This window comes from Barbatula barbatula (genome assembly GCF_947034865.1).
Source record: "Barbatula barbatula genome assembly, chromosome: 12".
In the NCBI taxonomy this organism is placed as follows: Eukaryota; Metazoa; Chordata; class Actinopteri; order Cypriniformes; family Nemacheilidae; genus Barbatula; species Barbatula barbatula.
Window position 1 is genome coordinate 10,036,737 of NC_136775.1, and position 144,179 is coordinate 10,180,915.

Consider the following 144,179-nt stretch of genomic DNA (forward strand, 5'->3'; position numbering starts at 1 on the left):
TTAAATAACTGTAAAAATATGCAGGTTATACATATTGCTAATTGAAGAATGCATTAATGTTCTCATTTGACTTCATGTTATAGTCTGTTTCAGCCAACCGCTGAATGGGCTGACAATTCATAGTGCGCTGAGTCCAGTGAGGTTCAGCTCTGTAATGCGAGGTGTGTGAAGAGTATGACAGTAATCAAAGTCAAAATTACCCTGTTCGTTGAGTCAGTCAGCAATGCAACACACAGATGAAATAACATATCACTACTCAACAAGAACTTTGGCTATTAAGAAAAACTACTCACGACCCACTCAATGTCAAAAATACTTTTCCATTCGTAGTCTAAACAAAACTAGCTAGTTCGTCGCTGAAGATCCTGACTGTGGAACAGGTGGTGAATAAGGGGGTGGATTTGTAAAGTACTGGCTGCAGCGGCCATTGGTATTGGACTGAGCATTGTGGGGAGTAGAGCGGCGGGTGGTAGGGGTCGGAAGGCCAACCCACCAATATGATGATGAGTGTGAACGGGGTGAAGGGCAGAGGCTGGGATCAGGTGCAGGGGGTGAGCTGCCAGCACAGTGGCCGGTGGTGCTGGAAAGAACGCAGTGGGAAGCGGGGGAGAAAAGTGGGGCTGAGACAGGGAAGGATGAAGGGGAAGGATGGTAACAGGGGAAGAGGGCGAGTGTTGGAGTATGCTGTATGCTAGACAGGCTGACGGTGTGTTCTGATTGGACGGTTCTGGAGTTGGTATATGGCTCACGTCCACAGATGTTTGTTGGATTTCCTGTTGCTCCTGAACGTGATGTTGCTGCATGTGCTGCTGGGCCTGAAGTTGGAGTAGTCTGTACTTTTCAATCTCTTCTTCGGTAAAGGTGATTGGTTGCTCGGAAAGGGGAGGAGTGGTGCATCTTGCAAAGTGGATCCCAGCTGTTTCCACGTTGTCGTCATCTTGGTCTATTATGTCACGTTTTTGTGAGAAAAAGCTATCTGGCTTCGGAGCCGTACAAGCTTCTGAATTTTGCTCTTCTGTGTGCTGAAGTGAAGCTTTTTGAGGTGTAACTTGTGGATTTCTTGTTGTTGTTGTTTTTGTTTGAATATGATTGCATGTACTGACACTTGCATCTTTATAAATCCTCATTTTTTTCGCTCCATTCTTTATCGAGGGGAGTTTACCTATTAGAGGAAGGGAAAGAGCACCATTCACTTTCTTTACTTTAACCTGTTTCTCAACCAATGTGCACTGGTCTGTAGATTTTTGTGTAATATCGCCCTGCCATGAACTTGATTTTAAAGAATTTGGCTTAGCTGCTATTTTACTTGGTGCTAATGAAGGTGAATGAGTTTCCTCTCTAAGAGGAGAATCGGAAAACTTGGTCTTGACTAATCTTTCCACAGAATGATTGTGTTTTTGGCTCTGTCTAGAAGAAGATGGTCTGGAATGATGCATCCATTCTCCACTAAGATCAGAGATGCTAGTGCTACTAGTCAAACTGGGGCTATGAATGGACGCTGGTTTGTTATACCACCTGTCTTGACTTCTCTCTGGACTCGACCAGTAATATTCTTCTCTATCCCTGTGCCTCCTGCTTACAGGACTGAGATTTTCAGACCACCAGTCCCTGATATCATCTTGAGGTTCAGGACTGTCATAAACTCTATAAAACAGCCTGTTATTTTCTTGAATTCTGTGCTCTTTGTTTCTATGCTCCTCGACGAATCTTTTGTGCCGTCTGATTTTGTTCTCATTCTGATCTGGGTTGTTACAAACTGCTGAATATTTTCGTTTATCGTAGATGCATAAATCTTTGTAATCCCAGCAGTCTCCCTCATGCTCAAAATCTCTGAAATCTCTGCACGGGCTGTCAGAAATGTGCCTGTAGCTGTGATAAGGAATATTTTGCGAGGAATTTCTAATGCATGATTTGAGCCGGTGGTGTTCCTTTCTCCAAGGCTTTGATCTTGGTGATTTGGAATGTCTGTCCGGCTGGTACACAGGCCATTCTCCATCTGAGGTCATGTCTGACAGACCACTCCATGACCCGGATTTGTCACTTTTTGGATTCAAGGCAGCGTCCCTCTTAGATTCATAAGTGTCGTCATACCAACGAAAATTTTCTCTTCCTGTTGTGTAGTGAAGAGAATATGGAAAAGGCCTGCCCCTCACCAAATGCAGCTCAGACACCAACCGCCTCACTGTTTGACATTTTTTCCTTTTACGTGCCGGGGTGGAAAGCGAGTTTACGATAATGCTTTTCAGGCTGTGCTCTGGGGTGTCACTTTCATTTGAAGTCTCATCTCTCACTGATCTCCTCTTCCCAAGCTTGTGCCTCCTCTCGGTGCGTGGTTGCTTGTGTTGTGAAGTGTCGGCTGGGGCGCTTTGGAATTCAAAGCGTCCTCCTGCTTCTGTTTGTGAGCAGGTTTTGAGTGCTTGTCGGCTCCTGACTGCATCTAATTTACGCCTACGAGTTTTCCCCTTTGTCCTGTGTTTGGGTCTCTTTGGTTTTAGAATGCCTAATTTATCTCCAGGAACATTCTGTGTTTGTGACTCGGCTCTGTCATCGTGGCCTGCGAGTCTTTCGACTCCGAACTCCATATCCACAGGCTTTGTGCTCTTTTCTTTGCCCTCCCTGTATTTGAAAAAGCAGCAGAGTGGATTACAGCTGTAAGATACAGGTGGTTTGTCTGAGGTGTACTGCACGAGATCAGAAGGCCATTTTAGTGTATTGCCCTCCTTGCTGAGCACCTTTAGGAAAGAAACTGGAGCCTTACTGCTCCAATCTGTATTTTCATCCTCGCAAACCTGGTGGATTTTTTCCGTTCCATTTTCTCCGTTCTGCATAATATCCTGTTTGCTGTTTTTCTCAGTATATTGGAGTGTGTCTTTGTGTATCTGGAGTTGGCTTTGGGCCATGGTACCCTGTCCATCTGTGTAAACACTAGGGCTGGGGCATTCTTTCTCCTCTGATCCCCCATAAGCCCCCTCTGCCCTGGGTCTCTGCCCCCTATCAACCAATCTGTCCTCTGAACCAGCTGGCTCCCCGTTTGATCCAGGACTGTGTGTGTCAGGACACATCAGCTTCTCTGGTTCAGTTGTGCTGCAGTTCGGCTGAATTTCAAAGCTCTCCACATATTCCGTTTGTGCTTCCATTTGCGTTGTTTGAGAGTCCCCATCTGCCCAGCCCAAAGCTGGAGGATAGTGGGATGGATCGCTGTCATCATTACAGGGGGTCCTCGGTGAGCTTGTGCAGGACCAGAGGGCCTCCAAGGCAAGTCTCTGCCTGTGGCGCTGGAGCTCCAGGGAGTCGCTGGCCTCTTCGAGCCCATCGCTAAACACAGATGCGCACGAGTCAAGCTTCAGTTGAGCTCGCCTGGAGAAACCGAACGAGACCCCTGCCCTGGGGTTCTGGTGTCCTGCTAAGGTCTTCACTGGTGAGAAGTGGTGTTTTTCATGGCAGGTCTGCTGATGTGCGAGCACACTAGAGGAGGACAAACCCTTTAATGAGACGTCTGTGGAGATGGGACTTGTGGCTTCTACTCGGGATGCAGTTGGTTCAGTGTGAAACTTGCAACTTCCATTGGAGGAGATTTTATCTTGATCAGGATCTTTAGATCTTAACTTTGGACCATTTCTGTCTTCACTGTTGGCAAGAACACAAAACACTGTAATTAGACAGTTTGTCAATAGAGGTAAGATGTCAAATAAAATAATATTCTTTTGGATTGTAGGTAGCTATAACTCTCAATAAATGTCAAAAGACTCAAACTATATTTTTTATATTACAGTATTTTTTTCCCTTGAGGTTCACATATGTTTTTATGCAATCTGGCATTTTATGCAAGGCACATAACAATTTATGTATTCTACTCTTTTTCTATAGGCCCGAGATGGCTTTAATGATGTAAAAAAAGATCAGCTTGCATTGTGACACGACCAACAAACACAACAGACATGTAAATGTTGATGCTAAATTGTTCAGCAACTAAAAAATAGTTTTATAATCTCATATGATCAAGGGAGAGTCCTTAAGATATGACCCTTTAAGATGCATGTATTAAAAAAAGGATACACTTATTGCACTGCATGGCTTGTTACAAAGAGAACAGATTACCCAAGATTATGGAAATATACAGTATAATTTTACCTGTCACTCTGCTGCTTCTGCTGAGCGAGTCGGTGCAAACGTTTCAGATCTCTTTTCTGCTTTCTCTCATCTTTCCAGGACTTGGAGGAAACGTTCCGTGCAAATTCTCTCTGCTTCAACTCCTTCAGCCTCTGTGAGACAAAACAGGCACAGAAAGTGTTACAGTCAAAAACTTTATTTATTTTGTCTGAGACGCGATGCAACACGATGATAATTAAATTATTTTCATTTAAGCTGTTGATGAAAATATGACAAGAGAAAAATAACAATGCAATATCCCATATACATACATACAAGCAGGAAATATAACGAAAGCTTGAAATGCACGGTGAACTCAGAAGTTTCATTTAGAATAAGTTCTGTTAGACCCTTTAGACTCCATTAGGAAAATATGCTCAATATGTCAATATCCAATTCAGCAAATATCATCTGTGGTCATTGCCGAGTACAGCCACTTCTCTATACAACAGCCGTTAATAGAGATCCCATCAATTCTCCACATAAAAGGCACAGACCACACCACTGGATGCCTGTCTATTTATCACTTCATCCCTTAAGGGCAGAGGAGAAAAAGATCGAAACAAAGTCAACAGAAAATCAGCAAAGCCAAACTACAATCACAAAACAATAAAAGTGTCAGCAGCGTCTAGATTTGTTCGGTGGACGTGAATGGAGAAGTCACTTGAACACAGCCAAACGCTTTTGACTTCACTCAGAAGGGAAATAAAAAAGCAAGCCATATTTGTTTCTGCAATGAAAACGTAACAAACTTGTTTCAGCCACCCCCAAGCAAACTGCCTCCTTCGGGGATCCCATGTTCTCTTCTTACTGTCAATGCACAGGTGTTTCATTTACTCTTGTAATAAAACACATTTACGTTAAAGAAAATATTTAATTTTATTGGCCTCTGCTAAAATAAGCTATGAGCTGCCTTTGGTGTATGTAATAAACCTAAAGCACCAACGCTTTCATTTTATGATCACACAAACATTACGTACTGAGAAATGTTGGATGGGAGTGAGCAGAGGGCCAGGAGGAGGACAGTTTGTATCTCCTGCATGGTGACAAGCCTGACAGGAAAAGAACTGTGCATCTACGACAAGCTAGCAAGCTAACTCCCAACAGAGGCTGTTGACTTTACACAGCAAAACACATTAATGATGCGGCTTCAAGGAGGCAGGAAGCTGCACAGTGGAAAAATGATAAGCAAACCAACATTTTCAATGCAAATTTAAGAAAAAATACGTAACTTCCAACCTATGCTATAAAATCTTATCTTAGTGAGTAAAATGTACATTTATGCATTTGTCAGATGCTTTTATCTTACATTGCATTGTCCTATACATTTGTTTGATTGAACCCATGAGCTTTGCATTGCTAGTGCCATGCTCTAACCATTGAGCCACAGGAAAATTTAATATTATTTTCGTTTTTTAATACAGTAAAGACATTACTGATGTAATATTGTTTGATGTGGGAGAGAGAGAGAGAGAGAGAGAGAGAGAGATCTGATTATCTGAAATGAGCAAATCCCTAATAGCACACGTAACATAAATAAATAAATAGTGGCTGAAAGAAAATAAGAGAAAATATATTTCTAAATTTTTACATGTACTTATCATGATTAAGGCAGACATTTTGTTTTTTATCCAAATAAAGTTTTATCCAGAAGCCCCTAACAAATACATGACTGCTAGATGAGCTGACCTAATGACATCACTCAGGCACTTGACAAAAACTGCTGTAACAAATGCCAAAGTTATGTTAAAAGTTTGACTTTCCATTTCTAACCAAATACATTTCTCCGCATCTCCCTAAATGCTTTTACTCTTCAAGATGCAAGGCACCTAAAATGCTACATTTTGTAGCTTTAAAAAATGAGCAAGTCAGCTTTTTTTCCCATAAAATGCTACTTTGGAAAGCCTACTTTACTCTACTTCCCTCTATCAATCTTTTTTCACAGCCTGGAAACAAAATAACGTATATGACGGAATAATGTGTTTATGCTATTAAACCCATTCTAAGGTTTCTGTGACAGATAAACACATCAGATGCACAGCCACTGATGTTGATGAGCATGTCTAAATGTCTCACTCATAATTAGCTTGGAATATTTTTATATTCATGTTGCCCTAGTTTTTTCCTTTTAGAACATCATTTGAAATTTCAAATTAAGCATCTGCCTCATGAATAACTGACAGAAGCGGAAGAACAAAAGAACGTTTGAACCCTCCACCGAAAAAAATATATTTATATAACAAATAAACAAATGTCCTAAATTTTACAGGCTTTAACTGACCAAAGGAAATTGAAGATTCAAAAACCTTTTTATATCAACATAAATCACTCTTCTATTTTCTTCTAGCAAATTATACAACTAGAAATCTAGTGCTGAATCAGTCATTGATCTCAAATGGCAAACAAACACTTTAACACCGAGTTGCATTATGAGTGTAAGAAGTGTCGAGATGCTCTTAGTGTGACCTCTGACCTCCAGTCCATTAGATAAATTCGGCTATGTGCTAATTAATGCTGATGAGTTAATCAATGTAGGAAAGCAGAGGTTTATCTGTGTGATCTCTAAGGATAGACCCTTTAGTGCATTACTGATGTGTCTTTTTACTACACTGTTAAAAAGGCTATTTGGAAACGTATAGACCACTTTAAAAGACAGAAACAACGCTAGAAGTACTTCCGTTTTCAGTTTTTTAACACAACAAAAAAGCTCGGGGTCCATGTAAAAGTAGTCCATTTCACAAACGTTTACAGCTGGGAAACAAAAAAGCGGCGTCACTGTATATTAGATCCGTATATCTGTATAGAGTGTCTTAAAGGTGCAGCAGCATAATAAAGAGCTCTGTTTATAATGTTCATCATACAACAAAGGACGGGCCTTTTATATATTAAAGGAATTGAATTCTTCTTATAAGAATTGTTAAGATAAATAAACAAGTAGCATGCAGTAACTTAGATGTGTTTCGATGTTTCGATGTGCTTTAAATACACTTTCAACACAGTACACTACACTTTATGTTGAAAGAGAGTTTATGTATAAGCAATACAATCAATAATATCATTATAACTTGTTATTCTATATCAACAGAATGTAAATGCCCTGGCAGTGGCAGATAGCTTTGGTTTTATATTTTATTTGATTACAATAATGTTTAAATTGAGTTTTAAAAGAAATATTGTAAGTTGGAATTGTTAATGCTACTATGTTAAGGAAATACTTTTGTAAAAAAGCACATTATTTGTTTAAAGGGTTTGCAAATCAAATCTTATTGCACTTTTGTTCATAAAGCAGTCCTTTTCAAATAAAATTGTACAATACTCTGGAATTCATTATTTAATTTTATGCTTAACAATTATTAGCGATTAATCACAGAAAAGTAATGCGATAAAACATTTTAAACGTTGTCCAGCACTAATATATATATCAAATAAATAAAAAAGGAAAAACTTCTGGACCAGTGTTTACATCCCGTGGAGTGAATACCAAAGAAACGTAGGAACTAACTGTACGTGTATCGTTACTTTGTTTATTTGATATCTGCTCAGAAAAAACAGACACTGCTAGTAAAAATCCTAATAATAATAGACCTTGTAGGAATTCCATGTAAACGTACAAGTACACCAGTGATATAGAGGCACTCTGGTAACTGAGATCGATGTGAGGGGCATTTTAAACACTTCAAAGCTGAAAACTGCACATACGTTTTTCATCAGTTTTTCTTTCCATGGTTAGTAAGAAAGCAAAAACCAGGCTTGTTTCTTGGTGGTGCATGGAATCACTGTAGGTACTGTAAGCATCTATGCTTGTCTCATTTCTATATGCTGTTCAGGGCAGTAAGAACAAACAAGCTCATTCTTGAACAAACAAATAAATAGATGAATGAAAGAGAAGAAAAAAACAAGACCCCTAAATGCACAGCATTAGTTGGTATGTAGAGTTTGCGTGTTTCATCCTGGCATTCCCATAACTCTGTTTGAGTCGCGTAGCCAAGATCATTATTTTTAATCCGCTGGGGTTTGCCGTGGCGCATATACGTTTCTGAACGTATCTCTGTGTTTCAGAAATAATGCTTGTTTTCTTTAATACTGTGATCCTGTGTCTTTTCTATTGTGTTTGTGTGTGGGGGAGGCCTTACCACTCGTCCAAGATCATTTATGTTGATGCTGGCATGCGAGTACACTGCTGTTTATTACTGACTGTTGCTAATTGTTTCGCCTATTTTCTTTCTTTCTCCGTTGTATCTCCTCTCGCTGATATGCCACCAGGTTATTGTTAAGACTGGCATCTGTGGTGCTGAAATATTTACTGCTTGACTGCAATTTCATGTTTTTCCATTGCGGCTGATTTTCATATTTTTCAGAAAGTGTTACGATTAAGCCCCTGGCAGTCTAGTCACTGGATGTCAAGCTTCTTCAACACATGCTGTGCAATTACAGTAGCACCTGATTAATGGTGCAGAAATTTAGAAGTATGTGCTAATAAAGTCATTTCAGTAAGTGACATCATTTATAGTCCAATCATTACTGTGAATTATCTGCTAATAATAATAATAATCTGATTGCCTTGATACCACACATGGTACTGTTTTCATTCATATTTTAAATGTGAATACAACTAAAATGTCAATGAGATGTTAGACAAAGTTTTTGTTAGACAAATCTTCAACTTTATTTCTTTGGGTGACGTTTCCAAAGTAGTGTAGTCTACTGCATACATTAACATCTAACCTGCTCGCCACCACACCAGTCTCTCCTACGCACTTTCATATTAAGGAACATATATTCAGACAGAGTCCTGGCAGAGATACTGCCTTAATATATTGTCTTGTATAGAGTTCACGTCAATTTGTACATAACATCACAACCTTGCGCAAACATGGGGTCTTATGAAAAATGTGTTTTGAAAACAGAATTGAGTCATGACCGCACTGTCCCACGCTTTACTTGCCAGAAGAATGAGTAATGTCCTACACAAACAACATATGACCTGAGCATTAAGCAGCCTTCTATCACAGTAACACATTTAACAAGCACATCCCTCACCAATGACTCACACGCAAACAAACACAGGCGCAATTTCACTGAGAAATCTGGTTTGACAACTGACACCAACTGTGAACTTAGATATTAGCAGATTTGACATTTTAGCACTGAGACATGAGCAGACTGCTCCCTAATTGGTCAAAACATCTCAGTCCACCTTGCAGAGCCCAGACGTAAAAGTGTCACCTTGAAACATTTCACCAGAAACAGCTCCAGTAAGTGCTGGCTTTCTGTCTGCTACTTTCACACAAATTTGAAGCGTTAAAGTGGTTCGTCCGTTCAGTATAGATCAGGTCATGGAGACAGCTGTCTTCTTTACAGGCATCAATGCCAATCACAGCCGCCTTGTTCAATTATGTAACTCAATTGGAGATCTTGCTTCGGAAGGAATAGTTAAACTCATATTTTGCATACTTCAGATGTTCCAGAATGAAAAGGTTTTTGATTTTGATTTTTTTCAGAATGTAAAACAGGATTATTATTGTTTTGAAAATATTAAGCTGATGCAAACATTCTATTTAACCAAAGAGTTCTTGGCCACCATTTTGACAATGCTAGTCAAAAGTGCCCCAGAACTGTTTGCTTTCCTACATTCTTCAAAGTATCTTCTTAAAGAAATGTATAACTATGGTTGACAATGGTGACAAAGAACTGTTTGGTTACAAGCATTCTTCCAAATATCCTTCTATGTGTTCCTCAGGACAAAGAAATTGAAAACAAAAATTTTGGGTGAACTGTATGTTTAATGGTTATTGTGGCAATTTGTTGTAATGGGAACTATAATGGTCTCTGAAGGTTTCTATGCGTAATGTGTTGGTGGATGTTATCTGGTGATGTGAACTATAAGAACATCCTACTGAAACAAGGCCCAAAACACACGGGAGTTGTGTTAAAAGTAACATAAAATGTGTTGTCCCAAGAAATGTGTTCAGTTAAAGACGACACATTAATGTATTTAACTGAACACAATACACAACTGTTTTTAGGGTGTATTGTTTTTTAGCATAGACGGTGATTGCAGCCAGGCTTCTAAAACCACGATAAAGTGAGCTGAAATAATATATAAGTAAATTACCTGTAGTGAGCTTTAGACATAACCGGGCAAATATTTAATGACCACAATGCAATGCAATTGAAAAAATGCAACAAAATCTATATTTAACATATTCCTTTCCAACATTTCACCAGATATAATTATGTTTTTATATTATTTGTGCACGCAGGATTACGAGATGCAGTTAAAGGGATGTTACAAAACATGTTGCATTTATTCTGTCTACAAGCCTGTAGGTTTAGTTGCTCTGTAATCTGATTGAACTAAAACCACCTGTGTATTCATATGACTAAAGTGTGTGTGTGTGTGTGTGTGATCGTTCTGTATGCTCTAGTTCCCTGGTTTAATTTGTTGTATTGTGACAGGTCTCTCTGGACCTCATGAACCACTGAGCACAGGCTCAGCCTGCTTCCTAATCTAGAACCTGACACAACAAACAGGTGGAATTGTCTCTCTCTCTCTCTCTCTCTCTCTCTCTCTCTCTCTCTCTCTCTCTCTAGCCAGGTTTCCATTACAGATATGTGCAAAATTTAAGCGATGTTTTCTAAATGTCAATTCAAACAATATTCCAGAATGACTGCGTTTCCATTAGATGATGTTATGTGATGAAAGTGTATTTTGCTTCTTCTCGCAAACAAACTTTAGAGCATATTTCCACCTACTGTGATGAAAGAGTGAAGAGAAATTACTATATTACTATCCTTATCTATTTTCATATAACCTCACTGTTCCCAATAAATCTCCATACTGCACTCACTCGTTTTCCTGCATTTGGGCCATCATAAAAGATATGACTTAATGTGATTTCCTTACATCCGATCTTTCCAAATGTTCTGCTAAAACACACCGTGAATGGTCATGTGACTTTTTATACGCCATGTTACTTGTAAATACGACAAAAAGTGATTCTATTCAGTTTTGCGAAATATGCCTCTATCGTATTGCCTAATGAACAGCTCAACTCTCTCTCTCTCCATCTCTCTCTCCTCCTCTCTCTCTCTCTCTCTCTCTCACACACACAAACACAGAAAAAAAACACTAAGAATATCTTCTGCATAATGAAGCATTGAAACAGAATAGACTGCACACCTGTGACTGAGCACGTCTACCTGTGTGTGTGCGAGTTGTCCAACATCGTTCCATCTGTCTGTTTCTCCCCTCAGGTATAGCCAGTCCTCTGATGCTTTCAAAATGAGTCATATCTCGCTCTCTCCCTTTCTAACTCTGTTTCTTTTTTTAACACTGTGCTCTCTTGTACCTTTATCGGGATGTGGCAGGTGGAGATGAATAGAGCCTCAGCTGGGCTGCCGAGACCCTGGAGAGCTCCAGGCGTTTGACAAGGGCAGAAGACAATAAGAACCTACTCATCCTGGCAGTCTACAGAGAGAGCGGCACGCCGGTTCCTCGTTCTCCCACTCACCCCATAGTACAGTCAGTGCCCGTCTTCCGGCAGCCCACAAAACAAGTTCTTTACTTTGTCTTTGTCATTGAACGGGTCAGTTTGCCAACACTCAAACCTTCTCTGCCTAGAGATATCAAAGCTGGAAGATATGTGGTGCACAACAGTGAACAGGAAATATATTTTTTGGAAGAGAAAAGTTCAAGTCTTATTGTTAATAGCAATAAAATTTAATATAACCAAAAAATAATATGTTTTGTATTGTAAGTCACAAGTAACGGTCCTTAAAACTGTCTTAATATTGCATGACAAATATCTATCGGTGATCCTGTCTCTAGTCTTGCAGTTGCTGCGAAGGCAGACATCCATGTCATTAATAGCTCTGCTTTAACTCTGCTCTGTTCAGTGGCATCAATTCAGCACCCTCTTAGATCTCTTAATCCATTCCGGCCGGATGAAAAACCTGTCACCTGTATAACGCCACCTTCAGCGCAGACACACACTGGGAGTCTCCGCCAATCGCACTCATCCTAATCTCATCACTGCTGATTCTGTGGCCAACTGCAGCTGGTGCGGAGAGGCAGTGATAAGCCTCGGGCATTTACTTGAAAAGAAAATGAAAAACTCTCTCTCTCTGTGCCATCTCTATGGAAAGTTTTATGCAGAGCGAGGGCATTTTGCTCAGAATGACGTTTAATAAAATTCTTTGAAATATGATAAAACCACACGGACGGGAAGCTAGCAATTTGGAATTCAAACTAAAGATTACAGAGCGTCGTTTCATAAAATGCACCTTCCGCAATCTCCTTTCTGACAGCGTAAAGCGGGGGAACTGTGTAATCCTTGAGTCAAAAAGAACTGGAGACCGGTGTCTCTACTTAAACGTTGATCATAAACCATCACTCTAATTCTACCCAGGAGGAAAATGTCAACGTGTGGATTATCCTCTCCTCAATCTGCACGTTCAGAGACAGATAATCCAAACACGTTTCCATCATTCACCGCTGTGTGACACGCACAGTGCAGAGAGCTCACGTGTTTATGCCGTGAGCCGTGGGGGCAAAGCTGTCTCTAAAGACCCTCCTCAGCGGCCTCAAGATGACAGGCTGTCGGGTTAGGTGACATGCGACATTTATGTATGTTGTGTTTATGTTTGAACGCTGTAATGAGTAAGGGCGTAAGGTGCCTGAGAGGACCAGGAGAGCAAAAGCTTTGAAGCTGAGGGGATGTGCGTGCACGTGAGGGTGGAGAGGAGATTTGAAAATAGGGATTGCAGGAAGGTGCAATAAGGAGCTTTCAGGGATGCTTTCATCCACATAGAAGCTACAGCTTCAGTATCGGCTCTCCGTGCACACACAGGCTAAAAGATGCTGGCCATTTGTTAGAGAAACGGTGTGTGTGTGTGGAAAAAAGGGAGACGATCTAATGTCAATATTACGCTAGACTTAACTTGCTGGCGAGTACTTAGTAGAAAAGAACATTACAACACAATGGTTGTATAAACGCAATGCATTTTACTTACAAAAAGTGCATATTGACTTGCTGGAAGATGCAGGGGGCCCATAGCAAAGATTCTATTATTGTCTTTTCAGAGGCTCTCAATGCGGCTTCGAATAATGACTGGAACATCTAAGCGACTGTTTGCATAACAGAGCAGTTCTCAATAGCCCAAGGCTTTTAAAAGTTCATAAGGAATCTTACAAATCCTCCATCTGCTGCAAATGAAGTTTTGTGCAATTAGACTTTATACCCTCGTTCATGTATAACTGTTATCTATTCATCCATTTCAGGCTATCTGCTTACTCACAGCTTCTGTTCACTAAAGCAGCCACTACTTTTAAATTTTCATCTTGGGGTTTTCTAGAAACACTTTGCTAACCCAAACTGGAATTGTTCATAGAAGGACAAAAGATCTATTTGTGCAGCGCTAAAAATACATTCTCTTTTTCGTGAAACTCCCGCCCGACACACGCACCGCTAAATACCCGGAGGATAGACCTTACGCTCACACACTCTCACATGTCTCTCGGCTATTTTTTAAACATTAAGCAGCCTGGTGCGCTTTTTATAGAAACACAGACATGACTAAGGTTGGGCTCCTTTAGATCTGACTGAATTCTTCCTCTGCACTCCCACCTCCATAAAGGCAGGTTATTAAAAATGGATTATCTCCAAGCTCATATCTCTAGGGCTCTATCGCCCGAAATCCACCTCAGGAACACGAAGTCTGGCGGGGGATTCCCTCCAGATTCTGCTCTGAGTCTCTGGTGGAAGCGTTCAATTTTGACAGTTTCCGGTTTATATTTTGCCATGGCTTTTTCACTCATAGCTCTTTCATATACACACTTCATAGCTTTAGCTTTACTTTTTTTTGCCGCTGAAAGCTGGTCGGTCTTTTTCCATGTCTTTTGGCTATTTATGATGGCTGTCAGTTCTGAGTGGGAGCAGACAGACTCCTTGGGCATTATTTAGCATTTTCTACACAACGTTTAATGGTACCATGGAAAAACGTGTTAAAAGCTCAGCATTTAAGTGGTTAGTGTGGCCTGTTTGCCTCTGCTGAAAGATACAGCCATTTCACCAAAAAGCATTGTTTGCCTTTGAACTTTGAAAATTTGACACATTGCATTTCCTTGGGGGATTCGGTCGAGTACCTTAACAGCAGTTGCCCAGCAAAAAAGACGCTCCCTAAATTCATGAATATCAAACGTCCAACTTCAAGTAGCTTTAGTACTTAATGTGTAAATACGCTCCTACTTAATTTGGCAAAACCTAAATAAGAGTTTAAAATACTAGAAAAACACGCACCTCTAGTTCTTTTGCTTTGCAATTTTGGCGTTTAAATTATTTTCCGCTCCAGACGGATGGCGCCGTTTAAAACCATGGCCGTAAAGGGACATCAGCACATCACGCACATTACCTTCATGTCATCACTGATGTCAGAGAATGTCACAGTCATTAAATAAATTTAGTACTAAAAGGACATTTCCAAATGATGCCTCTAAAGTTGGATCCGCAAGTTATAAAAATAGCGTCTAAATGGTTTACAATAGTGTTTTTGATTCGGTACTCAAGGGGTTTAGAGGCCCTAGGCAACCTGCATAGTCTGTGTATAGGACGGATCTGCACACACGGGACAGGCGATTTCCAAAAGTTCCAATTCTGCTGTTATCCACAGATCTACCTACAGTATATGCACAGGCTCTATGTGGACCTACTGTAAACCTAACCCACTTCCAGTCTTTTTACAGCAGCTGATTTGCTTAGCTCTCTCAGAAAGGTTGCTCTTGAAGATTAATTAAATCAAACGTCTTATCCAGTTGTGGTGCCCATTAATGGACACACATACAGTAAGTATCTTGGGATTTTGTGTCCACAGGAGAAGGGAGACTGTGTTTTAGAGAGATATGCGAACCCGCTGGCTTTGGGTGACACCCCAGCAAGCAGCACGCGTCAACCTTAAGGCGTGCACATTCTACCCAGTAGATTATACAAACCCTCTCTAATGAAACACTCTTACCGCCTGCAGGAAAAGTTCAACAGCTCCTTTTATTGCTTCTTCAGTGCCCTTAACTGAAAGAAAATCTTCGCTGGAGGTAAAGAAGCATCTGACCTGCTAGAGTGGGTTCTTCAAAAATTCACAAAAATAATATATACTGCACATATTTATTGTGATATCTAAATTCTTTTTGACATTTTTTATAAAATAAAAAAGTAGAAATGATATGAGGAGGAAAGAGAGAGGGGGAATGGCATTGAGATCCAGGTTGAATTTAAATCTGTCTCTCTCACAACTAGAGTACTTTTTTACCAATTTCTTTATTTACCTATCTAAAAAACAAATATTTTTAATCTACATTAAAGGGATAGTTTAGAATATACTGTCATCATTTACTCACCCTCTTGTCATTGCAAACCTGTATGACTTTTTTCTTGAATACAACACGAAGAACCATATTTTGAAGAATGTTGGTGACCGAACAACTGCGGTACCTATTTACAACTACTGTATGGACACAAATCCAGAGCAAGTCAAAGGGTTGTTGTTCGGTAACAAACATTCTTCAAAATATCTTCTTTTGTGCATTGCAGAAGAAAGTCATACAGGTTTGAAATGACAAGGGGGTGAGTAAAGATGGCAGAATCAAAATTTTTACTATCTGGTTAATGAAACAGAAATTACCACCTAATTTCTTTTCAGTCAAAGAGAAATTTGCTGTCCCTCACCTACAACAAAAACAGATATGGTTTGGCTAGGCGTAAACTACTATAATCATAATGTTTAATGATTTAATACTAGTTCAATAAAATCAAGTACAACTTGAGACTGAAGTCAACAAAAGGGTATTTGAGGAGGTCTCTGTCGATACCAGTAATTATTACATTACACTCAGAGATAATAAATCCCAACCTTATACATTACAAAAGGCATTTGCTCACAATTCATTAATCTAGAAACAAGAATGACACGCTAATATCTCTGTGACAAAGTGCTGACGTGAAACACTACGGAAAATCTGGTGATTGATTATAGACATGACGGATCTTCGTGCTGAGCTGGCGGCAGTCATCTCAGACTCATTGACTCTGACTAACAGAAACAGACACATCTGCACATTGAACATTTGTGCAGTCAAGCACAGAGCTACACTGTGTTTTGTGCGGAGATGAAATTCATTGCAACAACATGTGTAATTACTTTTTTCTCACTCTCTGGTTTAACCGTCACCAAGCGTCCGTTTAAAGAAAGTCGCAGACACTTCTGCCACTCTTTTTGCATATCTCACTCACAGCATCACTCTTGGCTTTCATGTAACTGCTACTGCTGCATGTAAATGCGTAAAATGTTGCATTAGTGTAAAAGTTTTGCAGGTTACATTTTTAGACAGAAGTCTAATGATGCTGCCTGTGATGAATGAGAAATTGGAGGTTGTGAGGACAAAAGAGAGTTATAGTTTAATTGGTCTGTGTGCCTTTGTTCATCAGTCATGGTCCGGTTTTTCAGCCGGAATCAGGGGTGGTGCGCAGTAAATGTTGCACATACATCAGAGCTATTCAACTCGGATTGTGGATTTCTCTTTCAAAAATGTAACAAAAAAACTGAAACAAAAGTAACCAAATACTTTGGGCTCACCATAACAGGAAACTATATTAGTACAAATGGTTATATACATTTTTACTATAGTTACTATGATAAAACCATGCTTAATTTTAAGGGTTAGAAATAGTGTTGGAACTGAGCTTCCAGAAGTAGGATATTCCTGAAAAAGAGTGTGGTCTGCTCCTGAAAACAACAGGCAACATGTTCAATTTCAGATGCCACACAGATGGGCACCATGCTTCAGTATGACATCCTGGCATGGCACCAGCAAGCACATCACCAGCTGCTACACTCCTCCTCCACACTGTTACTGCTCCACCCAACATTCTCCCAATCAATTCCATTAGCACATTTTTGCTTTCGCTTCATTATTCTAAACAGTCTTCCCCAATCTCTTCCCCCTCTGAGATCATCAGGGATACACAAAAGTAAACAACTTCTTATCTGATGATCAAGCAGTGAGTGTTTGACCAACCCATGTATGACCATGTATACGCATAACATTATCCGTGTTACTCCTGGAACAACCTTTCCATCAACCAATCAGATTTGAGGGTTTGGTGGAACGGTGATGTTATATATGTATTAATTAATGTTTTTCCTTTTGCATCTACTGAGTTCAGATACAAGCTGTTTGACTGTTACCTGTTTGTGTGCGTGGTCATAGGAGTTGATGTGGTTGTCAAACTCCTGATGTTTATGGTACTGCTTGTCACAAAGTTCACAATAGAAATTCGCCTTTGAATCCCCCAAGGCTTTTGTAATGGCTTTCTCCTTTTCAATGAAGTCCTAGGAAGAGAGAGGTAGAGTGAGAAAAAGAGAATTAGTTAGGCACGCAGATGCAATGATTGTACAATGAACTGAAATATGCCCACTCAAACGTTCCAAGGTTTGACTTTCATACTGTCTTTTCCTAAGAATTCTAATAATATTGACGATTAAATTGTTTAAAAATAAAAACAGTAAGAAATGAGTGGCTGCACATAAAATGCTCAATAATTTATATTAAGAATACATTGAAAAATCTAAATGTTTAAACTCAAATTTTAACAAAAATAAACAATTATTAAAATTATGATAATTTTAGTCTAGATGTCATATTCACCCAATATATGCCCTTTTGACCCTATAATCATAACAACATAACACATAATTGTGTGTTCTTTTTCAATTACTTTTTTATTCAAAATATTCTTGTGATCCAGAAGGTACAAAACACAGACACAACACACAGTCAATAGTCTCGGTAACTATTAAAGTTGCTCAGAAATGAGATTGATGGATCACCACATACAACATTCACCATAAGTATACACGTGCGCATAAAAACCGAGTCGCTCCCTCTAGGAAGGTCAATTTTTGCTTTGTTGCAAACTACACATAAAATTCAGCTAGCCAGTAACATCAAAGGCTTCTGCTATTAATTCAGTATCAAAAGTCTGCTTACATCAACCATATAAACACACTGTGCTGAGTGCTACAGTAAACACACAATCATGTAACCAGAGGACCTACGCACAGCCTGACCCTTACCTTAAACCTAAAAGACCAAGAGCCCTTTTTCACCATCTCGCCGAATTGTTTTCATTGCTTGATTGTTCAAACTCCATGCCGATCCATGCCAGCCAGTACGTAAATGGTTTCATTCTCCATTGCAGGGCTGATAAAGGCTTTTTGTAGAATGTAAACACAAACACGTCACACGCCCTTGGTAACACAAGAGACTGAGCTATAACACATCTGCGGGCATTCATTATCACGATTCATCATTCAGAGACGAGAACTGTTTGTAATGGTGCCGTGTCGAGCCAGGCTCACGTGGAAACATAACTGTAACCGTTTCATGCTGTGCTTAGAAAAATTTGGCGCGATGGTGGAAAAGCGCTCCAAAATGCCCACACTTTTCTCTCTTAGTCCTCACTAATCTAAAACTATACTAGTCAAAAAGATACATGTTCAAGTTCAATTTAGCATTGTCATGTTTTGTGCATGAAGCCATTTTTGCCCTTATCATTTTTGTTGATACAGAACACACACGCACAGCTTACATGGTGTTAAGACAGCAGATAACTCCAATACATAAGTTCAATTTCCTTTGTAGGAACAGTAAAGTGCTGTGTTGATCCTAATAGGCCCATCAGGGAATCTGAGGCAGTTCTGTTTTACATTGGCATGGTTCATCTGTAAGCAGCTCAGACAATGTCATACACGAGATGTCAAACTAAAAGAACATTTTGCATAATGATCGACTGCCAACCCCTAAGTGGCTACACCTGGTGACTGACCGATAATTTGAGGTTAATAAAACAATGGATGGATTTTGTCAGTGATATGCTGTCAGGTCTTTTAAACCCTTCAGAGAACTATTCATTATTAATAAATCAAATGAAAAATACAAATTATATAAAATATCTTAGCCGACTCTCTCAGGTTGGGGATACGAGCATAAGAAGGTTCTGTAATAAATTCATAAATAAAACACACACACACACACTCATGCACACAAAAATGTGACTGCAACTTCTAGTAACCTGTATAAATTACATAATCACATTGAGGAGGGCATTCCCATAGACATTCAAAATAGTACACACACAATCACGACTCAAATTATATGGACCCCAGATCTTTTTAAAACAGACTCCCAAAATGTATCACTTGCCCCCAACCTAACGTTACACTAAATACAGTCCCATAGATGTTTGGTGGACTAAACGAAAGAGAGACATAGTGCTCAGAAGAGCCACTTTGTACATCTGTCATTTTTACACGTGCCCCGTCCCTGAGACTCAAAACAACAGATGTTAACTCTTAATTGCTTTTGGATGCGTTTTGAATCAAAATTAGATACACGTGTCCTGGACTTAACAACCATGCCAGAAAAGCTCAGATGTGAGGTTGCAAAAGACCAGAACGTTAGCAGATCTAATGAACACTTGCCATCATGCACCAATGGCAGAGTGAGCAGAAAAAAGTTCATATATATAAATATATATATTTAAATATTCAATATAAATATATACTTTACAATATTTAAAAAAATAATATAGCTAAATTAAATATACTTCGATTGAATTATTTATAGTTTCTGACAATTCACTGACATCAGTGTACATTGGATAGAGAAAAACGTATAATACTATGTATCTTAACAGTATATTCTCTTTAATTTTTCCCCTAGTATTATTTTTATTACATTTTGATTATGATGTATATAAAGCTGCTTTGCAACAATGAAAAGCGCTATATAAATAAAATTGAATTTAATGTATTCAGCCACGGAAGAAAATCACAACCTCACCATTACTACCACCCTATTCAACCCATTAATCTACATGGACGAACACAGACAGAAATGAGCCATAGTTTATTACCCATCTCTATTATTCACAAAGTTCACTAACGTTGTTTACATTCAACAGCAATGATGAAATCTTATCAAACAATTAAAGCGTTAAGCTGCCTTGAGTTTTCATTAGGCAGTCAATGGCCGAATTATTGGCCGAAACAGGCCACGTGACATCAGCGTGTTAACGCAGCTCGGGCGTATCGAAGCCTGTATATTGCGTTCTTGGCACTGCTGGTCACATCGAAAGCATCTGAACTGAAGGAGGTTGGGTATCTCCACCCAACATTCATTTCATTACCAGACCAAGCATCGAGCAACATCAGGAGTTTGACAACCACATCAACTCCAATGACACGCACACAAACAGGTAACAGTCAAACAGCTGGTATCTGAACTCAGTAGATGCAAAAGGAAATACATTATTTAATATATATATATATATATATATATATAGCATCACCGTTCAACCAAACGCTCATACATGCACGTAAATTGACAAAGCATTTGTAGATTATCTCCTTAATGCCGCAAACACTCTCCCTTTTAAATTTAAACAATTTGTTGCTACAATTTAAGGCTTTAGGTTTCTTTCTTTCTCGTAACTTACACTTGAATTTAAACCGCAGACTGGAAAATATGAATAATGTTTTTGTTTTGAGGTTAATCGTCTCCTCTTTCAATTGACAAACATTTACAAATTGACTTTCAATGAGTTTTAATGAAAGACATGATCAGTATGCTGATTAAATGAGAGGTCAGGCTATTAAACAGACATACACAAAACAAACACACTAATTTAACGGAAATGTAATTGAATACCACGATAAAAAGCCAAATCCAATTTCAGCTGACAGCTTGTGTATTCTATGCCTCGCTGAAGTTCATTGTTTCTATAAATTAGAATATTGTAAATTGTTTCTGATCAGAGTGAAAAATATTTCATTTTAGCAATGCTATTGAAAACAATCACATAGGATTAAACCTCATATAATAACAGCAGGTGACTAGCTAGCTGACTAAAAAACTTTGAAATCCCTGTTTAAAAACTATAAAATATGAATTATATAAATCATAAATTAATATTATTCATTAAGATTAAATATTAAAAATAATCATAAAATGATTATATCTTATTTTATAATGTCATATTTTAATTTGAATGTAGCCCATTTAAGTGTATGGCCAAGATGTTTATCTTGTGCATGACCACTTGGTTTTGTCTTTGTTTATGTTGGCCATGTGCTTCCCTAGCCCTACCTTGTTTCTCTTTCTCACACCCCATTGTTTAGCTCCTTAATTTAATTTATTGTTTATTACCTTTATTGCTTCATTTCTGCATGTTTGTCTGCATTAATTAATTTCTTTGTACGTGCACTTTAATTATACTTTATTAAGTTATTTCTCATCGTCCATAGAAAACTATGCTCTGATGTAATACACGTACGATGGGTGATGTTATTGTTGTAAGGATGGATGAGATATATTTTGATAAAAATGCACCCGGAAATGCCAAAATTCCGTCTGGGTCCTAAATTGTTCATTCGTAAAAATTAATGCAGCCTCTGCATGTACTGAATCCTCTATAAAAGCAAATATGACATATTAGTCACTGAGATGGTGTCTGTGTGATCTAAACGTGTGACTACATTGATCACTAAGGGCCCATAATAAAGTGATGAGAGCCGACTTTGCATAATGAAACATGAATAAACTTGCAAACATATTTCTGGCAATGTAAAGACTCTGTTTGAATCTTGAGAAAGAAATGGACAAATTTTGAGAGAGGGAGGGAGATTCTGTGCTCACTGATCTTAACAGCACTCACATACACCATATAAAACACATGTTTATGATGAACAGAGTGCCAGGTGATGCAGTTTAAACATTAAAAACAAACTCCCTTACACTTTCTCCCCATCAAACACAAGCCAAACACCTGTACTACTAAGAGTACATACATACAACAGAGCATCTTTAAATTCATAGTTCACAAAAAACCATGAACTCACCCTAATGTCTTTCCAAACCCTCAAGCTATTAATTATTTCCAATGAACCACAAATGGAAAATCTTGTGAAGAATTATTATGTAGCCTGGTGACATAAAAACTTGTTCATAAATGACATGACTGTTGTGCTATATACTGCACTATTTTAAAGCTAGTGTCCTTAAAATGACAAGTTTTCTGACAAATTCACAGGTGAAAAATGTACATTTCAGTCTTTCTGTGCTGTAAAAATTACTGCACTCAAACTGCGCTCATTCGTGTTGTCTAATAGAATGTTCTAGAGGAAAAACTACTACAAGACAAGTACTTTACATTTATAAAATTGTTTGGGTTAGTTCTGTTATAAGTAAACAATTGGTGAATTTGTGAAACATTTCCTCAAGACTTTTGTGTTGGTATTCAAAAAGGGAAGATAGTCAAAGAGCTTTTGTAAATGAGAGAACGCTAATATTCTTTGACAAAAAAAGGCTACATTAGTTACGTTTCTCAAAAAAACTTGGTGAAAAGGATCCTTGAGTAAAGCAAAAGATGCATGTAATGACTAATCATTTAAATTATTCTTTACAAGCCCAGACTGGTTATTCACAGAAGCATTCAGACAGAGACAGAGAGATCTGTATCTTTACCCCTACAGAGAGTCTCAACACAGAACAAGACAGACTGGTGTGTAGATCAAGGAAAACTTCTAAGATCCCCGCTTTAATGGACATCCACTCTCCCACTGGTAAAAACCACAGGAACTCATTTTATCCCTTCCACTGAAACCTTCTCTTCCATCTCATAGCGACTGCCCGTTGGCATCTTCTACCACTTTTCATCGGCTTCAGAAGCATCATGCCCATTCAAACTGAGAGCCACATGCCCTGTAAGACTTTTGAGCCGAAGGGGATTTTTAACGCAACCTCATGCTAAAAATGTATGAATGATCTCATTGCAGGCTAAACAGAAATCATCCCACTACACATATTGAACAAATGAGCACACTTTTAAAAGAACTACTAAAGTTGTTAAAATGGGTTTTTCCCTTTCCTTCAGCCATGTATCGTCTCGCCGAGGGCTCCAAACAAATTGGTGCATTAAGCTCCTCGGCGCCCTAATCGATATCCCAACACAAGTACAGGGCAGCACTTCTGATCTGACTTTTGCCGCAAGATCTTAACAGAGCAAAACATTCTCTGAAACTTTGAACGAGTTGAATCAAGGCTACATCACCGAAGTTTCTATGTAAGCGTGTCTGAAGGGCAGCGTTGTGAGATTCTTTCCAACGCGTGTGGTGGTGTTTGTGGGTGTGTGTGTTCTCGACTGCGGACTAGGAATTTCAATCATTTTCCTTCCTTCTTTTGCTGCCCGTACAAACACCCAGGACAGAGAGAGGGGCAGTGTTCCAGTGAAGCGGACACACACACAGAGAGAGAAGGATCCCTGTGGGTCTCAAATTAAATTCCTATCATGTCAGGGCAGGAACAGGATTCAATAGTGTTTATTGGCATCTCTTGACCGGAGGGAAATTAAATTCCACTGGCTTGTTTCATCATGGACAGCAGGTTCGGCCCTCTGCTCTCTCTTCTCTCTCTCTTTCATTGGCTTTGGGTTAAGTGGTGAGGGCCCAGAATTGCCCCTAATTTCCCTGGTAATTTGCCTCTCTGTGAGTTTGAGTTGTTCTGCGTGTGCACGTATGTGTTTGTGCAGCCGAATCTTCTAGACAGCAGTTGCCAAAACCATACACCGGGGGTCGGCAACAGGCGGCCCGCTTGCCAATACTGGCCCGCCAGCAATAATATCTGGCCCACGCCAGCAGCATTATTTTGATTATTTTTCCCGCAGCTGGTTCTGAAATAGATCTGTCACAATCACGTCTTTAGTGAATTTGCCTTCTAAATAAAAGTACAAGAACCTTTTGCAGCAATTTTTTATTTTGAAATGAATTGAGAGCTTTTCATTTGAAAAGTTCTAAAGAGTTTCTAAGGAGTCTGTCAATCACTAGACACACTTCATAAAATGAGTGGTGTGAAAAAACGTACAGTGAATCATTGAAACGTTTGCTTATAATGCAGGGCCTCAGCACCAACACGTCAACTATAACAAAGCAAATTCAGCTTCCCTTTTTTTTGAAGGTTTAGACTCTTTGATAGTGCCATTTTCTCTCAACATCTAGCTAGCTTAAATGTTAACATCACTCTGCACACGACATAATAACGTACCCCCAGCAGGCAAAAAAAGATGCAGCTTAGTACGTGAGGAGTGTAAAAATAAGGCTACGTAAAAAAAATATAGAACTATTATGTAATTATATATCATTATATAATAAATATATTTGTAGTTGCTATTGTAGTTGCATTTTTCACAAATAAATTTCTTAAATTATCCTTTGACTATGTTCTGGGCAAAAATTTCTATTGGCAACATTTTTTTCCCGATGCCAAACTTACTTGCCGACCCCTGACATACACGTTATCAGAAGTGGAAAAAGTACAGAAATATTATACTCAAATACTACAAAGTACTGCTACTATGATGAAATTGTACTTAAGTAAAAGTAAAAAGTAGCTTGTTTAAAATGTTCTTACATTTTTGAAAGGGGGAGGGGGACCTCTTCTATTTTGTGCAACCCCAACAATAGTCATATTGTCTTGTTTCACAGAATCATATAGCAGAAATATTGACTAAACAATTCTTAAATCAATATACATTTTCGTCAGAAGCTAAATTAAGCCTTATTTTCTTAATAAATTATCAATTGTACACACTGCTAAGTTTCAGTAGTGAAACCACGTATAAATCGTTCTACTCAGGGATCCACGTTTGTATGGAATGAGAGTAAAGGCCGAAGTACAGTTCCCATTTAACGCGCACGTGAGGAACAGCTTATAATGCGCGTGACGGATGTTTTGTCATCAGAATCGTAAGCGCATACTGTTCTCGCACCGCCAGAATTTCTATACCTAGCATACATTCCATTTCTTGCAGTAAATAGTTTAACCCTGGCAACCATGTCCTCTGAGCATCGATTCGAGGTGGGAGAAGAAAACCTGACCCCAGTGGGCCCGGAGAGTTATTGCAATATGTCGCAATGTGCATGCGTCAATACCGCGTGTACGAGTCGAAAGCAGTATGCTTTGCAAGGCTGCCCATTTGGCTTTATGCATAAGCTCACGTAAACGTGAATAATCTTTTAGTTTTTGCAACAGTTTTAAATGTGATGATTTATAGTTTTAACCTGATCGTTACCATGGCAACATTTTTGTCATTGATCGCAGTGAACAAGAAACATGAATCCCAAGAGTTAAATCCTGCTGTTTTCGGCCAAAGTATATGCTTTATAAACACATATGCTCACCTTGTTCCGTTCTGCGAAGCGCGTTCACGACATCCCGTGATACGTAATTACGTTGAAAAGGTCACGCTTGACGTTGGTAGGGCAGGACAAATAAAATCCCTCTCATCTTCTCCTCCGCATCAAAATCATCAGATAATCATTATTTTACCTTTGACTAAGTATTTGCCTATGTCTAGCGTGACCATTTCAACGTAATTAGGTATTACGCGAAGTCATTAACACGTTTATGAGAACAGAGCAAGATGAGCATTTATAAAGCATATACATTTATATTTCATATAGAAAATGATCGATCGTTCCGCTAGATAAGACCCTTATTCATCGTCTGGTATCGTTTAAAGCCCTTTGAGCTGCACTGGAACTGTAATTTTGACCTTCAATCTTTTGTAGTCCATTGAAGTCCACTATATGGAGAAAACTCCTGGAATGTTTTCATGAAAAAACTTAATTACTTTTCAACCTAAGAAAAAAATACATAAACATCTTTGATGACAACAGGGGTGAATAAATTATCATGAAAATTTATGTTGAATGTGAACAATTCCTTTAAAATATAGCATCAGGCACAAATGTCATTTTGACTTTTACTGTCCAAACTTCGTATTAGTTACCAATACAACAAGGGTAGGATAATTTTTTACCTCTCCATTCTTGCACATAAGGACTTTTTTAAATGCTAGTTTGCAAATGGTTGCTTAAATATGGCCAGGGGTTTACTTCATCGTCTTCGATGGGGTTTAAAAGCTAGTTAAAATAGTACAAGTACACAAAAAACAACTCAACACAGTAACGTGAGTAAATGTAATTCGTTACGTTCCACCTCTGCAGGTTATCATCTACGTGAATGTATTTACCTAAAAAACAAGATTAGATCAAATTGGAGACGCAGCGACCGGTTGTAGCCCGACTTGATTTATTCTCCTCAGCTTTTTGTCGTTTCTACCGAATCTGATGTAATCTCATTCTCAGAGCTGAGACTGTGGATGAGAGAGGACGATTTGGGCGCTGCCATGTATGACAAAAGTTTTAAAAAGAAGATTGAAAAGCTCAAGCATGAGCAGAGGCAGAGGAGAGAAAGACATACTGCACAAAGTAAAAGAGGTCAGAGATGTGGTACAGTTATTGCAACGTTTTAGATGTGTTGATAGGCAGCAAGTTCAAGTCTGGCCTGCAGAAATAAACTGACATTTAATGGAATTGTACTGTTTTATTTAGCGTATGTTTTTACGTATTTTTGAGATTATAATAAATTACTGTAAACATTTTAAATGACACATGAAACTATTTTACGTTTATTATTTAATTATTTTACGTTTTTCTGGCGCCTCATCTGCCGGAATATTACCATTTATATACTGGATATTTTTTACAGTGTATCCTGGATATTGTTTACAGTGTATCTCTCTCTGGTATTTACATCCATTTAGTAATTTCTGTGTTTAAAAAAAATGCTAATGGAATAGTTCATTGCAAACTCTACACTTTAGCGAGGGCAAGATTGCTTGTGAATAATGAGTTTAATTTCTATATGTAAAATTTCTGAATCATATGGTATTTTGTTTATTCACTTTTGTAAAGTTTCTTCTTTTTAGAGCCTGGCGACAGTGTTGTGTACTGTAAGTACAATGTGTTCTTACTGTGGAAAAGTAAGTGCTTTCTTTAAGGTAATAATGAATCACTATCACAGTGATACATGTGGAGAGAGACAGAAAGAAAGAAAGAAAGAGATGGGAGACGAGAGCGAGCCAAAGAGAGACGGAGTGTGTTCAAGTAAGATGTAGTGGAGCGACTGGCCCACATGCCTGGATCTGTGATGTACTTACTGAGTGGCTCGCAACGGCACGACCATCTGGCCCCAGCTACAGGCAGACTGATGACTACTGCACTAACACCCAGATGGGATTCACAGGCCAGCACCCGGCCAGCAAAGGCGCCCACTCAAACATACACACGTATACAAAGAGATCAAACTCCAAATGAATCAAGCAACACATACAAATACAGCATAAACACAACAAAAACAGAGGAACATCTCACACGTACACATCCCCTGATGTTTCTAACTATAGCTGAGGGTGCGCAGTGTCTGTGTTTGGGGCGATCAATTGCTGAGGAGAAAACCGAGACGCGGGAAATGAGCCAATTATTCACCAGCTTAATCGGCCTTACAGGGGCGTCACAGTGTGTTTGTGTGTGTGAGTATGTGTACAACAAGCTCACTTGAGTTTGACCTTCCACTCATCATATCAGAATGTTTTAAAGGCATAAAACACACTGACAAACAAACATATACAGATCAGTAGTTTACCACAACAGCAAACTCACACATTTGGCCAGATTTCAACACAACTGGTGCGGACAGGAGTCAAGAGCTTTACAGAGCATTTGTAAGTGAATCCAGATGGCTGTAGCAGATTTCATCTAACCACATGACCTTCCATACACGCTCCGTCATATCACACCGGACCTTTGAATGGTGACCATAACCCCAGAGCTTTGCTCCTCCTCAATTTACCTGCTGTTAGTAATTAAAACTCTCCATGTGAAAATTAGGTTTCTTAAAATAACAGAAATAAAAGAGAAAATTAATATGAAGCGACGCTAAACTAGACTTTTGACTTTCCCTGCTAATGTCTCTGATGCTGGTCCACACAAGGCACAGAAATCAGAAAAATCTGGTAAAACCAGAACTCAACTTCTTTGTAAGCTCAAAGACTGTATTTAAGCAATTATTGATTTGACTTTTTCAGATAAAACTTAAACATAAATTCTCCAATATTGTATTTAATACATTTTGAAACATCTGTTTATATTTATTAAAAAATATCAGTCTATCCAAGCGTTTGCTATTTAAAAAAAGGGGAAAATTCATGTGGGTCCAGTTTATGAAATTAAGCTGAATAGATTGCGAATTGCAACCAACGGCTCACTCCACCCTTCAGCCTTCACCCTTGATCCAGGCACTAAGGTGGCTAACACAGGACTAAGATGTTGTCATGTTTTCCGTTTCTTTGCCGAAGGAGATAATGTATTTATGAAACACGCTCTGTAGAGCAGTTTGGGCTGCTGTAGAAACAACATGGCGAATTCCATGTTGTAGACATGTATGTAGACAGAAATAGCTTGTTCTAAGGTAATAAAAACATAACTCTTTATTATGTAAGGTCTGTATATACGTCTGAAGACATGGTTATGCATATTATATTTCATTTCTATCAATAGATCCTCCAAAGAATAAAACACAACACCTTTATGGCTGACACTTGCATAGAATTGGCCATTCGCTTATTAGTGCTACTAAAAAGGAATGAAAGAGAATAACACCGTAAATGAGAGGGAAAAATGAGAAACGTGTCAGAATCATAAATGAGAACAAATGTGAAAATCAATGTCTGAGTGTGAAAATAGCGATTACAGACAGACTCAGCAGGTCTATCTATCCTGAATACAAACTCTGTCATCTGTTGTGATAAGTGATGTCTAGCTGTCAAGACAATCCCTGCTGCCCAAATGCTTGATGTTCTTTGTTCTGTCATTCCTACTATATGACTACTTATTCTTCTTGTGCGCTGATGTTGTTTACGGATAATGATATTTATAACTGGAGTTTCAAGGGCTGACAGTCAAATCTTGCTCACATTTGCTGATCTCTGCCGTCTTACTGCTGATCTTTCTTCGGCTGATATTCCTAATGCTAATCTCTCAGTGGCTAAAGGTTTTATTGCTGACCTTTCTGTCGCTGAGCTGCATATTGCTGATGAAAGGGAATAAAGAAACCCAGTATATTACAAAAGGAGAATAAAGCAGACACAATAATCCTACACAGAGGCAAACACACACAAGACTGCCAGTGTGTTATACTGTATGTATCGAGGGATATGAGAGCGGATGCTACTGCCTCATTTATCATGTGAATTATTATATCTGCCGACCTGTTTATGATCATTCTAAATAAGGAGGTAATCCAACCAGCAGTGATGACTGGGATCAGGCCAATATATTTAATCTGGCTCAAATGATTAAGTTAGTGGGCTGCTTCACCGGTTAACAGACAGCACAGGACCTGCCATCATCAAATGGGTTATTACTCACCTGGAATAAAATCAGCTGGATCTCTCTCTCTCTCTCTCTCTCCTTCTTTTATAGGGGCACAATATGTGGTCTTAATTAATAGGAATTCTGATTAATTTCTTGCCTCTGCTGCGTATAAAAAGATTGATAATGATGTGGAGAAAAGAACACTGAATATACAGAAGAGAAAGGAAAATAACTATCTTCACAAATGACACAATATCAAATGAGCAACAAACACGACTTTTTTTTTCAGGGAGTGAATCATCTGAGCTGTCAAGATATCTTTTTGTGGTTTCTCCACGGTGAGAACTAAGAGCCAAGCCTCAGGCAAATGCTGCCCCAGAGGAGAAGAGCCAAATCTGGGTTAACTTTTTTAGTGCCCCCCTCTTCCTGTCAAAACAAATCACAGAGTTTAGAATCAGCATGAAATTTCTAAGAGCATTCAATGCCGAGGCTTTTAGTGCCTGAGAACCTTTCCCGTACCTTTGGAAATGGAGCTCAAACTGTCTGCAATGTTCTCGGTAGTTCGGGCATTCAATCACTTGAATTTGTTTCTTTCATATTTCACTGATACCAAAGGGGGGTGAGACAACCTATTAAACAAATAAATGGGCCCTCATTTTTATGTGTCGGAGAACAAATGCAACATCCTGTGATGACTGATACTTTTCCAATGCAAATGTCTGCAGCAATAAAAAACAAGAATACACCCCCTCACCAATACAAACACATGAGCTTTGTTGTGTAGACTTTCTATTTACAGGTATATATGCATTTTGCAGATGCTTGAATCCGACTTTAGCGATATTTATTAGCATGCATGTTTGCTGGGATCGAGCCCATTACTTTTTGCATTGTCCGTGCAAAGGTCTGGAGAAACATTACTTTGAAAACTCTTTGTTTAAATGAACTTGACTTCTTAGATTTAACTTTTTGTAAAACTTTTCTCAACTATGTCAAAGGGTTTCTCCATGTTAACAACAGTGTACAGTAACATTCCTAGAGATATGTTTTAATGGAATAAAACACAGATGTGTGCCAGCACCCAGCTTTGGCTGAGATTGCTCTAACACCAGACCTTCAGCTGTACACCCTAGATGTCACTTCAACTGAACACCTTCCAGAATTAAACAGCCAACTTCTCTTTACACTGTGGAGAGTATTTCTATCTACGTGACACTACACACATACAGCTGACATAATAATTACAAAACGCTTTGAATAAATGTGTCTTGTGTAAATCTTTATTGAGAAATGAGTCTTACGAGAAATACAAATTATATACTGCCAGTATTTATTGGTTATTGCTTTATTGGCGTCATGTAAGGAAATATTACCCCATTTTTATGTCAAAAAGCTTCTTGTATTCTTCATGTATTGAATAAAACATGTTAAATAGTGTGGCTTTGAAGAATTAAATAATAACAAATAATATATAAACAGTTCAACAAATAATCAACATACAGAGTTTTTTCTACTCATTAATTACAATTACACAATTTGCTCTTGAATGCTTGTGTGTGCTGGCATATGGTCATCATAAATGTTCTGTTTCATCATTTGGTCTCCGCTTGCCACTCTGAGGAATGTTTGTTTGAAGATATGTCAAGATGTTTGCGTGAGCGTGCCTTCGTGTTCCTGTACAAATGAAACCTTTCAAGTCTAATTACTTTGGTTGGAGTAAAATGAGGATTTGCTTGCCGGTGCTGTCATGTGTACTCTGACACTGAGAGCGCGCTCGGCTCTTTAAGTGCTTCGGCATAATCGCATGGCAGCTGGACAGGAAATGGGACCCGATTGACAGAAGTGTTCTGCGATCCTTCTCATAACACAAACACGTATTTTCTCTCATGTCTCCCCTCAACATTTATTTGCTGTGTGATGATTGATATTTTCTGTGGCTTTCCTATCCAATAACATCAGGTCTTTACTGCATGATGCTTAATTTTTCCGTCCAATTAAACCATCTATAGTTCCTGACATGCAAACACTAACAAAACATTGCTATACAACAAAGGGAAAATAGCTGCAGGAAGATTTAAAGTCCCCATGAACAGGACGTTGATAACCGAGCAGAACTGGCAACTATTCACTTCTATTGTATGGACAGAAATACAATGCAAGTGAATGAGGGCCCGTTAACAACATTTTCACGTACACGTACATCTCAGGTATAAATCCCATAACTCCATATTCTGAGATTTTCTTTCATTAATTATTACTATTGGTGACCCTTCCTTTTTGTCTGTGTCTGGTTTGAAAAAATATAACAAATATAAATATTACCCTAGTGGTTAGAGTGTTGGGCTTGTGATCAGAAGGTGGCTGGTTCGAATCTCAGTGCCAGCAGGTCATGACTGAAGTGCCCTTGAGCAAGGCACCTATCCCTGATTGCTCTGCAGTAATGTGCCACTGAAAAAAAACTACTTGTAAGTCACTTTGGATAAAAGCGTCTGCCAAATGAATAAATGTAAATGCTTCTGTACAAGCTAGGATCTTGCCCTTCTGTTCCCTTTTCTGAGCGCTGTCTTTTCAGCACCCCAAAGTGTAGTAAAAGAGGTCAGCACCACGGACAGCGGCACTAAGCCTGAACCTTCTGTTAATGGGCATTTCATCTGTTGGGTTATAAATTAACCTATGCTGGGTTGTTTCAACCCGAATGCTGCTTTGTTTTAAACCCAGTGATAGGTCAAGAATAAACCATATGCTGGGTTAATTTAATCCAGCATTTGGGTTTGTCCATTTGTGACCCAACGATGGGTTGAAATAAATAATGTGTCAAGGTACCTCAAGCTATTAGATTTCGGAACAACTTGCCAACACTACTGAACATCTGCTGACAAATGTTTAGACAAATGTTATGTTTCCCATACTGATGATTGTTTTCATGCCAAGACAATTATAATAGTGGACCGAGAAGCATTTGTATATATTAGATTAAAGAGATACCAAATGCATGATATGAATGTTTTAAAGGGAAAACAATTTTAGTAGGAAAAAATACAGTCAAAAGTGCCCCAGAACTGTTTGCCGTCCTACATTCTTCCAAATGTCTTCTTTAGTGTTCAACAGAAAAAAAAGACAAAGATTCTATCTTTTAAGATCCCTTTAAGTGCTCACAATTCCTGACACTGACCATGTTTCCATCAGTAAAACATGAACACTGTACAGTAAGTTCATCATCTTGCCTTCAGTTTCCCAGTTTCACTGTCAACATCCATACAGATAGTCGCTGCTAATTTGCATGAATGTAATTTTCAACAAGAAACATACAGAGAAAGTTTTGAATGGTTGATGTAGCTGATCTGTACTCAAATCATTAACTTCATTGAAACTGCCAGCAATTCATTAAAACCTGACCAAAAGCAATTCTGAAAAAACCTAGATACGATGAACCATTGAGAGCCATAAACAATACATGTCTTTTGTACAAAGAACTCTGTATACTCTGCAGGTTTCATGGCGGGCTAGAGCCTATCCCAGCATCAAGAGTACAACCTGGACCGTTCTTTAAACTCACTTGGTTTACACTGTTTGTAAGTAGATGCAAACATGCTAAAAAACAGCGGCTGGGGATTGAAAATGGCTTTGTGATTAAGCGACGCCATCTGACTCAGAGCACGAGCAAATGAGAACAATCTAATCTGGGTGTCTGATTTTAGATTAGATCTGTCCTGCCCGGACAGAGCGTGCACACGCAGAGGTGGCGAAGACAGTGTTATTAGGATTCACACCCTGTAAGAACTTTAATGATTCAGAGCGGTCTACTATGGTGATGGTCTCTGCGGGAGACAGATTTTGTGCTAGGCTAAATTGCTTTTTCCTCTATGCTTCAGTAGGCCGCTACCCTCTGCAGCGGTAATCAAGACTCATCATCATTAGATATTATTATACTCTGAGAAAACAAGGCCAGTGTGACGCTGCAATATCCCCACCCGGGAGTCCACTTAGCCCGGGTTTATATGCTATTCTAAATCATCGCTGCACCAACAGCACCAGAGCATATTAAAGCGTGTGAGCGTGCGTTGTGTGAAGGCATGTACTCTACCCTTGAGTTCTGGGTGGTGGTGTGTGCCGTAGCACTCTGAGGTCCATAATTAAGAGTTGAAAGACAAATGATAATCTGCCAGTGAAATTGGCCCTGTGTGAACTCTAGGGAAACCCAATACTGTAAAAGTGAACTAATATGAGATGTGCCTTTGTTGTTTGTGAAAGGAAACTACAAGAACTGGTGTATTTTAGGAATATGTCTGTCTGGTGCCAATGTTTGTAATTTAAACAGTTTAAAGTTTTGTCCTTTGTTAAAGGTTTCACTTTCCTAAAGGATCACTTACAAATAGGCATTTTAATAGCTCTGCCATATTTTAACCTTAATTTCCGCTTAACTGTACTCTCCAAGGGAACAAAAGCAATTGGGAGAACAGATGGTGCTTCCAGCATTTAAGAGATTACTTGGTGTTCCCTAACATGTGAAACTTGTTATTTATTGTAACTCAAAATTATAATGTTAGAAAAACAATAGTACAATTGAGGGGTAAACAGATAGACGCCTCTACTCTCTCAAAAATAAACGTTTCTAGAAGGTTCTTTGTGATGCTGTAGTTCAACAAACATCCACAGAAAATGTCTGTTGAACAAAATGTTTTTCAGACTTTAAAAAGATAAGAAATGTTTTTTAAAGGAAGAGTTCACCCAAAATTGAAAATTCTGTCATAATTTCTGTCATTATTTGCTCAAGTTCCAAATCTGTATACATTTATTTGTTTTGATGAAAAAGAGAACGATATTTAGAAGAAAGCTTGTAACCAAATAGTCCTTGGCCACCGTTGACTAGAAGAAAAGATACAATGGTAGATTCCACATTTGGAACAACTTGAGGGTGAGTAAATGGAGACACAAAATCATTTTTGGGTGAACTGTTTCTTTAAAAATCTGGAAAAATGGTCCTGCTATGGCATTGTGCGTAAGGCTCTTGAATAAGATTCTGCTATTGCTGAAATTTTGTCCATTTTCTGGAAAGATTTCAAATATTGGATCCCGTCCTTCAACATTGAAATATGGTTGAAATAATGTCAGTTCTTGTTTCAATGTTGAAACAACATTGACACGACGTTAAATACTGAACGTTTGAAAAAAGTCAACAGAAACACTTATAAATCAACGTTGAAATTTTTCATGTCTTCAACTTTTAGACATGGCACCACAAAGGACACCCCTACTAAAAACAATACTATTTTTAATAATAAAAACAAAAAGAAATATGTATAAACCACGTCACAATTTCAACGCTGATTCAATTTGCAAAATCGAATTGTAATTTCATTGTTGTTTCAACATTGGTCCTTGACGTTGATCGCACAGTGATAAAGGTTGAAATGCTGGCTGGGCAGTTTTTGATATACTAGGTTTGTTCAAAGTCACACCTGCATTATTTAAAATCTCTGAAAGTTCTCACAACGTGTCTACACCATACGCGCCAGGCATGACGCGACATAACAACATGCTTGTTCTTAATGGGCTTGTCGCACCATCCAGTGTAGAAAAATAAAATAATATAATGGGTTCCAATGTGTTTCTAATATATTTTGTCCTATCGTGTCGTGGCAGTCGCTTCCAGTGAAGACACAGAGTACGAAACAAAGCGGCCTCTTTCAAGGTAAAAAAGGAGCCTAATAAATGAAGCGTTCCTTTTAACACTAGAACTCCCGGAAATCTATCACTACGAGAATGGCGGTAACGGTCATTTTGACCTCTCATACTAGACAGAAGTTTTGAATGTAAATATTGCTTGGCAAAAATAACATTCAGTACAATTGAGATTACGGCAACAAATATGGATTGATTCCGAATATTTAGTTAGACAAAAACATGTTGTGAATTTTAGAAATTATAATATCTATCCTTTTCAATATATTTTGACTTTTGGATTTGACAACGCTCAGGAGATACAGTATATTTGGATCACAGTCGCACCCACCACTGGAATCAGAGTGTATGAATAAATGGATGTGTTTTGTTAGGTGTCATGATCCCTGTCTGTGTTTCCATGATTATTGTGTACTTTTAGTTTGTATGCCGTAGTTCCTGTTCCCTGTCTAGTGTTGTAGTTTTTTTTGTTCTTTGGTTGATTGGTTTTGTGTCATGATCTGTTTCAGGTGTGTCTTGTTAGCCCTCCCGTAACCCTGTTTATTTAGCCCTTGTGTTTCTTTTGTCTGGTGTCTGTCATTGTTAGAGGTTTGGTCTTGTGTCTCTTGCTTTCAGTTGGTTTTCGTGTGTTTTGGCTCTTTTGTTACTCTTGTTACTTTGTTCATATCCATTCAAATCTTGCCTGCACATGGATCCGCTTCTCTACCTGGTTACTCTTGTTTCAATAGGTAATAATAATAATAATAATCATCAGGACAAGAAAATGGAAATTCTTACGAAATGTAAAAATGTATTATTTCATCATCAACCACATAACTTATTGTGTAGCCTACAACATATGACAAAATTAGCAAGACCAAAAACTGTTATAAAGAATATTTGCTAACCTGCGGGAAAAAAAAGTTGCTAGGCAACAGTGGCGCAAATCTTCAATGTCGAGAAAAAGCATAATGGCGGGAAAGAGCGTCTGTAATGCCTTTGTCCGACATGGCAGTTCAATGTAGAACTACTCTTTTCTGTTTTGTAAATTTAATAAAGCAACAATGTAAGAATAAAATATACAGGTATTTAAGAAAAGTCAGGGTACTGTAGCTATATGGGTTTTATTTCAACAAAGTTGTTACATTGCAAATAAAAAAAATTGTCAAAATGACTGCCTTGGAAGTTCAAGTGTTAAATAGCTGACACTACATTCCCGCATTAAACCTTGAGCCGTCTCCGCATGTGTGAATAGTACAATTTCATTACAGGTGCAGTGGGTGTTCTCAGCTGGAGAAGAGTGAGGAATTCATAACTTGTCTTTATAATGCTTCAAAATCTCGACGCTTCATTCCAAAAAGAATCGCTTTGCAGAGTTATCGCATTAAAAAGCCTTTAGGACAAAAGATTCTCAGAAGAATTACAGGATGGAAAGCATTCTCACGTACTACAGCAACAACACGTGTCACGAAGAGTCAGCCGGAAAGACATTTTTATGTTCCTGCCGTGTGAAGCGTGAGTGGGCTTTAAAGTGCCACCATCCAACAAAAGACACAAAAGATTGTTCAAAATAAAATTTTTAGGTGTCATATAAGGTTACCTGTATTACAGGTTTTTGTCCTGAAGTACTGTACCTCCCTGACAAAAAAGTAATTCCTTCGTTTTTAGATTTCTTAGACTGCTGTCGGCAATAAGTAATGGCTGATAGTGATTTAAAACGTAACAACAGCTTCTTAGCCCCCGGTCGATTGGGAGGATTTCTCTACAAGCTGTGATAATGACACATTAAGTCCCGGGGAGGCCTCATGCTCCAAACATCACAATTCTTTACCACCATCCTCCATCATCGCCACTCTATTTTTCCATGCAACTGTGACTGCTAACAGGTGCTATAAGGCGCAGCACTTAGAGAGGAAATGAACTCATTGAAAAGAATATGAAATGATGCTGTCAACACCCTGTGGTCACAATGAGTAATCTTGTTGGTAAAAAACGGGATAAACAGTGGTTACATACTGTACAGTTGATATCCTTAGTAGAACTAGTCTAGAACTATATCCGGCATAATAAACTTGCTTTAAGAGGCTTTAGAGTGATTTACAGTATGTTTTTGCATCACTAAATTAAATTTAGCAATATAGTGAGGGAAAACATTTTATTTCAACTGTTGGCTTTTTATCCCCTGTTAAATTAAACGTAATGAAGTGTGCTCCATATGAAGCTACATAGCAATGTGCTGAATAGCTACATTAAACTGTAATGTCATTACAATGTTATGCTTTTATAGTCGCAAGCCTTAGCCAGACTGCCTCTTGCATGGAACGCTCAAGTTAGCTGTTGTTGCACAGAAGACAAAAAAAGATTAATCGTTCGCAACTCCGCATTACGATTATAGTCCTCAGATGTCTAATTTCTTATTCTTTTGTGCCATTCTAAACAGCTACAGTAAGTGCTGAGCAACACAAATATGGAAGAGATTTATTTAGCTAGCGAAAAACTGCTGTCATCTTCAAGTAATGTCTACATATCTGCATATGAATAGTTACTTCTAAACATTTGCTGTATGAGCAATTGTCTCAACGCTGCTTCTTCCGTGATAATGCTCAGTAACCTGACAACCAGTAAGAGCATGTTAACGCTGCAAGGTGTGTTTTAAACTGTGTAAGCAAAACCAAACTGATGTTTTGTAAACACAAACATTTAGCATGAGCTGATTTTTAGTTGTTATAAGCAATATGTTCTACGTGTATTTACACTCAGTGATCATGCATTATCCAGATTATATTGCATATCCAACTACAACTGCTAACAATCCATAAGAGCAAAGCCTCTTAAGTAATGAGGTGGAAATTATATTAGATAAAAGACATAAAACAAAGAAAACAAAGCAGTTTTCTACTTTGCTTAAAGGTCAAGTGTATAAAATTAAAGCATCTAGTGTTGAGCAACACCTCACATCTCACTCCACCTCCCTTTCGAAGCACTACGGTGGCTGACACAGCACTAAGATGTTGTCAAGTTTTTACAGAAGTAGATAACATTTACGAAATGCGCTCTGTAGAGCAGTTTGTGCGTTTAGGGCTACTGAAGAAACAAAATGGCGAATTCCATGCAAGGGGACCCATCTTTATACACCTCTGAAGACATAGTTATGCATATTATATTGCATTTCTGTCGATGGATCCTCTACAAGATTACACACAGCACATTTAAAGTAGTTTCTTGAGCCTCTTTGCACATAATTTCTCTTTAAGCGGCGAGCCAAAGATTTTTACAACTTCAGTAATGTACTGTCAAAGGGTTTTTCTGTGATAAACCACCTTCCGTGTGCTTTGGAGGTGCGTGCAACTAGCAATTTTGCACTGTTTGTTTTAGACCTGTGTAGAAGTACAAAACCCATCCATAAACCTTTGTTTTAATTGCATGCATTGAACAAAAAATAAATAAAGAGGGAAAAAATTGTCAGGTCTGTGAGCAAAAGGGTTGCATGCACCATTTGTCAGGTTTATTAAAACAGGAACATTTTCTCTACCGTTCCTCGTGCACAATCCATCACAGATGAAATAAGCAAAAGAAGAGTACAGCAGATAACTGTGAGTAGGAGTAGGAGTGCGCAAAGCAACGGATGACAAAACTACGAGGACTTGTGAAATTTGTTTATGCAGGTTGTACAGATCAACACCAGGGACGGTGGAGCAAACCTGCGTTTAAGTGCCTTGCTCAAGGACATTGTGGTTATTTTAGGAATGCTTCTTGCTAGGTTAGAATCCACTGATTTTTGGTTACCTGTCAAGATTTATAAACCCAAGGCTAACGTTGAGCTCCCGAATATAAAATACAGCAGAATAGAGACCTATGGAAGTAAATAGTACAAGATGAGTGTACAAATGTTTATTATGTTCATAGTCTTTTTGAGCACTTCAATAAATATCAACTCATACCAATGAAATAACAAACTGAACTGATCCACCTTTCGATCTTCAGCATTATGACGTCTATATAATTATATTATTTCTTAAAGCACTTCTGCTGTCAACCCTTTCAAGGTTTTCTTGTCTATTTTATACTCCTTCTTAGATTGTGTCACAATACATCCATCTTCAGCTTCACTCCGGTGAGTGTCTGGCTTGGTGCTCGTGGTGTGTGTGTGTTTTATTTTATTCTCCTGTCCACACTGCATAAAGTGTGACTCAATCTTCAGCTTTTGCAGAAAATCTAGCTAAAATTCTCACGACCTGCTATTCATAATCAATCACATTCCTTTTTTCCTATAGTCACTCTCAGGTTTGCTTTGGCTTTTATAACTGATGTCCCACAGGACAAGGGTCAACCTTGGTCTCAATTATTTAGAAAGCCAGGGAGAAACCATGAAAGGGTGAGGGAGATGGATGGATGCGTATCGATCAGCACAGGCTGAGAAAAAGCGTGTTCCTGAACGAGAAAGAGAGAAAAATAGGAAGCGAGCAAGCCGGGTCGTGCCTGCTCTGCATTCTGGAGAAGTTCATCTGCCACTGCGCAAAGAGAGCCAAACCATCAGTCGTTGGAGAGCGCGGCTGCTGCATCATGGCGAGTCATTACCAAGCAATTTATCATGTGAGTGACAGGCTCGTCGCAGGGGCCCTCGCAGCAAAGACAGGACAGCCGCGTGGGCCAGAGATCAGAGCCATGTCAACCACTCACCAACAATCTTCCACTGATGTGTGAAATGTTTACACAAGGCGGACAGACTTACGAGCCTTTCTTCTGCCCTGCCATCCTGAAAAGATACTTGTGATGTTGAAATTAGGGAGGTGTAAAATGACATGTCTCCTAAATCGACCAGTCCGGGAATTGCATCAACAAGACAAATTTAGCCTTGTATTTTCGTGCAGCAGGTTCAAATACAGCTGGATGGAGCAAAATAATGTTGAATTGAATGCAAGGGTCTCGGACACGTTTAGAAAAGTAAGACTATATCTACCCTTATGTGTCGTCTTCAAAATGTGACACACAAAAAACATCCTGAGATGTGAAGCAAGGGCTAAATATGCCCACCTGCAATGTATTTTATATACTGTAGTTGTAGTCTCAAGAAGGGTTTTATCATGAAAGCCATGTCTTACATGTCGACTAGTCAGCTGTTGGTCGAGTAGTCTAGCAGGCAGCTTATATTGGAGAATAAAAAGGAAGCTCATGATTTAGTGTCTGGTAGGGCTTATACACAAACCCATGGCCCCTATGTCGCATTTCAACTCTGACAAGGTGTTGGCGCTTATACTTTCTGAATATTAAAAAGTGATTCATATTCGTGAAACTTCTGAGAGTTGGTTAATTACCTTTAACTATTTATGGTCTTTTAATGAGGGTTGCTGTTATTGGAGCTTGTAAAACTACTTGAATGTCAGTCTCTAATGACAAACAGTCATTTGTCAAACTCCGCTCCGGTTAGCGTGAGCAGATGGCGTGCTTTGTGTACGTCTAATGGATCACTCAGAAATGTAAAAACCGATGAGAACACATCAATTTATCCGCAAACATCTCTCCCCTTTCGCTTTTCTCCACAACGGTCATTTCAGAGAATAAAGCGGTAGACAGAAAACATGAGGGGGCCATCGCAATCCTTTTGTTCTATTTAAATCAGCAGATTGAGAAAATAGGCTGGCTGGCATATCAGACGGGTAGAGGTTTTCCTCCACCACGGGAACCATTACAAGCTAATTTACCCCTCGCACATGTTTTCTGCCTCCCCACCATATGCTGTTTATGTACCTTCTAAAGCAATGATAATGAATTTCCAGTGCACTGCACCGCCGATTCGTCAGCCTCTCTGATTATCAGTGCTTTCTATTGACATGCTGTTAAAGTGGAGGATTGCATTTGGCATCAGCCAATAGCTTCTCTGCTGTCAGACTGGAGATGACTACGCCTCTGAATTCTAACAATGAGAGAATGATCCGGTGTGTGTCAACCTTGAGGTCACATTAAGAGAACATATTCAAACAAAGTAATGTCAGGAGGTTAATGACGTGAGATGTGTATGTTGCTGTGGAAACAGCTTTCATTATAAGTGAGGCTGTGTGTCAAGGAAACAAACTTAACGAATGTGAGACCTCCAGCGTTGCAAACAAATAAAAGGTATTACAATTAGTTTTATGACAGATTTTCTGGCCTTCGCAGAGATATTTTGAATAAATATAATAAATCGTCGCCTTGAAATTGTAAGGTTCTATCTGACATTGTTGTCAAAAATGAGTAATTCACATATTCTTAACATAATTACATTATCTGATGTTTTTTCTTGACATTTTGGCAGTTTTCAGAGTGGAATGGAATGCAAAAGCTCATTATCTTAAAACTGCAAATAGAACGCTTTATAATTCAAAGGTCAGGAAATGGTAAGATATTGTAGGATGTTTACAATATATTTTTTATCTCAACTTAATTAAATATCTGGATAAAATAAAATATTTGTATTTATTTATTTATTTTTATGTAAAGCTGATTCTGTTTCAAGAACATTACAAACAATGTATAGTATAATGCAATGTTTTTCATCCCTTTGGATAAAAGCGTCTGCCAAATGCATAAATGTAAATTTACAAACTATAATAAAAAACAATACTTTTTTTAATTTAACAGATTACACATAGCTAATTTAAATTAATAAAATGTTGCTCTCATAATAAATATAATACAAATAAAACTAAAAATAACACATTTACAGTCCATTTTTAATATAAAAAATAAATACAGCCGATTCTGCACTAACATTATTAAAGACCTTTTCAAGAGCATCAGAAACAAAAAAAATAGGCTCAATTTTACAGATTACACAAAGCTAATTTAATTTAATTTGATATTCTTCTCATGGGCACACATCATATTATCACACATAGTATTAGCAAACTACCAATTCACAAACTACATACTGAAATCCTGAATTCCAACCATCAACTTCATTCCTCTAAATTATTTGCCCTTTGTTTATTTTAGCAAGCGGGCACAGTGTGTTAAGCCTCCTCCCCAGGCGAAAGAGGGCTACTCAGGCACACATAGCAGACATTAGCATGGGAGCTGTGATCTAAGCACCAGTCTGTCTTTCCCCAAGCCCAGTGTCCCTCAGGGACCTGGCCCTCAACTCGCATTATCGTCACATTACGCTGAACTCTCTTGACAATCTCGACCAAACCGCAACCCCTGACCCCGAAGCACTCTTGTTCTAACAATCAGACTAATGCATACACATGCATTTTGCATGCAACTTCAAAAAATGTGCCTTTGAATTATGTAAGCAGCATAGATAGGAACTGTAGACAGGGGAAAAACATACAGGCAGAATGTACGATCAAACATACAGTGCCCATAAAACGTACTTAGCCACACTTAAAAATGTATGATTTTATGTGGAACCTAATTCCAGCAGATTCAAGTGGTTAGAGCATGGCGCTAGCAACGCCACGGTCATGGGTTCGATCCCAGGGGATTGCACATAGTCAGAATAAATGTATAGTACAATGAAATGTATGTAGCTAATGCATAAATGTAAATGTCAAATGTAATGCCATTAGATATTTACCTTATATCAAACCAAAAGGCAATTTAAATAAAAAGCATAAGCATGCGTTCTAAACACAATATTTCACATTTTTAAGTCTGCTTTCAATGATCAAGCATATTAAAAAAAGTGGTATGTGGCCGCTTTTCAGTGGACATTCTCTCGGTATATATATTGAATAGTCTAAAGTCATGTGGTTAATCTGATTGGATACTGACTTCATAAGTCCAATAAAAGTGACCTTGAGACCAGATGGTTAGTAGTCTTAAAAAATGAATACTGAAATAAGATAATTTCTTTGCACATGAGACTTGCTTTGTATCTTCGATGCGATGACATTCATCTATTAAATTAAAATGTTTGAATCCTATCTTTTGACATTAGGAAACTGTGACACTGTGTGGGATGATGTTTTGCTGTTGGGCTCAGAGGCTTTGGGGTTTCACAGAGGATTTGAGCATTGAGGCGATGCCCCGGAGCAGAATCTCAGTTCCCCGCTGGATGTTTTGGAATACCAGGAATATGAAAGCTGCTCGGACGTATTTGCAGGTCTGGGAGCGTGTGACTGGCTTGGAGGCAGGAAGGTTGTGATGTGCTTTGGCTGATAGAGACGGAGCTGGAAAGGATGAGAGCGGGAATAATAGAATCTGTCTGTTTTAGATTACTACAGGGCAAGCCGGTTCGACTCCAGAGATGTAGTGACAGACATGTGGGCTGCTATAACAGGCGCCTGTAAAAGACAGATGCCATGGGAAAAACTCACTAAAATGAACTGCACAAGCCAATAGCACTGTTTCCTTGCACGTGTTTTGTTCTGATGCTTTGGCATCCGATTCGCTGAAGGATTTACATCAAATGTACAGACATGCAATATAATATACATAATTATGTCTTCAGAGGTGTATAAAGACCTAACATAATGAAGCCTGTTGTTTTTATTACATTAGAATGAGCTATTTCTATCTAAACAACCCTTACATGGAATATATGTTTCGTCACGCCACAAGAAGGAACCAATGAGATAACATAAATACATTTTAAGAGAATTTTCATAGTTTGGTGAACTGTTCCTTAGAGTGATTCAATAGAGTACAGTATCATTTCCAGGAAAAGAAAGCCAGCTATAACCCAGCATCATGAAAGAACAGGGTACAAAACAGATGTTTTGCCAGTTTGTTTTGGCACGCATTCAATTAGGCTGATTTTTACAGCAACTCAAAGCAATAACTTTCAGACCCCATTAGATTATCTCTCCCACTTTGAGTCAATCAGCCCAAAGATCTGACAATAGATAAATCATTATCACAGCACCATCACCACCAGACTCCACAGAGAAGATGTGCAGCAACAGATTGAAGTGGAAGTCTTTATGTTTAATGTCACCGCAAATGGCAGGAGTGAGTCAGAGAGGGTATATGAGGCATGATCCCATTCTCACACAAAGACCGGAGATTGTATGATCTCCCTTTAACTCAAACAGACGCTTCTCTGATATGTTCATGACAGCTTGTCAGATCCACATTCCCTGCATGAAACCGGGTTCAAATATTTGGTACAGTGAGATGAAGATAAAGAGAAGCGGAGAACAGTAGCTGCCGGATGTAAAACACGTCTTCTTGTGATAAGCGAGACTGTATTGAAGATGATGAAAAGACCCTAGGAGAACGATCACTTCCTCATTACAATAACCGTTTAATGTCATCAACAGCACAAATGGATTCATATATGAAGCGAGAAGCAGGTGCTGTGAAATATCGATACGGGCGGATGCTGCCGTTTGAAATATTAATGGGGAGGGTGGTTATCAAAATTTGACATCAAGTGACCATGTGTCTAACTACATAGAAAGGAGGTTTATTATTATATTATATTATAAATATACATTATATTATATGTTACATCATCTTGCGGGAACTTGTGGACTTCATGTGTATCATCCTGTGAATTTAACTGATCATCCCAGCTCCAGTCAACAATCAAGAGCAAAGATGGACCCTTGTTATTTTAATACTAATACTGACTTTTGTTTGTTTTTGTCTTTCTTCCTGTAAAGCTGTTTGCAACATTGAAACATTGATAAAAGCGCTATATAAATAAAACTAAATTGAATTATGTTTCTGAAATTTGAATAACGGTGTGTTCACACCAAATGCGAGGCATCGTGTTCCTCCCTCTTTATTACTTGTGGGAATAGTTTGTTACTTTTGTGCAAGTGATGTGAAAAACATTGCGGGACGTGGAGTGTTTTCACATGTCCGGATGTGTTTAACAGTATGAGCTGTTTGTGCTGATTTGTCACTTGAGTTGAAATGCAATGCAAAGACGCGAATAGAAGCGAACTGTGTGAACGCAGCATAAGAGATAGCTAAATGTTTTTATCTTAATTTTGATTTTTATTCCAGAATTTTTGAGCTATCGTTGGGAAAGAAAAACATCAACATTTTATGATTATTAGTTCTGTTCTGGTCATGGATAGCAATAGAAAACATTTATTGACCAACTGTTTAACTACTGTCTTAAATCAACAGCCTGAAATGGAATTTTTTTTTTTAATTCATTTAATAAAATGAACTGCATAAATTATGTTAACGGGTTACAGAAAATCTTTATAATCCAATATTCTCATTTCTCCTGTTTTGATTGCACCGGAATTCGTAACTATTTTACGCGGTGGCTTATTTGTATGATTGTATTGTACAAAAAAGCCCCTCCCCGAAGCCCCACCCCTACACCTAACATACAGACTGCTCCGAACACACACTTCCTCTGAATAAAGAGATTCTGTTGATGTGAAGCACAGGAAAAAAAACTGAAGAAATTTGAAGAAAAACAACTGAAAGTATTATAATCGTGTTACATCTCTTACAAAAACATAAAGGATTTGAGAAGAAAGTTCATTTGTTGAAAACCTATTACAAGCTGTCAAAGTAGGTAATACATCATTAAATAATAATAACTTATAACCTTAAATGACAAATCCCATTCTCAGGGATTGCACGTAGTCAGAAACAAATGTATAATACAATGAAATGAGAGTCGCTTTGGATATATAAGTGTCTGCCAAATGCGTAAATGTTATATTTGTGAGAAAGAGATCGATTACTCTAAAGCCCATTACAAACACCTTGTGACTCAAAAAATGAATTCATCTGCCTGTACATCATCAAGAACGTACTACAACAGCTCAAAATAATACAAATCCACATAATTTTTCAAATGAAAAGCTACTGCAATAATTCAGTCTCTGTGAACAACAGCCCAGCAAAATATATAGCCTGTAAACAGAGGCGCTTACACTAAAAGCAAAGCCCTTAGGAGACTGGGAAATGAGCTGCAAACAAACAGATGATACGCAGCAGTTATATAGTCCAGACCAGGACACAAGAGACTCTCTCTCTTAAGACACACTGTAGGCCCAGTAAACATGATGGTGTGGTGATCCACAAGGAAAGAGACATTCACCAAGGGACTGTGCCTTTAAGGGGGTGTGTTTTGTGTTGTTATTGAAGTTCCGGGTTTACCGGTGTGTAGCAGTTTTACTCTGACTCGCTGTTCGTTTATTGTTTTAAGTGGAGTAAAGTTGACTCGACGCATCTCCGTCTCCTGTCTCCTTATTTATCACACTCCACAATTGGTGACCCCTGATGCGAGTTGGATACGGCGGAATTATGTCCCACAACGACGGCAGTGAAAACGCCGCGGCTAGCGGCTCGGCTAATGGCGGTGTCGTATACGCTACCACCATCAAATTACCGGACTTTTGGCAGCAAAACCCACGGCCGTGGTTTCAGCACATCGAAGCACAGTTCCAGCTGAGAGGAATAACTCAGGACGTGACGAAGTATTTCCACGTAGTAGCGGCTTTAGATGCCTCGACGACGGCCAGAGCTATGGCGCTGTTAGAGGCACCTCCGGTTGACGGCAAGTACGACGCACTCAAAGCTTTCCTGTTGCAACTATTTGAACTGTCGGAGCTGGAAAAAGCGGATCGCCTGCTTTCCCTGAACGGCCTTGGCGACGGCAAGCCGTCCGAGTTGATGGAGAGAATGCTGGCCGTGACTGCAAGCTGCTATTCATCACCGACACCTTGTCTGGCCGGCGGCTGCTGGTCGACTCTGGGGCTCAGCGCAGCATATTGCCAGCAACGCCTGTGGACACTATGGCTGGCGGGCATGGCCCCCCGATGGACGCTGCTAACGGCACGCCTATTCGTACCTATGGCACGAGGTATGTGGAAGTGTGTTTTGGCGGGCGACGTTTCGGCTGGGATTTCGTCATGGCTGCCGTGTCTACGTCACTCCTGGGGGCAGATTTCCTCTGCGCTTACAGACTGTTGGTGGATGTTACAAACTGCCGCCTTATCGACGCCCTTTCTTTTGCTTCGTACCCCTGCACGCTGGGAGGGGTGGGGGCACTCTGTCTGGCGAATACACTTGCTACCGGGGACCCGTATCAACGCCTGCTTGCTGAGTTCCCTGACATTACCACGCCCACCTTTTCATCAGCGGTGGCTAAGCATGGCGTGGAGCATTACATCACCACAGTTGGCCCCCCAGTCTATGCACGAGCACGGCGCCTCGACTCTGCCAAGCTTGCGATCGCCAGGGAGGAGTTCACTACCATGGAGCAACTCGGCATCGTGCGCCGCTCCAACAGCCCGTGGGCCTCCCCCCTACACATGGTGAGCAAGGCTGCTGGTGGTTGGCGTCCCTGTGGCGATTTCCGTCGCCTGAACAATGCCACCACCCCCGACCGGTACCCTGTGCCACACATACAGGATTTCTCTGCCCACCTGGCCGGTGCCACTATCTTTTCAAAGGTTGACCTGGTGCGTGGTTACCATCAGGTGCCAGTCCACACGCAGGATGTCCCCAAGACAGCAGTCATCACCCCCTTTGGCCTTTTCGAATTCCTCCGGATGCCTTTCGGCCTCAAGGGTGCAGCGCAGACGTTTCAGCGCCTCATGGACTCTGTGTTGCGGGATATGCCGTTCCTATTTGTTTACCTGGACGACATTCTGGTGGCAAGCGCGTCCGTGGACGACCACCGGGCGCATCTTCGACAGCTGTTCGGCCGGCTCGAGGAGCACGGTCTCATCATCAACCCAGCCAAGTGCGAGTTTGGCCGGTCCTCCATCACCTTCCTCGGCCACTATGTCACCCCCCAGGGGGCCGTTCCCCTCCCTGCCAAGGTGGAAGCCGTCGCCAGTTTTCCATGCCCGCGCACAGTGAAGTCCCTGCAGGAGTTCCTGGGTATGGTGAACTTCTACAACCGTTTCCTCCCCCATGCGGCCCAACTTATGCGACCCTTGTACGCCGCCTTGCGGGGTGGGAGGCCTGCCGACGTGTTGGCTTGGTCCCCAGAGATGATGGAGGCTTTTGATGCTGCCAAAACCGCGCTGGCCAACGCTGCTCTGCTGGCGCATCCCTCTCCGACTGCCCCAGTTGCGCTTACTACAGACGCCTCTGATTATGCCGTGGGGGCTGTGTGTGAACAGTGGGTGGGCGGAGCCTGGCAGCCGCTGGCCTTTTTCAGCAGGAAGCTCCGTGACAACGAGAGGAAGTACAGTGCCTTCGACAGGGAGCTCCTGGGGCTTTTCCTCGCCACCCGTCATTTCCGTTTCCTGTTGGAGGGCCGGCGTTTCACGGCTTTCGTTGACCACAAACCACTGACGTTTGCTATGGCCAAGTCTTCTGAACCATGGTCTGGTCGACAACAGCGTCAGCTCTCTGCTATCTCGGAGTTCACGACTGACATTCAGCACGTGGCCGGTAAAGACAATTTTGTTGCCGACTGCCTCTCCCGGGCAGTTGCTGGGTCTGTCCACTTGGGCCTTGACTATGCTGCTATGGCTGTGGACCAGACTGCGGACTCAGAGGTGCAAGCCTACAGGACGACCCCTACAGCGTTGCTCCTGGAAGATGTGGTTTTTGACACTGCCAACTCTACACTCCTCTGCGACGTCTCTACTGGCCAACCACGCCCTATGGTACCTGCTGGCTGGAAGCGTAAGGTTTTTGATGCCATCCACGGCCTCTCCCACCCGGGGGTGAAGGCATCTACTAGGCTGGTGGGGGCGAAGTTCGTTTGGCCGGGTCTGCGGAGGGATGTCAGGGCCTGGGCTGCTGCCTGTGTGGCGTGCCAGCGTGCGAAGGTAACTCGTCATACCAAGGCCCCCTTGGCGACCTTCAAAGTGCCAGAGCGGCGTTTTGATCATGTGCATGTGGACCTAGTGGGCCCACTTTCCCCCTCTCGTGGTTACACCTACCTCCTCACCATGGTGGACAGGACCACCAGGTGGCCTGAAGTGGTTCCCCTGTCCTCCACTACCTCAGCTGACGTGGCTCGGGCGTTCGTTATGGCTTGGGTGGCCCGTTTCGGTACACCATCCGACCTCTCCTCGGATCGTGGTCCTCAGTTTACATCGGAGCTTTGGACGGCGGTCGCGGAGATCCTGGGGGTGAAAGTCCACCGTACCACGGCTTATAACCCACAGAGCAACGGCCTTTGCGAGCGTTTTCATCGGGACATGAAGGCCGCGTTACGGGCCAGCCTTACGGGCCAGTTGACTCGACGCATCTCCGTCTCCTGTCTCCTTATTTATCACACTCCACAATGGCCCCTTTGGAACCAGCAAAGCGTGATTAGTGTCATGCACAAAGCGTTTGATGAAAAAGATCTACGACCTCCAACTGTCTAAACACTTAATGCACAGATAAAGGGGCACAGCTTATGTAGCACACCAAGTGTTTAACATGCACACTATACTGTATACAGTACAGAACATATACACTATACTGTATATGAGTATACAGACATTGTAGATCATCAAAATAGTCCACTCTGATTCATTGCAAAGAAGTTTTTGCTTTAAGCAGAACTCAGAGGCTCTTGGACAGCTGGTTCTAAATGAACACACTGCCTTCATTTTATTTTCTCTTTCATCACTCTATCAGTCTGTCCTCTAACCCCCCCTTGGGATATAAAGCTACATTTAGACAGGTAGTATGAAGTGACCCAGATTTGTTTTTTCCCTGTTATTTTATTTTAGAGCTCTCTCTGTGCCTTGTTAAATGCACCTGGCCTGTCCAATAGATCTAAACAAAGAACGTAATTTCTCAATAATATTAAACTTTTCTATACAAACAAGCAGCAGTGTACCGTTAAAAACTCATTGTATTACAAAAACAGTTGTACAGCCGAGTAAACCAAAGCCATAATTACATCTGAAATGGCCTCTAATGTTCATACTCATAGCACTTGGAATATGTAGTCAAAGGTAAATGGTGTCATTTCTGCAGTGCTAGGGGAACCAATTGGCAAGGAAAAAGGACACAACACCACTGGTTACATTAAACCAATAATGGGAGATGGGGGGGGGTGTTTCTTCCACCACAAACTCCAGCTGCGGAAATAAAACACTTCAACTTTAAAGCTGTAACCTTTGGCTTTATATTTACACTATTCACAGTATACTTTTCAACATTTCAGCTTGCAACATAAAATTGTGAAAATAAGATTAAAAGAGGAGAAATTAAAGTGAAGGCAGAAAGATGGAGAGAATTTATGAAAAGATGGAAGGAAAGGCCGCAATTTATTTGGACTATTTGCTGCGTACCAATTCGCCTATATTACACTATGTACTAAAATGATGTACTGTTTTGTTATGGAACAGTATATATTTTTTAGCGCGTGGCAAAACAGTATGCATGTACTGGGACACACTAAAGCAAAACGGTAGAAGTCATTGTTGCAGCTAGTATTGGACTTTCTAAGGTCTTCATCTAACATGAACTTGACTTTCAACGGATTTAAATGAAAACAACAGCAATCTGAAAAATAGAACCATTAAATCACCATCTCTTTTTACTTTTTATAATCTGAAAAACCCTTTTTTGCCTAAAGGACATTTTGTGATACAGAAAGGTTCTTTAGATGTGAAATGTTCTTTATGGAATCAAAAGGTTATTCTATGGTACATTTCTTTTTTTAATGAGTGTGCCACAGCAAGTCTTTCGTTCCTCCACCTCATGTTTAGTGTTCTCAAACATTTTATTAACATGATTTGCAAGATTATTTCAACCAGGTATTTTGTTATACCTTCAACCATTTTCCCAGAGCAACTTTGGTCTCTTTTCTAAAGTTCGACATTAAGATACAGAAATACTGTGTATTTGATTGAGGTCAAATTCCAGAAAGCAAACCTTCTTTAAAGAATCGATTTTTATTCATTCGTCACATTTTGACTGAGTTTGACAAAGAAAACCAATATAAAAACAAACAATGCCAATGCATACAGTACTATTGACCTGTTACTCTAATGTACTTCTAAAAAAACAATCATACACGTCCACAAATCCAAAAGTTCCATAATATACCATTAAATCTATACTTTTGTTTTTGTTTATTTGCTTGCATAATGTGTTAAATTATTGTTTTCTTTAATGTTTAATATAAATGTCATACAGTAGTACATGAACCTCAGTACAACAGTATTGATATCTGATACCATCATTGTACAATAGAACCCACACAGAGCTTTTTGCAAGGCTGTCCAAATTTTTTACTTTTTTTGTCAGCGAAGAAAGAGAAAAAAAATGTATGAATCTGAAAATAATAGCAATACAGAGTGTGGAATAAAGGAGATTGTGGCTGGGGAAATCACAGCCGGTCTCACACTGAGCCAGTTAAAGCCATCATTTGCCTTTCGTTTCATCTGCACAATCTTTTGTGATATATGTCAGTGTGAGAGTGTGATGGCACAGAGGAGACACGTCGAAGCAGGGCATATAGGCTATGTGAGTGCTGTGCTTTTGTGAGGCCTGTCTGGCACTGACAAGTATAGTGGTCCCTCTTTTCCTTTTAAAGTTTCTTTTAAACTTGTACTGCTCCCATTTTGCACGCAAACACTTCTCTCTCTGTTCTATGTATTTGGGCCAGAGGTCACTAACAGGTGATAAGAGTAATTTTTTTAATGGTATTCCCAGAAAGTCTTTCATGTGGTATACATACGAATCATTGAAGATTGACAGTGTACCCACGTGTCAGCTTCATGCTTGAGTGTTCACATTTCCAGATCTCGACCTGGAATAAAAGCTTTGCCTTCACTATTCATACACGCTCAGATCAGACCGCTTATCTGAACACAGCCAATGACACAGTTGCAAGACCTGTTTGTGCGCGCTTATGTATAAGTAGCCTTGAGAAAATCTGAAGTAGTGCTCTTTTCTTGCACTATGATGTTCAAAAGGTGTGTCATCAATTAATATCCTATTATAAACAATGAATAGGATGAAGTAAATACAAGAGAGATATAATATAACAGAAGATACTTCACCTTAAGCACTCACAACTCAGGTCTTGTTTTGTAAAACAGGCCTTTCAAGCTCAATTTTCATCAACACGTTATCTTGAATACATACCAGATGCTCGCTTTATCGTAGCACAAGCTGATGCCTGCGCCTCCGTGTTCAAGCGGGCACGATGACCGAACATCTGTTACTAAACAGATAATCACAATCTGCATGTGCCTCCAAATGGCAAAGACAGCTCATCGAGGCTAATTCATATCAATGTCTACCATTGATACACAGAGGTGAGAATTAAACTGAATATCACTCAAAGCTTAGAGAGAAAGATCTGATCTGCCCACGCAACACCTCACTCACATCTAAAGCAGGTTAACTCCCTCCCACAGCCGCTCAATATCAATGTCCACAGCGCCACGGCACTTTATGACAGCCCTGATTTTATAGCCAATACCACTCAAGCTGACAAGAATGTCCATCTGTTCACTAGCCATTTCGATGTTACCAAAAAATGTGGCAGTGTCCCACATTTTGCTCATGACCCTCTATTTTCCCCATTACCAAAAATGTACTATTTCTTAAAGGGATCGTTTGAGCAAAAATTCTGGCAACATTTATTCATCCTCCTCTTGTCATTTACAACATGTATGGCTTCTTTAGAACACAAAAGTCAAATAATTGACAAACCCTACCATAAAGTTAATACATTTCAACCCAATATGATGGGTTCTTTAAAACATCGCTGAATTGAATAAACCATTTGCTGGGTTAATTTAACTCAACAGTTGAATTTATCCTTTTTTGACCCAATTCTGGGTTGAAACAACCTAACATTTGTACCATGTAGTTCACCCAAAAAGGAAACTTCGGATTATTTTCTCAACCTCGTACCTGTCTCAAACCTGTATGATGTTCTTTCTTCTGCAGAACACAAAAGAAGATGTTTTGGGGAAAAAAATTAAACGTATTTTTATCCATTGGCTTGCATTGGTTTTGTGTCCATGCAATAGAAGTGAAGGGGTACCTCCGTTGTTTGGTTACCAACATTCATCAAAATATCTTCAAAATAAGAAAAATGTTTGGTTGTCTCAACCCAGAATTGGGTTGAAAAAGGATAATCTCAACTGTTGAGTTAAATTAACCCAGCAAATGGTTTATTCAATCCAACATTGGTTTATACAACCCATTGGGTTTAAATCCCATCATATGTTAATTTATAACTTAACGGTAGGGTTTCTTCATTTTTGACCCAACGCTGTTTTGAAATAAACAGCATTGATTGTAGCCTATAATTTTAAAATTGTGACAAAAAAACAAAAAAATGATTGTTGGAGATACAAAAACAGAAAGCATGTCTCAAGCTTTAATTAAAACTACATTTGGCGCCAGCTTCATTTAGAATAACCCTGTAACAGCCCCAATGGAAATTACATTTAGAATTCAGAAAGCTGCTTGTGTTCTAATCTATATGAGGGTCTTTTTAAATGGACCGCCAAAGAGTAATAAACAAATGTACGGCCATATCATATTATATTCATCTTCTTTATAAGTAATTGCCTTGTGGTATTTAAAAAAACATGGTGTAATTATCACCTTTAAGAGAGCGGATTTGAGTGGGGTATTTCACGTGGGTAAGTGAAAGCAGAGAAAAAAATAATTAAATGAAGAAGCCTTCACAGATCAGACTGATGATGGGCAATGCATGCAATCGTATTTTATGATTGCAAAAACACCTTTCGAAGCAATACATGTGGCCTTAATATGAATGATGAAATATCTCTTTTCAAATATCAAAGCTTGGTTTTGATATAAAGAAGCTTTTAGAACGCTGAAGTTTTATACATTGAAAGCATGCGTGCCAACACTAAGAAAAATAAACCAGTGTGACCTAAGCGACGTGTAGGGGAGAAAAAGCAAAGTGGGCGGACGTTTGTGCAGGATGAAGGTATGAGCACAGAGAAGGCATGCAGTGAAAAGATGAATGTTTTATCTTGCTGCTCAGATGCCAATTTCTCACATGACTGACAAAGCAACGGATTCATGGCAGTGTTTGTCTTCCTCAGCCTGTCAGGAAAGCCATTCTGACCAATCGAGTGACGGCCGACGCCTCTAATCAGAGACAAACGGCCCACCGCTGGTTCAGGGGAGAATCTCTTGCGTGGGCTACGGAATTGATCGGCATGATGTCTAAGCATGATATAGTGCTAAAATCCATGCTGTCCAAAACGTATCCGTCTGCTGTCAACCTTCCGCCACGCTGTCTGCCTGCTACTGGGTGTGATACAAACAAAGTTGAACATTTTCTATAAAGACTGCTAATGAAATAAAATGTTATCTACCTTCTCCATGTATAAATTATATAATAAAATCTCATCATTTTTCAGCGTTTTTTGAGGTGCATTTACTTACAATCATTGATCATGTGTTGATAAATACTTTTGCATTTTAATGTGAAAGCCATGCCACTTATGATCATAGAAACAGAAGAATGCATGCATACAGTTGCACATTATGCATTCTTCCTAGTCAAATTAAACACAAAACTCTCTTTAACACTCATCAGATAAACTGTTATTGTAATTTAATCAACATAGTAATCAGTCCATATATTGTGTTTGCATTTAGTGAAATTCGTTGAAAATACAGCTGCTTCCATTGTCTCTCCAGCTTAAACTTTGGAAGACCGTTTGGAACTATTGAGAGCTCCATGAACCAAGTGACCAGGCGGTGGTGAGATCAAAGTGTGTCACAACTCTGTTTTCAGCGACTCTGCACACACTAGCTATAAACCTGATGATGCTGGACCTTTGCTCAGCACATGCCAGGGTGAAAATTGTTTTCTTTGCATAAGTTCCACAGGGGCGCGCACCTGTAAAGATTGCATTTTTCATTTTTAGACATCCATTTTTTTCAATCGTTCCAGTCTGTTGAGGTTTCCTTCTCTTGTTACCTGACACATCTACTAAATCACAGTAAATCACACACAGCTGTGCGAGCGCTCACACACACACACACACACACACACTTTAATATAATGCAGCACTCTACATGAATGGGGTACGAAATAGAACCTGACACTTTTCAAAAATGAATTATTTGGTCAGTAAAAGGAGGTGCTTAGCCTTCAAAAAAAGTTGATAGTCAACCTCAGGAGGTGAAACTAAATATGAACCACTTTGGCAGTTGTCTAAATGCAAATCAAATGGACAACATTTATAAATACCAAAATGTATACATGCAGAAATGCTCATTTTCTCTTCATATTTTTCACAATTACAGAATGATATTTGATCATTATTCTTATAACTTGGCAATAACAGGGTAAAAGGTATAGTTCAACCAAAAATCATAAATTACTCACTATCTAGTTGTTTCAAACCTGTATTAATTTCTTTGTTTGGTTGAACACAGAGAAAGATATTTGGACAAATGCTTGTGCCCAAACAGTTATTGACCCCATTGACTACCACAGTAGGACAAATGAAAATAGTAGTCAGAAGTGCCCCAGAACTGTTTGCTGTCCTACATTCTTTAAAATATCTAATTTGTGTTAAAATAAGAATTAAGTAGTTGTCCTTACTGTGGTAGTCAATGGGGGCCAAGAACTGTTTGATTATAAGCATTCTTCCAAATATCTTTCTCTGTGCTCATCAGAACAAAGATATTTTTTACAGATTTGGAACAATATTCATTTTTGGGAGAACTTTCCCTTTGAAATGGCTGTGATAAATGCAGGCAACACTCCAAATTGTGTAAAAAGTGAGAAAATACATGACATTTTTTGTTTTACCACCATGACATTTACATTTAAGCATTTGGCAGACGCTTTTATCCAAAGCGACTTACATTGCATTATCCTATACATTTGTTTCTAAGTATGTGCAATCCCCTGGGATCGATCCCACGACCTTGGTGTTGTTAACGCCATGCTTTTACCAGTGAGCTACAGGAATGACATAAAGAGAGCCCAATCACATTACTTTGTGGGTGACACGGCTTCAAAAAACTAAAGCAAAAACACAATAGATTTGTGCCTCTAATACTTTAAAAAGAGGAATGAGACATCAATTTGTACCCTATTTATGTAAAACACCACGCTCTCACTATAGATACATTTACATCTATTTGGTATCATTTTCGATCAATGGTTTTCTTTTGCGTGAATATTGGAATATAACAGGGTTGAGACCGGCAGTAAGTCTGATGCTTGCTGGGAATTAGAAAAATAAAGCAGCAATGCCAATGCCAGTGAAATAGCAGGTTTAGTGAGGTCAGGAGATTTGTGAACAAGGCATGACGCAGAGCAGCCTCCTGTGTACTCATAATGCGCTTGTACACCACAGACTCATCCTCAAGCTTTTAGAGATTCATCTGGGGCTTCAGAGCTCTCTGCCTGCTAATGCATCATAGGTGTCAATTCCTTCCTCTGAGCTCCAAAGAAACATCACAAATGTATTAAAGAGAGAGAGACAGAAGTAGATAGATAAGGAGACCATGTGTGCAAGAATGATAGAGAGAGAGAGAGAGACAACATCAAGAGTTGGCACGATACCAAGCACTAAAATCTTCCGCCCACGCCAACAACAAATACATACAGATATAGACTAGCAAGCATGCACAGAAGTGACATTTACACAAGGATATAAACACATAAGGATGTACATGTCTTATACTCTGCTAACTCCCTATTCATGTGGTCAGTTGTGAAAAGCATCTTACACTCTTTCAAGAGGCCTGTGCTAAGCGTAAACATAAATAATGGTGAGTTGGATGGGCTTACTAACACGGATCCGACAAATGCCAGCAAACACTGACATTGTAAGCTGGCTGTTGGAATTAGAATTACGGGAATCACAATTGTTGTGTTCACACTGCACCAACAAAGTCACACTGAGACACAACCAGCATATTGTTGTTGTCCTTCCGTAACCTCGGATGTCCAAATTCAGTTTTTCAGGAAATGGAAAAAAACACTGTCCTTCCAGAAGGATTAAATACTCAAAAAGTACTTTTTAATACATTTTATTGGTAAGACATTTTCAAAACCCAGTGACAAACATAAAGGGTGACTAATAATAATGATGTATAGAAAAAAATTGAATCACAAAATATGGAGATACAAGGTTTCAGAAGGACAAAAGCGATATATAAAAATGTTAAATGCTCTTCATTTTTAAATGCTGTTAATATGTTAAATGCAGTTATCGCATCTTTTTTTGTGAATTAGCCTGTAGAAAAATATTCAGTCTACAAATTCTTCAAGTGTGCTAATTCTTTTGGAAGGTATATGATTATAATACATTTTGGTTGCAATTGAAAATAAGGTAACCTCAAAACGTCTTTTGCTGCCACGAATAACATAAACTAAATTTTCTGATTAAATGGAAAAACCTAATGAATACGTACGTGTGCCTACTCAACTTACCCTATTTCATTCACTTCGCTTCTCTTCTCTCTCTCACGCGCGCGTACACCTAATGATTAGTGATTCTCCTCCATTCTCATCATCGCTTTTATGATTGTCAGCATCATAAACTGCCTCACCAGTGTTGTCAAGCCTGATCGGTTTCCTCCTTCATAAACTCATCAGATTGACATTTTACGAGAGGATATCTGAGGATTTTATAGCCTCTCTCTCTTATTAAAATAAAAGCCTCTAAAGAAAAAACTAAAATCATTCAAACGCGAGAGTTCCAGAAACATACATTTAATTTCCACCAAGCGTGTGTTTTTAAAAGTAAATGTATGGAGGTGCTGCAAAAAAGACAACTATATTAATCTGTCTCGTGCCAAACTCAGGATGTAACAAATATTAAGCTAAACACATACCGTGTGTGTACAGTAACACTGTGCCGTTTCCGCTTGAAAAATAAGTAGCGACAAACAACTTCTCTGCCCACATCATAAACAAAAACACTATGCGCAACAAAATTACATCCAATCAGAGCATCGTGTAGACGAGTTACAGTAGCACAGCTAAAGCTAGTAAACATATGACATAACACATATTATAAATCACACCTTCTGTGATGCTAACAGGCTGCCACCCTATCCTTTACTGGTCCATGTGAATATTTGATGTAGTACACATGAGGATTGAGATATATGTGGGCACACATGAGGATTGAGATATATGTGGGCAAGGGTAGCAGGTGCAATGCTGCAAAAATAAAAACTTTGAGTTTTGAATTTGAGTTCAGACATAGAGTAGGTGGAAAGTGGGTTACACACACTCCAAAACTACAGCGCTGTGACGTTGTGAGCAGCATTTTGCGCATTAATTTTGCAACGTGGCGTTAGCCAACACAGCTTTGTAAGGTGTGTTACCAAATACCGTATAGAGGGTTTCAGTGGCAACATCATAAACAAACGTAACTTCTGGTAGACCTCCGCAAGGAATCAATAACTGTAGAGTTGTATTAAATTAATTGAATACAATTTAAAATACAATCAAATATTAATATGAATGTTTGTTTAAATTCAATGAAAAATTGTATGTAAAATAAATTGTTATATTATAAAGAAAGCACAGACCGGAAGTTAACTTTGGGCCAGAATCTGCCTCCAATAAAACCGTCTATTGACAAAATATCTTGTTATTTTGATGCATCACGTCTGGTTAGGAGTGAATGAGCAAATACTGAAAACCTTGGACCATGCAACTCTTTTGCATTTTCACATCATTTGTACAGCTGCTTGTACATTTTCCTCTTTCAAAATGACTGTGGCAGTTCCTACAATCCTAATTCAAGACCAGTGAATAAAGATATAATTAGAATTTATTGGCTGCCTCTTGCAGCAAATGAGTGTGTATTGTGCAACAACAGGGTATTAATCAATACTGGGAGGGCACACCTACGCCAACACTCAAGCACATTTCTAAAAATGCACACATAATGTGGAGTTCAGCAGAATTTGAAAGCAATTCACAAACTTGACAGGCATGCAGAGTACCCTGCAGTAAACTGCAACAAAAAAAACACTGCTACGGAGAAGCTATCTGACAGTAAAACAGAGTAACTTGCATCACAGCCTCAATTTGTGACTGTAGCACTGGTGCTAATGATATCCCATTAACACTGCCCTACAGGTCCTAACCTCATGTTGATTTAAATCACTGACAGCCATAGACTGTTTATGTTACAATAACATATAATCATTTCATGTGATTGTTTCGACACACAACTGGGTCTAAATATGATATAAAATATAGTTTTACAGACTTTCTGGTTATATTTGTGCCACAGACAAATGTAACGGCGGGGAATGCGGAGTCACATCATGATATGACTTAGTTCACAAATTATATTATATTACTGACAAAATATAACATTTTGTCAGATCCAGAAAACGGCATGTTTTGACCGAGGAGTGCAACTCCATTATTCACACAATATCTTGCAACAGTCTCAGTGAACATCGGCGTGGAATCCTCACAGAGGGCCGATGAGTAAACAAACCCACAGCTCTGAATACAAACACCTCCACACACGTGCAGACACAGGTAAAGGGAACGGGAGCATGTAATCTATGGTAATGACAGCCACCCACCCTGTGTGATGGAGTATTCCCAGACCTGACGAACAGAGCTTCTCATCAGTCAGGATGATCAGGCATTACTAATGGATGTGAGGGGGCAGAGAATGATTATAAGTGCTGTATTTTAGAAGGTGTGAGAAGAACCGATATCTTCCTCCTCGCTTGTGCATGATCCAGAACAGATGAGATGAAACACACTCTGAAATTCAGTTTAAAAATAAGTGATTAAAGTTTACCAGAACTTTATTACAAGTTAAAGAACACAATGTAGGCGGAGCTGAAAACACATAATTAGGTTAGGAGCACAAAGGAAATAGAGAGACAAAGAGATATAGCTGCAAGCACAATTACGGGCCAAGCACACTGGTGGTAAATGCTTTGAAGAATGAGTAAATGTGTGGAACATACCTGGCTGGGTTGCATAGATTTGTGTGATACTTGGCAGCTAGTGTTTTAGAGACAGTGCTCAAAAGGAAATTAAATATAGGTTTTGACCAGTAGACAGTAAATTGAAAAACACATGTACTACAGGAATGTTGGTGATGGAATTCGACAGGTTTTGTTTTCATATGTAAATGTGTTGCTAAGATACAGCCTCACCTCCTGTTCCTGTCAAATTTGTTACTATTTTACAAGCAATTGGCTTGGAAAATCAAAAACTGAACATTTGTAAAGCTTGGTTAAGAAATTATCTTAGCCATTTACAAAATTGGTTCAGAATGATGAAAAAAATATTATGAAACTGTTGGTGGTGCCAGCAGGTTTGAGAGAGCGAGAGACCCCAAAATGGCCATGTTGTGCCATATTTTTACCACCTTTGACCCTGTAGTTTCTACTCAGGCAGAGAAAGAAAAAAAGAACGAGAAATTAAAATGAAAAGAGACACAATAGGTGCGCCTATGCAATTTGGTGCCTGTCCCCTAAAAATATTGCTTCTACAAACCATGTGTGAAGGAGAGGATAATTCTTTACTTAATGTGGATGGCAACTGGGCTTTTTGTGCCAGGTTATTCATCTTAATGAAAAAGCGGTGCATACGAGGGCAGCACAGAGACTTATCAGATGACTGAAGAGCTGATGCACAAATGCATTGTGGGTAGGTTTTGGGTTGAATACCCACTGCAACTAACGTCAACTAAAGAATATTGGTGTGGGTGCATGTTTGTGTGTGTCAGAGAAACAGCCAGGACTGGGAGTGGATTTTACAGTTTTTCTGGTGATGGAGTATTTCGCCAAGGGCAACGTGCACGTGAAAATAGGACCCCTTCTGCTGGTTCTTACAAAAACGTAGAGAAAGCAGCTGGTCTGTGTGCACACTCTCACACACATACTCAATCACACGCATTTGGTTTTAATGACTCTGTTTGGGTTTATTTGTGTGAGCCTGATGACTATATTGTGTGTAGCAGAATAGCTCATCAGACGAAATGTTCACAAACACACACGTCCACATGAAGAGATCCAATCAACACATCACAGCGAACGCTCACGTTCATTAGACTAAAGCGAGCTCATTAAAGACTCTTCAACTTGGCATACTAAAAGAGATTTTTCACCTAAAAATGAAAAGTCTGCCATTTACTGCAATACACCCTCATAGCTGAGCACAAAAGAAGGGATTTAATAAAATACCCTACGTTTTTACACTTTAGAGTAGATGGGGACACTAAAGAATTTGGACATTCGGGTAAAGACTTACTTTTCTTATTTTTAGCTTAATGAACTTAGACACACATAAACTAACAGCCGCACACACATGCAAGAACATACAGTTTCTGATACATTAACAACTTGCCTAAGGCATTTTGCACAAAAGATTAATAATAATTCATAATTTGATGTAATTTCTATGTAATTAAGCATATATTAAAATAGCAGCCAAATTTCAAGAGTCAACATTCGATCTCAGATATTATTAAAGATCACAGATATTGTGAAGATCTTCTTTCCACATATAAATCCGTGAATGAATCTGAATGTATCTCTTCCTCATTATCCTTGTTATTTATGGGCTTCAGATCAAAGAATCCCACCCCCATACACACATATACAAACACCTGTTCATTTCAGCATTATGTTAACAATAGCAGGATATTATCTGAGTCCACTCAATGCAGTTAACAAGAGAAAATGAATTGCCCCAAATGACATCCAATACAGACTTTCTCTAAAACACTCTTTCTATGGCTCTGAAAAATATATGGAACGTGAATAAGAAAGGTTCCTTTGCAAAGATAAACACTTTACAAGTGAGGATTATCTGTTTGAAGTCAACATCAGGGGCGTAAAAATGGTGCATGCTAAACCCCCAATGGGAATACACAGAGGGTTTCTTATAAGAGCTAATACATTCTTATTTGACCTTTTTTTAATTTTTCATGTAAATTCTGTTTTGGCTAGTTCATAATATTCTCTTTTTGACTTTTGACATAATTGTGTTAGATATATACTTTATATACTGTAAATAATAAATTATTTTAATTTCTCACACAGGCTTAGGGTCCTTCATAATCACTCATTTTCATGGTCAGATACTGGCTCTTCCTTTCTGCTCTTGTCTTTTGACCTTAATCCAAATATATAGATGAACCCAAATAAACAATTAAATTGACTTGGAAATGAGGACAGAACTCATGCAAATATCACAGCCCCCAGGATGCCGCTGTCATTGTAACCTTAACCTCATGAATTTTACTGTGCCCGAAGCAGTGCATTGCAGTCTAGTGGATGCCTTTGAGTCAGCACAGGAAAAAATGCGAGTCATGTATCACTCTGTGACCGGTACTAATGAAAATTGGAGGTAAATGACAAAGTAGGTACAGGGATAAAAATATATCAGGAAAAATACAAATATTGACCCCATTGAGAAACTGGTGCTAGTTGAATTAGCTTACACTCATAGCAGACTTACAGTGACTGCAGTCTTATCGATTGGAGTTTTAACAAAAATACACTAGTAAAATATATTTCAATCCATTTTAACTTAAATCTCGACAAAACAAGGTAGTGTTGTAATTCCAAGCACAACCAGGGATGTTAATGATAAATCAATAATAATTTAATACATTAAGTGTATCAAAAGTCAACTAATCAATTTCAGAACAAGTGCGCTCTGTATTCATTCATGCAACGGACAAAACACTGCCTATATAGTCATCTGGAATTATACTACACACTGCTGTTAGTGTACTGCATGTCATATCACATGGACGACACAGACTCTTGTCTTGTAAAAATAAAGCTTGACATATTCAGGCTTTAGTGTGTTATTCTGTAAATAAAGATTATGCTCACTGCAAACACTAAGATAGTTTGTTACAGTAAAATATGACAACAAGCATGCATCCTTTGTCAGCCTCCGTGCATTGTTTCAATAGAGCAATGTCTTGATAACTTCACATAGCGTATTAGGCTGGCATTAGGGAAAATATTTTAACGATAATAATAACACAGATCTCCTTTAAAGATTAAACAATAATTCAATTTAATAACAACAAGCACAAATTCTTAAAACACTAAGCTAGTTTTTTGGCACTATTGCGTACTTGAGAAGAGGGGGGATGACGCGTTTCAGAGGGGTTAATAAGGGGCCAAAGAAATTAATTACCTGTGTTTACCTTTTTGTGCTATAAAAGAATTTCTTCTCATCATGTTGATCAGGCTAAGCTGTGATTACAGTCAAGCTGCACATAGCCACACACACACACACACACACACACAAATAAACAATAAGACTTTCATCAGTATTCCTACATTCCTGTCTGAGAAAGGCAGAAAATCAGAGTGCAGCAAACAAGCAAAGCATGAGCTGCAGTCATGCATGTAATCTCTCCGGGAGATCAAAATTCCAAGTTATATAGTTGTATATTGACAGAATTAATTTAATAACACAGTGTGAAGTGCTTATCATACAGTCCATAATCAACAAACCCCCACACATTAAAGTAATTTCTAAAACTTGTTTGTGTGTGTGTGGCTAGGTGCACTGTTTATAGGCAACCCTGTTCACTTATGCAATTAACACCAGCAGGATATTTCCTGAGACACTGCTTGAGTGTGTTTTGATTTCATCAATACAGGCTCTAATTTCGCTGCATGACATCAGGAGAGTTCTCTGACTCACTCTGTCCCTGTCATCTCTGTTATTTTCTTTATATACATACAGTGGGGCAAAAAAAGTATTAAGTCAGCCACCAATTGTGCAAGTTCTCCCACTTAAAAAGATGAGAGAGGCCTGTAGAAATGAGAAAAAAATCACATTGTCTGATTTTTAAAGAATCTTTTTGCAAACTATGGTGTCGAATAAGTATTTGGTCAAAAAAAAAGTTAATCTCAATACTTTGTTTGTAATGACAGAGGTCAAAAGTTTTCTGTAAGTCTCCACAAGGTTTTTACACACTGTTGCTGGTAGTTTGGCCCATTCCTCCATGCAGATCTCCTCTAGAGCAATGATGTTTTGGGGCTGTCGCTGGGCAACACAGATTCTCAACTCCGTCCAAAGATTTTCTATGGGGTTGAGATCTGGAGACTGGTTGGGCCACTCCAGGACCTTGAAATGCTTCTTACGAAGCCACTCCTTCGTTGCCCAGGCGGTGTGTTTGGGATCATCGTCATGCTGAAAGACCCAGCAATGTTTCATCTTCAATGCCCTTGCTGATGGAAGGAGGTTTTTACTCAAAATCTCATGATACATGGTCCCATTCATCCTTTCCTTTACACGGATCAGTCGTCCTGGTCCCTTTGCATTATTTCTCCTCCAAACACGACGAAGTTGAGTTTTTACCAAAAAGTTCTATTTTGGTTTCATCTGACCATATGACATGCTCCCAATCCTCTTCTAGATCATGCAAATGCTCTCTAGCAAACTTCAGACGGGCCAGGACATGTACTGGCTTAAGCAGGGGGACACGTCTGGCACGGCAGGATTTGAGTCCCTCGTGGCGTAGTGTGTTACTGATGGTAGCCTTTTCTACTTTGGTCCCAGCTCTCTGCAGGTCATTCACTAGGTCCCCCTGTGTGGTTCTGGAATCTTTGCTCACAGTTCTTGTGATCATTTTGACCCCACGGGGTGAGATCTTGTGTAGAAAATAAAATACTTATTTTCCACCATAATTTGCAAAAAATTTCTTTAAAAATCAGACAATGTGACTTTCAGATTTTTTTTCTCATTCTGTCTCTCATAGTTGAAGTGTACCTATGATGAAAATTACAGGCCTCTCTCATCTTTTTAAGTGGGAGAACTTGCACAATTGGTGGCTGACTAAATACTTTTTTTGCCCCACTGTACATATTAATATAAATCACTTTACAGGTATGGTTATAGACACAGAAAAAACTTTTATAGATATGGCTAAACAGAGTTAAAGGGATGAAATTCTTTCATCATTTACTTGTAGTGATGTCTTTCTTTCTTTCAGTTTTTCTTTCCCCTCAGAGCACAAAAGAAGACATTTTGAGGGACAAAAACAACAAAAAACGTGACATTGATTTGGACACAAATTCACTGAGACGTTTCTTAAAGGTGCTGCGTGTCATTTTTAAGCAGCATCTAGTAGTGAGCTTGCAAATTGCAACTGATGGCTCACTCCACCCCTCCCTTTCGAAGCACTATGGAGACCGAGAGAGGGTTAAGATGTCGTCACAGCTTCATTCCTTTGCCGAAAGAGACTACATATTAACTGAGTTCGTCTCTTTAGGGCTACTGTAGAAACAACATGGCGACATGTCAACAACATTCCGTGCAAGGGGACCCGCGCTGTATGTAGATAGAAATAGCTCATTCTAAGCTGAGAAAAACAAAACGCTTCATTATGTAAGGTCTTTATACACTTCTGAACACATGCTGTAATTGCATTTCTGTCAATAGATCCTCGGAAAAACTACACATTGGTCCTTTAAAACGTCTTATTTTGTGTTCTACTGAAGAAAGAAAATCATACAGGTTTTGAATGACATAAGGGTGAATAAATGATGACAGATGTTTATTTTGGGATGAACTATCCCTTAAAGCAATTTCCCAGAAAATTTTCTATACACTCTCTCCTGTCCTTTGTATAAATAGAATGTAGATGCATTTTCTGTAAAATTGCTTAACTTTTATTAACCGTGTCTGAGCACCTCCAGACATGAGGCAATGCCACTGATGACCAAACACAGAGTTATACAAGCTGGTTAGTGCACTGTGGAGCGGTGATAAGGTGATTGATGCAGGATGATGGCAGTGTTTGATTAGACTGTCTATGATCAGCCTGTATGCTTTTTGGTGGTTGCTGTGGAAATACAACAATTGATGTTGCCAACAAATACTAATGACTATCTTTCCTAAGAAACATGTCTGTATGTCTGTCTATCTCTGTGTATGGATGTGTGTGTGTAATAAAGAAAGAGAGTGTTAAACCAGCTGCTATAAAGTTTGGTATTAGCCCAGAAAATTGAAGTTTGTGTAGTTAGAAAAACAGAGGAAGTGCCCCCCCCCCCATCTCTAAAATGTCAGAGGGATATTATTTTGTTTTTGCTGTATTAAATTTATCCTGTTACAGTCTTATCTGCGAATTAAAATGAGCCTGCTTGTTGTACCATCACTGTATTCCTCAGCTTCTTGCTTTCTTGTTTTCATTTTCATTTCCATTGTGTGAACACGCACACGGACAAACAGACACTAAGAACACACACACAAAGAAATCTTCTAATCTAGTTCATCAACTATTGACAGAATCACAGGAAGGATAAAGCACATAAAAAACTCTCTCTCTTTTAATGTGTTTATTGTGTGTTATTGTGTGGCTCAAAGCCTGTTCAACTTGTCCTGGCATTAAACGGATATCTCTGCTTTTGAGCTGTACACAGTTCTAGAGGGACAAAGGTACAGGAGAGGAATCATGAAAATTCAGTGTACTATCGCTTTGTTGTCTGAAAAAGCATACGGTATGTGCACACATCATGCATCTTGCACACGTTTTGTTCTGATGCTTGTTGATCTAAACAATCTGAAGCGGTTAACCTGCATGTGTTTCGGGTTTAGATGGGTCAGTGCCCTGTATTTATCTGACGCATGACGCATGGCAGCCAGGTAATAACAGCCTTTCATTCTTGTTTACGGTCATCATCACAGGACAAAAAAAAAACACAGACACATTTGTTTTTCTATTATGGCAAAGACTTTCCATTGTTTTATACTGCACTAATGGTATTTTAAGTGTCCTAATCATAGCCCTCACAGAAACCATTAAGACATAATTAGGTATGTTTATTAAGCTGTTTTCCTCATAGGGACCATTGACTGGTCTCCACAACATAGGCAAAACCTGTCCTGCTCTCCATATACTCCAGCTCCATACAGCACTACACAGAGGAACGTTTCATTACCCTCTAGTTGCTTTTTTATAACACAAATAACTAAAGCCTAAATGTCTTTCCTGATGTTTTTTCTAAAGTTCCTGATGTGAAATTAAAAAGACAATCTAAGCAAATGTTGTCGTATGGTAAGAGAACACACCTATAAAATGAACGTAGATGATTCATGGGCTTTGGTGCTGATAGACTTTTGGGTTCTAGGGAAATTTTGAAAACAGTTTGATGACTAGTGCCCTTTTCTCAGCATCTCAGCAGCAGGAGACTGGCACTTAGGAGAAATAATGGAGACATTAAAGAGATCTCATTAGTGATTTTCCTTCACTAGTGCTTATCCTGCATCATTTGTTATCAAAAGTCTATCAAGAGAACGGCACAACCTTCACTTCTGGCAATGTTATCCCCATGACAACAGAACCACGGTGGAAACTCAGAGTGACAACCTGCCTCCACACTTCACTTACACTGAGGAGTTACTAAATGTGAACACACTAACACACAACAATGCAACAACACACATTTCAAGCATACCCACAAAAAAACTACCCTGTTGTTTTCTAATGTGGGCCAGATGCAAGTAAGTTTTTCCTCATTCTCACCCTATCATGTATTTGGCGGATTGAGATAAATTAATGATATTCTGTGTTTGGATATCTTGCTTGTCAGCATTAAATTTATTCATCAAATGAAGCCTATTATTAACAGATGTTCCTCGAAAACGATTTTCCCAGAATGGAAGAGTCACCTTAGAGATAAACATGAATGTTGTACTCCCTCTCTCCTGCTCATATAATCTCTCCTCTAGAGCCATTTGGAAACACTTACAGCCCATTAACAATCATTCCTTCTGATTAGAATGGCCTTTGAGTGCCTGGACAAATTGCTTTCAAACATCTTCAAAAAATTCTTAAGTCATTCAGACTATGTGTGTTAGCCATTTTCCTGCACCCAGCGAGTCTTGTTCTCTCATTCCCTTTGTCTCTCCACAACTCGCTAAGAAGAGCGTCTGAGATACTTTGGGCAATGTCAGCCTGAGGCACTCTCTCTCGTTCTCTCGTGCACATGTGAATTCTATCATTCACCTCACATTTATTTTAATTCATTGCATAATTACAATAAGTGAGTGCCATTAATGAACATCCAATTCTGCCTACGGTTGGAAAACAATTGTTATATCTTCCTACAAGATTTGTTTACTTTGGATAAAAAAGCACTAACATTTCAGAGCCAAGGGAATGCTTCCATGTGCTGGTGCCGGCCTTTAGTATGTGTCTGTCAATGTAAGATGCCCTCTTTGCTCTCTTAAAGCATTTAAAGGCACATTAATGAGCTACAGAAATGTCTCAATGTGTTTAAGAGGACAGGTACTGTACATCGGCGTGCTACTTGAATCTTTGTGTGTTTGCTTGTGTTTATGTTTCTGCACAGTAAGCTAAAAAGATAGTTATTCATTAGCCTTTCCTGTGTGATTAGAGTTCCTCGGCCGTGTTAACGTCAGGACCCCAACACAAAGAGTTTCAGACAGGCAAAGGCTGTGGAAGGCCGTGGCCAGGCCTGGGGCTGAATATTAAACGATGTCTGCTACAGTCCATTAGTGCGGCAACAGAGCTAACCCTGCTCAAAAAGAGCTGAGCTAAGTACAGCAGTAGCCACTGATTATCACAACTACTGTAATCATTAATACGCCACTGAGAGAGAGAGGGAGAGAGAGAGAGAACCAACAAAGTATAAAGTTACAGCATAACCCTTTAACCTTTATTTTTAAGCATATACCTGATGACTACTGCTGCCAAAGATACTAAAATCTCTTTATGCAAGGTTTCTTTCTGATGTCAGTGTTATCACTATCAATTCCTATATGTGAGATATAAAAGCTGGTTCACTGAGCGAATATAAAGGGACATGCCGATATTCATGTACATTTAAAAAAGATCTCGACTGGTTTAAAGGTACAATGTGTAATTTTTGGGAGGATCAATTGACAGAAATGCAATTTAACAAAGATATATGTGTTCAGAGGTGTTTAAAGACCTTACATAATGAAGCAGTATGTTTTTATTACCTTTGAATGAGCCATTACAATCTACATACACCGCGGTCCCCTTACATGGAATTCGTCATGTTGTTTCTATAGTAGCCCTAAACTGACAAACTGCTCTACCGAGTTCGTAAATATGTTATCTCCTTCGGCAAAGAAGCAAAAAACGTGACGACATCTTAGTCCTGTGTAAGCCACCGGAGTGCTTTGAAAGCGAGGTGGGGAGTGAGCCTTTGGATGCCATTCGCAACCTCACCACTAGAAAAGCGAATAGTCATCAGAAGTGTGCAGTAGTGCGCAAGTCTGCAATTTACCCTGCTACCTTGTTTTAACTGTTGAACTGAACTGTTGCCTGCTGTTAGTTAAGATTATTTGAGCTTGTTTATTTAATTACTCGATGACAGTGATAAGGTGTTAGCGTTTTTTCTTCTGTTTGGGTACTGTGTTACTGAAGTCACATTATGTTGCCGTTAGCAGCTCGTTATGGCTAGACATTATAGTTTTTCACTTAAAAGCACAGGGTAGTTGATCGCTGTTTGATCCGTGGCCCATTCAAGTCGTTCAGGCTTTGTTTTGGTAATGGAGAAGACATGTTCAGCTCTATTCTGTTTGCGCTAATCTCAACACATACTTAAGCAGTGCCTCAGTAGTGTCAGCCCTCGTGTGCAGCCCTCCTTGTGTGAAGACCGACGAGAGTAAAGACCTGCGACTCTACCTGCGTAACTCTGTGGAGCAGTTTCTCTGGCAAGGCACATCAGTATATTTAACTTACCTTTGTTTTTATTTAATTGTATACTAACATCATGTGTTTCCAGTTTATTCTTGTACTCCATCAGAGACAGTGGTCTCGCCCAAGACTCAAGGCACATTGTGTTCCCTCTCACGCCCGTCCCATTCACACCACCACTTTTACACCTCTGACTCTCTTTGACTCTCTCTGTGGGTCTCTGGAACTGCCAGTCAGCTGTGAACAAGACAGACTTCATCCATGCTTTTGCTAGCCAGTCTGACATTCACATTCTAGGCCTTAATGAGACATGGAGCCACAGCCGGTACTCACAGATCAGGAAACCAGCTTGACCTCATCTACACCCGTAACTGCACCACAGACAACATTAAAGTCACACCTTTTCACATTTCTGACCACTTCTTTATCACTTTCAACATGCTCCTATCTACATGCACTACACCAACACCACCACCTGTTTATTTTAGACGGAACCTTCGCTCGCTCTCCCTTAGCACCCTCTCTGCTAAAGTGACATCCTCTCCACCGACACCTTATGCTCTACACTTACATTCTGTCTAGATAACCATTGTCCTATGTCCTCCAGACTAGCTCGTGCCACCCCCTCCTGCCCTTGGCTGTTTGACATCCTCTGTGAACAACAGAGTACAGTCAGGGCTGCTGAAAGAAAATGGCACAAGACCAAGAATCCTGCTGACCAAAGGGAGTACCAGTCACTACTCTCCTCTTTCTCTGATAGGGTTACCACAGCTAAAATGTCTTTTTATACCACCAAGGTGAGCAATGCACCTAGCACTTGGCAGCTTTTCAAGACATTAAAGTCTCTTCTTTGATCCCCTCCTCCCCCGCCCACTTCATCTTTGAGAAGTCTGGTCACCACATGATCACTGAGGTCCCTCAGGGATCAGTGCTTGGACCGCTGCTATTTTCCATCTACACGACATCCTTGAGACCTGTCATACAAGCGCCTAAATCCTACAAGAGTACATAAATGTAGGATGGTGAAGGTCAAGCAGATTTTTTTTAAAAGACCAGAGGTTTTGTATGAATGAGAGAAAGAAGAGGTTAATAAAATGTGAAACTGTTTGGAGAAGGAGTGTGTGTGCAAGTGTGTTGTACAACAGCCCTGAGCACTGTAGGCCAGAACTCTATAGGAACACCTGCTCCTTCTATATTTATTTATTGATTTTGGCAGCGTGTCAAATTAAAGTTGCAGCATCGCTGATAATATGTTCCTTGGCATCTATTAACTATAAAGGCCATTAAGTTGCATCACATAAGTTGACTGGCAGCAGTTCAACAATGTTTAAGTAGCAGGAACAATGAACAGAAATCATTCCTGTAGATAAGCATTGAAATATCATGAGCTAACTCATGAGGTATTGGTTTTCAAAAGAGCTTGACATTTTCTGACCGAGTCATTAAAGGTCATCTGGTTGGATCAGGTAAAACATCATCTGATGACTGCTCCATCTGCTTTCTGTTATTTCACCAGACCATGCATAAGAAGCACAACACTCAGAGATGTTTATAGAACATGAATTTTAAAAATATAAATTATTTTGTTAAAGGGATAGTTCACTCAAAAATGAAAATTGTGCCATCATTCACCCTCTTGTCATTTCAAAATTGTCAAAGAATCCTGGTTGAAATGACCTGAGGGTGAGTAAATGATGACAGAATTTTAATTTTGGGGTGAACTATCACTTTAAAGTGTTTACTAGAATAATCAAAATAACTCTTCGGTAATTATTTTAGAAGCATTATTCTTTAGAGGTATTAGCTATTGTCTTATACAATCATAGATTATGATAGAACTGCAACTTTTTTAAGTTTTAGAAAAATGTATCTGCTACAAAATTAAATAATAATATTTCAACATGTTCTAAAACACACCCCACACATAGCTATCACAGATATAAGAATCCTGAGGAAACATCTATTACTCAAGTCTATCTCAACTGCACCCAATACAAACTGACAAGCTACTTCACTCCAACGCAATGGCTGCAATGTTCAATCTAATTCAAACTCATTTCCCTTCCACACACACTGTGTCAGTCTCATACACTCTTTAAATATGCCTCTCTTCATTGCATGCATGTTTTAAATCGTGATATGAGATGGCAGTTTGGAATGCAAACAGGGTCTCTGCCGAAGCCAGACATCAGACATCCACACAACGTCCTGGGCGGAGTGAAGAGGAAATAACCCAGATACTGAGCGAGTTCAGCTTAAGATCTGTTGGATCTTTTACATGCGGAGCGATGATGCAGCCCCGTTAGACAAGCGTGATGGTGCTGGGTGAACCGCAGGGCATACGAACAGGTGTTGACTGCTGCTGTTTCTAAATAAGTACTCAGGGACTCATTCGAGTTCAGTGAGTTGAACAGGAGACTGCTATGTACACTGATTGTGAACATTTTGGTAAGGTTTTGTTTTTGTCTTAGGGCCACGCCACAAGACACTATGGAAGATGTTCCTGTTTTTGCTGATTTAATGGTCTTTATGATCAGTTTCTGTACAAAATATCCCATTAAGGACACAGTTATATCCGTGCAAGTCTGTAGGAGAAAAAACCTCAATTAACCCCTTAAGGCAAAATACTGACAACTGCGCACCAGTGAGGTGCCCTCTAGTGCTGGACTGAGGAACAACAAGCACATTAATGCCTTTCACATATCTAGAGGAATGTTTGTCTGCTGGAAAAAAATAATGAAAAAAGTGAACAAACAAACAAAAAGAATAAAACCAATAATAAAAATAGACAACAAAGGTGAGGTCTCGGTACCACATATGTTTCTTCCTCCATAATAGCCCTTCCCCACTGCTATAAACCTAAGTGTGTCTTTGTTCTGGTAAATGAGAACGCTCGCTGTTGGCCTCAAAAGCTCTTTATCTTTTTACAAAAAGCACCAAAGTCAGAACTGGCAGTCTAAATGGTGCTTTGTCCCAAACCGTCAATATGAACATACAACAATAACATGTTTAGGTAAAGTTAAAGACACTTGGAATAGCCCAAATGATTTATTGCATATCTGACATTTTGAAAGCACGGCTTCGCAACATATCAAAAAGATTATTAATGGGTTGGGTGTGATGTAAGACAATGGAGGCTGTCAGTCAAAACAGCTTAGAAAACCTAGCATTTCATTCTGCATTCAGTAAGCGTCTCAGTGTGTGTTTGTGGTGGGGGGTTAGAGTAAGAGTGAATGTGGCACTCTGATTTAAGCTGGAGCAACTGCACCTTTCACAACAGCTGCTCTGAAATTACCCATCAAAACCATCACCAGAAGCCCAGCTTCATTCCATTCAACCTGCAATGCCTGTCCGTCCTGTGGGGCTCTGGTCTAGCAGAAAGCAAACACTCAGCCACAGAACACAAACAAGTACACACTTACATAGATACTCTTATACTACTACTTAAAAAGTAATGCATTTTTGCATATTTAGGGAGTGTTTTTTATTGACTGCCTTTATTATGGCACCATTTTCTTTACAGGAAAATGTCAGGAATAAGTATAAAATGTACACAAGCACCAGCTAGGCTGAAATTAAGCATGTTAAAGTAGAGAATGTTGCTGGCAGAGAAGACAATAGAGTCTAAATGAAAAAAGGCCAGAACAAGAAAAATAATTTCTCAGCAATTTTTCATACCTTGTTGTATCTCTTGGTACTGTTTGCTATTATTTTTATTTGACTGTTCAGCACCAAAAGGCAAACTTATTTACAAAGATCATGATTTGACTCTTAAACATACATTTTTAATAATTAATAATTACTATCGCAATCCAATATTTCTAAGTTGATTCAGACAAAATATGTGTATATTTAACTTGAAAGGCTCAAGTCAAGATGCCATAGAAGAACTTATTTTGTCTAAATGGTTCAATAAATAACCTTTAAAATCCAAATAACCGTTCTGTTTCACAAAAGGCTCTTTTTTGCAAAAAAATGTACTTCAAATGATAAAAAGGTATGAAAAAATGACTCTTTGTGAAACCAAAAATGGTTATTTTTCGGCATCGCTGTGAATAACCTTCACATAAAGTGTTTCACTTAAAATAATACATTAAGTTTACTTGTGTTTTTCTTCAAATTACACTATCCTGACCTGCAGTGAGTGAGCGGTTCTCTCTCCTCTCTTTAAGTATTTATTTCAGTGCCCAAGAGTGTCAGAGTAGCGCTTAAGGTCAAAGTTAACAATATTACTAAAAGTCTTAGATTAAGCACTATTGTCTGAACGAGCTCTGAGCTCAGCAGAGCATGACCTCATGTCAGTCTTTGTTAGGGGGTCTATCTGCACTATAAACATGCTGCATGTAACTGGTAAGACTTCACAATAAAGATTTAATGCATATCCAACATGAACTAACATTACACAATACAGTACTATTGCATCATTTATTTATCTTAGTTCATGTTAATTTACAAATAAAAGTTTAAAGTCAAATGTACAGTGTGCACGCACAGTAAACTAACATGAACAATTGGTTTGGCATGAACTAATTGATAAATATTAATAAACGGTACAAAAATGTTACTAAAGTGTTGGCCAAAAATATATATTTTTACATGTAAATTACAGCTTGTGAAAGTTGTGTGGCTTCGTGAACTCAATCTGATCTATTTCCCCCGTGCAACAATGATCCCACTTCATCCAAAACTGTTATGTCCAGTTTTAAAGTCATTTCCAATAAAGTATATGGGGAAATAGATGGGGAAACAAAAACATCACTACACTTCCCCAAAATATAACATCGGTTAAAAGTTTAACCGATGAATATACATATCTTAACAGTTAAGAATATATGGCGTCAGCAGTGCGATTGAACACATTACCGGTGATTCGCCTCCGGTGCTTTTGCACAGCGGACCCCGGAAAACTCCTTTGATGCTGCGGTAGTGACCATTGCTGAGGTGCGTGGAGCTGATCACAAGGTAGTAGCACGCCATCCGGTGCAGCGTCACCCATGAGCGGGCTCCAGAGACGAGCAGACGAGCAAGTTGCTTTGAGAATGATCACTCAGAGCTTGAACCGTCAGTAAGTCACCGGAGGACGGTGTACTGGCTTAAAAAAGCTCGAGCGCCACTCCGATCGCTACGATGGATGGAATTGCGATATCCACTTAGATTAACTGATCGTATTGTTAGTAAAATACTATCATCGCCGGTCGTTTTGTCCTCCACTTTATGTTTCTTTACAAAAAGACACAAACACATGCTCACCCATATGACAGCTCAAACGCCTGTGTCGGGGCGGGACGTGATGTTGCGAAGATGAAATCTCACATATGTTCAATATTTCTTCACCGCGATACAGACTACATAACTGAGGTCATGTCGTGTTTAAAAGTCAATGAGTGTTGGAAAAACACATCCCAGCATTCATTCGGTATGTGATACTTTCACTCCGTCTAGTTGAAAGTTTTTGTCCTCGCGTTGATGTCTTCTGTGTCAACTCTCCCAAGAATCCTGATCAACTCACTGGAAATCTGATGGAAGATCCCAGATCCCTGCGCTGCAACAATCTGCGCTCTGCGCGGAGACCAAATGAGTGTAAGGCTTAGGTTTCCTTCACTCTCTCCCCCTCTCTCTCTCTCTCTCTCTCTCTCTCTCTCTCTCTGGTGGGGGGATTTGAGAGAGAGTAACGATGCTTTCAACGGAACGTGGGCAGTTTTGCCAGCATAAGGAAACACACCTTCAGTCCTTCACACTCATGCAAGCCTTTAAGTATTTACAGAAATGCACATTGTGGCGCATTTGGCATACGATTTTATCCAAAGCGACCTATAGTGCACTCAATGTACAGTACTATATGTTTTGTTTTTACGCAATAGTCTACCAACTGAGGAGCTACACTTGTTTTTGAGTACTTTCTCTTGATGCACACTTTTCTGGGCGGGAAACGTTATCATGTGATATGGTCCACTCGTGTAATGGCCTATAAATCACCCGGTGAACAAATGCATTTCAAATAAACTGACTGACGTGTCAAATAAAGTAATGAGAAATGTAATGTCGGCGCGTGGAGAAATGACTGGCGCTGTCCGCTGACTGTGGTGCTGAAATTAGAGAGCTGAAGGAGTGATTCATTATACGTCTACTTAGGGGTAATAAGACTTTGGCAGGGGGTCTGGGGTGTAGATGCAAGTCATAGACTAGACTGCACCATCAGGTAAGACTAATTGGTCATTATGTTCCCTTAAATGGGTTAAATTGGTCTTAACAAGCAAATGTATGTTTTTTCAATGTATCTCTATTTGATTTATTTGTAAAAGGTAGCACTTTGAATTTTTGTATTTGTTCCAAGTAGAAAAAATATTTCACAGTGGTGTCATATCTCAAATTACCTCTGTAAATTAACCTGGACAAAAAGCATTTACTAAATGTTAATGCAAATGTAACACTTAAATTTATTTCTCAGAGTACATTTATGTGATGTAATGGTCTTTATGGAACCATGACTCTGACAACCAAAGCAAAATCTATGCTTATGTGGACTGTTTTTCTTTGTATCCAAGGGACGTTTAGTGTACATTCTTTCCTGTCGACATCAATTTTGTTTCTAGAACAATCAAGCAGAACTGTACCAATGAAACAATGCCAACAAATGAAACTGTGATTCACTCAGGGCTTAACAGAACAGTTCCTTTATGCGAATATAAAACACAAATGTGTTATCACTATGCACAGGAGTAGCTAGAGTTACAGCGTGCTTTTGGAGCACTCTGAACTGCTGATGTGCAATTATCTCCAAGGTACAAATTCTTTTGTGTTTATTTCAAATAGAGGGGAGGCAAATACTACTTCCCATTATGAAAAGACGCTCGTGCCATCATTATAAAGAGAAGTGTTGCCTGTAATTTATAAGAAAAAAGCTCTTTGAATTGTGTTCCTGAGTTACTGGATATCTAATCTTTCCTAGTTTTGCCCCCAGCTGGGTTCTCACTCTCTCCTACACATACACACTTCGACTCTGAACCTCTAAACTCTGTCTATTCTCTCTCTCTTTTTCATATATCCTGATGAAATTATAAAATATTAAACAGAACTTTTTGGGCCCGTATTCCTCTGCTCCTTCAGTAGCTTCCATTCGAGTCCAAAGCACAAGCCTGGCATGTTATAACACAGTAAAGTGCCAACACATGCACTTACAGTAAATACACACGCATATAGAGAGTGAAACGAAGGGGTCACAACCATATATTGCGTATATTTAAATTCAAAGCCAAAAGCAATGACTGGAGAAATGAAATATTCTGCAATCTAAATGTAAATGTAAGAGAAATTTATTGTTGGATTTTCAGCACAATTACGGCATACTAAATTTATTGGCTGTTCTTGCTGATAGTGTAAGAAAGACACCAAAAGAGAGAGAGAATGACAGGAAGGAAAGCATGACAGGAATCAACCGACTCCTTTTATAAATAAAGTTAAAGAAAATGACCAGAGTTTAGGTAACATTGACTACGCTTCTGCGTTTGAATGCATGAAGATCAGAAGTAGTCAATAGTAAATCATTTTGTTGAATAAAGAAAGAGAGGTTTGAAATTACACCAGGGTTTCCATTTTTGGTGAAATACTCCTTTAATGTCTGCTGTTCATAATTTTAGTTAGGTGAAATGTATGTTGAATTCAACTATGCAAACCTATAGAGAGACATAGTATCATCAATTAACAGCAGATGATAGCACACCTACAGACCTGCCAAAATCAGGTCGCACACACACTCACAATCATTAAATACAGACAGAAATACACACAACACACAGAGAAGAGCGAAGCTCCAGATGAAAGGCTGGGATTCTAGTTGAATTTATTCCTTATGGCTTCATGTGCCCTGACTCAGACTGGGAATTTCATTACAGAAAACCACTTCTGTGTGAGAGACAACCTCAGGTTATACATCCAATAAGGCGCGTGTGTGTGAGAGAATCTGTGCCTGTGTGATTTTATTGCCGATCCAGTGACACTCAGTAAAAATACATAAAGTTGAGGTCAGAATACAGCCGACCTCACTTACACCCATGCAAAGTCTTTTTTAAGACTGTGTTAAAGGAAAAGCATAATATATTTTACTGTTGACCCTCGGAAATCACAGAGTATGAGATTGCTGCATTTTAAATATCTACTGCTATCATAATCACGTACACATAGCATACTTGGTTTGACCTTGTTTTCAAGGGCCATGTGTGAACCGAATTCACATGTGTATTTAACAAATCTATGTGTTTCCTCAACAACAGGTTCTTACTGGCACATCGGTTGGTTTTTTTTATTTCAATATTTTCCCCAAAGATTTTGTTATAGAACCCTCTAGTGACAATGTATAAAGGTCACATTTAATGTATGTATTGTTTATTTTTCCAACTTTTCAAATTGATAAATATGTGTGGATTTTATTGTTTAACCCACACCAATAACACAATATTACAACAATCATCTTATCAAATAAATTCAATATTTATTTTGAAAAAGTTATAATATTTTTTTTAAATGACTTTCTTGGGCATCAATTTCACCACAACATCCAAAGTTTTATAGTGCATGTTTACTACCAATAAACTATACAGGTATTACTAGATGCTAAACCAGAGGTGGGCAAACTACGGCCCGCGGAAACATCTCGGGCCCCCCAAGCAGTTTCACCCGGTTTTTAAATGGATTCAATAACATTGGGTTTAAGTTAGGATATTGGTGAAAATTACTAATTTGATGTAATACAGACAAAATCCATTAGATGGTGCAAGTCTGCTATGCAGCATACTTGAGTAAAGAGAAAAAGAGAGTGAGACATGCGCAATTGCGCTAGCTAGACGGACGTGTTTAAACGCTGAGTTTGCGGAAGCGCCTTACGCTGAGGCGGGAAACGTCTTGATTACAGATGTAACCTCAGTTCCCTGATGGAGGGAACTAGATGCTGTGTCGAGACTTTGTGTCGAGTATTTTCCCTGGAAAATGCACCGGGAGAAGGACGCTCTTTTGAGGAAGTGGACGCCAGGCCCTGAAAAGGGATGAGATGGGACGGGACCGTCCCGGCTCAACAGCGGTTGGCTGGAGTCATGCCCAACGTTCTGTCTCCCAGTCTACGCCGAGAACTTTGAAAATAAAATCCTCCACGTGTTCCAAACAGCCTACCTTGTGAGAAAGGTCGACATAAGTAACTCGACAAGTTATCGAGAAAGCGTAACTTCTCTGCGTCTCTCATCTGTGCAAGGTTAAGCCATAGGTGTCTCTCTCGGACCACCAGAGTGGACTTCGTATAACCCAGCGAACACGCCGTTACTTTTCACTGGCGGTGCGCAGTTCCTGCATGATGCCGGGTCGTGTCTTCCCTCCTCCACTTCAAAGCCTTAGCTTGCAGGATAGCTATGGCATGATGACCGGAGGCACTCATGTTAAAAAACTTACATGCCCAGGAAGGGAGCTTTCGTCGACCCGTCCAGGGGGCGGCGGTCTGCAGGTAAAGATGTACCGCGACGGCAAGCTCGACCTGAGGTCGATATAACCCTTAGCTGCCCCCATGGCGAGGGAAGTTTGGGCAACGGAGCTTGTTTTGTTCTTGCGCCGAGATGGGGGGCGTTCCAGGTCTCGGCGAGCTGCTCATGCACCTTCGGGGAAAAAGGACCTGGGCGGAAAGGGTTGACACCACGCACGCTCCGTATCGAGGTACAAAGAAGTCCGGGCAAGCATGGCTGACATGTCCGCGTCAGCCTGGTCTAGTATTACCGTAATGCAAAAATATGAATACTGTATGTGTTGGACATTGTTTGTTGACAAATTTGATTAAATTATTGTAATGAGAGTTATCTTGCTAAGGCCACAAAGTGCTTAAACACAAATAAACATACACATATACTGTAAATATACTGTAGATAATTTCACAAGTCAGATCATGGCACAGACTCAGCTAATATGGGAATTCAAAGTGCAGAGGTGTGAAATCTTAATTGGATCTATAAAAACACATATATTCGCAATCACAAACACGCCTACGCAGGAGAACAGCAGAGGGTTAATAGATCTGGTTTGCCTGGTGTATGCATGTGGGTTTGCAGAATCTGGTTGTTGCACTTCATAGTTATCATCCCGCACACATTACATCAATGCCTGTATTTGCATCATTTCCTGTGCTTCTCTGACCCATTGCTCCAGAACATCCAGAAGTACCCAGTCAGAGGAAGTCTCTCATCCCCTGTCAATTCCACACACTGTGGAGCCCTGAATTTGAAAAAATGTGGATGCTACCCAGAGGGCCATATTGCCTGATCCCGAAAATATATTATTTATCTGCAGTGAGGAATAATACCACGCTAGGTTATGATCCTTCATGATTAAGGACTGTTTTGGCAGTCCCTTACACCCCTGCATATAACACAAACAGCTGCCACAAAGGATAGATGCTTTTCAGATTAACAGAAACATTTCTAAATAATGTTTTCATTCAATATGTCAATATAATATTCTGAATAAAAACATAAACACTCAGGAGTCTATGACCAATCAAACAAGGAAATATGTAACATTTAAAGGGATAGTTCCCCCAAATATGAAATTTCTGTCATCATTCATTTATCCCATTGTCATTTCAAACCTGTATGACTCCGCAATCCGCAGAACACATACATAACAAAGATATTTAGAAGAATGTTTGTAACCTAACACCGGCTGTACCCATTGACCTCTAATGTACAGACACAAAACCAATGCGGGAACAACAGGTATCGCCGTTGTTCAGTTGCCCAAATTCTTCAAATTATCTACTTTTGCGTTCTAGAAGAAAAAAGTACAGGTTTAAAATTACAAAAGGTTAGTAAACGATGACAATATTTTCAAAACTAAAATAAACATATATAATATAAAAAACGAATAAAAAATAAAAAAGGCTCTCCCCACTATACAGTACACTGCTAATACAAATCACCAAACAACTGTGATGGAGAAGCCTGAAGCACAATTTCTGCATTCAACGCACATTTATCTTGCAATTACTGTATGTCTATTACACAGCAGGTCGTGCTGACTGTCACTGAACTTTCAATTTCACTGTTTTATCTTTATAAAGATGCAGATTTAAAGTAACATGAACAAAATGTGCAGCGATCAGATCGCATTACAGTAAAATCACTGCTTTTATACTGTGCAAATCTACTTGGGTTATGAAGCACATATGAATATGAAGCACATCACTAATAAATTACTGCCAGAGATTATTACAGGGACAATTAGTCTCTGGGACGTCCTCCTGAGTGCAGTTTGGCAGGAAACCCTGTAAGAGGGGGCCATCTGAGTCTGTGTTGCATCATATAGATGAGGCAAGACTAACAAAGGAGTTTAAAATGGCTTTTTAATAAGGAAAAAGTATTATAAAGTGCAAAAATGCAAGTTAAAGTTTTCCATCTAAATTAAAGCTCATTTATACTGAAGAGGGACTCTATTATCTTTTAATCTTTTCATGCCTACATGTTCCCTGATTTCTCAGAATAAAGTGGCACAGAGACATCATTACGCCCCCTGCCACCACAGATAATAAGCTTCAATGATGGACTGGAATTCATGTCTAATCAGAATTTGGGGATGAAGATTCTAAAGTAAGGTCTCCAGGCCATTATTATGATTTCCACCATTTCTAATTGAGAAGAATAATTATTGCCTTAATTATTATAGCTGTAACTAAACTGGTTTAAAGCATGGACTCATCAGAATTGAAACATATGTGTTATATTTGGTTTATGTAATTGTATAATCAGAGTTCTTATAGATATTAACCTGAACACATCTTTAAATTGAAATATGTCCTTTACAAAAACGCAAATATATCCAGATGTAGCAAAATGTCTCCAAAAAAAGTCAAGTCGACAAATGAAAAACGAAACGAAATAAAATCCCTCAAACTTTGAATTGTAATAAGCAGCATCATCTGGAACAATTAACAATAAAAATATCTTATCTTTTACATAGGTCATAACCAAAGATTTTTTAACAAAGTGAGTGTTATTGGAATGAAAAATTGGTACGGTTACGGTAAAAATATGTTACAAAAATAAATATTGCATGATATAAAAATAAAAAAATAATCGAAAACATTAAAAAACACCAGGAATAAGCTATTCTACGTGCTTTTATAGTAATAATAGGTGACATGCAAAAGAAGAGCTTTTGTATCCAGAACACATTTCTTTACAAAGGAGGTAAAATGAGACAGCTTAACTCAATACCAGCAACCAATGCAATGAGTAAGTTAAATGACAAGTGGTTGACTGAGGCCTTGTTCGCGCGTATATGTGTGTACGCGAGGCCAGCTTAACAAGACATCTTTTTCTATGGCTTGGCTGTAATTATTTCACATACACTGCCACACATTCACATCTGGCACCTCTCTAGCTTGAAATGGAACTGGAATGGAGCATGTGTAGATTTCCTAGTCATACAGAAGAAAGTATGTGAATGCATGGGAGAGTTTGACATTGTTATCTCTTCTTGTGTCCATGTTGGTACGAGTGTGTTAACTGTGATCAATATTGTGTATTTAGATGCAGTTATATGATCATGCATGTTAGTGTATAAAGTATATATGTGTTACGGCAAGTGTTGACAGTGTGTTAGGATTTATTAGCATTAGAAGGTCTAATGTGACAGGAGGTGAGATGAATGGAAAGTGAATGTCATCCCTTGTTCGCACTTACCCACAAAGCATCACTTTTTCAAAGTGACAGCTTTATCTATAATGCACAACAGAGTTCACTGTTGTTACCTCTTGTCAGCATTCTTTTTCAATCTTCTGTCACATACTTTCCTCATAAAATTTGGAAAGTTCCTCATTCGTAATCTATACTGTTATCAATGCAACCACTTTTAAGCAACATTTTAAAACACAAACAATTCAAAATAAACCAGGAATAATTTAAATGACAACATATCATACATTATCCATGATTAAATATGTGCGTATACAGTATATTGTACAGAATTGCGGTTCTGATCAAATGAAGAAATGAAAAACAAAGAGAATCAGAGAGTGTGTGTGTTACAGACAAAGAGAGATATATAGATATATATAGAGAGAGTGTCATTACTGGAGCAAAAGAGGTTCAGAGGTTTTGCTGAAATGTGTATTTTACACTATGAATGGCTTGCTAAAAAAAAGGGCCAAGTAGTTAAATACCCTCGGGCCGTTATCATGATTATGAGAATTTTGAGACTGGAGAGAGATTGAAGTGGAACCTTTTCAGTCGTCCATTAGGAATTTTTCATCTGGACACGCAGCTGCATAATGTCAGAGTATCAAGCAAAGCACCAAGAATGGGTAAATGAGGTGCTTTTCCATTTATACTATGTAACAAAGTTCCATAAAAGGAAAGAAAGGAGGCGGGAACCGGACAAAACTTTAATCAAATAAATCAATCAATAAACACGGAAGTAAAAGACCGGCAGCCAACACACGGTAGACTGCCGGCCATAAAACAAACACACACACAGACTTAACATATGTCCGGGCCTGGTCCTCTCTCACTGACGGTCCGGTCGCTCGTCCTCTTATGCGCCCCAATCTCCTCTATGATACGACTGACGGCCTCACATCCCGGCTCTCGTCCCGCCTACCTCGCTACATGCCACTAAATGTTATTATTCACCAATAGGGCAGATAAAGTGAGTAAATGAGAGGTAGTTAAATCCGGAAAAGAGGGCTTGTATTTGACTGTACAAATATAATGGATTATTTCGTCACAAATACACATGTGACATTGTCATAGTATAAATTCTCTTTGTTGATTGTACATGTCATGATCACGGGTGGTGAGACAAGGACAGAGGACCCAGGTGCAGACAGCGGGTAAGGGATTAACATATATTTAATAAATAATAAAACAAAGACCCACGCGGGGGTAACACAACAAAACATGACATGGGTACAATAACAAGACAGGACTAAAACTACCTACACTTAAACAAGACTAAAATAAACTATAAACATGAACATCAAAACTACACTAGTCTAGACTAAACTAAACTAACAAGACACGTGAACTCACCACACAACCACAATGAACCAGCACAAGACAGAAGACACAAGGGCCTTAAATAAGGGAATAATCAAGATGGGGACAGGTGCGGGCATTAACTAATTAACAAGCAATAACGAGTTAACGAGAGGATGGGAACAGAGACGAGACCGGAGAGAGTGTATGGAAGTCCAAAAATACCTCTCTCCACACAAAACATGAGATTCTGTCATGACCCTGTCACTAAACCAAGAGAAACATGACATGACAGAAGCCCCTCCTTAAGGAGCAGCAACCTGATGCTCCTCAATGCACAAACAAGACAAGACAGACTGTGACAACGGCAACAACATGGCAACATGACAATACAATAAACCAAACGGGGAAGCACAAGAGTCCAAGGGAAGGGGCACACAAGAGTCCAAACAGGGGAAGTCCAAACAAGGGCAGACACAAACTGGATACACCAGGCTGTAATGCCCGGCTGCACCGACCTGGATAGCCGGCAGACACGGACAGGCGTGCACCGGGCTGGTATGGCCGCATGAGCATGAGCATGAGCATGAGCATGAGCATGAGCATGAGCATGAGCATGAGCATGAGCATGAGCATGAGCATGAGCATGAGCATGAGCATGAGCATGAGCATGGAAACATGTACTACGAACGAGCACAAGACAATAGACAAGAGGGAATTAAATAGAGAGACTAACAAAGGAGATAACGATGGGCAGGTGTGGGTAATGAGACACAAAGGGGAAAGCAATACTAGAAACGAAAGGCCAGATGACGAGTCTGGAGAGAATGCATATTAAGTCCAGATTGACAATAGCATGCTTCTCTCCACATAAAACACATGGGTCTGTCATAATTCTGCCACTAGACTAGAAAATCAAGACAAGAGAAGGCAGAATGATGACAGAACATATCCACATGTGGAAATTCATATTCGGCCTCACAATAACATATACCATAAATACACATATAAAAGCTTTGTGCTTTGGACTACAGACATCTACAACATGATAAATGTGTAGATTAAAATTTTACTTGCTTATACCTTGTTATGGGTCATTTATTTAATAAATAATGGCAGATGGAATAAAGATTCCTTAAAATTACTAGTTGTTATGGGCACCCTGTATCGTCTGCTTGAGGTAGGTTTTTCAAATGCATGTTGAAGAGGGTGGATGAGGTCCTGAGCTATTTGTGAGGCTTTCCTCCTCGTCTGGTTTGTATACAATTCCACTAGCTGCCTCTGAGGGTCCAAAATGATCTTGCTTGCCGTGTTAATGATCCTTGTAGGATTATCTTTGCTCCTAGCCCCTAGATGACCATACCAGCAGGTGATGTTATAGGAAAAGATACTTTCCAACATACTTGTGCATACCATCCTCAGGATTCCCTTACTCACATTGAAAGAAACAATCTTTGGGTTGCTTTCTTATAGATGTAATCGGTGTCCTCAAAATAATTTATGATACAATCTAGGATAATCCCTAGATATTGGAAGCTCTTCAAATACTCAACATGTTGGCCCCCAATTATGACAGGCTGACATGAACACTAACGGCAAAACTAACAGGGAGATAACGCGGGGCATGTGAGGGGGAAGAAGCACTAATGGGAGCAGGACACGTTGCGCAAAGTCAAAACAGGGGCCACGTGTCTCCACACAAAACAAACACAAAAAGCATGATACCGTCCACACTACTGACAAGAAGGATAGGATCATGACAGTTCCTTGGTTTTAAGGGAGCTGAATATGCTGAATATGCTTACGAATTCATATGAAGCAGAGTTAAAGCCACAATATGGAATAATTTTCTTATGAAATATCCAAAAATCACTTGCACAGTGTGATATATTTCATGCAGTTGTGTACTTACATTATCCAAAATGTTCCCAAGAATGTGCAAATCCAGAGAAATTCCTATTTATAATAATGGCCCATCGCTTGTCTCCCTTTTATTTGTTTGCATATCAGTGACTTAATATCCGTTGCTCTGCACTACCCTCAGTTTCCGGTTGTAGAAACTAAAGCAACACGCAAATTCAGAAGTGGTTATGCAGCATCTGGGATGCAAAGTCTGCTGTTCTGTTATTATGGATCGAGATTACACTTTGGCTAGTAAAGGAAACCCCCAAAAAAGTAAACGTAGTTTACTTTATTCCAGACATGGCTACACGCCTGGTTCACCCCGACTGTATATGTGGTTTTATCAAGCTCCTTAATAAAACAATGAGTTGCTGTCCAAAATGTTAATGCATGTTCAGAAGAGTTCAAAAGTGACGTCACACTATAGAAAATGGAAGTCTTCACTGTTTATTCAAATATATCATTAAATATATTAAACATTTTGTATGCATGTTGCATAGTTGTATTTGGGGTGTAAACTGAAACTCAGTTTTTAGAAGAATTTAAGCAATGCATGCACAAAGTTTACTGAGTCAAGCCCCCAGAGAAGGAATAACAATCTAATCTGAAGCGGATTAAAAACAAATATTGCACAAAAAAGCCCTGCGGGCATCGCTTTGGGCCACTACTTTTTGGTGATTATTCTAAAGCACAAAGCAAATACTTTGAAGCCTGCAACTTTCTGTAAAGGGTCATTCCGATGGGAAAGAGTGAAACACAACTGCAACATTAAGTGAGTGAAAAAGCGCGAGAGAGAGAGAGAAATAATTAGTCTAATGGAGAGGAATTAGAACAGTAGCATTAAGCAGTGGAAGCTGAGTAATTGAATTAACAGGGTTTTTTGAATAATTCCCCGTTCATTTCACCTATTTGCTTATTAAATAGATTTGTCATGGCTAATTTAGCCTTTTTCTTCTCCCAAATTACTCAAATTGTGGATGAATCGTCATGCTACTGTTGTTGCGTAGCCCTTTGTCTTATTTGACCAATTACATAACAAGGGAAGAACACAACAGAATGGAGCTGCTGTCGATGTGATAATTATACTTCCTGTCACTGGCTCCCTCCTTTGGGGTCTGTCATATAGTTTGTGCCAAATGCCACCCACCACCACTGAAACGTTTTTCTCAGAATATGTTGCTAAATTTATACTATAGTGTATGTTTTTTGGTGTGAGCTGGGAAGGTATTTTTGCTGCCCGGATAGAGTGTGGGCAGATAGTTACAATGGCATTGTTCCATAAAGGCAAGATTCACTGCACACGCAGTCTTCTCTGTGTAGTGTTGGTGTCATACATTGTTTAATTTTTTGTCTGATACCTCACATCTATTTGTACAGGCATACACACACACACAGCAGCAGTGAGATTTTCTTCTGCCAACATCTGTATTGTAGGAATGAAAAAGTTATTTTTTTGCCCTTAATCCAATTCAAATTAGGTTTGTTAAAATTATAATTGGAGATTAGCATTAGCGTTTGGGATATTTTAAAGACAAAATATAATATAAAAAAGTATAAAATCAAAAAAAATATTTAAAAGATCACATACACTGTACATCTTTTACAACTTTATAGTAGTTTTACAGCAGGTTTGCCAATAATTTACTGTAAACCATTTTATTAATGCAGTAGGAGAGTGAGGACAGGAAGGAAAGTGGGTGAGAGAGGGGGTGGGATCGAGAAAGGACTAATAGCCGAGACTCGAACTCAGGTCGCCCGGAGTGCCATATGTTGGAGCACTAACTGCAAGGCCATCATCCGGAACAATTTACTGTAGATTTAATGTACAATTTTGTTTTAAACATAAACTTAGCTAGTTCTTTTTTCTTTCATGATACAGGACCAAATATCTTTGGTCACTTTTCTTTTTATGTAAATGTATAAAAATTTAAGAAGTTTTAAATATATTTACCAGGAAGCTGAACAAAAATGCTTAGGAAGAATGTCAGTTGTAAGCTTGGATGCGATCGACTCGTACGAGGTGTTGCGGTAACTGCTGGCTGTGTCCTCCAGGATGCAGCCACAATATTGCCTGCTTCCCACTCCGCGGCTTCTGAGCGGTGGCTTCTGATCGGCGGTGGTGATGTGGGGACTCTCTGAACGGCTTTCCGAGCCGTCTGCAGCAACGGCCCCCGGGCTGTCTGCAGCGGTGAGCGGTGGTGCTGATGTGGGGACTCTATGAACGTTAATCCACTGCCAAAGCCGAGGACCGTTCATACACTAAAACACGTTTCCGATGGGCGAGTACGAGTTGATTCGTTGTTGCATCGATTGGCGACTTCCTGGCATCAGACGTGGAAGACTCTTCGGCCGGTCGAGCCCAGAATAAATCTGACACAGAAGTGTCAGTCTTGCTTGCCCGGGCACCCACAAGCATTGGGATGAGGTGCACCGCACCGCCTTTCCGAAACACTCGCGCATGGCTTTTCTCCTGTGCCCACTGGCAGTGAGAGCTCACTCCACCCGGGGTGTAGCCTCCTCGTGGACACTGGATCAGGGCGCCTTTCTAGTAGACATCTGTAGCAGCTGCGGATTGGGATAAATCCAGGACTTGTGCGACGGCCCGCTGGGCGCACGCCTGCGAGGCACCATCTCCCCTTCTACAGGCGAGTCAGTGCTCTCTTTGGCCTCCTTACTTTCCCCTCTGAGGGAAGTACAGGCATACCATCCATCACTAAGCATCCCTTCTGGTTATGAGCTGGGCGGAGCGGCTCATATACCAACGCTCGGTAGAGGCGAGTTTCCCCCTCGAGGTGAACCCCTGTCACTTGAGCTGATGCTCCACACATAGTGAATCCCCCATTGGGTCGTCCCGTCTGACGTATTCCTCACTCTTGGATGTAACCTCAGTTCCCTGATGGAGGGAACGAGACGTTGTGTCCTTTATGCCACAACGCTTCGCCCGCTGAAGCGACCCGGGTATCCTTCCCAGGTCCCTCAGCCCAAAAGGTGAATGCCGCGGCATTCGCCAATTTCATTGGCCTTTTAAAAAGTACACCAGAGTTGATAGGTTTTCAAGATCAAACAACTGTGCAAACTTTTAAGTTTTCTCAGATACAACATTCTGTGACTGCACAGGCACCCATTCACTTCTATTGTATGGAAACAAAACCAATGTAAGTGAATGGGTGCCAGGTGCAATGTAAGTGAATGGGTGCCGGTTAACAACAATCTTCAAAATATCTTCAAGAATGAAAGTCATACAGGTTTGAAATGACAAGAGGGTGAGTAAATGATGACAAAATGTAAATTTTTGGGAAAACTATCACTTTAAAGTTGCCTACGTTTTATTTACATCAGTAATGTGCCTATAAAACATTAAAATACTGTTTCCATACACAGCCCAATAGATTTTGGAACAGTTCCAGTTAAAATATACACACATAATTTGGGGGTCCCTGCTGCTGTAAGACAGGAATTCTGAATCTGAGCCCCATGTGTTAACTGACCTTTTTAAGTCATTCCTAAAAGCAACAATATGTCCTCTGAACGCTAAACCATCCCAGTTTTACAGAACCAAAATTCCCTTCTGTTACCATGGGTTCCTTTGGATTGTCTCCCACCTTAGTGGGAAAAACAGATGTTGAAGAAATTGGAGAGTTTGGAATGCCCTTATGGCAGAATACCGTGTTCTATAAACTAAAACTGATTTGCCTTGGCTTTTATTGTGTCAGCTCACTAGGGACCAGACATCTGCCTTCTCCCAAACATCCTCTGCTTATACAAACCAAACTGAGGAAATTAAGATGTGGAAATTCTGAGCAATGGAAGCCAGGATGACCAAACTCTGTTCTCTCTGTATCCATTCCTGTTGTCTGGAAGCCAAAACAGTATCAAAACAAAGGATGCTATTTTAGCTTTTTAAATGAATTATGTCAGAAGATTACAGTCTGTAAACACTTCACACAACACACTGTGTATTCTCCAGATACTGTACCTCCTCCAGAAATATGAAAATGTGTAAAAACGAGATACACGTTCATCAAGCTGTCAGAGAAACAAGTTTTCCTCTCATTCTTCCCATGTAAAGCCGTCTCATTAAGTTTGTGTCATACCCATTATGAGTAAAACCTTCCATCTTCAGACTTTAAGTACTTGAAGAACTGCTGTCATTAAGTGTACAGCAAAGGGTGCAGAAGACATCTACACTTGAGTGATGACGTTCTACAAAAAAATAATTTCAAGACAGGAGGGAGAGCAGAAAATAAATGTTGCATAAAAGTTTGGATGATCTTAAATGTTCCAGTTCCAGGGTGAATGCCAAATACTGAATGTGTGTCTGTGTGCAGATTTGGTTAAGAAAAGGAGCTTTAAAATGTTTCATGTATTTTTTTAAGAACAAAAAGGGCAGTTTGGGAAAAACTTGCAATTTATCTTACAGATTGTACTCTCCAATTATCCCTTTATCCCTTATCTGTGCTTGGTTTGTTTATCATTGACTGTTAAAAGCATTTAATTCTAGCGATTACTGCTGGAATGCAGTTTCCTGTTGATAAACTGGAAATGACTTGTGATTTTGGCCAATGTTCTCCAAATATCATCATTACCAATTGTTTTTTGTGAATTATGCTGGATTATTCTAGTTACATTTTTGTGAAGCCAATGATGCTGATAAGTTTATTTATTTCAGGAAAAGGAAGGTTATGATCATTTTTCACTTTTGTTAGAATTCACATGTGCAAGCGGTTCTAGTTTTATGCCGATAATGACTAATTGTGATTTCATATATTTTATTTCATTTTATTTGGGAGGCATAGGACTGAATAAGAATCCCCATTGCCTCACAACTTCAAGTGCAACCATGTGAACAGACAAAACGGCACAAAAAAGTAACAAAAACAACACATTGAAACAAACTAGTTAAACTAGTCTACTGGAAATACTACAGTTACAATTGTAAGAAACTTTAAGATTAAATAACACTGAGAGAAACGTGTCAATATAAATGTACTGAGTTACACACTTAATACTGCATATACACGTGACAATTTAGCGAACACAACATCTCATGCACATGTGAACCATGTGTTTGTGTTAATGTGGCTGAAAGAATAATTTGAAACACATTTAACACAATCATTTAGAAGCCATTTTCCATGCATTTCAACACACACACACACACACTATTCAGGAGAGGCACACAGAGGGGGGCGCAGAGTGTAAGTAGGCACAAGCAGGTATAATAAATGACAAAGAGATAAATCCTGCATTACCAGCTCTGTTGCACTGGTGTATTTGAGAAGTTTGGGCGTAATTAGCAGCATGTGATGTGTGGCTAATCATGCAATGAACTCTGAGGTCTGACCTCTAGCAGAAATGCCGTGATGTGGTATGCTGGATCAATTGATCGATTATTGCAATAAAATGGATGACAGATCCAGCACACTTTACAGATCTTGAGAGGTGTAGAGTGATAAGTGAACTTTACCATACAGGATTCTGGGAAACCAGTTTTTGGCATGTTACTACAGGTTTCTAGTTTTACTTCTTTCTGAGCAAATAAAGACTGTTTACATTTACAACAGATTAATAGATTTCCATGTAGCATTTGGTAAGTCTTTAAAACACAAAATATCTTGAGAAATGCACATGATATGTAAAAACATGATGCTGATGCCGTGGAACAAAATCTCAGGATTTGAGACACTTGGCAAGACGGTCACAGTTATTCCACTATTGCACAACGAAGTTCCAGGAAGGCTTTGACCTCAAAAAGCACAAAAGGTTAACTCAAGCAAACACGAGTTACAGTCGTTCGGAATTTCCCACATTGGACTTTATGCATTACCAAAACAAACCCCCTTCTCCAAAAATCGAAACCCCCACTGAGCTGTGGGCGGGTCAGAAGCTCATGAATAAATTCCTTTTACACACGTGTGGTGTGCTCACACACAGACTCAGACCAGAGACAGCCTGACACCCACACAGAAACGGATTTGTTTTTGCAGACCAAAAAAACACTTTTGACAATCACATTGCCTTGCTACAGTATACTGCTATCAGGGATATGACAACAACTATTGGCAAAGATATTCTGCAATAAAGTTTTCTTCTGGATATCACATTTTGACAGTGAGGATCTGATTCGACGAAGTGGAACCAGTGGATTTTGTTGCAAAAATTTCTGACAACAGTGCTTTTGCATCGATTCCTGTGAGTATTTTAATATTCTTCCTGATCTGATGAACTTTACAAACATGCTGATTCAGTATTTTTGTTTTAAGTTTGACATCGTCTACCCTTTTGCTGTAATGAGTGATAGATTTGTGAACTTTAAAGGAGAAAAATAACACTATGAATGAACTATGAATTAAGTGACACTTGATTACATCATCACCAGCATTTAAATCAATCATCTATAGAAACAGAGTTCACAAATACTAATAAAACTAATACATCTGTATTGGCATATAAAGGGGTTATTAGATGAAATTAGTTAATGGATTAGGTATCACAAAAAATGAACAATAGACTCTATGTAAAGATAGACTATGTATTTCACAGCACATAATCTGAAGATCAAATGGTCTATTAATGTCTTACCGAGAACTGTGTTATTGATACAGTGTATCTGGTCAGATTCAAATAAATCTGTTGTTTAAAGGTAAAGGTATTTAAGAGCTGAAAATTGTTAATAAACTCGGTGTGAAGATGATGTTATTTAATGGTATCCAGCCTTAACGGTACATGCTAGATGCAAATAGCAATAGCATCCAAGCTGTCCATGTATTTTTAAACGTATAGTCTAAACTACTTCTCCATATTTACCTGACAGGGGGGCAGCTAATACTCTCATAATGCTGACGAACATCGTTTATTTTAATCCGCCGAATTTTATGTAAGCAGCGAGTACACATATTCATCTTCTCCTCGTCATGTTCACAGCTCTAGGTAGAGATGAATGACTTTCGGTGGGGCAGCGGATGTTTTCTCGCACCCTAAGTGTAAACACAGAAGTGACCAGACATCGAGTCTATTCTTTACAACAGTACTTTTAATCTGAGTCTAGGCTCAATTACATTATTATTGGTACATCATGAAAGCCCTATTAGAAAGTAACATACTGTTATTGTTAGTTGTAAGTTAACTGTTATCCTCTTTGATTTATTTTAGGAATGAAGTCAGACTCAGTTGCAATGGTGGCCATACCTTCAAAGACGCAACAACAGGAGACAGTGTGCATCTTTGGTACAGGTGACTTTGGACGTTCGTTAGGGCTCCGTTTGCTTCAGTCGGGCTACAATGTTGTATATGGGTCCAGAGACCCTAAAAACTCAAAATTGCTGCCTAAGGGTTCAAAGGTCATGACTCATGCAGAGGCAGCTCATGAAGCTCAGGTGATATTCGTGGCTGTACAGAGGGAGCACTATGGATTCTTGAGCTCACTGGCCTCTGATCTCGATGGAAAGGTGCTGGTTGATATCAGCAATAATCTCAAGAGTGGCATGTACACAGAATCAAATGCTGAATACATGAGCATGCTGGTTCCAGTGGCAACTGTGGTCAAAGCCTTCAATACCATTTCAGCCTGGGCCCTGCAGTCTGGAGGACTAGATGCCAACAGACAGGTAATTTTGCAAAGACAAGAACACACTATAAAGTGGTTTGTGCAAACAAAGCAATCTATTTCTAGTCTATCATGTAATCTAACCTGCACTTACTACAATTACGAGAGAGCGTCAAATAGCTTTAAAATGTGTCCAAGTATGTGACATTTTGCAAATGTTTTAATCATTTAAGCAACAACGGTCAAAGCAGAGAGAAGCTGTTTAGAACAGTGAACTGTTTTATAATTAATGAATCGAGATGCAGTGCTAACAGCTTAATACAGTCTTGTATGAAGACATGTAGTTCTAGGCAAAAAAACTAAATCTACTAAGAGACTGCCAGACACCAGATGACGCACATCATAAAACAAGAAAAAAATGACGTATAACTGTCTACATGAACAATACACAACAATTTCACAAGGCTCTATTAGCTGCCCACTGTCTGTGAAATGTGCCATCTTTCTGTTTGTTAAGTAGTGAGCTTTGTAGGAAACTCACAGGTTGAGAATCGGGCCAGATGGAATGTGATTATCATCATCACTCTGTTTACATGTTTGTGTGTCTAAATACAAATTTGCAGTCACACCCGGCCAAGCAGTGTGTTTGTTATTATTCCTTGATTTGATTATAGTTTTTTATTGAAGGCCAACAACAGGCCAACAACAACACACTGTGACATTCTGGCTTATCCCTCACATTGATAAATTATGCTACATTAATAGAGTGCCGCAGGGATGATGTATTTTTGTATGCAAAACCCAGAAGGGAGTTAGCATATTAGCACCGGTTACTGCCCCAAAGTCAACGTGTTTTTGGGTAAATGCCTGGAATTAGGTTTGCTCTCCAAAAGCTCCAAATATTAATCAATGACATAAAACACACCAGTTATAACCCACTCATTTTGTTTAGCTGGCCGGCTGCTTACAAGTTGCTAAATATGACTACAGACATTATCTGGGACGTTAAACATCACCTCGCCTAAAAATCTTATAAATACATGAGCACAACTCTCAGAAAAGTATAGTATTTCCTTATCAGGGAACCTGTTTTTAGTAAAGTTTTGAATGAGTTGTCCAAGGCTTGGTGGAGACGTTGATGTTGAGCAACCATAGTGAAATCTGTATATTTCTGTATATTATTTTAAGGCTTTGAAAACAATAAATGTGGACTTCATTTGTAAAGATTACCTTGATAGACTAAATGTGCTTTTGGTTGACTGAACCAGTGCACACTAACTACCAGGTTAGCCTACAAAAATACTGTACAGTGTGTGATTCCTGCGGCACATTTCAGAAGGTCTCATTTGAAGCCTGCTACGTCGTGGAGGCTGTCTGATTTCGTAAAAGCAGGTAGGACACTCTGTATGCACCCTTATAATGCGACCTACTTTCATGTGAATTCAGAGGAGGTGTATCCTTCGTTTCTAGAGATAACCCACAATTCTTTGACGGGAACAGATGGGAAGATTTTGATACCCACACCAAATATAAATAAACCTGATCGCGTTGGATCTTTTATAAAATAACACTGTATTGGAGACATCTGGATGCTTCAGTGTGACTGGTTCTGGTATGTCCTGTAGCGATACCACTGCTGTGTTGTTAAACATGCCTTTATTTATAGAGCTACAGTGCTGACTTGGCCAACATACACTTAAATACATACATAACATACTAGATACTTTTAAATAGTGTATTTCCTTCAACATCCAATGTGAATACGTATGCTTGAAAACGGTGCAACTGTAAAATTAAACTTCATTTGATATTATAATAAATTATTATCATGTCTCTTAGCCCTGGATCTATGCTTTATGTGTTAATAGCAATGCACTAAGCAATGACAATAAATTCAATAACGCAGTAAACAATATGTTGTGATGTTTTTGAGAGGTGCGGAATGCAGTAGTCAGAGCTAAGACCGAGCTGTCCTTAAATGTTATTTACTTTACGCTCTTGTTGTTGTTTCACTTGTTCGTAAGGTTTTCTGAGCATTTTGTGGCTGTTTTGATAGCCTTTTACAGCAAAACCTATTCGAGAAACTTTATATTTAACCAGTAACAGAAATGTCCTCTAACATAGTAACAAATACAAAGCGGAAGTGCTGAGCATTAAACAGGAAGTCAATCGCGGTTATGGCACCCTACATGGAGATGTCAAGAAAAAGGTGGATAATAAATCGCTTTTTTGTGTTTGCCTCACTTTTATAAGTCCTTTTGAATAAAGGTGTCTGCTAATTGTCTAATTCATTCATTCATTTTCTACCGCTTATCCGGGGCTGGGTCGCGGGGGCAGCAGTCCATAACAGATGCCCAAGCCACCTCAGCTGACCCCTCTCGATGTGGAGGAGCAGCGGCTCTACTCCGAGCTCCTCCCGGGTGGCCGAGCTTCTCACCCTATCTCTAAGGGATCGCCCAGCCACCCTGCGGAGAAAGCTCATTTCAGCCGCCTGTATCCGGGATCTTGTCCTTTCGGTCATGACCCAAAGCTCATGACCATAGGTGAGATTAGGAACGTAGATTGACCGGTAAATTGAGAGCTTCGCCTTGCGGCTCAGCTCTTTGGGACCTACAGGGACCTGACAGCCCTTAGTAAAGGACCACAGACCCCATACTCCCGAAGCACCCTCCACAGGATGCCACGAGGGACACAGTCGAATGCCTTCTCCAAATCCACAAAACACATGTGGATTGGTTGAGCAAACTCCCATGAACCCTCCAGCACCCTGTAGAGGGTGTAGAGCTGGTCCAGCGTTCCACGGCCTGGACGAAAACCACACTGTTCCTCCTGAATCCGAGGTTCTACTATCGGCCGTATTCTCCTCTCCAGTACCCTGGCATAGACTTTCCCGGGAAGGCTGAGAAGTGTGATCCCCCTGTAGTTGGAACACACCCTCCGGTCCCCCTTCTTAAAAAGAGGGACCACCACCCCGGTCTGCCATCCCAGAGGCACTGTCCCCGACCGCCACGCGATGCTGCAGAGGCGTGTCAGCCAAGACAGCCCCACAACATCCAGAGACTTGAGGTACTCAGGGCGAATCTCATCCACCCCCGGTGCCTTGCCACTGAGGAGTTTCTTGACTACCTCAGTGACTTCGGCTTGGGTGATGGACGAGTCCACCTCTGAGCCCTCAACCTCTGCTTCCTCAACGGAGGACGTGACGGTGGGATTGAGGAGATCCTCGAAGTACTCCTTCCACCGTCCGACGACATCCCCAGTTGAGGTCAACAGCCTCCCACCTCCACTGTAAACAGCGTTGGTAGGGCACTGTTCCCTCTCCTGAGGCGCCGGACGGTTTGCCAGAATCTCTTCGAGGCCAGTCGATAGTCCTTCTCCATGGCCTCACCAAACTCCTCCCAGGCCCGAGTTTTTGCCTCCACAACCACCCAGGCAGCAGTCCGCTTGGCCTGCCGGTACCTGTCAGCTGCCTCAGGAGTCCCACAAGCCAACAAGGCCCGATAAGACTCCTTCTTCAGCTTGACGGTTTCCCTTACTTCCGGTGTCCACCACCGGGTTCGGGGATTCCCGCCTCGACAGGCACCGGAGACCTTACGGCCACAGCTCCGAGTGGCCGCTTCGACAATGGAGGCGGAGAACATGGTCCAATCGGACTCAATGTCTCCAGCCTCCCTCGGGATCTGGTTGAAGCTCTGTCGGAGGTGGGAGTTAAAGATCTCTCTGACAGGAGACTCGGCCAGGCGTTCCCAGCAGACCCTTACAGTACGTTTGGGTCTGCCGAGTCTGTCCAGCTTCCTCTCCTGCCATCGGATCCAAATCACCACCAGGTGGTGATCAGTTGACAGCTCCGCCCCTCTCTTAACCTGAGTGTCCAAAACATATGGTCGCAGGTCAGATGAAACGACCACAAAGTCGATCATCGACCTGCGGCCTAGGGTGTCCTGGTGCCACGTGCACTGATGGACACCCTTATGCTTGAACATGGTGTTCGTTATAGATAAACTGTGGCTAGCACAGAAGTCCAATAACTGAACACCGCTCGGGTTCAGATCAGGGGGGCCGTTCCTCCCAATCACGCCCCTCCAGGTGTCACTGTCGTTGCCGACATGGGCGTTGAAGTCCCCCAGTAGGACGAAGGAGTCCCCAGTCGGAGTACTTTCCAGCACCCCTCCCAGAGACTCCAAGAAGGTCGGGTACTCTGCACTGCCGTTCGGCCCGTAGGCACAAACAACAGTGAGAGACCTAACCCCGACCCGTAGGCGCAGGGAAACGACCCTCTCGTTCACCGGGGTAAACTCCAACACATGGCGGGATAGCTGGGGGGCTATAAGCAGACCCACACCAGCCCGCCGCCTCTCCCCATGGGCAACTCCAGAGTGATGAAGTGTCCATCCTCTCTCGAGGAGTGTGGTTCCAGAGCCCAAGCCATGCGTAGAGGTGATCCCGACTATCTCTAGTCGGAACCTATCAACCTCACGCACCATCTCAGGCTCCTTCCCCGCCAGCGAGGTGACGTTCCACGTCCCTAGAGCTAGCTTCCGTGTCCAGGGATCGGGCTGTCGAGGCACTCTCCTCCGACTGCCGCCCGATCCACTACGCACCGACCCCCTATGGTCCCTCCCGCACGTGGTGAGCCCACGGGAAGGCGGCCCCACGTCGCTCCTTCGGGCTGAGCCCGGCCGGACCCCGTGGGGAAAGGGTGCCCCGGTTGCGCCATACCGGGCGACGTCACGGTCCTTGTAATTTTAAACATCATAAAGGGCTTTTGAACCACTCTTAGTCTGACCCGTCGCCTAGGACCTGTTTGCCTTGGGAGACCCTACCAGGGGCATATAGCCCCCGACAACATAGCTCCTAGGGTCACTCGGGTACTCAAACCCCTCCACCACGTTAAGGTGGCGGTTCAAGGAGGGGCTAATTGTCTAAATGATAGTTAAAACACAGAAGTAAACTGTATTTACACAATACGCACACAGATCACAAAATGTGTCTATTGCATGAAACTTTAAAAATTGGACCCTGAACTTATGCCAAACTCAGTTGTAATAAACTCACACAGAACATTCAACCTTGTACATTTCCACAAGCTATTGTAAAAAAGAGCATCTAAGTTTTGAATTCTCTAACTATATAAACTTGTTATTGTCATTTTTTAAGGTGCTTGTCTGTGGGGACCAGGCTGATGCTAAGCAACAGGTGGTGGACATTGCTCAGGCTCTTGGTTTCTCTGCCTCAGACAAAGGCTCTCTGAAAGCAGCTTCTGAGCTGGAAGATCTACCTTTGCAACTCTTTCCTCTCTGGAGACTTCCTCTCTGCATCGCCATTGGTCTTACTGCATTAATTTTTTTCTACGTGCTCATAAGAGATGTTATCTACGAGGGTATCACCAACGGCAAAGACATTTCTTTTCGTATTATGATATCACTAGCCAACAAGGCCTTTCCGATCGTCGCCCTGGTGATGCTGGCCCTGTGTTACCTGCCTGGCGCACTGGCCGGGTTCTTGCAGATATATAATGGCACAAAGTACCGACGCTTCCCTGATTGGCTAGATCGTTGGATGCTGTGCAGAAAGCAACTAGGACTTTTAGCTTTGGCCTTTGCTTTTCTACATGTTATCTACACCTTAGTTATTCCCATCAGATATTACGTGACCTACAGGAGAAATGTCTATGTTATATCACTGGTGAGTTTAAAAATGTCGCCTCTTAAGATGTCCACTCGGAAAATCTAATTAAGAAATATGTGTAATAAAGTTTAAATCTTGCTCTTCATGCCTTGAAAACAATAAAACGCATAAAAGAAAAATCATAAAAGGGTTTTGCACAAAAATTACCTAAATACAGTAAATCTGTGTGTGCTGCTAATTTAAGTTAATGCTGTCTTGGCAGGTCAAAGACAACATAACCTATGAGTTTGACAAAACAGCAGCCTGGCGTTATGATTCCTACTTCTCCATGGGAATTCTCGGATTTGTCCTTTTTGTCCTTTTAGGAATTACCTCTCTCCCATCTGTGAGCAACTCTCTAAACTGGATGGAGTTTAGATTTGTACAGGTACTACATCGATGAGTGAAAATTGAACTGCCACTGACAGATATATTACTAATTCACTTACAAATGATAAAGCATTATACTTATAAAAAATAATTAGATTCAGACTCCAGTAGGAGTTTAAAATTTCACTCTTAACTAAAACTCCAAGAATGCTCTGAAAAGCCCAGTTAGGAAAGCATGCAGTGCAATATTGTTTATTAAACTCTCTCTTATCTGTCATCTCCTCCATATAGTCTAAACTGGGCTACATCACCCTGCTGCTCTGCACCCTCCACACATTCCTGTACGGCTGGGACAAATTTCTGAGACCATCCATATACAAGTGGTGGATGCCCCCAGCGTACATGTTATCTCTGGTGGTCCCCTGCATAGTTCTGATCCTAAAGCTCATCCTCATCACTCCATGCGTGGACAAGAAAGTCAGCCGTATACGTCAAGGATGGGAAAGACAGAGCAAGACGTCACAAAAGACCAGCCAACCGCTAATGGCCTAGAGTTTCGTACAAAAACTGAAAGAGCTATAAACTGTCATACCTGACTGTGAGGTTGGATGTCGACTGTTGCAATGCAACAGCAATTCTTCTTTGGTCTCAACAAATAGAGCTACCTAGAGAGGCTTTGGCTTCTCAATATTCTTCACACGGCTGGTGACCAGCAATGATAATCATTTCACAGTAATCCATATAACTCACATAGCATGCCTATTTTATGACCCTAGATTTGTATCGCATTAAAAAAATCCATATATCAACTGTTCACGTGACATGTTTTCTCTCCTCTATACAGAATACAAGGCCAGCTGAGGTGGGGTTTCTGTACATTTATTAAAGCACACATTTCTGTATTGTGTAAAGCTCTTTTACCCGTCTTTTTATTACCTGTTCCTCTGAGCTATTTCCTCTCAAGAGCCTCCCATTGGGCTTTTCCCTTTAGATATTATCGATCCAAAACTGAGCAGCAACTTCCTTCTTGATCTGTGGCTTTCCTGTCTTTCCTGCAGGAAAGCTCATCGTTCTCTCTCTTGTGAAGTATAAAGGACCTGTCAATCACATTGGAATTCAAGTGCCTATGGCGGATAGGCCTTTCTGTATAGTGCTTTTATGAAGAGGCGCCGGCTGCGGAACCAGAATAACAAGGCACATTTTGTATTGAAAGTTACTGAAAGCAGTGCGTGCACACTGGTGAAGAAAACTAATAACTTTACTTATTCCAGACACAAAGCATCGAGAGTGTTTAAAATATTGCATCCTTGCAAGGATTGTTATGTTATTTTGTATGACTTGATAATGAATGAGAAGAATCAGCAATAAAGACTTATCGTATTAAACTTAAAGTATTAAATTTGCTTTTAGATTTGACCACAATTATTCTGACAGCATATAATATATTATTGTCAGGATCGCAGGAGAAGAACCCAAGCGCAGGCAGCAGTGAAGGGGTTAACAAAAGACACGATTTATTTAAACACCAAAACAATCACCCGCAAGGGCATATTTCTGCATAATTCTGTTGTGAATGTTGTAACGCCGATATTGTTATTCATACTTTCAGACTAAGATGCCCAGGTAAAAGGTGCATTAAAAACTACTTAAATGTATTTAAATAATTTTGTAATTAATAAACAAAAAAATTATTTAAGATAAACTTTGGAAGATCTCAATGTACTAAACTGCGCTACGAGACACCATGAAGACTATATTTTTTTATAGTTTAGTAAAGGAATGGTCCCCATTGACTTGACCATAGTAATTTTTAATACTATGGAAAGTCAATGGGGACCATACAGTGGGCCAAAAAAGTATTTGGTAAGCCACCAATTGTGCAAGTTCTCCCACGTAAAAAGATGACAGAGGCCTGTAATTTTCATCATAGGTACACTTCAACTATGAGAGACAGAATGTGAAAAGAAATCTGAAAATCACATTGTCTGATTTTAAAGAATTTATTTGCAAATTATGGTGGAAAATAAGTATTTGGTCACCTACAGAAAAGCAAGATTTCTGGCTCTCACAGACCTGTAACTTCTTCTTTAAGAGGCTCCTCTGTCCTCCACTCGTTACCTGTATTAATGATGATGTAAATATGAGTTGAATAATTAAAGTTAAATCATTCACCCACCATTAAAATCTTGATCAGATACTTTGTTGGATAAGGAGTTTGGACAAATACAAATGCACATGCTTGCATCTATTTATTTTACTATATACACACTAAGGTCAGGATAAAAATGGTATGGGTCGGTCCCTAACAATGTTTCAAATAAAATATTCTAGTGGCATAACTTGAAAGATTGAACATGCCTTTAATAATGTTTTTTAATTATAATTAATGTTTAACGCTAATTTGAAGTTATTTGAAGTCATTTTGAGGTCCCCTTGGAAGTTTGCTGAGACCCCATGTTAAAAAAACTGAGCTTTAGAAATCATGAATAATATCACAAGCAGATGTAAGACAAAAATAATATATGTTTGGTGGCAATGTGGAATGGAAATCTCCAGAGATCTACCAACTCACTGATCTGATCTGAGTCTCTGTCCAGGGTAGTAAAACCAACCTAATATTTACTGTAAGACCACTGATTGGTCCAGTGAGATAAATACCTGACTTAACCAGAAGATAGTGTGTTGACATTGTATAGATTGTAGTAACAATAATTTACTATCAAACAATTTGGCATCATTTTCAGTGGGGTCAACAGTGTAAGTGGAGTAAAATGGCTTTTTCACGCACACAAAAAAACACACGTTCTTTGTATTATTTTAACGAAAAAGGAAAACTAGCATCGCTTTGCATAAAACTGTGAGCCAAATAGAAGCCTTTTGGGACTGTGATCAAACAGACAGCCACACATAGACCTAGCAGCGGTTGTTGTGGCCTCACCACAGACATCTCTCAGGTGATAGAAAATATCATCACAGAGGAAAATGATGAAATGATATTTGGGTACACCTCAAAAGTGCCTTAGTACTTAAGACTCTGTGTGTCTGTTTTCTGGGTATATTTCTTGAAAAAAAGCTGGAAACATTTCTTAGACACACAAAAACAACAACTTAAATACAGCATTCCCCCCGCAAAACTCTCTTTGTGTTGCTCACACATGCACACAAACTCCATGTTATTCCATCACAAATATCTGATCTATTCTTGATTCCACGCTGCAGACATGTCTGCAGTTTGCAGAAGAAGCAGATTATCGGCAGAAGGCAACATAAAGCTTGTAAGTGTATTTCATTCTTGTTTCGCTATTGTAACTGCAACTCGTAAATCACCTGGACCACACCAAAGGCAACGCAATGCTAATAATCTGTGTGCTCTTTCAGCATCCACAACGGTCTCAACTAATTTTCCTATTGCCTTATGGACCTGCCAATCTGCGGAAAAACACAGGCTGCCGACTTCAACAACCTGACTGCATCGTTCGACCTCAAGCGAGCTCCCACTTCAGCAACCCGCAAGTCTGGTAATCAGCTGGATCTTATCTACCCTGCTCCACTAATCACGCCAAGGTTACCCCGCTGCACTCATCGGATCATTTCCACATTACTCTGGATCTCCACCTAAATTCACCAGATGCAACACACCCTTCCCCACTGGTCGCATTCCGACGTAACCTACGCAAACTTTCTCCCTCCGGCTTATCCTCAGAGGTCTCCACCATGCTCTTCCCCCTGAACAGCTCTCTCTACTGAATACGAACAGTGCCACCGACACTCTATGCTCCAATCTAACTTATGCCCTCTTACATCTAGACCAGCCCACGCTAGACCATCAGCCCCCTGGTTTTCTCACCTCTGGTACATTTCCCACAGCTTTTAAGGAGGCCTGTATAACTACTGAAGAGGCTAGGACTGCTAGGAAACTACAGACCAGTATCTCTCCTCCCCTTCATTGCAAAAACCTTTGAGCATATGGTAGCCGACCAGCTCTCCTCATTTCTCACACAGAACAACCTCTTGGACAGCCACCAGTCTGGTTTCAAAATCGGTCATTCCACAGAGACTGCACTGCTCTCAGTCATTGAAGCCCTCAGACTGTCAAGGGCAGCCTATAAATTATCTGCACTCATCTTCCTCGATCTATCTGCCGCTTTTGACACTATCAACCACCACATCCTCCAGTTGACCCTAAAGACCATGGATGTGTCTGCAATGGCGCTACATTGGTTTGAATTCTACCTCTTGAATAGGTGAGGTCTTGTCTCTGAGTCTCAGCTTCTCAGTACAGGGGTACCCCAGGGCTCAGTTCTTGGGCCACTGCTCTTCTCCATATACACAACGTCTCTAGGTTTGTCATTCTGAAACATGGCTTTTCCTATCACTGCTATGCGGATGACACACAGCTCCACCTATCATTTCAGCCTAATGATCGACATTTCACTCTGGATTTAGGACCATCACCTGCAGCTGAACCTTCCAAAAACTGAACTGCTCATCATCCCGGCCGACCCGAAGACTCAGCATGACCTTTCCATCCAACTAGGTTCATTAACCACTAATCCTTCCAGAACGGCCAGAAACCTGGGAGTGGTAATTGATGATCAGCTGAATTTCACAGATCACGTTGCCAGGATCACCAGGTCCTGCAGATTCATCCTCTACAATATTAGGAGAATTAGACGTTTCCTGTCTGAGTATGCAACGCAAGTTCTTGTCGAGGCTCTTGTCCTGTCCAGACTGGACTTTTGCAATGCTCTACTAGCTGGTCTTCACGCTTGTACAACCAGACCTCTACAGATGATAAAGAATGCAACGGCAGAGTGGTCTTCAACGAACTGAAAAGAGCGCACGTCACTCCTTTCTTCGTTAGGTTGCACCGGCTCCCTATAGTCGCTCGCATCCAATTCAAATCTCTGCTCCTGGCCTACAAAACCACCATTGGTTCGGCGCCCCCATATCTTCACTCTCTAATGCAGACTTATGTACCAGCCCGATCCCTGCACTCAGCTATAGAACAACGTCTTGTGGTGCCATCCCACAAAAGGAGGATTACTCTCAAGCGCTTTCTCCGGATGTGACTCCCATGTGCCACAAGATCAGCGGATTCTGTAGTTGTCTTTAAGAATCGGCTGAAACACATCTCTTCCGTCAACATCTGACCCATCAGTAAAGTCTTCTACTTCTCTACTTTCTTATCCCCTCTGTCAAATATAAAACTTAGCTTTGTATACTGTGGTAGTCTAACTGAGATCAGTTTTACTGCATCTATGCATTGTTGTTCTTTCGTGACAAATTGCTTCTATTGTTTTCCCCTACTTTGTAAGTCGCTTTGGATAAAAGTGTATGCTAAATGACTAAATGTCAAATGTAAATGTCTGTGTTTCATGTAAAGCCTTTTCTGACCCTCTCTCTATCTGTCTCTTTCCACAGTAAAGCTCTCTGCAGATTGCAAGTCGAAATATTGCCTCATGTTGAATAATGAAAAATGTTTTTGGCTTTTATAATCAAACCTAATACTGTAATGTATAATACAAAGCTTCAGAAAAACTAGAATTTTGTCTGTATAATAGATGAAAGGAAAATGAACTAACATTTGACATTTATATGACTTTTCATCAATAGAAGCCATTCATCATTGATAAAGAAAATGATCCCAGACATCAAAGAAAATAGCAGGAGTATTTCTGGATACTAGCTGGGAATGTATACTTGAACTGATGAACACACCCACATTTCTAACAAAAATGTTTTTTATATATACACACACACACACACACACATAGCAACCATTGCTTGACTGATTTACTACAATTTGTATTAGCTTAATTTAACTACATCACTGTTTAACTGTAGTTACTGTAATGAAATGATGGCGTGTTTCCTATGATTCCCTGGAAATACTATAGTTAAACTGTGCCTACTATAGTAATAAAAAATCATAAGGGCTTTTACTGAGATGTCAGTAGATTACAAGTTAGCACATGCACATTTCTGAAAATATGCACATGGGAATTGATATGAATTTTAATTTCAAATGTCCGATTCCTATTCTTTTCGATTTCATTCAGATTCCTAACCTTTCGATTGCAATTCCGAATTGGAATTGATTTTCGATTCCCAACCCCTACTCCAGACTAATAATAAATGTGCTATTATATAAGGGTGCAGAGCCCAGGAGGATGGTGTTGAAGGATCTAAGACAGGTATTCTTATTGAATTCTCGGTACAGACGAAATATTATTGGTGATGTCTACAAGGATTTTTCTCTCACAGCACGAAGCACAGAGCTAAATAAATCCATACTGCTGACTACGCACTTAAACACACATCTACCCTGTGCTATCCGAGAAGACTTAGGTCATCACCTTTGACCTCCGGGGGCAACACAACTGAACATTAGAACCATTAACAACATTATAACCTGACGGGAACAGAGGTAACCCAAGAGAGAGACCACGGTCCCCAATGCCAAACACACAAACTGTGCGCTTTCTTACAAGAAACCCTTGAGAAGTTTTTTTTTAGAGGTTAAATAAGATTTAATAAAATGAGACTGTCCCCCACGAAGGGAGTAAAACAAGAATGGCACAAATTCAAAACAGAACAAAAACTTCCCACGTGCGGGCAAAACACAGGAGAACAGGAAGCTTAACTATATCTTACAAACTACAAAGGACTACAAGGCATCAAGACAAGACTTTCACAGGCACGGTATTAATCCAGAGCAGACATGGTATGCCGGAAGCAAACACAGTACCTGACAAGTGATAAAATGTTATCGATCCTTCCATATCAATTCGAGCTCGAATCTGATCCGGAAAATGAAGATCAAGCCGATACAACTTTGTCAGCGTGACTCGAGGTGGATGTAGAGGAGTAATTTACTAAAAACAAACAACCATTTACATCATACAGCGTTTATACCGCCAGTGCTTCGGCCCTTCTTTATCAACCAGTGTTACGCGATGTCTCATCGTGACTCAACAAAGACAATAAACCCCATTATAAACACGACATTTGTTGCCTCTAGTTGGAACATAATTACTTCTTATTGTACTTCTCTGGAACAGTGTTGAAAATAAAATGTAACCATTCGTTTTTTGTTGTTTCGTCTTTTGGCAGGGCAAACAAAGAGGATTTATTTTCACAACGAAACACACATCGTCTCTGCGACATGGCTGCGCTGGCCACAGTACAATGAGATTTACAAGACCTCCCACCTTACTTGCGTTTAGATTTGAGCGGTCCTAGTCAAATCGTGTTACGAACTGACGTAGATTCGCCGGGGTGTGGTTACACGAAGCGTTTCAGGCAGGTCTGGGTGAGCATTCGCTTCTAGATTAATACATCTTTTGTTCCGACACTTAAATCTTTGCAATTTTACGTGTCTAATACATGCATGGGCAGCATAAAACACACCAAAGACAAAGAAAAACAAGTATTTCCGGCGAAATTCTAAAAGGATTGAGAATGACGTAAGAGGTTACATGTAATTTCTGCAGTAACATTATTGCATGATCTACCAGTCCATTAGCTCTGATTTTAGACTTTCTAGTTTCAATGTCATCAATCATTAATGAACTCTTTCAAATTTAGGGTACATATTTATTTATATAGAAACAGAGAGAAAATTTACTGAGATTAATAGAATAAGATACAATGAAAAACAACAAAGATATTCATAGTTGCTAACTTCTGTGATGTTGAGGCTTGGAAAAACATTAGAAAATCCAAGCAAGATCACCATTGTTCCCTTTCTGTCGGTCTCTCGACGTTGTGTCGAAGCCGACAGATGGGGTTCGCCCTTGAGAACCAATCGTCTCTGACTATTTTGAAAAGGCCAATGAAAATTGGCGAATGAAATTTGCATGCCGGGCTCCGCCCCCGGAAATCCGGGTATAAAAGGGGAGCCGGCGTGCCCATTCATTCACCTTTTGTTCTTCGGAGCCTTCGCATCTGATGACATTCTTCGAATTGCCGATTTCTACGACGCGGTGCAGCGGAGATTCCCCTGGGCGTCCTGGCAGTTCCTGAGGTATTTTTCTAAAAGAGCAATTTCCTCAGCGTGGCATTGCCCGCTGATCTCTTGGGTGCAGTACACTCATCGAGGACGGGGACGGACACTGTGGTTGCCGCAAGTGTTCGGGGGTCCGATCGCTGTGGCAGCCTCGTGGATTCGTCCTGCCCGCACGGCGCGCGGATGGCTATTCAGACGTTGCGTCACTGCGCGCGGATGGCTAGTCAGACGTTGCGTCACTGCGGGCGGACGGCTATTCAGACGTTGCGTCACGTTGGCTACGTTCTGTCAAGAGCAAGCCACCACCTCGTTTGCTTCCCGTTCTGTGACCGCAGCGGCTACGGCCCTGCCGTCAGCGGCGGCGAGCAGCGAGGGTGATGTGGGGATTATCGTGAGCGTTAATCCGTCAGCCGGTCGGCTCGCGGACCGCTCGCGCCCCGTCTCGCTTGTTTAGCAGGTCCCCAAGGATGGTCCTAAGCCATCTTATTCCTCAGCCACGCGCTCGGACACGAGCCGTGGAGATGAGGTGTCTCTTGCAACATCGGAGCGCGACCTGCTGGCATCAGACTCTGGCGATTCCCTGAAGCTCCCTCCCTCGGGAGGTCGAGCACAGGTGAGAGCAGACGTCAAGATGTCAGCCATGCTCGCTCGGACCGCCGTGAGCGTCGGGTTGCGGTGCAGCCCTGGTGCTCGCGGCTGGGTACTCGCACATTGGGCCCGGCTCAAGTGCCAAGTTTTACCGAGCTGCATAAGGAGTTCAGTAAGACCTGGAGCGTCCCTTTCGGCGCGCTTCCGTCTAGCTGACTCTATCGCCCTCTCTTCCCTCGGGGCGGGGAGGCAGCTAGGGACTATGTCAATGCACCCTGGGTGGAGCATGCAGTCGCGGGTATCCGCAGACGGCGGCCACCTGGGGGGCTTGACCTAGACTCACCGTCCAGGGCATGTAAGGTCTCAACATCTCTGGTGTTGAGGCTGGCAGTGCCGTGGACCAAGCTGCCTCCACTCTTACGCATGGCCTTCCTGCAGGCCAGGGCGCTAAAGAGAGCCCCACGGGGTAAGACCGACCCAAGTAGTGCCGCCGCCGACTGGCCCTCCGGGGACCGCGGTGGCAGCGCAGGCTGGGTCGGACGATGTCCACATCAGTGGCCCGGAAAGATGCCTCGGACCCAATCTTGCGCAGGGGGGCGATGTCGAGAAAGGCCACTTTCCCGACTCCCCTCTCGCAAGGTCGGCTGATTGGTGGCGCTGTCAAGGACTGCTCCAGCAGCCTTTTGACAGTGTAGAAACAGACCGGCCTGCTGTGACCCGGCCGCCTTTCGGCCGTCGAGGTCTCGCACGTGGTCTGCCCCCAGCAGCCCTGGCCTTCTCCAGCGTCGACTCCGGTTCTGGTGCCCCCGCAGGTGGCCCCCCGGAGGAAGACGTTGAGAGGAGGACCACCTAGAGAGATTGAACCATCGGGCCCGACCCAGCCTGGGTTGCTGGATGGTCGGACTGGGGCGGTCCCTGCCGCGTCCCAAACACCTTCTGGGCCCCTTCGGGGGCCTAGTGCCCGCCTTCTCACAAGGAGAGGTCTCTCTCTGGGTCCCACTTGCAGCCGCTCTCACCCTCTGAAAGATGGTGTTCGGCAACTCGACGTTGCGTCGTGGCGGCACGCAATGACGAGTATAAAGCAGCCCTCAGCACTCTCGCTTCGACGGTGCGTCGAGCTGCGCCATCGCCTGGCAGGTGATTTAGCGGAGCCGTTCCCCCCGGGGAGAACAGCACTGCTAGTCATTGAACCAACCCCCGCGGGTTGATGAAGTAGATCGCAGCCCCCCCTGTGAGGTCTCTGGGTGCTTGGTTAGCATTTCAAACCATCACGGTGGCTGGGAGTGTGGTCCGTCTCGGCATTCGATCCAGCTCGCCAGACCTCCGCCGGACTTCAGGCATCCTCTTACCTCAGCAGAGGCAGGGATGTTCCTGTGCTCCAGGCCGGGGCTGCCACCCCTCTGGCGAAGGCGATCGAACCGTCCCCTCGGCCGAGATGTCCAGTGGCTTCGACAGCCGCACTTCATCATCCCCAAAACCAGGGGTCGCTGCATACCTTGAGCAGCACCTTGCAAGGGTGCCGTTCGGGAGGCGCAGAAGCGCGTCCTGGTGTCTGTCAGACGCCAGGAGTGGTTCATGACAACTGACCGCATACTCTCATGTACAGTTTCCCTCGGCACTGTCGAGGGGCTGGCATGTCAGTAACGGGTCAGCCGGGAAAAAGAGAGCAGCTCTCCCTGGCGCGGAGCTCCCCCTTTTCCTGGTAGAGAACTCAACACTGTCTCCATGACGGTGTGCTCGCTCACGAGCACGCACAGTCAGTGCTGAGCTGCTTGAACTTTCAGGCAGCAGCCAGCGGTCCCCTGAAATCAGTTTCAGAGGCTCCTGGGCATGGTGTCCTCGGGGGTGGCCTGTCCCCCTCGGGTTGACGCACATGGGACCGCGACAGCACTGACTACAGAGATGAGTTCCCTGGAGAGCGTGGCGCACTGGCAGTAGGCGTATCGTCATTACGCCTGCTGCCGTCGCATCCTAACCCCGAGCAGGTCTTGAGGCCGGTCGTGGAACGACAGACGCCTCCCTACGGGGTGCGGGTGCGGTGTGCAATGGGCGCGCAGTGTCGGGTCGCTGGACGGGCCCCCGCCTGCGTCGGCAGATCACTGCCTTCAAGTTGCTAGCTGTCCTGCTTGCACTGATGAGGCTCCGGCCTCTCGTGCAGAGCCAGCATACTGGCCCGGACAGCACGACCGGCGTAGCGTACTAAACCTCAGGGTGGCACTCGCTCGCTGCAGTCATCGCAACTCGCCCAAAACGCCTCCTCCCGTGGAGACAGCAGGTGGCAAAGCCCCTGCAGGTCACAGGCCCACCGGGTGTCCTGAACCAGACAGCCAAGCGCTCTCTCGTCAGTTGACACCCCGTGGGAAGTGATGACTCCACCCCTGCGGGCTGGCCTGGGTGTGGTTTGGGCGGGCACAGGGGGACCTGTCGCCTCCCTGAACACCACCCAGTACCGCTGGGCATTTCTTGGACGAGGACCCCCTCGACACGGAGGCCCTAGCGCGCAGCCTCCAGTGGAGACAGCAGGTGGCAAAGCCCCTGCAGGTCACATAACCACCGGGTGTCCTGAACCAGACAGCCAAGCGCTCTCTCATCAGTTGACACCTCGTGCGAAGTGACGACTCCACCACTGCGGCCGGCTTGGGTGTGGTTTGGGCGGGCACAGGTGGACCTGTTGCCTCCCTGAACACCCCCCAGTGCCGCTGGGCACTCCCTGGTCGAGGCTCCCCCCTCGACACGGAGGCCCTAGCGCGCAGCTGGCCGCGGGACAAGCGGAACTACGCTTCCCCCCAGTGAGCTTCATTGCGCAGGTCCTGTGCAAGGTCTGGGAAGGGAGTATCAAGTGCTGCTAGTTGCGCCTTACGGGCCCAACTACACTTGGTCCTCGGAGCTGATACTCCTGACGACAACTCCCCCTGGCCAAATCCCCTGACGAAGGGCCTACTCGCAGGGGATGGACACGTTGTGGCGTTCGAGCCGGACCTCTGGGTCTGGCTCCTGGATGGGACGAGGAGTTCCTGGATGACCTACCCCCCTCAGTGGTGGAGACTGTCACTCAGGCAAGGGCCATGCCCACAAGGCTGGATGCCTTTAAGTGGCGCCCCTTCTCGTCCTGGTGCTCTTCTCGAGGAGAAGACCCGCGGAATTGCTCGCTCAGGAACGTGCTGTCCTATTGCAGGAGAGGCTGGGGAGTAATCTCCCCTTCCACATTGGAACGTGGGTACCCGCTGTCGCGGCTATCACGTACCAGTTGCTGGTGAGCCTCTGGGGCGGCATGACCTGATTATTAGGTTCCTCTAGGGCGCGAGGGGCTAACGCCTCGTCCGCGCCCCGTACCCTCTTGGGACCTTAAGGTGGACCTGTGGGTCCCCTTTTTTCGGGCCCTGCCGAGAGCCCCTTCCTCGTTCTGCGAGGGGGGTTGGCTCTCCTGCTGGGGCTCGAGTCCATCCAGAGGGTGAGGCACCTGCAAGCATTCCGTGTCCACCGACTGCCAAAATTCAGGCCCGGTGACTCTCACGTGATCCTGAGACCCCGGCCAACTTACGTGCCCAAAGTTCCGCCGCCCCCCTTTTGGGAACTAGGTGGTGAACTTGCAGGCGCTCCCACACCGGGAGAAAGACCCAACCTGTACGTGGGGTGTCCAGTAAGCGCATTGCGCCTCTACTTGAACCACACAGAGGGCTTCAAGGCCCTGAGCAGCTCTTGTCTGTTTTGGAGGTCAGCAACGGGAGTGCTGTCTCCGAGGAGAGTTGTCGCGCCGGATCGCACACGCCGTCACTACGGTGTGCCGATCCTAGCCCCATGCCCATTTAAGTGACGGTACACTCCGCTCGGGGTGTGGCCTCCTCGTGGGCATCGGCTAAGTGCGCCTCTCTGGCAGACATCTGTAGAGTTGCGGGTTGGGCTACGCTATACCTCGCAGAGGCTTGCAAACCTCCGTGGGGAGTCGGCAGCTCGAGTCTTGCCAACAGGTGAGACCAGCAGTCGTGGGGCGTACGCCTGCGCATAGCGCCTTTCCCCTTCTTAGGTGGATCAGTGCGCTATGGGCTGCCTCCCTTCTTTCCCCAAGGGTGAAGAATAGGCAGTCCGTCCTTCCATCAATAAGCACTCAGGGCGGCGGGCTCGGCGGAGCAGCCCTGCCGCCTATGGCCGGGTATCAAGCTGAGTTATTACATATAGCTCTAACCGGACCTAGTGCCCCACACGTAGTAACCCCCCACTAGGGTGGTTCCGTCTGAGATGTCGTCATGAGATGGTTCCCCACGTGGCAACCCATGACCTCCCCCAGGTGGACATCCACCTTGCGGCATTCCGCACATACCTCCCATGAGTTCTCCCCTATTTGGTGAGACCATGTTGGTGTCTCCACTGTATTCCCCCCCTAGGGTGGGAAGTGGTCTCCGTAGCGCACGTCCTCATTGAAGGAACAGCGCTTACCCAGTAGCCCTACGACTGGATGGCCCTTGCCAATGGGGCCGTCTGAGTTGGCAGAGGGCAGGGGCTACTCATCTTTGCCAAAAGCTCTGGGAGCCCCTGCCTGCCCACTGGAAGGTTACAAATTTCGCGATAGCGCTCACGTGTGGCTCGCCCAGGCCGGTCAACGTCGCTTCGCTAGAGATTGTGACGCGGCTAGTGCCGTGGCGTTTTCCATAGGAACCCCATCTGTCGGCTTCGACACAACGTCGAGAGACCGACAGAAAGGGAACGTCTCGGTTACGTATGTAACCTCTGTTCCCTGATGGAGGGAACAAGACGTTGTGTCCTCCTTGCCACGACAATAGCCGTCCGCTGCAGCAGTCACGAGATGCTCTCAGGCTCCTCAGCACAAGAGGTGAATGAATGGGCACGCCGGCTCCCCTTTTATACCCGGATTTCCGGGGGCGGAGCCCGGCATGCAAATTTCATTCGCCAATTTTCATTGGCCTTTTCAAAATAGTCAGAGACGATTGGTTCTCAAGGGCGAACCCCATCTGTCGGCTTCGACACAACGTCTTGTTCCCTCCATCAGGGAACAGAGGTTACATACGTAACCGAGACGTTTCCTAGTCCAAATCTAACTGATTATATCCCATTTAATAATTCTTTAAAACGGCACCATTTTCTTTATCATGCACAGCATTCAGGGTCAGGCGCTCCATGTCCCTGTGCTCAGTCACCGGTCAAACAGCCCGTCCCGCGAGAGCACACCACAATCAACATCAAAGAGAATTCATCCCCAGCCATCCTTCGTTGCCACGGCAACATGTCACCTAGTCCTCATTACCGTATCTTCATATTTAACACAGCCTCTTTTCAGCCTATTTTCTCAGAAACAAAACTCCCAATGCATTATTAAGCACTCATCCATAATATATACAAGCAAGCGACACTATATGACAATTTTTCATGGGAGACATCCAGCGGCTTCTCCCCATCATTCCCTGATGCTCCCTGATAGGACTTCTACAATGCTCCGGGCAAATCCCATCTCATTTATTGGAGTGTCCCTTTACAATATCTAATTGAATGTGAAGTTTTATAGTATCATGCCTGTGCCAAGACAAAGAGTGTGGTAGACAATGTTAAGGGGAGGTTACAATGACTAATGTCTCTGTTCTGTACTAACAGGGCAAACACTGTACAGACTATCCCTTTGTGGAAAAGTTTATAAATGCTTAAAATATTATATTTACTGTAAATTATAATATATTTAGAATTTGGCAAAAAGGTAACCAAATACATGTTTATCTTAATGCAAATCAAACACTGGCCCAAAAACATTTATGTTTTTATTTATTCATTCATTTTATTTTATCTTATTTTACCATCATATCACTCATTAGTTTTGCTTCAGGGAATCTCTTTGAGATTTACCATTCAAACACATTCATCCAATTATACACAAACACAGCATAGACAAGCTGACAATAGCTGACATTATTTCAAATTTCATCTTAAACAGACAAACCTTCTTAAAGACTGTGGGAGTTTCAAACCAAAATATTATATTCTTCTATTTTTAATATCAAATTTAGGACTAGCACAACAATACGTGTTCTGCTGTGATCAGAGATGCGCACATCAAAGGGCACATGCATATTCTTTTTTAACTTTCTTTCAGATGCACAAATGACATATCTGTGTATCAAAGGAACTGACAAGGTTGTGTAGTGTTTACAGCCTTCCCAATACGTGAGGAAGGAATTTCAAAGCTTTTGTCGGCTCTGATGTGGCCGCACACTTCACGCCATCATGCAAATCCATTTTTATGGAAAGAGCAAACAAATCGTTTCCCCCATTAGCCTACAACCTTTTATTAAAGGGTTTCATTTATTACAAATCCTCGTATCTATGATAAACTATATTTACTCTGATCTGCTTGTGATGCTTTATACAATAGTTATGTTAAAGGGTTATCACTTTAAGGAGAACTGGCACTGGCCCTTAGAGGGGTCGAATGTTTATGAGCAAATGATGTATTGAAACTTATCAATGCAGCACACAGACAGAATAAATGCTAATATAAAGGATCACAAAAAATGCAAACAAAGCATTACATGCATTCTCAGGTTGATTTTTGAACACAGTGAACAGAAAACAAGACAGGCTGATTGTCTACCTGAAGAATATAAAGATGTTTAATTTTTATAATGCACATTAATTTTCTGAATACCAGAAAAATTATGTAAAATTATGTAAAAATATGTAAGAAATTTATACCTGTATAAACGTTCATGTAAGGACTTCGTAGGCACTCATCCATCTGCGTATAAATGACACGACTTTACACTTTCGTTGTGATAATAATGTTTTAAAAGCAAGTACAAAACTTCCGATAAGGTCATAAAATCATCGCAAAGCTTGTATCTTTTAAACTGCCACTTTAAAGGAAAGAAAAATAATTCACTGCATTTGAACTATTTTGAAACTTTTTTTGCAAAACCCAAAGACAAACATTAAGGGGGACCAATAGTAAAGATTTATTTAAGAAAAAAACAAGAAATAAAAAATGGAGTAGCAAGGATTCATTACAAAGGTCACAAAATGTTTGATGCTTTGAAATACGGTGTTGGAGAAGTTCAATGGCAGCAGATTATAACATATTCATTGACTGTAAAGTATAGGCTTAATAAACATGCTGAAGTGAAATTAGAAACAAATGTTCAGGGGTGTCATTTATAACGTTAGGACGTACGCACAAAACGAGACTGAAAACGTGCATATGCCACTTTTCCAAACAAAGGTTGTGTGATCTATTAAAAACAATCTTGACGGGAGAATGTGCGCACCTGTTATCAACCTCTGACCCATGCGTACCCATGATTGGAGACAAAGGGAATTGACGACACAAATGGTGAGTTAGTGAACTCAAGGTAGATTGCAGAAAGTAGCCTAAATGTGAGAAGAAAGATTTAAGTATTAATGCCTCACATACATTTAATTTCACTCCATATCATATGTCAGATACACATTATCATGGTGATAAAATCTGCAATGTTATTTGCGCTTGTATTGAATTGTTTCATGCACCCTCTTGTAAAATCCAACTTAAATCTTAATATTTAATCACCGCCATCTCACCCTCACATGGGAGCGCATGAGGGGGAGATGGCCTGACTGCATGAAATACAGGACAGCATAAAATACCATTAGATAACTGTAGAACACAAATGTTAATAAATACATTGTTCTTTTTTTACGGTAAAACGTAAAGTCATGTTATTTATACACAGATTGATCAGAATGGGTTAATAAAATACATGACATTTTGGGGAATTTAATTGTACATATCCTGTATAATAGATGTCTCGAACAAAAGCTGAAGTAGACCATGTGCATATCTGTCCACTAATATAATCATAAATCATATTTCAGTATGGATCAAGACGCACGCACGCACAAACACACACCTATCTGATTCTGCGTTTTCAGTGTTGACCCCCAGCTGCTGTGAATCATTTTATCTGTAACAACCTGAGGGTTTGTGGTAAAGAGCTTTTATGATCACACACTAACCTGAAAGTAAAAAGGCAAAACCTTTTCCTTTCCTCTCACACACTCCGGACAACACAGCTTGTCATCTCAAACGATCAGTTATCAGAGGTGAAAGTCAAAGCCCAGCAGCGTGATACACATCTGTGGGATTTAAAAGACTCTGCTCTACATCACTGTCAGTGTTTACTTATGTAACATTGGCCGGAATTATCATTCCAATTTGAAGATAGCCTTATTTGAAATGAAAAATCTTTCTTTATTATCATCTCAGAGCCATGATGGTTAACACACATAAATAATTTAAATAGGCGAATAACATGTTCCATATATCTTCTAATGGTTTGAGGAAACACGTCAACTTGGCACTCTTCTCTCTCTTGTGAATATCAGAATTAATGCTTGTTTGGTTCAAAAGCTGCCTTTAATTTGTAAGGTAAATTAAATAAATTGAAATGATTTTAAACTGACTTAGGAAATATAGTAACTTACAAAATGGAAATTGGTTAAATTATTTTAATTAAGAAGATGTTAAAAAATCTGTCAAAATCCCATGGAGCATATTATCACATATACAAAAATGATATATATATTTTCATATATGACAGAAACAACATATGGGCTATTTCTGAAAACATAAGATTGAATTAATAAGCAATGACTGAAATGCTTCCTATAAATAGTACTAGATATAAATATCGTCATGAAGTTTTAAATGTACTGAATGATGATGAAACGTGTATGACTATTAAAAACTCTAAATCCTACACCTAATGTGTTTTTGAATTCATTTCAACAGCCTGTATTGGCCAGATCAATTCACATATTAAACAGGAACCAAAACATAAATCTGGTGGTCAGAAGTGCAATGCACTTTCTTTTAGCATGTTAAATGGCTCTCTGTCCTAATTTGATCTCTCTTTTAGCATTTTCAATGTTCAGATGTCTCCTTGCAACATGCTTGTATTTATTCCATCTTGTTGCATCAGTTGTCCTTCACATTTTTTCCTGGCTATCCCTCCACTGTCATCAGCTCAGGGTTACGGATGTCACTCAGGCTTTTGGAACATTTTCCTTGAGTCTTATCGCTTTCTCTCTCGCCCTCCCTCTGTCTCTCTCTTTCATTTGAAGAGCAGACCTTATCCATTTCAGACATCTTATTTTCTCAGGGGAAAGACATTGTCCTCTGCCCCGCACCAACCAAACTCATGTCTGTCTCTTATCAGCCACCTTTCTTTCACTCAAGGTTATCACGATGCATCACAACCCCCAGGTTTCCCCTTCTCATTCTACTTCAAAAAAGCATTTTTTCATGAACCTACTATGGCGCACTATTGCAACATTTTGCCCTTTACCAAAACAAAAAAAATCAATGTGAAGAGCACATGTGAAACTCACTGTGTGAGCATCTTGTGTTATCTTTTAATCTAAAAAGTTTTTCCATCAGTCTGCATGAGGAAATGAGTGTGACATTGATTGAATGTGTGGGGTCATTTGTGTCTGTGAGCTGTTAAAATATCTGCGTAGGGCAGAGCTCGATCTCTCTCCCTCCTTAGTCACTGTTACCATGATGTCAGCTGGCTTAGTGCTATTAATGGATATTGTGCCACATTACCATCTTTGTAGGATGGTATTACTCCAAGCTTTCTGGAGCTCTACTGGCACAGTATTGCATAAGTAGCATATGTGGGTTTGATCCCCAGGGTACACACAATCTGATAAAATAAATACCTTGAATTCACTGTCGATATATATTGTATAGCAGTGGATCTCAAACTTTTTGCAGGACCCCCACATAAAAACATATAATCTAAAACTTAGAATTTGATTTAAACAAAAAACAAATTCGGTTAAACAATGCTGGAATATCAATAGTTTTGGTTGGTGGTCAAATTTTTCTGATATTTGATTGCATACAATTTATGAGAAATTTCTATATTTCATTGAATGGCACAAAATCTTGGGGGCACCCAGTTTGAGAACAACTGTTGTATAGAGCCTCATTAGCAGCTTTTTGTCAGTGCATACAGCACTGACATGTATTCATTCAGCAGATGTTGATATCCAAAGTGACTTACAAATGAAAGATGCCATACACGTTGACGTGCCTTAAAAAATTAATTAGACGTATTACGTAGTATTTCTGTGCTCGATACACCCCCCCCCCCCCCCCCAGTGTTCCTACAGGTTTCTAAAGTTTTCTTCGTTACGTAACAACTTTTCTTAATCCCTTATTGGACAATTCAACCTGGAGAGCGGGAGAATGAGCATGTGCACAAGTCACTTTCACTTTTATGTAAACGGTGGATATAACGCTGGATTTCCCAACGCTAAAAGATTCTGGACATGAACCGCACGCGGTAAGTGAAACATGCTATAGTTCTTTCTTCCACACGTGTCGCATGGTTTCGGAGAAAATCATACAGCTGTAACTGTCTTTTATAAATGTGATCAAACTAAAGACTCTGCGGATATTTGAAGGGTGCGATACTATTCTGTAAGTACTCAAGGCTACTATGAGATATGCAGAAACTGTCTGAGATGGGGCCGCTTCCAGTACAAGAAATGGATTTCGGTGTGAAATGCACCACACAGAAAACCTTGTATAATGACAGAGTGTATACAATATATCTTACAAAAGCAGAAGAAACCTGTGCAACATCAACATGTTTTTATTCCAGACTGTTTAAGCTGTAAGACTTCGGTCACGACTGTCAACGCTGACAAGGGCGATCAATAGTGTCAGGTTCAGACATCCTCAGTGACACATGAAATTTGCACATGTGCACTGATGTTGGCAATGTTTTCCCTGCAAAAGACAAACAAGTATCTGAAGTGTTAAAATGTTGAATGCTTCATCATTAATATTGTGCTTAGAATAAAAGTGTCTGCTGAATGAATAAAAAATTGCTCATTCTTTAGAGGTAAATATGAGATACAACAAACCTGCACTATAAAAAATTCCTGGCATGTAAAATTAAAAATAATTCTTGTAAAATTTTAGTTTTATTCTGAAATGTAATGTTTTTACTGTATTTAAAAAATACATTAAACATCTGTAAAGTACAATTCTGTAAAATTAGAGTTTTCACATTATAAGAATTCTGTATAATATTTTACAGTGTCAGCTAATTTTGATAGTACAACAGAATGTTATTATTAAGATTAAAAAAATACTTTGCAAAAAAGCGATTAGTCAACAAGCATACAGTATCTGACAAATTCAAACTAGTCCCTACAAAAAAGATTTCAGCATTGCTATTGGTTTGTTACACCTGATTTATAAAAGGAATATAGTTAACCTTAAAAATAAATATTCAATCATTATTTTCTCACCCTGCTGTCATTTTGAACATGTGTGATTTTCTTTCTTTTGCAAAACACAAAAGAAGACTTCTATTGTATGGACTCAAAGGAATTTATATTGTGAAAACACGTAAGAAGTAGTTACGAGGGGTTGAAATGATTCGCATGACATCCACATGCACAGGGAATCTCACATTTAGAGGTCCCGCTCCTCACACCATCTCCTGGTCTGCCGTGCTTTCAGACTTATTTTGTTTCAAACAGTTTTTTTCTTCTATTTTTCTAGGAACAAAGATGAAGGTCACGTCTCTAAAGGCTTAAACCTGTTTGCTAAAGAATGTGCGTTTTGCAAATGCACGTTTGTGCACACGTGTGTATATGTGATGGGAAAATCTTTTATACTCTGTAATCGCACACTTCTTTGGTGTAATCTGTATTCCTCAGGCAGCATAGCAAAACAGATTTATAGAACCCAGCTTGTGCGTATGTGACCGCTGGTAACACAGAGGTCGGATGTGCACAAATTAGGTAAAGTCACAGAGAGCAGGGTTTTCCAGCATTGAAAATGGCGGTGTGAATGTACAGTGAGGCGGCACTAAATTTGACTTAAGCAGCCACCTCACTGCACATTCACACCGCCAGAGACACCAAGCAACAAAGCAAGGCCATTTTTTTCAATGGAGAGCCGGCGACTTCCGGCAACACGAGCGACACCATTGGTGACCCGAAGTGGGCGTGTCTGAATGATAAAAAGCTTATATTTGATTTTAAGCAACTTTTCTGTTGTTTGGATACATTTTATGGTTTATATAACTTAATATTTGTCATTTTCATCTATTTTTGTTACTTTTTTATCTTGTTTGTAAAGGGTTTGGTTAATCCACTTAAAAGGACGGTAGGCCTACACATGCGCTTGTTTACAATATCAGGATGAAAAAACCCTTAGAGAGGTTGCAAAACGTCTGGGTACTTAAAGTGAATTCTGTTTTCTGAAAGCTATTTTGGTCTGGCAGATTGAATGAAAAATCTTAAATTCAAAACAATTATGAAATCCAAAACATGTGCACAGAATTTTATTTCAAAACACATTATCTCACTTTGTTCAAATTCCAAAATTCTAGATTTTTGGAGTGTAGGTTAAGGCTAACATTAATGATGAGACAAGCAAAAAAGAGACTTAAGACTTCAATACGCTAACTCTCTCGCTCAAATTTAAAGTCCATTAAAGCACACAAGATGCCCTTTGTATTATTCTCACAAGGTTAACATGAATCATTTTATATTTATCACAAACTGGTGGAGTCCATGCCAACTTGAATGCAGGCTGTCATTACAGATAAGGGGGGTGTTTTATATTATATATGAATTCTAATTAAAAAGTAATCATTACTGATTCCCTTTTTGGATAAAGCTGTGAATAATAATAAGTAATTGTGGTATTAATGATATGAGTCATGTAATCATTAGAACCGACAACAAAGTTACTAGAGTCCAAGAACATCAATTTCAGTTATTCAAGTTATTCAAAAAAATATTTTTGGGCATCACAGGTAATGATTTCAGGAAGCATTTTAACCGCCATCTGGTAAAAGCACTTAAATCACAACACAATTGTTTACATCTAGGTGGCAATGTCACCAAATTGATATGGGGCAGGTCCTTAAGAAAAGAAAAAGCCCACTTAATAAACATGACAATAAAGAAACCTCCAAACACCAGACAGACAAAGACAGCTCAGAAGGTGAGGGAACAACAATCTTACAGTTACTGTATAGAAGTGGTGATACAAAATCACAACAGGGAGATCGAGAAGAAAACGAGAGAAAGGTAAAAGAAGATGAGCAAAAGAATGAAGTCTGATTCGGTTCAGTGGAGATGTATACATTGCTTTCAAATCATCCAGAAAAAGCAATCCATGGGTGTAAGAGTGTGTTTGGTCACCATAACCAGAAGGACAAGGTGAAACAAAATAAATAACACTTTGGAAATGTATACATGCACACACACCAGCTATACTGCCAGACACATAAAGTACCCTATATACATACAGTAATACATTGTGATTCTCTCTGCATGTAAAATGTGAAAATGCCACATAAAAAAATTCTTCCACCATTTCACGTTATTTCAAACCTGCATGACTTCTGTAGAACAATACAAACCAAACAACATTGGACCCAATTGACATCCACTGTATGCACACAGACAAAACCACTGAGACATTTCAATTGTGTTCCACAGAAGAAAGACTCATATACAGGTTTTGAATGACATGAGAGATAATACATTACATTTTTTTAATACATGTTGAAAGTACTGTGCTTCCTTCTTAGGTAAAGAACTTATAATCACAAAACGTCTCCTCATATTCACACAACATTTTTATAATTATAAGAGGGTTATTTTAATTTAATCTAAACCAGCAGACGCAGAGGTCAATGGGCTAATATGAAGTGCGCTCCTTGATTTTCTCTTTGAGGGTAAAATACTCTTAAAGAGATTTAGTCTTTCATTGACGTAATTCTTTTATAGATTCACTATAAAACCAGAACAGCTCAGTCTCGATTTATAAACAGAATCCCAACGCTTCACCTGCTCAAATTCTGTTATAGAAATTTGCTTTAAAAAAGAGACTAAGAGAGGTCATGAACTCTTACCTACTCATGGTTAAATTATTACCAGTGTGATTGACAGATACTTAACTTAACTTAACCTGACTACCCTCCTCTCCGCTCAAAATTTTACAAGAGGGCAAGATTGAGTTTTAAGATGTCATAACATTTGACTTTCTCAAGGAGACATAATGCTTTAAATAACCTTCAGGGACATATCAGAAGATGACAATCGCAATCTGCGCATCTGACTTGACTTACCATGAAGAATGACAAAGTTATGATGCTTGCATTAACGATCGTAAAAAAGGGAGCTGCTGCTCTTTGCGTCTTATAATGTAAAACAGACCATTAACCGGTAGGTATGTACGCTAAGGAGAGCTGACAGAACGGAGCATAAATCATAGATTCAGTCTGTGTCTGTATCTCTTTTTTTCTTCTCACGTGCTCTCTCGCTTTTGAACAAAGTGCCACTTGATTGAGGTAGTCAGTGAAACTGCTCTTTGCCAAACAATAGCTATAAGAGTTTACACTCTACATTCACCTCTGGTCAAGCCTTCCTATTACAGAAAATGTTTCACTTGCACTTTCTCTTTCTCTTAAATCCAACAGGAAAAGCAACAGTCTTGTAACAAATTGAACTTTTCCTTCGCTGTTGTCTGTCACGTGGCATGCTGAAAGGAGAAAGGTGGCAACATTTACTGTATTCTTTAGGATGAAACTCAAAATGGCTCTCTTTCCAACCCTGTGTATAATCTCCAGTAGACATTAAATTAATGTTTAAAATAATGTAATGCTTTTTTATTTTTCTGTTACACCACACTATTATAGACACAGCATGTAGGTTCATTTAGACAAAATCAACCTCTAAAAAGATGATGCAAAATCTCCATGTCAATGTTTTTCTGCTTTCATTCTATTACGGAGTCCTCTGTTGTTCATGTGTACACCCTGTTCCCATATGATATAACACCACTGGGGTGGTTGATAAAAGATTTGATAAATTCAATCAGTTATATTGTTCAGTGCACAAAAACTGGAGATTTATGGCTGAGCATACCAATCACTAGATTCGCCCAAATATGATTTTAATCAAGACTGCTTTTTGAGAAAGTAATAAGACTGTCTTTTTTCATCATTCAAGATTTTTTCCTTTGGAACAACAGCCTGAGCCTGAAAAATAGGGATATCAAGGAAAAACTGACAACTGCAGGCTGGAAATGGAGTAAAGTCCAGAGAGTGAAATTCAGTTCAAAATGCGTAATCACGTAACAGACTGCAAACGCTATGCAAAATGATGCATTAATAAACAACACTGGGGTTCCCCTTGTCTGCCACGGACTATATTTGAACAAATCAATGTCGCCATCTTTTGGCGTTCTTGGTGAACAGCAACCTCTCGGTCAGCTGTAATATATCAATACACTTTATAGAATGTAATGAGTAGGTGAACTCTGAATCATGCTGTTAGTTATGTTAAAAGGTTGCACTTTTTCTGTTCTAACTTGACATAGGCCTAAAAAACATGATACAGCGTGTCCTTCATTCTACAATAATGCACCTCATTGGTTCACCCAAATGTTACCTACATACATACATATAACAAAGTCAAAGAAATCTTTAAGCTCATACACAAGTTCTATCCTGTTAAGAAATGTATAGAAAGATATAAGTCTGATATTGAAATAACATGCTCTTTTTGTTTGAATTCTGATGAAACGGCGGTTCATCTTTTTGGTCATGTCACTACACTCAGAAGCTTTGGAATGATATTGATGCATTTGTTAAGTGTAAGATTTGGCCAGGCTTCTCAATACATATGAGAAACATTATATTTGGGTACTTTGACTCAGACCCCACAAACGAGATTATCTGTTTTGTTATTAATTTAATTATTTTCCTAAGCAAATTCTACATTCACAAATGCAAATTTACAAACAGTAAACCTGTCTTCTCAGTCTTGTTAAAAGAAGTGGAAAATTATCTAAATATGATCTCAGTATCTACTAATAAAAAAGCTATAAGGACTGTAAGAATTTGTACTGCTTTTGATCTCTTCATGTGAATATCTTTGTATTGTAATCTGGCCCTACTTCTTTTCTCAATGTATTTTTAATTTTCTATTTATTTTTAAATGTATTTTACATAAGTATATATTTGTCCTTTTTGTTGTTTATTGTTTATCGTTGTTTTGGTTGATATTATGTGATGTAAACTTTCACCTTTGTTATGTTCCTGTTCTAAGCATCAATAAAAAAATACAAATAAATACATACATATAACAGTTCACCGGTATATTTATCACCCACGAACTACTTACATATGAAAGTTTTTTGTACCTTGCCACAGTCGCCTCTGGCTTGCTCACTGGGGGTCTAAAGAAAAAACTAAGTTTAATTGAATTACTCCATTGGACGGCAAGAGCGTTAAAATCAATGTTTTCTGTAAAACTACTTTGAAATTTGGTGAAACGAACTATACAAATAAATACATACTTCGCGTGATAAGAATACCGGTCTGGTACCGCGGTCAAGCCAGCCGCAGTTCGAAAGTACACGGTCAAGCCAGCCGCCGTTTAGATTCAATATGCGCGCATACTTCGTAAACTACGGTACTTTCTAGAAACACCGCTTTAAAAGCTTTATTTAAATGCGGATCGTCTGTGTCTCCTCAATATTATATATTGCGTTTTACGTTTAGAATATGTCGTTTTTGTAGTAATTTATGTATTTTTTCGGAATGTTTGCATTATAATTTCTGTAGGCTAAAGTAGGCCTACTTTATTGTAAAAACAATGTGTTCAAAACAAGTTTAGTGGTTTTAATACACGATTTCTAATAAGTTTCAAAAACGGATGGTCGGACTCTGTAGAGGGCATCCCACACTATATGCACACCATATATGGACTCATTTTACTGTAGCATTTGGAAGAAATCGTAATTTCTCCACTTTAAATGCCTATAGAAACATGATTTCTAATAAGTTTCACAAACGGATGGTCTCTTCCTGTAGGGGGCATCCCACAGTATATGCACACCATATATGGACTCATTCTACTGTATCATTTGGGAGAAATGGTCATTTTTCCACTTTAAATGCCTATAGAAAAATGATTTCTAACAAGTTTCACAAACGGATGGTCGGACTCTTTTGGGGGCATCCCACAGTATATGCACACCATATATGGTCTCATTTTACTGTAGCATTTGAGAGAAATGGTCCTTTTTCCACTTTACATGCCTATAGAAACATGATTTCTAATAAGTTTCAAAAACGGATGGTCGGTTCCTGTAGGGGGCATCCCACACTATATGCACACCATATAGGGTCTCATTTTACTGTAGCATTTGAGAGAAATTGTCATTTTTCCAATTTAAATGCCTATAGAGACACGATTTCTAATAATTTTCAAAAACGGATGGTCTCTTCCTGTAGGGGGCATCCCACACTATATGCACACCATATATGGACTCATTTTAGCATTTGGGAGAAATTGCGATTTCCCATATTTAAATGCCTATAGAAACATGATTTCTAATAAGTTTCACAAACGGATGGTCGGACTCTGTTGGGGGCATCCCACAGTATATGCACACCATATATGGTCTCATTTTACTGTAGCATTTGAGAGAAATGGTCATTTTTCTACTTTAAATGCCTATAGAAACATGATTTCTAATAAGTTTCAAAAACGGATGGTCGGTTCCTGTAGGGGGCATCCCACACTATATGCACACCATATATGGACTCATTTTACTGTAGCATTTGGGAGAAATGGCGATTTCCCCAATTTAAATGCCTATAGAAACATGATTTCTAATAAGTTTCACAAACGGATGGTCTCTTCCTGTAGGGGGCATCCCATACTATATGCACACCATATATGGACTCATTTTACTGTAGCATTTGGGAGAAACTGCGATTTCCCCAATTTAAATGCCTATAGAAACATGATTTCTAATAAGTTTCAAAAACGGATGGTCAGTTCCTGTAGGGGGCATCCCACACTATGTGCACACCATATATGGACTCATTTTACTGTAGCATTTGAGAGAAATGGTCATTTTTCTACTTTAAATGCCTATAGAAACATGATTTCTAATAAGTTTCAAAAACGGATGGTCGGTTCCTGTAGGGGGCATCCCACACTATATGCACACCATATATGGACTCATTTTACTGTAGCATTTGGGAGAAATGGCGATTTCCCCAATTTAAATGCCTATAGAAACATGATTTCTAATAAGTTTCACAAACGGATGGTCTCTTCCTGTAGGGGGCATCCCATACTATATGCACACCATATATGGACTCATTTTACTGTAGCATTTGGGAGAAACTGCGATTTCCCCAATTTAAATGCCTATAGAAACATGATTTCTAATAAGTTTCAAAAACGGATGGTCAGTTCCTGTAGGGGGCATCCCACACTATGTGCACACCATATATGGACTCATTTTACTGTAGCATTTGGGAGAAATGGTCATTTTTCCACTTTAAATGCCTATAGAAACATGATTTCTAATAAGTTTCACAAACGGATGGTCGGTTCCTGTAGGGGGCATCCCACACTATATGCACACCATATATGGCCTCATTTTACTGTAACATTTGGGAGAAATTGTCATTTTTCCAATTTAAATGCCTATAGAAACATGATTTCTAATAAGTTTCAAAAACGGATGGTCTCTTCCTGTAGGGGGCATCCCACAGTATATGCACACCATATATGGCCTCATTTTACTGTAACATTTGGGAGAAATTGTCATTTTTCCAATTTAAATGCCTATAGAAACATGATTTCTAATAAGTTTCAAAAACGGATGGTCTCTTCCTGTAGGGGGCATCCCACACTATATGCACACCATATATGGCCTCATTTTACTGTAACATTTGGGAGAAATTGTCATTTTTCCAATTTAAATGCCTATAGAAACATGATTTCTAATAAGTTTCAAAAACGGATGGCCAAAATTGTCATTTTTCTGCTTCAAAAGTTATAGACACATTAATTATAAATTGAAAGGTACATTCTCTGAAGAAATTGTAAAGTGGTGCTAATGTGGCAAAATGCTGGTGTTGGGCTAGGGGGATGACCCTTCAAACCACTAGTGAAACAGCCAACCCCCATGTCTCTACGATGTTCTGATGCAAAGATGAAGGTTTTGCTATTGGCCCTAACGGTTGCGTGGCTTGGCATTAAACAATTTATAAAACTCTGAGGTATAAGTGAAATGAACAAACTCCCATGTCTCTACGATGTTCTGATGCAGAGATATACGTCTTGTAAAATAAGTAAACCTATTTGGTTGCAATGGGCGTGGCTTAAAAGCTTCACAATGATCCTGTGACAGACTAATTGAATGCCTGAGTTGACCACCCCCTTGTCTCTACGACACTGTGTGGACAAGATATCAATGTGGGCCATTTATAATGGAAGTCTATAGGATCGGTTGCTAAGTCCATGTAAATGGTTGCAATGGGCGTGGCTTCATATCTTTTTGAAGTTCCTGGGATGCTGATTCGTTGCCTGGCACTGCTAAGTTATATCATGCGGGACATTTTAACTCCTTATATGGGCATCCATTATAGTCAGTGGGGCTTTTTGGGGGGGCTCCTACGCCCCAGGGGTGCAAGTTACACCCCATTGTGAGGTATGTTCTTACAGGGCCTGCCAGCCTCTTCAAATGTCGTTACCAGCATGTATCTCAACGAAATTCTCGCTCGGAGCTACGACCCTCCGAAATTTGTCGTAAAGTTAAGTCAATGGGATTTTTGGGGCGAGTTTTTGCCTATCATACCCCCTACGCCTGATCGCTTATAAAAGTCATAGCTCACCATTCCTCAATAAGCCAGACGATTTGTTACGACTAGTTACGGGCCGAAAAAAAATGTCACAATAATAATTATTTGTGCATATAGTGTGGAATGCCCCCTACAGGAACCGACCATCCGTTTTTTGAAACTTATTAGAAATCAAGTTTCTATAGGCATTTAAATAGGATAAATTACAATTTCTCCCAAATGTTACAGTAAAATGAGGCCATATATGGTGTGCATGTAGTGTGGGATGCCCCCTACAGGAACCGACCATCCGTTTGTGAAACTTATTAGAAATCATGTTTCTATAGGCATTTAAATATGGGAAATCGCAATTTCTCCCAAATGCTAAAATGAGTCCATATATGGTGTGCATATAGTATGGGATGCCCCCTACAGGAAGAGACCATCCGTTTGTGAAACTTATTAGAAATCGTGTTTCTATAGGCATTTAAATTGGAAAAATGACAATTTCTCTCAAATGCTACAGTAAAATGAGACCATATATGGTGTGCATATACTGTGGGATGCCCCCTACAGGAACCGACCATCCGTTTTTGAAACTTATTAGAAATCATGTTTCTATAGGCATTTAAATTGGAAAAATGACAATTTCTCCCAAATATTACAGTAAAATGAGGCCATATATGGTGTGCATATAGTGTGGGATGCCCCCTACAGGAACCGACCATCCGTTTGTGAAACTTATTAGAAATCATGTTTCTATAGGCATTTAAAGTGGAAAAATGACCATTTCTCCCAAATGCTACAGTAAAATGAGTCCAGGTATGGTGTGCATATAGTGTGGGATGCCCCCTACAGGAACCGACCATCCGTTTGTGAAACTTATTAGAAATCATGTTTCTATAGGCATTTAAATTGGGGAAATCGCCATTTCTCCCAAATGCTACAGTAAAATGAGTCCATATATGGTGTGCATATAGTGTGGGATGCCCCCTACAGGAACCGACCATCCGTTTTGGGAACTTATTAGAAATCGTGTATTAAAACCACTAAACTTGTTTTGAACAAATAAAAATCATGGTTAATTGTCGTAGGAGTATAGATATTATACAAATAATAGAATCGTATAAACTGTTTTATATGCAGGACAAAGGTCTATAATAATAGGCTAGTTTTAGACGGAGACATTGTTTTTACAATAAAGTAGGCCTACTTTAGCCTACAGAAATTATGATGCAAACATTACAAAATACATAAATTACTACAAAAACGACATATTCTAAACGTAAAACACAATATATAATATTGAGGAGACACACAGTCGATCCGCATTTAAATAAAGCTTTTAAAGCGGTGTTTCTAGAAATTACCGTAGTTTACTAAGTATGCGCGCATATTGAATCTAAACGGCGGCTGGCTTGACCGTGTATTTTCGAACTGCGGCTGGCTTGACCGCGGTGTACTGGTTCGTACGTACAGAAAACCGTCTCTACCTAAATTCAAATTGAGTCAGGAGAAGTCAAGGTGATTTCTTCTTCTTTTGGCAAACAAACAATAGGTGCATTCCCGCCACGTACTGCGTCAAGGTGATTTCATGAGCTTTTCGTTTTTATCGTGTCGGCCACTTTCTGCACAAACTTTAACTATCAGCGTTTGTCTGGTCTACCTAAAAGGTTTACTCGACTGCGCAGAGCAGACAAAGATCAACATCGAAGTATCGCGAGAGCGATTCGAGTCCACAAGGATCTCTCGCGGTACGTAATGTCCACGAAGCTCAACACGCAGACGAATGGCGATGCGCGGTTGAAATCACGTGCTACTGGTTTACTGACGCAAAACTTACGCGACTCCTGGTGCTTCTGTGCATGTGAATGTCGTCGCCGCTCTTATAAAAGCGTTTTTGACAAGGTAAGAAAGCGATGCTTGATTAATCGGTGCTGATATCACAAGCCGTCTCAGCAACTATAAAAACATGTGCGTTGAGCTGTGTACATATACACTGAGTTGCAGGGTATTGTTGATAATGTTGACAGTCGCGTAACCAAAAGCCGTCCACACATCGGCAAGGTCAGATTAAGTTAGTCCTCAATTCAACGTAAGGTAGTTATATAATTTTTAGATGACTATATGACTATGTTATTAGCTGATCTTAATGAGTTTTCATGCAGTATCATTTTTACATGTTGAAGCTCAGTATTGTAGTGTTGAAAGCAAAAGTGTTGGTGAATAAGTAGTTGGAATTAACTGTAACTTTAATATCTTTCTGGCTATAATAAGAATATGTGATATTCTTTTCGCACATTTGAGACTTTCATTTTTCAATCTTTAGGTACTCGAGTCAGATTTCGAAATGCTTTGATAAACTGTTGAATACTTGAAGTGCAAAATGACTACCAGGCTGCTGAGCAGATGGGCACGACTGTTTCCTCGCTGCCCTCAGGCTGCCGTGGCCCCGGCCCGCATACAAGCCCCCACAATCCACCTCACAGAGCAAGTGGGCCCGATGTCCTTGTCTTGGCATCAGCTTTCTGCCAGGAATCTATGTCAGGGCAATGAACTGGCCAAGATGGAGGCGACGCCAGTTCCATATGAACGCACAGAACTAGTTGGGCTCGTTGAAAAGGCAGCAACTCCACAGGAAGTGCTTCAGTTGTGGGCAGAGCAGGGTGGTTCTGCCAGTGATGCAGCCAGATGTCTGGTGCAGCTGAGTCTGCGGGTCAAAGAGAAGGGCGGGGAAGGAATTCTGCGGGATCCACGCTGTGAAAACATGCTGGAGACGGTAAATTCTCAGGTAACCATAACAACCAGTTAGTATATTGTATTGTAGATTGACTTGTCACTGGTGCAGATGTTGAGACTGTCTCTCTTTCTCTATCAGGTGTCTTCGGTATGGAACGGATCCCTAGTAGCTCTTCTGCGTGCTCTCACTATGTTGGGACTCCCTTCTGATGCCCCGCTACTCTGCTCTCTCCAGAATGAAGTGCTTTGGAGAATCCGACGCCTCACTTACCGTCACCTGGCCTACCTAGTGGACTGGGTGGCATTTCAGCGCAGCAGAGGGTGGGGTTTACTCCCTAAGTATTTATAAGTTGTCAGTTGAAAATCAAAGACCATAATAGGATTTACATCATGAAATTTGTAAGAAAGTTCTTTTACCGAAAACTCTCTCAATGTAGTTCTTTGAAATCACAAACTTCAAAAATAATATTTTTGTGGAAGTGTCTGATGTTGTAAGATTGTTTGGTTTTTAACAGGCAGGAAAATGAAGCTCTCACCACAACCCTGCTGAAACAGCTAGAGCTGCGCTGGACAGAGCTGTGTGAACCTCGCACCATCAGTATCCTCATGAGCCGTGCTTCACTTCTGTCTCCCTCTCTCATGGACAAACTAGGGGATAAGGTAAATTGTAATTAATTAATATGTTCAATCTCGAATATGTGCTTTATTATAAGACCTTTCTATGTCGTTTGCAGCGTGCCATTTTACAATCTTACAACCAACTACATAATCATCATGATAGCCTTCCAGTTTTATTAGGCTTTTTTAGTTTGACTAACACTGAACTGTATCTTCTGCTGTCTAGGCCCTAGAATTGGCTGAGAATTTCAGTGCAGAGGATATTCGCAGGGTAACATTTGCACTGGCCTCCCAGAACCGGAGGGCCGTTCCTTTATTACGGGCTCTCTCATACCACCTCAACCAGAAACCCTCCTCAGAACTGAAAACACCGCTGCTGCTTGATATCGCATTCGTTTATGGTCAGCAATACTTTTTCTTTCAAACGCATAAAACAATCTCTAAGCAGTATTGACAAAAAGTGTACAAATAAAAAGAATTAATGTACACATTTTAGTTTTTAATAAATGAAGTACATACCTAATTGTGTCCTCATTTTTAAAGGTAAGCTGAATTTTCACCAGACCCAGGTGCTCCAGAGAATAGCTGCAGAGCTGCTGCCTAGGTTATCAGAAATGAGCTCTGTTGATGTCACGCGATGTGCCAAGTCTCTTGCCTTTCTCAAGTGGCTCCACATGCCTCTTTTTGAAGGATTTGCACAGGTTAGAAAAAATGTCACCTCAGCTTTCTGACACCACACATCTTGTTTCCTGTTGCGTTGCTATTTTCCTTTTGATTATACAAGGCAAATGTTTAGTCTGTTTTTAAAAACAGTCTTTGTATTTATTTTTTCCTTCCATTTTTTAGCACTATGAGAGCAATACTGTTAAGTACAGCACTCTGCAGGTCTGTAACCTCCTCATGTCTTTCGCCAAACTCAACTTTCAGCCCAGCAAAGGGGAGGAATTTTACCCCAAGGTGACCAATATTGGAGGGTACATTATATTGGTATGATATGTGGCACATGTGTTGTCTGTGAATAATGTGTTATGTTAAATTTTTTGTATGGTTGTAGGTACACAAAGCTTTGGAAGGTTCATTTCAGACTTTGGAGCCTTTTCTGAAAATAGATGTGGTTTGGGCACTCTGTGTGCTGAACCAAGCCACCCCTGGTCACATAACCTCTGTTACAAAGCCTGCCTTTCAGAAGAAACTATCAGGTGTGTAGAACTGAACCAAAAATAGGCCCATGAACAATAATCTGTATTTCCAAATTTTACACCAAGATGCAACTTTAACATACACTTAGCATTTCTCTTTTGAAACATTTGGTGGCAGCATAATCTCTCTCTTTAAACCTATTCGGTCAACAGGTGGCGGTGTGGCACGGATAGAGAACTATTGTCAGAAATTGCTTCATATCACAGCCTATGCTCAGCTGGAGTCTCTAGGAGTTGCCGCTGTCCCCACTGCTGTTCTACTGCCAGTATCTCAGGGCAAAGCGGATTCCATCACCCCTCTGCAAAGTGGTATTCACACAGCCCTCCAGAGTCTGACCAACTGCAGGACGCAGCCTCTCCGCACATCTGTGAAAACAGTGTACGGGTGGAAAATAGGTGAGTGTGAGCGGTTCATTTCATTATATAGATAATGTTGCATGACTTCCAAAAAACGTTCTCTTCAGCACATTTTGTCTTAAATATCATTACTATATTTTTTTTATATATTAACTTTGCGTGAAGCTGCTTTGCGACAATGCTAAATTGTGAAAAGCTCTTTAGATTAAAAAAGTAATGCTTAATCTTAATGTCGGAATCATAGGTTTGATTCCAGTTCATTGTCATGAACACATATCATTGAGTATATGAACACATACAAGTATTCTATGAATAAATCAATGTTGGCTGATCCCCACAGATGGAGAGCTTGTAGTAGATTCAGAAAATAAGCCGATGGATCTGGAGAACCTGAAAGCCCCTCATTTACCTGGAGGCGGTGGTCCTGATCCATTACCTACAGGTGCATGCCGGTAAGTGAAAGCACATCTATCTGTGTATTGTATGAACTATGTTTTGACTGATTTAGTAGCGTTTCTGACAGTTTGAATGTTTTTGTGTGAATTGCAGGATAGCATTCATGGCTTGGGAGTTTCCAAACTTTTGTCTCAGGAGTAAGGATCTTTTGGGGCGCTTTGCCATGCAGAAACGCCAACTACAGCTTGCTGGTTTTATAGTAGTGGAGGTGAGACTTTGAGGATGATGACTAGTGAAAACAAATTTTTGATATTAAAGCTGATAAATTGACAGTGTTTAAAGCGTGCAACTCTTCATTGCCTTTAATGTTGTTTTTTATATTTCCCTGCAAGCAACCAATGAATGCCTCAATAGACTGTTAATAATTTGAATGCATTAAATAAAAAGTACTTTAATGTTAAGCCCAGAAGTAAAAGGGTCTAATTTAAAGATTAATTTACTGTTTTCTAACTTACAAAAACAACTTCTGTGTTATGCTCCCAGTGTAGTTAGCCTGATTAGCTCTTTTCTATTGTTGTACCAATTACACAGCAGGCGGTCCCCCCTGGCTTTAGGTTATAAATAGCCACTGTAAGACAGAACTGCAGAACAGAACTCAAGCTCTGTCTGCTGCATGTAGGGCAATCCTGTTAGCCTTCTGCTGCTTTTTGTAGAGTCAGATAGAGTTGACTGGACTCATCTTGACTTCCAACTGAGCTCAAAGCAGATGTCTAATTTCTGCCCTTTTGTACCAGAGCCATGTTAACAGCACAGAAATTATTGAAAAACAGAGGAACATTCTTGTTCTTTTGTTTTATATGCGTCTTGATTTTATTTTTCTTATGTGTCCCCCTGCAGGTGCCGTACTTCGAATGGTTGGAGCTGAAATCTGATTGGCAGAAAGTGGCATACCTGAAGGACAAGTTAGGGAAAGCAGTGGCTGAGGACATGGCTAAGTGAAACAAAGGACCAACTTTTGATCAAACGATCATTTCTTTTAATGCTTTTACACAAACGGCACGGGCTGCTGAAATTATAAGACCCCGGCAAATAAACATGACTTGCAGATGAGGGAAAGACATTGAGTACTAATATATATATATATATATATATATATATATATATATATATAATGTATGCACGCATGCTTAACCGAGCAACCACTACAGCACCAAGATCCAAACATCAATAAGAGGAATAAAAAAATCAAAGTGCCTAGGATCTTTGATTGATGTCTGTATGAAAAGAGAACTGAACCTCCAGATATGCTCAGCAGATGCTTTGAAGCAACATGAAGTCCACTGCTTTCTCGAATGGGATAAGAAGCATATGTTGTGAAGTGAAGCTGTGACTGATATGACATGATGTTTACCACAGGGGAAACAACTTCACACTAGATTATATTTTTTATTTATTTGTCATCAGGAACAACTGGATAAGTTCACTGTATCCAGTGAATAATAATAATAATTACATGCACCTTCTATTTTCTTTGATGCGGATGCCTAGACAACACTTGGGGCTTTCCTTGTTTCCAAGGAGACAGTTGTTAAGGTTGAAAATATTTATGGGAAGGGATTGCTCAGAAACTCAGAGAGTTAAGTACTTAAAATATACTCTCATTACAGCAGAAAGTACCACTCTGCAGTTACTGTTTATTAGTAAAGCTTGATATTAAAAAAATGGTATGTGATCCAACTCTACCTGCCTCACCCGATGTTTGTTAAATGGTGAATATGTTGTGATTTCATGAAGACATTAACATGTAAACATATTATCAGAAAAAAAGAACTTGAGAAATACAAAAGACATACTTTGAATGTCTAGAATAAACATTTTATTATTTCTATCGCTGTAATCAGTATCAGTTATTTGCCAGCAAAGTTGGGGTTCTTTGGTATGATATAACCTAAAGTTAATTTACCACATTCAAAGGCAGTACAGAAGGATTTTTTCAAATTTACCTCAAGCACCCAGTGTGCGCATGATGTATTATATTCATCATAGATAACACAGTGAATCATTGCTGTATTTTGGTGCAAGTTGTTTTCTAATAGTGACTGACTGTCAGCGGTCATGCTGTGATGTTTTGTGACTCAGACATGTTTTGAATGAGTGTATTATTTTACAAAAAGGTGAGACTGATCTTAATTTATTATTTTTATGATTTGAGACTTGAACAGATGCTGAAATCTTTTGGTTTGCTGTGATGCTGAGCTTGTGATGTAGATCAATTTAATGAACACATAGTAAAACACGTGTTTTTATCAATAATAATAATAAATACAGAAGTTTCTGTGATGTAAGCTTAAATATATACTGCAATTTACTTGCTTGCTAAAATAATGCACCAGGTTCCATGGTAATTTCGTACTCTTTGAGGACAGTGGTTTGTAATCATGGTAATCATTCAGTTATATCCCCACCTTATACACTTATATTGTAACATGGTAATGCCACACTATATTGTAAAGATATTCTATACAACTCTAGTTTGAATGCTAGGCATAAAAAGACACCAGTGCAAAAGCAAGCAGACTGGCTGAGTGTTCTGTTTTGGTGCTTCTGTGGCATTCGGTCTCTCTAACCTGAAGGACTGGTTGACCCCTACTTGGGTAAACTCATCAGGTTCTATTATGCAGGGACCATTCTGAAGGTCCTTTGAGAATGAATGAGAGCTGACCTCTCTTCAGGCTCATCTTACCATTGGGTACCATGGGTTTGGATAGTAAGTAATGAAATCGTTTTAACCAGTTGGACTTATCAAATTCATTGATGGCAGACTGTACTCTTTCAAATCGAACCCTAACTTTCTTTGTTTTGTATTTTCAGAGGCACATTTTCTGATGCAGAAAATAAATAATTTGTATATTTCGCTCAAATATCCATAAACAAACTATTCTATTGAAAAATTCATAGTTAACCCCAAAAAATAATTGTCATAATTTAATCACCATGAAATCAAAACTGACTATTCATTTTTTATGGAATTTTACTTTGTTTACATTTAGTCATTTAGCAGACGCTTTTATCCAAAGCGACTTACAGATGAGTAAACATTGGAAGCAATTATAACAACATAGGCAACAAAATACATAAGTGCATCAAACTAGTCCATTAAAGCCTAGCACAGTATACAAAGCTAAGAATAGCGAGGTTAGTATTTTTATGCGGGCGGCAACAGGGAGCCAGTGTAACCTGATGTAGAGCGGATTTACATGTGCTCTCTTCGGTACATTGAAGACCACTCTTTCCGCCGCATTCTGGATCATCTGGAGAGGTTTGATTGTGCAACCAGGAAGTCCAGCCAGAAGCGCATTGCAATAATCCAGTTTGGACAAGACAAGAGCCTGGACTAGGACTTGCGTAGAGTGCTCTGATAGGAAAGGTCTAATTTTCCTAATGTTGTAGAGGATGAATCTACAGCACCGGGTGGTGCTGGCAACATGACTTGTGAGGTTAAGCCGATCATCTATTACCACCCCCAGGTTTCTGGCTGTGCTGGACGGTGTGATAGTTGATGAGCCTAGTTGAATGGCAAGGTTGTGGTTAATGTTTGGGTTGGCTGGTATCACAAGCAGTTCTGTTTTTGCAAAGTTTAGCTGCAGGTGATGACCCTTCATCCAAAGTGAGATGTCACTCAGGCATGCCGCGATGCGAGCAGAGACCGTCGGATCGTCCAGTTGAAATAACAAGTAGAGTTGTGTGTCGTCGGCATAGCAGTGATAAGAGAACCCATGCTTCTGAAAGACCGAGCCGAGGGATGTCATGTAAATGGAGAAGAGTAGCGGTCCAAGCACTGAGCCCTGTGGCAACCCCGTGTTGAGCTGTTGGGACGCGTAGACCTCATCTCTCCAGGATACTCTGAATGACCTACCCGAGAGGTAGGACTCAAACCATTGCAACGCCATTCCAGAGACGCCCATAGCACTGAGAGAAGCCAGGAGGATGTGATGATTCACAGTGTCAAAAGCAGCAGACAGATCCAGTAGGATGATCACAGATGACATGGATGATGCTTTTGCCAGTCTCAGGGCTTTCGTGACTGAGAGCAGTGCAGTCTCTGTGGAATGACCGGTCTTGAAACCAGACTGATTGCTATCCAGGAGGTTGTTTCGCATGAGAAAGGAGGAGAGCTGGTTGAACACAACTCGCTCCAGGGCTTTGGCAATGAAGGGAAGAAGGGAAACAGGCCTGTAGTTTTCTAGCAGTGTAGAGTCGAGGGTGGGTTTCCTCAGAAGCAGTGTGATGCGGGCCTCTTTGAACGCTGTGGGAAATGTCCCACAGTTTGTTTATTATCCAAAGTTGATCTGTTCTGGGCAGTTTTAATGTGAAAAATATGAACCAAATTTCAGTACTATCTGAAGGGCTCACCCGTATATCCTAATGCCTTTGAAAGGTTTAACTCCAGAGTGAGGTAAACTTGAGGTAAACTAGAGTCAATTGAGGCGGCATTGTCGCTGCACCAAGAATCACGTCTTTCATTTTCACTTTTTTTATCCCGTTTTGCAGCTATAATACCTATGCATATGCCCACATGTTCTATGTTAGCAATTTACATATCTACATTTACCAGAAACCTCAATGGCATCTAGGTACATTGGATAGTTAGACATTTGAATCAGATTAGATGCATAGTCCAACTTTATCTTTCTGTATATGATGTGTAAATATTTGCAGTCAAAATGATAGCTATTTAGTTCTTTAAAATTCCAGCAAAATTCCAATTTGTTTGAAAATGAAACTGAGAGAAAAAAGACTTAGGAAAGTCCCCAAGTCTTGCCAATGCCGGAACCTGCTGAATATTGGATTCCCTCTCTGAAAGCATCCATGAGTTCTCCCCCACAGTTGCCGTGGAAACATAGGCCCATGCTGAAGCTAAATTTACTGCAGTGTCCCTCACTCTTACTTTTGCAAAGCTTATTTTCATTGATTTTCAAAGCTGTTTGAAAATGTATTTTACACACCAGCAATAATTCCATAGGAATTATACTTCTGCAACCTGCCATTTGTAAGAAAACAGTAGCATAATGCTTTCATGTTCCTTAAAATACGTTATGAATATTACAGGTTATTTAGCATAAATATTTGCTTAATTATATAAAACATATCTCTCCATAACATCTTGTCTGCTTGATACAAACTTTTTTAAACCCATGATGCTAAAATGGATGTCGGATGTTGTACTTTCTAGGAAGCAACGGTGTACCTTTCACTTCTAATAGAGAGAGATATGAACACTAACATCTTATTCTGTTTTTCTGCAGTGTGATCATATAGCTGCGTATTAAATTAGATTACATCTCTCTTTTTCCTGTTCAACATCTCTCTATGTCTGTTTGTATGCAGTGTTTTATGTTACTCTCATCCAGCTTCCAAGAGAAATCTGCTGACATCATTGTCCAAGACCCACTCACCGAAGAGAGAGGAGGACGGAGGGAGGGAGGAAGAGAGAGGAGGACGGAGGGAGGGAGGATGAGAGAGGTTATGAAGCAGCAGTGTGGAAGGGAGGGGTGAAAAGAGAGAGAGAGCGTCAGATTGGGGTGGGCTCTCTCGTAATCAGATAGAATACTGCAGCTCAAGTCAGATTTCCTATGCTGTTACCGGCGTGGCTTTGCAGCCCCCTCTCTCTCACACGCACGTATCCACACTGGCATAAATGAACACGCAGTGAGCACAGATCTTCTTGCGCACGCACTGGAAGGCTTCTGAGGAGGCAACAGCCTATTCTCATTTCTCTCTTCTGCGTTTTCTGGCTCCTGTAGGCTGGTTTTTAGGGAGTGCGTCAGAAGCTCTGGCACACGGATATGCCTGGTGAGACTGCACATCGGAGCGGCCCATCGCAGGGCCTTGTGGACTCAGGAGATGCACAGTCAGAGCTACTGGGACCAGGTGAGCTAACACTTACACATGATCACAGCATGTTACATCCGTGACAAGAACAGGAAAAAAGTGGAAGATTGTATTTGTGCATGAAGGATATGTGATTGACGCAAGGACAGCAAGATAGGAAGAGAAGAATCAGGAAGAGGTCCAGCCGCACCCTGAAGCATCATTCAGCATAGTCTAAAAAGCATTGTGTGCATTATGTGGTTGTAGTACACACACACACACACTCTTTCTGCAATTACAGGAGCATGACACAGCATCACTCTCAGGACCCCAAGTTATAGCCCAGTTCAAATCAAGGCCGTAGTACAAGTGCATAGGTGTCCATAACACGCCTGCATGAAAATGACACTGATTTGATTTGGAATAAGATCGTAATGCTGCAAGTATGTGTCTGTTTGTTGTGCAAAAAGAGTGAACTATGCCCACGACACTGCGTTAAACTGAGCGTAACAGTGTTACATCAGCTATGTTGCAGTGTCAGTGTAAACACGCAGCTTTTGTTATGCTGTTGTAATGATCTGGGCATATGGTTAATATATGTCACCAGTCAGTAATGGAGGTAATAGACTTGTTGCAATGATGATTGAAATATAACATCGGTCAAAATGAGGATGCTGGGATGAGTGTTAACGTGGTTAGACACAGCATACTTAGTCAACATTGATTAGTTATAAATAATAAATCAATCACCTGGAGAATGAAGCACAATTTGCTAAAAGTTATGGAAATTTCCAGTAAGTGTACAGACTCGGATGTGTGTTTGATTGAGCTAAAAGATTGCCCTAAAAATGAGAAGCCCCATGTGTGATAGTTTGTGTGCCATCTTTAGATGGCTGAGATAATAAAGAAAAAGGAATAGACCTAGGATACAGGGCCCGGTTTTGAAATCAGTCCACCGTGCTCAGTTGCTCAGTTTCTGAATCACAATACAGTATAAGGCATGATGGGACAGTAACAGCTGTGGTAAATGATGATAAGGGTGTGGTGAAACATAGCTGTGTGGAATATGACACAATTCCTTGCTAACCTAGTGATAATGTGTTTTATTGTCAGTATTAAAATATTTAATAAAATGAAACATGCAATACAAGTCCTTTCCAGCTGCATTGAAGAAATGTTAATAATAAATTAGAAATAAAATGATTTTCACTCCTTCATCTATATGTAATTATTTGCAATTTGTTGAGATTACAGTGCTTTTTAATATGTGAAGTCATTGCGTAAAGTTCCAGAAATGGAATTGTTTGTTGGTACTTCGCTGTATGAGAGTCAGATAAGCTAAGTGGATGTTGATCGGGTTTGCTTGGCCTGCTTCCATTCAGTCCTTGACAATTACATCACACACAACAAGGAATCAGACAGGTCAGGCATTAGATGTTAGATGATCAGACTATTAGGGTCAATTTGTCTGAGATGAAGGCTGCTCTTTGTGACTCCTATGAGCCATGTATTAACGCTGACAATTTTAGACAAAAATCAGTTTTACAAACTGTATTTCTAAAAACTTACTGCAGCCTGCACCTGTCATTAGGGGACCTATTTTTAATGTTTGTTTTGTATTGAGCAGAGCTTCAATTTGAAGACTTCGTCATTTAGTAATGCATCTCTCTTAGCATGTTGACAGTGAAATCAGTGACTACACAGAGAATAGGAAATAAGTAAATTAGTAAGGTCTCATTCATACAAGAATGATAACTTTAACAATAAATATTGATCTTACTCTAAGAAAATAGTGCAATGACAACAGTGACACAGAAAAGCAATGTCATTGGGATTGCTCTGGATTTTTCACAGTTTATTTATGATAAAAATAACTTTGACTACTAATCAAAATAAATCCTTTAAACATAACTTCACAATGAACAGAATGTCATCAGTCATTGATGTGGACGGGGCCATAAGACTTTCTTTCAAAGTTATTAAGTGCAGCTGTAACATGTCAAAGGAGACCCGGCCCTCCCTCCTGAGATTGGTTTCTCCTGAGGTTTTTTCTCCATTAATTCATAAATGCAGTTTGGGTGCCTCACCACTGGGCCGTGTTGGTTTGCTATTAGATTAGCTCAGGCATCTGTAAATCCCATTAACATTGCCTTATTAGAAGGGTCTTATGCTTAATTTATTTCAACCATCTTCTGTTTTTCTGTTATTGTTTATTTTTTCTTACTGTAAAGCTGCAACATTGTAAAAGTTCCCATTGAAATTGAAGTCTCACAAATGTATACCTCAGGAAACGTCATGGAGTTTCTCAGTTGTGTTTTTAATTAAGTATCAATATATTTTCAAAATATTTCTCCTAAAATTGCTTTGGAAAACAGAATTTTTTTTGACAATTGTTTAAAGGAAGATGATTAAGATGTAAAATAGATATAATCTGGATAAATCTGATAAGAAATTAGATCAGTTTGAGACATTGAGATTTCTTCTGAAGCTCTAATGGAGACATGTGAGATTTCTGGCTCTAATTGAGATATAAAAGAGATCAGTTTGGTACTTTATCTTATGTGAGTTTTCATGACATCAATCAGATATCATTGCTGTCCTTCTGAAACCTCTGATGTCCAAATTTACTGTTTTTCAGGAAATTGAAAAAAAAACACTGTACTTTTAAAATGATTGAATACTGTGCTGTCAAAGTTCACAAGCTCTTTGCATTCCTTTCTATTTGTTAGATATTTGAAAAACCCAGTGACAAATGTAAAGAGTAACTAATAAAAATCATTTTTGGCCAAAAAAATATTTTAAATTCAAATTGTAGCTATGTTGTTATGGTCACCAAATGAGAGTAGAATAAAAGTTTTAGATTTTGCATCCAAATGAGGTGATAACTCAGGCGCCATCTGCTCCTCGTACCTGGAAAACAGTAGAGGTCAGAGCGAAGGGTACTCAAGAAAGAGAAGAGAAACACAACAATACACAAACATAACTGCAACTTCTGTTAGAGAGATGTCCTGAGCAACTTGAAACAAAGTGTGCAAAAGACTCTTTCACACACATGCATAAACAGAACAAACACATTTCTAGTTGTTGTTTCATCCCATTATAATTTGGTTTTACAGATGATGTTTTGAGGCAACAAAGGCCATTCTTGCTCCTGCACACACACACAGCTTTGCATACAGCTCAAAGACAGTGCTGCCTTGTGCAGAAAACAGAAGAAGTAGTGACGTTATGCATTAGAATCATGACTAAGCAGTACAATCAACCTACAGTCACACATACACAAACTGTTAAGCACCCACATGCACAATAAAGCCCAAAGGTTTGGAAGATAGACACTGACAAACACTGTTATAGCACAGTAAGGTGCAGTTGAAGCCCAATGACAATTCTACGACACACAAAGAGGATACAGATAGTTGGTGAAAGTGAAGTCAGAATGAAGTAATCTAATACCAGCTCTTTATTTTCCTGCCGACAGTGAAGTGTGTTAATAGAATGACAGGAACTATGCCGCACAAATCATATTAGAAAAATATGCAACATATACAAATGTACTGCTGTCATGGATCTGTTGAGCATTATGAGCTACATGACTGTCAGCGCCTCATAAACTAAAATCCAACTGCAGCAGCTCAGTGAGTTTACTGCATTGTTACCTCCCACAAGAACTTCTTGTTCTGAAATTAATCTATCTTTATTTTAAACAAAAACAGATTCTCTTTTCCTAACATGTACTTACAATTACACCCACAATTGGTCAGCATCAATATAAAACTAAAGCATTAATTCCAGCTAAATAATGGCCAAGAAAAAATGAGCAAATTAATCTCTTCATAGATGGCCTATTCATAAGGGTGTTGCTTCAAGAAGTAGCGTGCCCATATCCAAATATAATAGAAATGAAATTGTCTTTGCAAGTCTTAGAACTGTCTTAAAGAGTTCCAAGTCTTTTTTGGGGCATTTTTGCCTTTATTTGGACAGCTTATTTTTTAGAGAGGACAGGAAGTGAAGTGGGCAAGAGAGAGGGTATGGGATCGGGAAGGACCTCGAGCCGGGATTCGAACTCGGGTCGCCCGGAGCACACATTGGCTCCGACAAAAAGAGTTCCAAGTCTACACACTTGTATACAATTGTCATGCCCTGCTCCCTAAAAGTGCACTTCAAATGGCACTGATATACAGATATTAAAGTCCAACTCAAGTGCTCTGCCATTCAAAGCGCATAGTGATTATCACATTAGAATGGAATTCATGTACACTGAACAAAATTATAAACACAACACTTTTGTTTTTGGCCCCATTTTTCATGAGCTGAACTCTAGGACTTTCTATGTACACAAAAGGCCTATTTCTCTCAAATATCGTTCACAAATATGTCTTAATCTGTGTGAGCACTTCTCCTTTGCCGAGATAATCCATCCACTTTACAGGTGTGGCATATCAAGATATTGATTAGACAGCATGATTATTGCACAGGTGTGCCTTAGGCTGGCCACAATAAAAGGCCACTCTAAATTGTGTAGTTTTATCACCCAGCACAATGCCACATATGTCGCAAGTTTTGAGGGAGCGTGCAATTGGCATGCTGACTGCAGGAATACCCACCAGAGCTGTTGCCCGTGAATTGAATGTTCATTTCTCTGCCATAAGCCGTCTCCAAAGACGATTCAGAGAATTTGGTTTTACATCCATCCGGCCTCACAACCACAGACCACAAGTAACCAGACCAGCACAGGACCTCCACATCCAGCATCTAAACCTCCAAGATCATCTGAGACTCCACCCGGACAGCTGCTGCAACATCGGTTTACATAACCGAAGAATCTCTGCACAAACTGTCAAAAACCATCTCAGTGATGCTCATCTGCATGCTCGTCGTCCTAATCGTGGTCTCGAACTGAGACCGGCTTGAGTGGGCAAATGCTCACATTCAATGGCGTCTGGCACTTTGGAGAGGTGTTCTCTTCACGGATGAATCCCGGTTTTCACTGTACAGGGCAGATGGCAGACAGCGTGTTTGACATTATGTGGGTGAGCGGTTTGCTGATGTCAACGTTGTGGATCGAGTGGCCCATGGTGGCGGTGGGGTTATGGCATGGGCAGGCATATGTTATGGACAACGAACACATGTGCATTTTATTGATGGCATTTTGAATGCACAGAGATAACATGATGAGATCCTGAGGCCCATCGTTGTGCCCTTCATCCACGACCATCAACTCATGTTGCAGCATGATAATGCACGGCCCCATGTTGCAAGGATCTGTACACAATTCCTGTAAGCTAAAAACATGGTCACAACAACTGACTGGTTTTCAGACCCCACCCGGATCCCCCCAGTACAGTAAAACTGCACATTTTAGAGTGGCCTTTTATTGTGGCCTGCCTAAGGCACACCTGTGCAATAATCATGCTGTCCGGATGTTGATATGCCACACCTGTGAGGTGGATGCATTATCTCGGCGAAGGAGAAGTGCTCACTTTCACAGATTTAGACAGATTTGTTAACAATATTAGAGAAATTGGCATTTTGTGTACATAGAAAACGTCTCAGATCTATGAGTTCAGCTGATAAAAAATGGGGCCAAAATAAAAGTGTTGCGTTCATAATTCTGTTCAGTGTATATTGTGTGCATGCAGAGGTGTTAGAA

General features: G+C 40.3%; 4 protein-coding genes across 5 annotated transcripts in view; 3 read left to right on the forward strand and 1 right to left on the reverse strand.

Annotated features, from left to right (window-relative positions):
• Positions 1-341: 341 nt before the first annotated feature.
• znf804b (zinc finger protein 804B) lies at positions 342-74,609 on the reverse strand (the record flags this gene model as incomplete). Its single annotated transcript, XM_079469009.1, has 4 exons — positions 342-3,627; positions 4,132-4,262; positions 17,389-17,532; positions 74,496-74,609. 4 exons carry the CDS (start codon positions 74,607-74,609, stop codon positions 342-344), a joined length of 3,675 nt encoding a protein of 1,224 aa, XP_079325135.1.
• A 16,694-nt stretch (positions 74,610-91,303) lies between these two features.
• steap4 (STEAP family member 4) lies at positions 91,304-101,272 on the forward strand. The gene is made up of 5 exons (XM_079469166.1): positions 91,304-91,729; positions 92,690-93,144; positions 98,241-98,768; positions 98,974-99,138; positions 99,372-101,272. Exons 2-5 carry the CDS (start codon positions 92,692-92,694, stop codon positions 99,630-99,632), a joined length of 1,407 nt encoding a protein of 468 aa, XP_079325292.1. The 5' UTR covers positions 91,304-91,729; positions 92,690-92,691; the 3' UTR covers positions 99,633-101,272.
• Positions 101,273-129,132: 27,860 nt separating this feature from the next.
• On the forward strand, positions 129,133-133,789 carry tbrg4 (transforming growth factor beta regulator 4). Of its 2 annotated transcripts, none has more exons than XM_079469432.1 (12): positions 129,133-129,257; positions 129,679-130,140; positions 130,228-130,409; positions 130,604-130,748; positions 130,933-131,107; positions 131,250-131,407; positions 131,553-131,663; positions 131,761-131,905; positions 132,059-132,301; positions 132,603-132,714; positions 132,812-132,926; positions 133,556-133,789. In XM_079469432.1, exons 2-12 carry the CDS (start codon positions 129,736-129,738, stop codon positions 133,655-133,657), a joined length of 1,893 nt encoding a protein of 630 aa, XP_079325558.1. In that variant the 5' UTR covers positions 129,133-129,257; positions 129,679-129,735; the 3' UTR covers positions 133,658-133,789. The 2 variants fall into 2 exon arrangements, with proteins under 2 accessions (XP_079325558.1, XP_079325559.1); XM_079469433.1 differs by having other exon boundaries at positions 129,194-129,257; positions 129,679-130,128.
• Positions 133,790-138,252: 4,463 nt separating this feature from the next.
• The window catches only part of nacad (NAC alpha domain containing), a 13,604-nt gene continuing 7,677 nt past the window's right edge, over positions 138,253-144,179 (forward strand). Inside the window, exon 1 of the mRNA XM_079468697.1 lies at positions 138,253-138,589. Coding sequence (XP_079324823.1) covers positions 138,505-138,589 — 85 coding nt within the window. The 5' untranslated portion in view covers positions 138,253-138,504. The remainder of the gene's footprint in view (positions 138,590-144,179) is intronic.

Bases quoted from the DNA above. Each gene is read 5' to 3' on its own strand.
- tbrg4 (XM_079469432.1), top strand. From the start codon at position 129,736: ATGACTACCAGGCTGCTGAGCAGATGGGCACGACTGTTTCCTCGCTGC. The intron at 131,108-131,249 runs GTCAGCAATACT...TCATTTTTAAAG, and splicing joins TGATATCGCATTCGTTTATG to GTAAGCTGAATTTTCACCAG. The intron at 132,927-133,555 runs GTGAGACTTTGA...GTCCCCCTGCAG, and splicing joins CTGGTTTTATAGTAGTGGAG to GTGCCGTACTTCGAATGGTT.
- steap4 (XM_079469166.1), top strand. From the start codon at position 92,692: ATGAAGTCAGACTCAGTTGCAATGGTGGCCATACCTTCAAAGACGCAA. The intron at 93,145-98,240 runs GTAATTTTGCAA...TCATTTTTTAAG, and splicing joins GACTAGATGCCAACAGACAG to GTGCTTGTCTGTGGGGACCA. The intron at 99,139-99,371 runs GTACTACATCGA...TCCTCCATATAG, and splicing joins TGGAGTTTAGATTTGTACAG to TCTAAACTGGGCTACATCAC.